Raw genomic sequence first — 144,179 nt, 5'->3', positions numbered from 1 at the left:
TGGAGTTTAATTGGCAACCTCCAGGACAGCACTCTGGGGAATAGATATACGTTGTTTGGGTCTGTGACCAGGGACAGAAGGGTGTAACTACGAGTGAGGCAGATATGGGGACCCAGGATGTAGTACTGGAGGAGCCTCAGCCCTTGCTCTTGTCCAACAGGTACGAGGTAGTTGCAACCTGTGTGGACCGAGAGCAGGGACTGCAGGGAGAATGAGCAAACTGACCACAGCATCGTGGTTCAGAGGGCCATTCAAGTTGGGGGAGTAAAAAGAAATGTAGTAGTGGCAGGGGACAGTATAGTTAGGGGGATAGATATGGTTGCCTGCAGCTGAGAGCGTGAGTCGCGAAGGTGTGTTGCCTGCCCAGTGCCAGGGTTAGGCTGGAGAAGAACTTGGAGTGAGAAGGGGAAGATCCAGTTGTCGTGGTCCACGTAGGTACCAATGACATAGATAGGACTAAGAGGTTCTGCTGAGGGAGTATGAGCAGCTAGGGGCTAAATTAATAAACAGAACCACAAGGGTAATAATCTCTGGATTACTACCTGAGCCACGAGCAAATTGGCATAGGGTTAATAAGATCAGAGAGTTGAATGTGTTCAAAGATTGGTGTGGGAGAAATGGGTTTTGATTCATGGGGCACTAGCACCAGTACTGGAGAAAGAGGGAGCTGTTCTGTTGGGACGGGCTTCACTTGAACCATGCTGGGACCAGTGTCCTGGCGAATCAAATAACTAGGGCTGCAGATAGGGGTTTAAACTAAATAGTGGGGCGGGGGGGGGGGGGAGGTGGTTCCAGTGAGGAGAAATGTTAAAAGTCAAAGAGAAAGGAGAAGGCAATAGTGCAGGGTAGCAATAGGGGTAATGATAACCAGAGTGTAGATTATGAGAGTAAACTAGCAAGAAATGTAAAAATAGACAGTAAGAGCTTCTACAGGTATATAAAAAGGAAGAGAGTAGCTAAAGTAAATGTTGGTCTCTTGGAGGATGAGACTGGGGAATTAATAATGGGAAACAGGGAAATGGCAGAGACTTTGAACAAACATTTTGTGTCAATCTTTACGGTAGAAGACACTAAAAGCATCCCAATAATAATAATCAAGGGGCTATAGGGAGGGAGGAACTATCACTAGAGGAAAAGTACGAGGCAAACTAATGGGACTCAAGGCGGACAAGTCCCCTGGACCTGATGGCCTGCATCCTAGGATCTTAAAAGAAGTGGCTGCAGAGATAGTGATGCATTGGTTGTAATCTACCAAAATTCCCTGGATTCTGGAGAGGTCCCAGCGGATTGGAAAACCGCAAATGTAACGCCCCTATTCAAGAAAGGAAGGAGGCAGATAGCAGGAAACTATAGACCACATAGCCTAACATCTGACATTGGGAAAATGCTGGAATCCATTATTAAGGAAGTAGTAGTAGGACATTTAGAAAATCATAATACAATCAGGCAGAGTCAGTATGGTTTTATGAAAGGGAAATTGTGTTTGACAAATTTGCTAGAGTTCTTTGAGGATGTAACGAGCAGGGTGGATAAAGGGGAACCAGTAGATATAGTGTATTTGCATTTCCAGAAGGCATTCGATCAGGTGTCACATAAAAGGTTATTGCATAAGAACTCACAGGGTTGGGGGTACTATGTTAGCTTGGATAGAGGATTGGCTAACTAACAGAAAATAGAGAGTCGGGATAAATGGTTAATTTTCAGGTTGGTACAGGGATCAATGCTAGGGCAAAACTATTTGCAATCTATATTAATGAGTTGGATGAAGGGAGCGAGTGTGCTGTAGCCAAATTTGCTGATGATACAAAAATAGGTAGCAAAGGAGGACACAAAGAATCTGCAACGGCATATAAACAGGTTATGTGAGTGGGCAAAAATTTGGCAGATGGAGTATAATGTGGGAAAATGTAAGGTTATCCACTTTGATCGGAAGAATAAAAAAGCAAATTATTATTTAAATGGAGAGGGACGACAAAATGCTATGGTACAGAGAGATCTGGGGGTCCTCTTACATGAAACAGATAAAGTTAATATGCAGGTACAGAAAATAATTAGAAAGGCAAATGAAATGTTGGCCTTTATTGCAAGGGGGGTGGAGTATAAAAGTAGGGAAGTTCTGCTACAATTGTACAGGGTGTTGGTGAGACCACATCTGGAGTACTGCGTACAGTTTTGGTCTCCTTATTTAAGGAGGGATATACTTGCAATGGAGGCAGTCCAGAGAAGGTTCACTAGGTTGATTCCTGAGATGAAGTGGCTGACTTATGAAGAAAGATTGAGCAAGTTGGGCCTATACATTGGAGTTTAGAAGAATAAGAGATGAACTTATTGAAACATATCAGTTTCTGAGGAGGCTTGACAGGGTAGATGCAAATAGGATGTTTCCCCTTTTGGGGGAATCTAGAACTAGGGGGCATAGTTTCAAAGGGGTCGCCCATTTAAAACAGAGATGAGGAGGAATTTCTTTGTTCAGAGGGTCGTGAATCTTTGGAATTCTCTACCCGAGAGAGCTGTGGAGGCTGCGTCATTGAATATATTTAAGGTGGAGATAGACAGATTTTTAAACTATAGGGGAGTCAAGGGTTATGGGGAACAGGCAGGAAAGTGGAGCTGAGTCCATGATCAGATCAGCCATGATCTTACTGAATGGCAGAGCAGGCTCAAGGGGCCAAATGGCCCACTCCTGCTCCTATTACTTATGTTCTTACTGTGTCTCCCTTGATTTATCTGCCAAATAATATAATCAGGTGCTTGTTATAAACAGGCTTTAAAATAATTACATTTAATAGTTCAGAGACAGGTTAAAAAAATCACTCCTAATGACTTTTTAAAATACATCGAGGCACAACCAGTGAGTGCTTTACTTAAAGGCATGTTGCACTCTTAGTGAGGGTTGGATATTATTGGACAACTTGTGCAACAGACTTTGTTGAGAATAGCTTTTAATGAATTAAGGCAGTGTCAAGTAATGTCTTGTTGCTTATGGGTCACTCAAGGTGTGACAGAATATGAATCAGAGCTTGTGATTCCCCACAAAGATGAGGACCCGGACCTCAATCTTGTCACCATAGGAAGTTACCAACTGGAGACTAGGCATTGCCCTCTCTTCCTGTAGAGGGTGAAAACTAGAGGTCAATTTGTTCTATAAAAGTTGAAAGGTCAATATTTTTACTTCTGCCTGGGATATTGCTACCTCCTAAAAGACTTCACTCACTTCCAGGCAAGAAATGGAGACGGAACAGTGTTAAAACCCATCTCTGCCAACATTTCATGAAAGGAAGCCCACAGACATAGTGGATCAAGACTGCTGAGGGTAATAGGTGAAAGGGAGGTGGGAAAACCAGTGATGCCGGTGCGTATTATGAGTACCACTGTGATGTAGCTGCACTTCAGGCTTACTCAGCAGCAGATGGGGCAGATTAATGTGCATCTACTTTATCTGCTGCAGCACAGATATCTCAGTAACCATGGCTTCAGTAATAAGCTTCTTACTAAAACAGCCTGGCTGTCATCTATACAGTGGTGTAACCTGAGAATCTCAATGTCCTGATGGTGTTGTTGTGAACACCCTGTTTACAAACATTGGAAACATCTTACCAGAGACAATGCCCCTTTAAGAAGCCTCCCACAATAACAATGTCAACCTGCCTTCAATTTTTGCTTGTGTAATACTTTGGTTATGTAACCCTTAATGTGTATACTGCATTAGAGAAAAAAACATTAGCCCCGCCCCTCTCCGATGAATCAGTCAGTAAGGATACTGCATTATGGATAGAAAATACAGGCTGACATTCTTTGATGTGTGCGACTTAAGGGGATTCCCTTTTGGCAGCCAAGTTCAGAAGAAAATGGCCTTTAGTTTTCATCCTTGTTAGTTGGGGTGGCAGTAAGGATTACTACAATTTGCCTATAGTGTACCAGAGCAAGGGAGAGGGGAATTCAGCAAGGGTTCTCTCTCTTGAGCATTGTCCTGTGACCCCTGCTCTAAAGGCCGATGACCAATGCCCTGAAGCTATAACTAAAGTGAACAGGATTCTAATATGTATTAAGACAATTCACTTTAAAACAAAGCATACCATTTTGTCCTTGTGCAAGATCATGGTTTGGCCTCAGTTAAAATACTGTGTTCAGCTTTGGTTTCATAGAAACATAGAAATTTACAGCGCAGAAGGAGGCCATTTTGGCCCGTCGTGTCCACGTCGGCCAACAAATTGCCGCACGGCCCTCGGTCACGTGTTGGGGGCTATTGAGGCTTTGGAAAGGGTGCAGAGGAGGGCAACGGTTTTATGTTTCATTCAAAAGATAGCACCTCTGATACTGCAGCACTACCTCAGTCCAGCATTGGAGTGTCAGCCTAGATGCCACATGAGAAAACATTTTTTACACAGCGAGTTGTTTTGATCTGGAATGCACTGCTTGAAGGAGTGATGGAAGCAGATTCAATAGTAACATTAAAAAGAGAATTGGATAAATAATTGAAGGGAAAAAAATTACAGGGCTATGGGGAAAGAGCAGGGGAGTGGGATTAATTGGCTTGCTCTACCAAAGAGCCGGCACAGGCCTCCTTCTGTGCTCGATGATTTTATGTTTCTAGAATTATGGGCTTATGTCTCTGGAGTGGGCCCATGAGCCTGTGTGCCCTCTCCCTTGATCCCTTGAACCCATAACCTTCTGACTTGGAGGCAAGAGGGGTACTACAGATCCACAGTTGATAGCTAAATAAGTATAAAGATTGAATATGAATGGGATACGTATATTTTTATATAGAATACAGAATCAAGCGCAGATAACGGAAAGAGCGTGCGGCAAACCAGTCCCACCCACCCCTTCCCTCAACGACTATCTGTCCCACTTGTGACAGAGTCTGTGGCTCTCATATTGGACTGTTCAGCCACCAAAGAACTCACTTCAGGAGTAGAAGCAAGTCTTCCTCGATTCCAAAGGACTGCCTATGATGATAATGATGATGATGACGACACAATGGAAGTCTGAGATACATTTTAAAATATTCAAGACATTAAGGGGGTTATTTTGGTGAAAGGGTGAAAACAGGCACTAAATGGTGTTGTGCTCTTAAAACATGCTTGTTTGAAAGTCTGGTATTAACATGCAGTTTTTGTCCTAATTGCTGACGACCGTAACTTGAACTTGCCTGGAGCTGCTAAAACAGATACCTACAGGTTTAGCACTCAAACGTTGATTAAAAGCAATTTTCGTGGAGCAGTATATGTGGGTTCTATGCACCCACTTCCACTGAAGGTGGGGAGTGGACTGGCTGACACACAGCGACAGGTTTCAGGATGACTTAGGGACTAAGGGAGAGGTTCACGGGCACAGCACTGGTGGTCCTGGTGAAGGAGGTCCAGAGGAGAAGGGATGTCCTGTACCCCCAGGGAGGAAAGAAATCCACCTCGCCATCTTGTCACTCTCTCCTGCAGCAGCTGGTGCTGCTCCGTCTAGCCTCGCATCTTCCTCCCACTCCTCCTGCAGACTAAGGCAGACGGACCCCTAGCAAGATGTCCATGACCTAGCACTCCCTTTCTCCTGGTGACTCCTGTAAGGTCTCCAATAAGGTAGAGTAACGCAGAACTTACTCTTTTTAGGTGAAGTCCTCAAAGAATTTCTCGTAAAAATGTAACTGGAATGTTGGTGAAGTCTTGACAAAGTGTCCTGGAAAGTCTCTCAATGTGTTTTAAAAATCCTCCTTAAACCTCCAGCAGCAAGTGAACAGTAAAACCTTTAAATAATGCTCGAAATCCATAGCAACAAAATTGTTTCCTCCCAATCAGCTGGTCGCTGCTAGGAGAGGGCATTAGGTCAAGCACTATCCATGAAAATGCCATGTGGCCTCCTCAATGAGCGCTAGCAGTCAGTTTAAGTGGCAATCAGCCCCTTGATGAACCTCTGGGTGGCAGTTCTTAGCGCAAGCTTCAACTCCTTTACCAAGATGGCGTCTTGTGCTAATCACAGGCTAAACCGGCATTTCAGGTCAAGATCCCATCTTGATCACCTGGAAGGCTCTTTAGCGCCTGAAAGAGCCATTGAAAATCGCCCTCAATATATTTATATATGGGTCTTAGCCAATGGTCCCCCTAATTTTAAATTTGCATGTGTGGTTCCTTTAATAGGCTGTGTGGTCCAAAGTCTCACGCATGCGCAAAATTTCACATTTACAAAGCCCGTTCTGGGCTGCGCAGGACTGGCAGCGGGAACTTTGGTCCTAGCTATGCCTACCTTTTTTGGGATATGTGGAACATTCTTTGTTCCAGTCCTACTCAAGTCCCCTTCCTCTCCTTTTTTTCTAGTACATTGATGACTGTATTGGTGCATTTCTTGCTCTCGCCCTGAACTTGAAAATGTCATCAACTTTGCTTCCATCGCCTTCACATGGTCCATCTTCGACTCTTCCCATTCCTGTCACAGAGGTGCAGCCGCGCAGTTCTGCACCGTATTGCCAGTCGTGGCCACAGTACAGCGTGGGTCATGCTTTGATCAGCTCCGTGGGACAGGCCTGTCATTGGATCCGTGCTGGCCAGGGGGAGAAGAAAGAATCAGGGGGGAGAGAGAGGGAATCGGAGGGAAAGAGGGGTGAGAGAGAGAGAGGGAATGGGGAGAGAGAGAGAGAGAGTGGGGGGTGGGAGAGAGATAGGGAATCGGAGAGGAGGTAGAGAAGGAGTCGGAGGGAGAGAGAGAATGAATGGGGAGAGAGAGAGGAAGAGGGGGGAGAGATAGGGAATCGGAGAGGAGGTAGAGAGAGAGAGAGAGGAGGGGGGGCGGCGGGGAAGAGGGTGGAGGCAGATTCGATTGTGCCTTTCAAATGGGAATTGGATAAGTACCTGACAGAAAAAAATTTGCAGGGCTACGGGGAAAGGGCGGGGGAGTGGGACTAGCTGCAGTGCTCTTGCAGAGAGCCGGCACAGGCTCGATGGGCCGAATGGCCTCCTTTCTAATTTCCTCATAGTGATTGTACAACTGAGAACTTGTTGTCCACATCAAGGGCATTCAGAATCAACCACATAGTGTGGATTAGAGTGACATGTAGGCAGACCGAGCAGGGGTGTCAGGTTCTCTTCTTTGCAGGGGCATTAGTTGGGTTTTTGTGGCAATCAGGCAGCTTTTCCTGGTCATTTTTTCTGGTGGCAGCCCACAAATAACCAGATTCATTCAGTTCAATTTCTCAACTTTCTTATTTTGAACTAACAAGCTCTAGATTGCTAGTCTAGTGCCATATCCATTACTCTACCTTCTCCAAAATAGAGCGAGTGAAATAGGTCGGACAGACTTCCAGCATTGAGCAACCTGTTGCAAACCTTTGTATACGTAAGGTTTTGTTCCAGAGGTTTGTTCCGCACCAAACACCCCTGGGACGACTGTTCTCTCAGGAAGTCCAGTGGGAGCCAAATGGAGCAATCCATGAGGCTTTTTTTAGGGTGAACGCATAGATTGTCCTTCAGTGGGATGGAGCATCTACGAAGTGGAGTCAAAGTGAAAATGAATGTCCGTGCAGCAGAGCTGGTCTCCAGTCGTCTTGGTTAATCCTTGCCACTGGACCAAGACCTAGCTCTGTCAAGCCCGTGTGGTGGCTGGTGTGCAACGGCCACCACACGTTAAAACAAATTCACGCATAGGCATCTTCCACCCTTCGAGATGTAGTTCGGGACCTGGAATATTAGGTCCTTCATTAAAACACTTGTGAACTCATCCCTTTTTGGCGTGGAAGCAAGTCATCCTCGAAACGAGGGACTGCCGATGATGATGATTACTGTTCGGACATGTTTCATGTAAAGTCTGGGATACTGTGAGAAAGTGCTCATACTGGACACTTCAGAAGGCATGACATGATTACAACACAGACATTCAGCCCATCGCATCTGTGCCAGCTCTTTACCAGAGCAATATGAAGCAGTTACTGTCTAGTAATGAGCATCAGTTGCTTGTTGTGTACGTTGAGTGCACTGAGGGATTAAAAGGCCATCATTAGGTTGTGTTGGTCACTATCCACCAACTCCCTCTGGAAAGTGCAATTGTGGAGATTGGGTGAGGTCAGGATCAGGCTGAGTTGTTTGTGCCCAGAGTTCACTAGCCTGCCAGACACACATGTAAAAAGGCTGATTGGAAGGTGGCAGTCCTCATGGAACTGTAGTCCACTGAGTCAGTGCCTTCAGGAGAGCAGTTGACAATAGTCTCTTCTCTAAGTTAGGAGATTGTGGGTGTAATGTATGCACCTGTGAGTATGCTCACAGGAACAAAATAGTTGTAGAGCTGTTGCATTGTGAGTGGCTTAGCCAGTCACGTGATGTTCACAAGACTCAATAAAACCCCAGTCAGTTGGGTCTAGGTCATCCACGATGAGGTAGGCAGTTATGTGTCTAGTGGATGAACTGGTAATGTATAGTGTGATTGTTAAACCTTTGTGAATAAACCAACTAGTTCTTAATAGCAATGTGTTGCCATGAATTCTTAAGCAAAGAACCCATGAAGCAAATACATTACAGTGGGTTCAAGTCCCACTCCAGCACATAATCTAGCAATACTGAGGGATGGCTGTACTGTTGACACCATGCAGATCACAGACAATTGTAGTGTCTAGTCAGTGAAACTGTCACATCACTGACATGTTGTCACAGGGCAGCTTACCTATTCATAGAGGGCCACTGTCCTGATATTATAAAACGTATTCTTCCTCTTGCCCGTCTGCAGTTTCTTCTGCTGCATACCTGATCCACCCAAGGGTGAATAGGTAAAACCACTCTACAAACAAGTGCTGGGAGGCATATATTCCAGGTCCTGTTGTCATGCACAGTCTGCAAGTTTCTAATTTCAACTCCCTTAGTATCTACGCAATATTTAAATGCTATTAATAGTTTTATATTTTATATAATTGTAAGCCAGTAACAAGTTAGTGATCTGACTTTAGTGATAGGGTGGCACTGTGATTTCAGCGGAAGTTGCTGGCTTAACTCTATAATTTTCTTGTATGCTCTTCGGCACAACTGTAATTAAAGCTGGGAGCCTGTAAACAGAGATGCAGATAGGAAAATGCTCCCTGGCTGAATGAAGGACTTGGAGAAACAATAATTATTTAATTAACTGTGCAAGACTATACATATTCAAATGATATCTTGTGAATGGCAGTACTTTTGTGGGTACTGGACTATTTTAAAAACAATGAATTAAGATTTAAAGAAAGACTCCAAAACCCATATACAGCAATCCCTGTTTAATTCTCAGAACCCTGCCCAGTATCCATTACCTCCCTTTTTGTTAAAAGGCCCTTTTATTTTGATGTCAGTTGGATAAGTGTAGCCGGCAGCATGCACCAAGTAACCGGCTGGATTGGTAATTCCGGCAGCTGGGATAAGCCACTTCTTATCAGCCGGTTTATACTGGTCATGTCACTTAGCATGCGAGACCAGCAGCACAAACACCCGTTGCCACCAGTACTAAAGAGGGCCTTTCAAAAAAGCAGGACCCAGAGTGGATATATTGAGGGCAGCCGTTGATTACTGTGGAAAAGCTGTCAGCAGCCTTTTGTCAAGAGAACCAGGCATCACACTGCTTGTTGCTGCCACCTGAGTTTACATGCAAGCAGTTCTGTCACCAGAGCCTAAGATAGCCATTAACATATGGAAACCTCCCCTTCTGTTTAATCATTCGTGCTAATGAAATCTCCCATTTAAATGTTAACACTTACATTTCTGGGTGATTTTGAGACAACAGTAGCACACGGGGTGATAACATCTGGTGACAGTCTCCTGGAAACAGCTGTCAACAAGGATGAAATATTAGCAGTGGCATTTAAGACACCAGTTGCATGAATGGAGAGTTGATATATTGGTTTAAAAATTATTCTGATGTATAACACCCAATGAGTGACTCATTAATAAATTATAGTTGCCAGTAAAACATGCTATGTGAATTAAATATATTTTGTTTTAGAGCCTCCCTGTAACTTAGGATTTATTTACACTACGGCTGCCAGTCTGAGTCAGCCAAGCAGAAGCTATTTACATTGCTTGGCTTCTGCCGCTGGAATTTTGATGGTCCTGTTCAGGAGAGAGGTTTGTGTATACCTGGATGCACAAATGTACAGCTGTCTCTCCCAACATTTTAAAGTTTGGAGAGCGGGTAAGGCACATGACTAGATATTTAAATTGAGATCAGATTGCTTCAACAATTTCCCAGGAGATCCAATCCTGAACACTTTATGTAATATATAGCTCCACCTAGTGGACTACTGTGGTAATGCAGCCACATATAAATACAATAAAGGCATCAAGTGACAGGTCACCTGACAAGTTCCTGTGTAAAGAGCCATCTTGTAGTCTGTGTGTTTGTGATGTCGCAGACAATATACCACACTTTAGAAACCAGATATGACACCACATAGGTTTTACACTGCATATGGTGTCAAACAGAAGTGGTGTGAGGCTACCACCTCCAGGGAATCTCATCCCCATTTAATCTGGAGTCAGGGTTGGGTGCCGACACTGGATATACACTGTAGGTTAGATGCCGACACTAGATATACACTGCAGGTTAATGCCGACACTGGATATACACTGTAGGTTAGGTGTTGACACTGAATTTACACTGCAGGTTAGGTGCTGACACTAGATATACACTGCAGGTTAGTGCCGACACTGGATATACACTGCAGGTTAGGTGTGGACACTGCATATACACTGCAGGTTAGGTGCGGACACTGGATTTACACTGCAGGTTAGTGCGGACACTGGATTTACACTGCAGGTTAGTGCCGACACTGGATATACACTGCAGGCTAGATGTGGACACTGGATATACACTGCAGGTTAGATGTGGACACTGGATTTACACTGCAGGTTAGGTGCGGACACTGGATATACACTGCAGGCTAGTGCTGACATTGGATTTACACTGCAGGTTAGGTGCTGATACTGGATATACACTGTAGGTTAGGTGCAGACACTGGATTTACATTGCAGGTTAGTGCTGACACTGGATTTACACTTCAGGTTAATGCTGACACTGGATTTACACTGCAGGTTAGGTGCTGACACTGGATTTACACTGCAGGTTAGGTGCTGACACTGGATTTACACTGCAGGTTAGGTGCCGACACTGGATATCCACTGCAGTTTAGTGCTGACACTGGATTTACATTGCAGGTTAGGTGCGGACACTGGATTTACGCTGCAGGTTAGGTGCGGACACTGGATATACACTGCAGGCTAGTGCTGACATTGGATTTACACTGCAGGTTAGGTGCTGATACTGGATATACACTGTAGGTTAGGTGCAGACACTGGATTTACATTGCAGGTTAGTGCTGACACTGGATTTACACTTCAGGTTAATGCTGACACTGGATTTACACTGCAGGTTAGGTGCTGACACTGGATTTACACTGCAGGTTAGGTGCTGACACTGGATTTACACTGCAGGTTAGGTGCCGACACTGGATATCCACTGCAGTTTAGTGCTGACACTGGATTTACATTGCAGGTTGGGTGCGGACACTGGATTTACGCTGCAGGTTAGTGCGGACACTGGATTTACACTGCAGGTTAGGTGTGGACACTGGATATACACTGCAGCTTAGGTGCCGACACAGGATATACACTGCAGGTTAGGTGCGGACCCTGGATTTACACTGCAGGTTAGGTGTGGACACTGGATATACACAGCAGGTTAGGTGTGGACACTGGATTTACACTGCAGGTTAGGTGCTGACACTGGATATACACTGCAGGCTAGTGCTGACACTGGATTTACACTGCAGGTTAGGTGCTGACACTGGATTTACACTGCAGGTTAGTGCTGACACTGGATTTACACTGCAGGTTAGGTGCTGACACTGGATTTACACTGCAGGTTAGGTGCCGACACTGGATATCCACTGCAGTTTAGTGCTGACACTGGATTTACACTGCAGGTTAGTGCGGACACTGGATTTACACTGCAGGTTAGTGCCGACACTGGATATACACTGCGGCTAGGTGTGAACACTGGATATACACTTCAGGTTAGTGCGGACACTGGATTTACACTGCAGGTTAGTGCCGACACTGGATATACACTGCAGGTTAGGTGTGGCCACTGGATATACACTGCAGGTTAGACGTGGACACTGGATTTACACTGCAGGTTAGGTGCTGACACTGGATATACACTGGAGGCTAGTGCTGACACTGGATTTACACTGCAGGCTAGGTGCTGACACTGGATTTACATTGCAGGATAGTGCTGACACTGGATTTACACTGCAGGTTAGTGCTGACACTAGATATACACTGCAGGTTAGTGCTGACACTGGATTTACACTGCAGGTTAGTGCTGACACTTGATATACACTGCATGTTAGGTGCGGACACTGGATTTACACTGCCGGTTAGGTGCGGACACTGGATTTACACTGCAGGTTCAGTGCGGACACAGGATATACACTGCAGGTTAGTGCTGACACTGGATTTACACTGCAGGTTAGGTGCGGACACTGGATTTACACTGCAGGTTAGGTGCGGACACTGGATTTACACTGCGTGTTAGGTGCGGACACTGGATGTACACTGCAGGTTAGTGCTGACACTGGATTTACACTGCAGGTCTGTGCTGACACTGGATATACACTGCAGTTTAGTGCTAACACTAGATTTACACTGCAGGTTAGTGCTGACACTGGATTTACACTGCAGGCTAGGTGTGGACACTGGACATACACTGCGGGTTAGGTGAGGAGACTGGATTTACACTGCAGGTTAGGTGCTGACACTGGATATACACTGCAGGCTCGTGCTGACACTGGATTTACACTGCAGGTTAGGTGCTGAAACTGGATATACACTGCATGTTCGGTGCAGACACTGGATTCACATTGCAGGTTAGATGCTGACACTGGATTTACACTGCAGGTTAGTGCCGACACTGGATATACACTGCAGGTTAGGTGTGGACACTGGATATACACTGCAGGTTAGGTGTGGACACTGGATTAACACTGCAGGTTAGATGCTGACACTGGATATACACTGGAGGCTAGTGCTGACACTGGATTTACACTGCACACTAGGTGCTGACACTGGATTTACACTGCAGGATAGTGCTGACACTGGATTTACACTGCAGGTTAGTGCTGACACTAGATATACACTGCAGGTTAGTGCTGACACTGGATTTACACTGCAGGTTAGTGCTGACACTGGATATACACTGCAGGTTAGACGTGGACACTGGATTTACACTGCAGGTTAGGTGCTGACACTGGATATACACTGGAGGCTAGTGCTGACACTGGATTTACACTGCAGGCTAGGTGCTGACACTGGATTTACATTGCAGGATAGTGCTGACACTGGATTTACACTGCAGGTTAGTGCTGACACTAGATATACACTGCAGGTTAGTGCTGACACTGGATTTACACTGCAGGTTAGTGCTGACACTTGATATACACTGCATGTTAGGTGCGGACACTGGATTTACACTGCCGGTTAGGTGCGGACACTGGATTTACACTGCAGGTTCATTGTGGACACAGGATATACACTGCAGGTTAGTGCTGACACTGGATTTACACTGCAGGTTAGGTGCGGACACTGGATTTACACTGCAGGTTAGGTGCGGACACTGGATTTACACTGCATGTTAGGTGCGGACACTGGATGTACACTGCAGGTTAGTGCTGACACTGGATTTACAATGACACTGGATATACACTGCAGGTTAGTGCTGACACTGGATTTACACTGCAGGTTAGGTGTTGACACTGGATTTACATTGCAGGTTAGTTGCTGGCACTGGATATACACTGCAGTTTAGTGCTAACACTGGATTTACACTGCAGGTTAGTGCTGACACTGGATTTACACTGCAGGCTAGGTGTGGACACTGGACATACACTGCGGGTTAGGTGTTGACACTGGATTTACATTGCAGGTTAGTTGCTGGCACTGGATATACACTGCAGTTTAGTGCTGAAACTGGATATACACTGCATGTTAGGTGCAGACACTGGATTCACATTGCAGGTTAGATGCTGACACTGGATTTACACTGCAGGTTAGTGCCGACACTGGATATACACTGCAGGTTAGGTGTGGACACTGGATTTACACTGCAGGTTAGGTGCTGACATTGGATATACACTGGAGGCTAGTGCTGACACTGGATTTACACTGCGGGCTAGGTGCTGACACTGGATTTACACTGCAGGATAGTGCTGACACTGGATTTACACTGCAGGTTAGTGCTGACACTAGATATACACTGCAGGTTAGTGCTGACACTGGATTTAAACTGCAGGTTAGTGCTGACACTGGATATACACTGCAGGTTAGGTGCGGACACTGGATTTACACTGCCGGTTAGGTGCGGACACTGGATTTACACTGCAGGTTCGGTGCGGACACTGGATATACACTGCAGGTTAGTGCTGACACTGGATTTACACTGCAGGTTAGGTGCGGACACTGGATATACACTGCAGGTTAGGTGCGGACACTGGATTTACACTGCAGGTTCGGTGCGGACACTGGATATACACTGCAGGTTAGTGCTGACACTGGATTTACACTGCTGGTTAGGTGCGGGCACTGGATATACACTGCAGGTTAGATGCGGACACTGGATGTGCACTGCAGTTTAGTGCTGCCACTGGATTTACACTTCAGGTTAGTTGCTGGCACTGGATGTACACTGCAGTTTAGTGCTGACACTGGATTTACACTGCAGGTTAGGTGTTGACACTGGATTTACACTGCAGGTTCGGTGCGGACACTGGATATACACTGCAGGTTAGGTGCGGACACTAGATTTACACTGCAGGTTGGGTGCGGACACTGGATATACACTGCAGGTTAGTGCTGACACTGGATTTACACTGCAGGTTAGTGCTGACACTGGATTTACACTGCAGGTTAGGTGCAGACACTGGATTTACACTGCAGGTTAAGTGCGGACACTGGATTTACACTGCAGGTTAGGTGCGGACACTGGATTTACACTGCAGGTTAGATTCGGACACTGGATATACACTGCAGGTTAGTGCCGACACTGGATTTACACTGCAGGTTAGGTGCGGACACTGGATTTACACTGCAGGTTAGGTGCGGACACTGGATATACACTGCAGGTTAGTGCTGACACTGGATTTACACTGCAGATTAGTGCTGACACTGGATATACACTGCAGGTTAGGTGTCGACACTGGATTTACACTGCAGGTTCGGTGCCGACACTGGATTTACACTGCAGGTTAGTGCTGACACTGGATATACACTGCAGGTTAGTGCTGACACTGGATTTACACTACAGGTTAGGTGTTGACACTGGATTTACACTGCAAGTTAGGTGCTGGCACTGGATATACACTGTAGTTTAGTGCTGACACTGGATTTACACTGCAGGTTAGTGCTGACACTGGATTTACACTGCAGGTTCGGTGCTGACACTGGATTTATACTGGAATTACAGTCCCAGGCTAGGCCCCGGCAAAGCAGACGGGATTTACAGTCCGAGGGTTATACCTAGGTAGCCCAGAGGTCAGTGACAAAGGAGCATTGCATATGTCCAGGACTAATTTTTAATGTTAGGAGATTGGAGATAGGAATAGCCTCTTCCTCATCATATTATAAAGTGCTAGGAGGTTCAACAGTCCAACACATAGCACTGAGTATCGCCGTGCATTGTGTTAGTCTATTCGTCATTAGGCTCTCAGTTTCAGGCCTCGACTTACTGCTGAAACAGATTGGGCTAGCAATGTAATGCCTCATTCTCACTATAAGAACATAAGAACATAAGAATTAGGAACATGAGTAGGCCATCTAGCCCCTCGAGCCTGCTCCGCCATTCAACAAGATCATGGCTGATCTGGCCGTGGACTCAGCTCCACTTACCCGCCCGCTCCCCGTAACCCTTAATTCCCTTATTGGTTAAAAATCTATCTATCTGTGATTTGAATACATTCAATGAGCTAGCCTCAACTGCTTCCTTGGGCAGAGAATTCCACAGATTTACAACCCTCTGGGAGAAGAAATTCCTTCTCAACTCGGTTTTAAATTGGCTCCCCCGTAGTTTGAGGTTGTGCCCCCTAGTTCTAGTCTCCCCGACCAGTGGAAAGAACCTCTCTGCCTCTATCTTGTCTATCTCTTTCATTATTTTAAATGTTTCTATAAGATCACCCCTCATCCTTCTGAACTCCAACGAGTAAAGACCCAGTCTACTCAATCTATCATCATAAGATAACCCCCTCATCTCCGGAATCAGCCTAGTGAATTGTCTCTGTACCCCCTCCAGAGCTAGTATATCCTTCCTTAAGTAAGGTGACCAAAACTGCACGCAGTACTCCAGGTGCGGCCTCACCAATACCCTATACAGTTGCAGAAGGACCTCCCTGCTTTTGTACTCCATCCCTCTCGCAATGAAGGCCAACATTCCATTCACCTTCCTGATTACCTGCTGCAGCTGCAAACTAACTATACTGATTTTCAAGCCACATCTGGAAGGAAATGAAAGCAACTCACATGTCTGTTGAGCATGGCTCTACTCATCACCTACCTCAGAGGTAAACTAAAACCAAAATACATTTACTGAAGAAATTAATTCTACAGCATTGGTGTAATATTGAAGTATTAATGACAGGCACCGAGTTAGAAGGCTCAAGGTAAAGTCCACTTCCTTGAACCATAGGAACTCGATGGTCCCAAGTTTAAACCGATGTCTGTGCTGAGGTTAGTTCATTTAGTTGGGTGGCCTAGGGGAGGGGAATTTAGCATAGGGGAGAGAAGATTCTGATTTCTATCGTGACCGTTGCTGGTAATGTGGGCCTGCTGATGCCCGACATGAACAGGGTTGGATTTGACAGCGATGCCTTTTACCATTGAATAGCCTGCCGCCAGTGTTAAGCTCGCACCTGAGTGAGCTGCAGGAGGGGGTGGGGTGGGGCATGTGAGTGAGCTTCGGGAGGGTCACCTGAGTGAGCTGCAGGAGGGAGTGGGGGCGGGGGGCACCTGCCAGCCATGGAAAAGCAGTTTAGTAATGGAACCAACCCCTTCAGTACAGAAGGGAAAAAATGTTAAAAAGGGTAAAAGCTTAACCGTTTTCCTGTCATAACAGCCCATGAATGAACAATTCACTATCAGTGCAGACAAGTGAATTCTAACCTTAACAGCTGTTACTTTCTGTTGTTTTTATAACTTAATGGTGGGCCGACTCGCTGCGGGCAGTTGTACAGTGTGGTAAAGCTGGTAGAGTTAATTATGTAGGTAGTGAGAGAGTATCTAAAGGCTTAAGGCATCACGTGTTAAAACAGTATTAAATTAAACAGTAACCAGCAAACCTTTATAGCAACAAGTCTGTGCGGCCCCCAGCCTACGAGCACCATTGGAGCAAGCCGGGGAGCGGAAGGAGCAGGTGGCGGCCTATCACTCCAGAGAGCAGCATGTGCTGGAGCAGGAGAGCAACGGCAGTGAAGAGTGATGTCACCAAGATCCAGGTCGGTGATTAGAGCGTGGGAAAGTATAGCAGGAGCGGCGAGGTCGGGGCGAAGGAGCGGCAAGAGATTGTAGAGGGACGTGATCGGAGCCCAGGAGAGGTGTGAGTTCGGGGCCCAGAAGAGGCGAGGGCCTAGGGGCAGCACGGGCCAGCCCACACTGCGATATGTGTGCGCGCTAGGTCTGTGCAGCAGAACTGGTCTCTAGTCGTCTTGGTTAACCCTTGCTACTGGACCAAGACCTAGCTCTGTCAAGCCCGTGTGGTGGCTGGTGTGCAACGGTCACCACACGTTAAAAAAAAAATCCAAGCACAAGCATCTCTTACCCTTCAAGATTTAGTTCGGACCTGGAATTTTAGGTCCATCATGGAAACACCTGTGAACTTTTTGACATGGAAACAAGTCATCCTTGATTCGAGGGACTGCCTATGATGATGATAGCAACAAGTTACAAATAAATAAACTATTCAGTACAGCTTCAAATAAAGTGATCAGTAAGCAAGTGCCAGAATATAGAGCTGATGAAAGGAAGGCCTCAATACTGACGTGAACTTGTCACTATGCACTTCATCACTCTAATGTATCTGGTCTTCCTAGATCACAAAATAGCATTCCCTGGTTCTTGTTGAGTATCAAATGGTTATGAATTTGGGTCTTTTTTAAAAATTTGTTCATGGGATGTGGGCGTCGCTGGCAAGACCAGCATTTAATGCCCATCCCTAATGGCCCTTGAGAAGGTGGTGGTGAGCCGCCTTCTTGAACTGCTGAGGGCAGTTAGTAGTCAATCACATTGCTATGGGTCTGGAGTCACATATAGGCCAGACCAGGTAAGGACAACATTAGTGAACCAGATGGGTTTTTACAACAATTTGGTTCACCATTATTGATACCTGTACTAGTTTTTTTATTCCAGATTTATTTAATTAACTGGATTTAAACTCCCCAGCTGCCGTGGTGGGATTTGAACTCACATCTTCTGGATTATTAGTCCTGGCCTCTACTATGCTACCGTACCTGCTGCAGATATCTACTTGGGTTGTGGTCAGGAGCTCCTTTAAGGCGTCTGATTATTTACTTTCATTTTAACAAAAGTTGACCCTGCTGCCCTATATTTACCTATGGTAGCAAGGTCTGAGAATATAAAAATTAAGATCTTAAGTATTAGGAGCAGGAGTAGACCATACGGCCCTTTGAGCCTGCTCCACCATTCAATAAGATCAAGGCTGATCTTGAACCTCTACTTTCTTGCCCTCAACACAACATCAGTTGGGTAAAACCAACCTGTCTCATGACGGAGAACGGAACAATTACACTCCCTTGTGATGTGGACTGTCTTACACACATGTACGTCAATCTCGCCAAAGGCAGACTTGGTTAACAGTAAATGAGGCACCATTCAGTTTCATTCGTAAGCTGTTTCATTCCACATCAGGTTAAATATCCAGAGTATGGTGAGACACACTTGGTACAATCATACTGCTGTCCATATGTTATGACAGAAATAGGTAAAGAACACATGTTCGCTAGTTCATTTTGGTGGGCCCCTCGGTCAATGTAAAAGCACAAACCAAGGCAAAGGTTTTTGTTATATATGTGGACTTGTATTTACTCTGTACAGCCACCAGAGGGCTCATTCCCCGGAGTCCCAAGGAATCCCATAATCCCTTGGGAGCACAGGTATTTAAAAAGGCTTCACAGGTTGGAGAGGCACTCTGGAGACCTGCAATAAAAGACTACGGTCACACTTTACTTTGAGCTCACAGTGTTCAGTCTGACTCTTTCTCCATACAAAACAACTGGCGACGAGATACAGATAGTGAACCCAAAGATGCAGAGAACAGTGGGCATCCTGGAGAAATTTTTGGAGGGAGATGATTGGGAAACTTTTGTGGAGCGACTCGAACAATACTTCGTGGCCAATGAGCTACATGGGGAAGAGCGCTGCCAAACGTAGAGCGATCCTCCTCACCGTCTGTGGGGCACCAACGTATGGCCTCATGAAGAATCTGCTCACTCCAGCGAAACCCACGGAGAAATCTTACGATGATTTGTGCACACTGGTCCGAGAGCATTTGAACCCGAAGGAAAGCGTTCTGATGTCGAGGTACCAGTTCTACACCTACAAAAGGTCTGAAAGCCAGGAAGTGGCGAGTTATGCCGCCGAGCTGAGACGCCTTGCAAGACATTGCGAATTTGGAGCACATGCTCAGAGACTTTTTCGTACTTGGCATTGGCTACAAAACCATACTTCGCAAGTTTTTGACTGTAGAGACCCCAACCTTGAATAAGGCTATGGTGATAGCCCAGGCATTCATTGCCACCAGTGACAATACGAAGCAACTCTCTCACCACACAAGTGCTGCTACAAGTACTGTGAACAAAGTGATGTTATTTTCGAATCGTAACGTACCGGGCAGGTCACACATACCTGCAGCTAAACGTCCGCAGATGTCTCAGAGTCCACCATCAAGGGTGATGAATGCAGGGTGGCGCTGCGGGGGTGATCATCGTTTCCATTCATGCCGATTCAAAGGATACATTTACAAGGGCTGTGAAACAATGGGACACCTCCAATGAGTGTGCAGGCGAGCTGCTAAGCCTGTTAAACCTCCAAACCACCACGTTGCAGAGGAGGACAGATCCACGGAGGATCACTACGAACCAGAGCCTCAGATAGAGGAGGCAGAGGTAAATGGGGTGCACACATTCACCACGAATTGTCCCCCGATAATGCTGAATGTTGAACTAAATGGAGTCCCGGTGTCAATGGAGCTGGACACGGGTACGAGCCAGTCCATCATGGGCAAAAAGACTTTCAAAGGGTTGTGGTGCAACAAGGCCTCAAGGCCAGTCTTAACACCAGTTCGCACAAGACTATGAACTTACACTGAAGAACTGATTCCTATAATCGGCAGTGCTACCGTAAAGGTCTCCTACGATGGAGCAGTGCACAAGCTACCACTCTGGGTGGTACCGGGCGATGGTCCCACGTTGCTCGGCAGGAGCTGGCTGGGAAAGATACGCTGGAACTGGGACGACGTCAGAGCGCTATTGCCCGCTGACGACACTTCGTGTGCCCAGGTCTTAAACAAATTTCCTTCGCTGTTCGAACCAGGCATTAGGAAATTCCAAAGAGCAAAAGTGCAGATCCATCTAATTCCGGGGGCCCGATCCATCCATCACCTTGCGAGAGCAGTACCATACATGATGTGAGAAAGGGTAGAGATCGAGCTAGACTAGCTGCAACGAGAGGACATCATTTCACCGATCAAGTTCAGTGAGTGGGCCAGTCCTATCGTCCGAGTCCTCAAGGGAGACGGCAACCTTCAGAATCTGTGGCGATTACAAAGTAACGATCAATCATTTCTCCCTGCAGGACGAATACCCACTACCAAAAGCCGACGACCTCTTTGCAACGCTAGCGGGAGGAAGCTGGATCTGACTTCAGCCTACATGACGCAGGAACTGGAGGAATAATCGAAGGCCCTCACCTACATCAACACGCACAAAGGTCTTTTTCTTTATAAAAGATGCCCGTTTGGAGTCTGATCAGCGACGGCGATATTCCAGAGAAACATGGAAAGTTTACTGAAGTCGGTCCCGCACACCATGGTCTTCCAGGCCGTCATCTTGGTCACAGGTCGGAACAGTCGAGCATCTGCAGAACCTGGAGGAGGTTCTTAGTCGACTCAACTGCCTGGGGCTCAGGTTAAAATGCTTGAAGTGCATTTTCCTGGCGCCTGAAGTGGAGTTCCTGGGAAGGAGGTTTGCGGTGGACGGCATCAGGCCCAACGCGAAGACGGAGGCAATCAAGAACACACCGAGGCCACAGAACGTGACAGAGCTGTGGTTGTTTCTGGGACTCTTGAACTATTTTGGTAACTTCTTACCGGGTCTCAGCACCCGGCGAGAACCACTACATGTCTTATTACGAAAAGGGGGCGAATGGGTTTGGGGCAAAAGCCAAGAAAATGCCTTTGTAAAAGCGAGAAAATTGTTATGCTCAAACAAATTGCTTGTGTTGTATGATTCATGTAAGCGTTTGGTACTAGCATGTGATGCATCGTGATATGGCGTCGGGTGTGTATTGCAACAAGCTAATGATTTCGGGAAACTGCAACCGGTTGCTTATGCATCCAGGAGTCTGTCTAAGGCCGAGAGAGCCTACAACATGATTGAAAAAGAAGCGTTAGCGTGTGTCTATGGGGTAAAGAAAATGCATCAATACCTGTTTGGGCTAAAAGTCAAATTGGAAACTGACCAGAAGCCACTTAGATCCCTGTTTTCCGAGAGTAAAGGGATAAATACCAACGCATCGGCCTGTATCCAGAGATGGGCGCTCACGTTGTCCACATACAACTACGCCATCCACCACAGGCCAGGCACAGAAAACTGCGCCGGGGGTGGAAATGGCGCAGCCCGCAGATCTAGCCATGGTTATGGAAGCATTTGAGAGTGAGCAATCATCTGTCACTGCCCGGCAGATCAAAACCTGGACAAGCCGGGACCCCTTTGAGGATATAACGAGCATGGTGGATAGAGGTGTACCAATGGATGTGGTGTATTTAGATTTCCAAAAGGCATTCGATAAGGTGCCACACAAAAGGTTACTGCAGAAGATAAAGGTATGCGGAGTCAAGAGGAAATGTATTAGCATGGATAGAGAATTGGCTGGCTAACAGAAAGCAGAGAGTCGGGATAAATGGGTCCTTTTCGGGTTGTAAATCGGTGGTTAGTGGTGTGCCACAGGGATCAGTGCTGGGACCACAACTGTTTACAATATACATAGATGACCTGGAAGAGGGGACAGAGTGTAGTGTAACAAAATTTGCAGATGACACAAAGATTAGTGGAAAAGCGGGTTGTGTAGAGGACACAGAGAGGCTGCAAAGAGATTTAGATAGGTTAAGCGAATGGGCTAAGGTTTGGCAGATGGAATACAATGTCGGAAAATGTGAGGTCATCCACCTTGGAAAAAAACAGTAAAAGGGAATATTATTTGAATGCGGAGAAATTACAACATGCTACGGTGCAGAGGGACCTGGGGGGTCCTTGTGCATGAATCCCAAGAAGTTAGTTTGCAGGTGCAGCAGGTAATCAGGAAGGCGAATGGAATGTTGGCCTTCATTGCGAGAGGGATGGAGTACAAAAGCAGGGAGGTCCTGCTGCAACTGTACAGAGTATTGGTGAGGCCGCACCTGGAGTACTGCGTGCAGTTTTGGTCACCTTAAGGAAGGATATACTAGCTTTGGAGCGGGTACAGAGACGATTCACTAGGCTGATTCCGGAGATGAGGGGGTTACCTTATGATGATAGATTGAGTAGATTGGGTCTTTACTCGTTGGAGTTCAGAAGGATGAGGGGTGATCTTATAGAAACATTTCAAATAATAAAAGGGATAGACAAGATAGAGGCAGAGAGGTTGTTTCTACTGGTCGGGGAGACTAGAACTAGGGGGCACAGCCTCAAAATATGGGGGAGCCAATTTAAAACAAAGTTGAGAAGGAATTTCTTCTCCCAGAGGATTGTGAATCTGTGGAATTCTCTGCCCAAGGAAGCAGTTGAGGCTAGCTCATTGAATGTATTCAAATCACAGATAGATTTTTAACCAATAAAGGAATTAAGGGTTATGGGGAGCGGGCCGGTAAGTGGAGCTGAGTCCACGGCCAGATCAGCCATGATCTTGTTGAATGACGGAGCAGGCTCGAGGGGCTAGATGGCCTACTCCTGTTCCTAATTCTTATGTTCTTATTATCTCTAGTCAAAAGCTGTGTGCTTCACGGAAGCTGGTCCAGTGTCCCAGTGGAAATGCAGAAAGAGATAAAGCCGTTCCAGCGGCGCAAAGATGAAATGTCTATACAGGCAGACTGCCTTTTGTGGGGCAATCGAGTAATGTCCCAAGAAGAGCAGGGACACTTTCATTAATGACCTCCACAGAACCCATCCAGGCATCATAATGATGAAAGCGATAGCCCGATCCCACGTGTGGTGGCTCGGTATCAATGCGGACTTCGAGTCCTGCGTTCACAGATGTAATACATACTCGCAGTTAAGCAATGTACCCAGGGAGGTGCCGCTAAGTTTATGGTCTTGGCCCTCCAAACCGTGGTCTAGGGTACACGTCGACTATGCAGGCCCGTTTTCTTGGGTAAAATGTTCCTTGTGGTTGTAGACGCGTACTTCCAAGTGGATTGAATGTGAGATAATGATGGCTAGCACGTCCGCTGCCACCACTGAAAGCATGTGGGCCATGTTTGCCACTCACGGCTTACCCGATGTCCTGGTGAGCGACAACGGACCATGTTTTACCAGTGCTGAGTTCAAAGAATTTATAGAAACATAGAAAATAGGTCCTTCGAGCCTGCACCGCCATTCAATAAGATCGTGGCTGATCATTCCCTCAGTAACCCTTTCCTGCTTTCTCACCATACCCCTTGATGCCCTTAGCCGTAAGGGCCATATCTAACTCCCTCTTGAATATATCCAATGATAGACCTGTAACGGGATCAATATGTCACATCTGCCCTGCTTAAACCAGCGTCTAACGGTCAGGCAGAGAGAGCAGTGCAAACCATCAAGCAAGGCTTGAAGAGGGTAACTGAAGGCTCACTGCAGACTCGCCTATCCCGAGTCCTGCTTAGCTACCACACGGGACCACGCTCACTCACTGGGATCCCACCCGCTGAACTGCTCATGAAAAGAGCACTTAAGACAAAGCTCTCGTTAGTTCACCCTGATCTACATCAACAGGTAGAGAGCAGGCGGCTTCAACAAAGTGCATACCATGATGCGAGATTGAAATCTATGATCCTGTATTTGTATGAAATTATGGACAAGGTCCCAAGTGGCTTTCCGGCACTGTTATGGCCAAAGAGGGAAGCAGGGTGTTTCGGGTCAAGCTTTCAAATGGACTCATTCACCGGAAACACTTAGACCAAATCAAACTCAGATTCATGCTTATACCCTACCTTTTTTGATCTCCCAACACACACCAGTGGCAACCGACACCACAGTTGACCACGAATCAGAACCCATCATCCACAGCAGCCCTACAGGGCCCAACACACCAGGCAGCCCAGCAAGATTTCAAGATCAACCAGGGCAAGAAGGGCCCCAGATCGACTCACATTGTAAATAGTTACACTATTGACTTTGGGGGGGAATGTTGTTATATATGTGGACTTGTATTTACTCTATACAGCCACCAGAGGGCTCATTCCTCAGAGTCTGAAGGGATCCCATAATCCCTTGGGAGCAGTTATTTAAGAAGGCTTCACAGGTTGGAGAGACACTCTGGAGACCTGCAATAAAAGACTACGGTCAAACTTTACTTTGAGCTCACAGTGTTCAGTCTGACTCTTTCTCCATACACAACAAAGGCGATCTAGCCTTTCTCGTGTTCGAATTATGCCCTGCCTGGGGTTTCCTCTGTTTTTTCTATCTTTCCTGATCTTCCCCCACCTGGGTTTCTGCTGCCAGACTGACCCCCGAGTGTTTGTGTCCTGATATTTTTTAGCCTGACCAAACGAGATTGTAAACACTAAGGTGCTAGATCTCTTTACAGAATTGCCAGACATTGCAAATTAATGGGTTATTGTTTGGAATCTGTGCAAAACAACTGCTTGTCCTACATTTAGATTACCTTTTATCTGCCTGTAGATTGCCAACCCTACATGGGGTTGGCTGGGGAAAATAATCACTTTCAGGCAAGCTTCTGCCCAAACCATATTGCCCCAGATTTTGTTGTACGAATAATGGTGAGGTTAAACATAGAAAATCGGTGCAGGAGTAGGCCATTCGGCCCTTCGAGCCTGCACCGCCATTCAATAAGATCATGGCTGATCATTCCTTCAGTACCCCTTTCCTGCTTTCTCTCCATACCCCTTGATCCCCTTAGCCATAAGGGCTATATCTAACTCCCTCTATAATATATCCAGTGAACTGGCATCAACAACTCTCTGCGGCAGGGAATTCCACAGGTTAACAACTCTCTGAGATTGACAGTGCTTGCCATTATTATAGGGTAAAATTGATGGCAACTTCTGGCATCTGCAGTTCAAGGCATAAATCGAGAAGTTGCTGTTAGTGATAGCTTGTTCCTCCACAGGCTGCGCAAAAAGTCTGCGGGAGGCTGTATGTGAGGAGAAACCATCCCTTTGCCGCTCACAGCAAAATCCGGGCCATTAAAATCACTTATGTCTAAAAGTCTTTGTAGTGGAAGAATAGCAAAAAAATTCCAAACTGTGACACAGATATTTATTCTTATGCACCAAGGTAGTTGTGGTAAATTTGTGATAACTTTAGTTAACAAAGGTTTTTTGCTGCTAAATACTACTTAGTTGACCTGATTTGTAACACAGAGAATAATACAGACCTGAGAATGATACAAGTCAGCACTCTCATCCATAGGTTTGGATTCGGATCACGTCATGAACAATGAGAAGTTTAACTGACTGGCAACAGTCTCTTTAAACCTCAACACAAGTCTTATCACTTCTAGGGCTGAATCAAATGCAGGGACATTTTTTGTTTAAAAGTCTCTGTCAAAGATCGCATGTGTGTGTGGAGGCAAAGAGACAGTAACAAAGCTCACGGGAAGAATGAGGCTGCAGACTCGAAGAGAAATTGAGCCTAAGACTCCGAGATAAAGGTAGGCCTCTGGAAAGAAACACAAGTGTAAGAAAATGGAAGACCATTAGAGGCTATTGTGTAGTTAAGTTTAATGATTTTAGGGGGAACTTTTTATCTTTATAAATATTGTTTATTCAAATGGAGAAGTAAAAATGGTGGCTGGGACCACTTAAAAAATGAATTCGGCAATACGATTGGTGGAAATTGCAGGCTTTTGCATTTGTACCAAGTTAGATTTGAGATATTTCAGCCCTGATTGCCTTTAATTGGCTACATAGATACAATTATTTTTTTACCATTGTGCTTGTGCAATGATGCAGTCATAGCCCTGGGCAGCAAATCCACAAAATTGTGTTTTAATGTCAGTTATAATGGTTGCTGCATCAATTCACACCGAGTTGTTCTAAAAAGAATCACGCATACACACACATATCAATCAATCATAGGCATTCCCTTGGAATCGAGGAAGACTTGCTTCCACTCTTAAAATGAGTTCTGAGGTGGCTGAACAGTCCAATACGAGAACCACAGTCTCTGTCACAGGTGGGACAGATAGTCGTTGAGGGAATGGGTGGGTCAGGTTTGCCGCACGCTCTTTCCGCTGCCTGCGCTTGATTTCTGTATGCTCTCGGCGATGCGACTCGAGGTGCTCAGCGCCCTCCCGTATGCATTTCCTCCACTTAGGGCGGTCTTTGGCCAGGGACTCTCAGGTGCCATTCACACTCACCCATCATAGCATGGAACCTTAACTTGGACATCTGCTAAATTGAGCAGGCTTATCGTTTAGTTTTAATTTTGTAATAGTTCAAAATTTAAATATTTCTACAACGGGAAATGGAGAATCACTGCTCTCTGAACATTTATATTAAGTTTATGTCCAAAGGAACGTTGGAAAACAGGTTTGACTGATTTACCGGATTTACACCAAATGTCAGCTCGGCAATAACGCTTTCCTGTAGGTGAGTCATTAGATCACGGGTTCATGCTCAGAATCTACAGACAGTTCTATGCAGTACTCAGAGAGTTCTGCAATGTTGGATGTGCTGTCTTTCAGACGAGATGTTAAACTGAGGGTCTATCCATCTGTTCAGCTGCATGTAAAAGATTCCATAACACTATACAAAGAGCAGCGAGTTCTCAAAGTGAAAGATGGCTACAATATTGAAGCATTGATTCTTTGTCCTGTGCTCCCTTACATAGAAACATAGAAGATAAGTGCAGGAGTAGACCATTCGGCCCTTCGAGCCTGCACCACCATTCAATAAGATCATGGCTAATCATTCACCTCAGTACCCCTTTCCTGCTTTCTCTCCATACCCCTTCATCCCTTTAGCCGTAAGGGCCATATCTAACTCCCTCTTGAATATATCCAATGAACTGGCATCAACAACTCTCTGCGGTAGGGAATTGCACGGGTTAACAACTCTGAGTGAAGAAGTTTCTCCTCATCTCAGTCCTAAATGGTTTACCCCTTATCCTTAGACTGTGTCCCCTGGTTCCTGACTTCCCCAACATCGGGAACATTCTTCCTGCATCTAACTTGTCCAATCCCGTCAGAATTTTATATGTTTCTATGAGATCCCCTCTCATCCTTCTAAACTCCAGTGAATAAAGGCCCAGTCGGTCCAGTCTCTCTTCATATGTCAGTCCAGCCATCCTGGGAATCAGTCTGGTGAACCATCGCTGTACTCCCTCAATACCAAGAACGTCCTTCCTCAGATCAGGAGACCAAAACTGAACACAATATTCCAGGTGAGGTCTCACCAAGGCCCTGTACAACTGTAGTAAGACCTCCCTGCTCCTATACTCAAATCCCCCAGCTGTGAAGGCCAACATACCATTTGCCTTCTTCACTGCCTGCTGTACCTGCATACCAACTTTCAATGACTGATGTACCATGACACCCAGGTCTCGTTGCACCTCCCCTTTTCCTAATCTGCCACCATTCAGATAATATTCTGCCTTCATGTTTTTGCCACCAAAGTGGATAACCTCACATTTATCCACATCATACAGCATCTGCCATGCATTTGCCCACTCACCTAACCTGTCCAAGTCACCCTGCAGCCTCTTAGCTTCCTCCTCACAGCTCACACCGCCACCCAGTTTAGTGTCATCTGCAAACTGGAAGATATTACACTCTATTCCTTCATCTAAATCATTAATGCAAATTGTAAATAGCTGGGGTCCCAGCACTGAGCCCGGTCGCACCCCACTAGTCACTGCCTGCCATTCTGAAAAGGACCCGTTTATCCCGACTCTCTGCTTCCTGACTGCCAACCAGTTCTCTATCCACGTCAGTACATTACCCTCAATACCATGTGCTTTAATTTTTCACACCAATCTCTGTGTGGGACCTCGCCAAAAGCCTTTTGAAAGTCCAAATACACCACATCCACTGGTTCTCCCTTGTCCACTCTACTAGTACATCCTCAAAAAATTCCAGAAGATTTGTCAAGCATGATTTCCCTTTCATAAATCCATGCTGACTTGAACCGATCCTGTCGCTGCTTTCCAAATGTGCTGTTATTTCATTTTTAATAATTGATTCCAACATTTTTCCCACTACTGATGTCAGGCTAACCAGTCTATAATTACCCGTTTTCTCTCTCCCTCCTTTTTTAAAAAGTGGTGTTACATTAGCTACCCTCCAGTCCATAGGAACTGATCCAGAGTCAATAGACTGTTGGAAAATGATCACCAATGCATCCACTATTTTTAGGGCCACTTCCCCAAGTACACTGGGATGCAGACTATCAGGCCCCGGGGATTTATCGGCCTTCAATCCCATCAATTTCCCTAACACAATTTCCCACCTAATAAGGATATCCTTCAGTTCCTCTTTCTCACTAGACCCTCGGTCCCCTACTACTTCCGGTTGGTTAGTTGTGCCTTCCTTCGTGAAGACAGAACCAAAGTTTTGTTCAACTGGTCTGCCATTTCTTTGTTCCCCATTATAAATTCACCTGAATCTGACTGCAAGGGACCTAAGTTTGTCTTCACTAATCTTTTTCTCTTCACATATCTATAGAAGCTTTTGCAGTCAGTTTTTATGTTCCCGGCAAGCTTACTCTCGTATTCTATTTTCCCCCTCCTAATTAAACCCTTTGTCCTCCTCTGCTGAATTTTAAATTTCTCCCAGTCCTCAGGTTTGCTGCTTTTTCTGACCAATTTATATGCCTCTTCCTTGGATTTAACACTATCCTTAATTTCCCTTGTTAGCCACGGTTGAGCCACCTTCCCCGTTTTATTTTTACTCCAGACAGAGATGTACAATTGTTGAAGTCCATTCATGTGATCTTTAAATGTTTGCCATTGCCTATCCACCATCAACCCTTTAAGTATCCTTTGCCAGTGTACTCTAGCCAATTCACGTCTCATACCATCGAAGTTACCTTTCCTTAAGTTCAGGACCCTAGTCTCTGAATTAACTGTGTTACTCTCCATCTTAATAAAGAATTCTACCATACTCTGGTCACTCTTCCCCAAGGGGCCTCGCACATTAAGATTGCTAATTAGTCCTTTCTCATTATACATCACCCAGTCTAGGATGGCCAGCCCTCTAGTTGGTTCCTCGACATATTGATCTAGAAAACCATCTCTAATACACTTCAGGAAATCCTCCTCCACCGTATTGCTACCAGTTTGGTTAGCCCAATCTATATGTAGATTAAAGTCGCCCATGATAACTGCTGTACCTTTATTGCACGCATCTCTAATTTCTTGTTTGATGCTGTCCCCAACCTCACTACTACTGTTTGGTGGTCTGTGCACAACTCCCACCAGCATTTTCTGCCCTTTGGTATTCCGCAGCTCCCTGATGCGGGACTGATGAGCCGCATCTGTTCATAGAATCATAGAAACTTTTGGCACAGGCCATTTGGCCTGTCGTGCCTTTGCTGGCTCTTTGAAAGAACAGCTGTGCTTAGGCCGACATCCCCGCATTTTTTCCGTAAACCTGTAAGTTCCTCGTCCTCAAGTACTAGTGCTGCTCCCTTTTAAAGTTATTTATAGAATCAGCTTCTGCCACCTTTTCAGGTCGAGCGTTCCAGATCCCGACAACTCTGAGTGAAAAGAATTCTCCTCATATCCCTTCGAGGGGCTCGAAATTGAACCCCGCCACAAACGGGGCTCACTTACCGGATTTGAAACTTTTTATCCGCCCCAGTCCATGGGGCAGAGATACCGGAGAAATTCAGGACTCTGAAATTTTTTTTGCTTTGGTGTGGGGTCCCGGTCGGGTGTGGGGCGGAAATGCCATTGCAGTGGGTCCGCCGCCCTGACCAGTCATGAGCATCGCGCTGAAGTGTCACAATATCTGAAGGGGAGAGGCAAAGGGGAGAGCAGCTGCTGCGAGCTCTGCATACTTCGAAGTTAGGTCCACTGGGCTGTCTGTTGGTGGCCCGGCCGAACTTGGCGGAATAATTGTCGGGCCGACCTGATAGTCGGCTGACAAAAGAAATGAACATGGCGGCTGCGGCAGTGCGCCCTCCCCTTTAAGGGCGGCCGGGCCGCCATGCTACTAGTGTGTACCGACAGCAAAAGCTGTCAGGGGCATCGACCTGTGGTGGGGCCGCTCCCATGGGGCAATTTTGTAAAGGAGCAATTTTGGGAAAGGGTCCCCGCCAGTCGGAAAGGGGTTGGAGCGTGCATGCCGCGGCGGGAAAATGGCAGCCCGAGGAGAGTCTGCGGCCATTCCGCGTCACCCGTTGCTGCCGTTTTCAGGCGGCCAGAGGCCTTATCGGGAGGGACAATTTCGGCCCCTAGATCTTTTCTGATGATTTTAAATCTATGACCTCAGGTTATTGACCCAGTCGCCAGAGGAAATACTTTTCCTCTATCTACTCTATCAAAAGCGCTCATCATTTGAAAATCTCTGTTTGGTCACCTCTTAACCTGCTCTGTTCCAAGGAGGACAGTCCTAACTTTACCAATCTCTCCCCATAACTGAAGTTCCTCATCCCTGGTAAACTCCTCTGTACCCTTTCTAAGGCCTTTACATCTTCCTGAAGTATGGTGCCCAGAATTGTTCACAATATTCCAGCTGAGGCCTAACCAGTGATTTATAAAGTTCTAGCATGATCTCTTTTACATTCTATTCCTCTATTTGTAAACCCAAGTAAACCATCTGCTTTTTCAACTTGCCGTGCCACCTTTAAGGATTTGTGTATATGGGCACCAAGGTCACTCTGCTCATCTACACTTTTCAAAATTGTGTCATTTATAGTATACTTGTCCTCCCAAGGTGCATCACTTCACAGTTCTCCATATTGAACTCCATCTGCCATGCTTCTGCCCATTTCACAACAATATCTGTCATCCTGAAGACTATAACTATCCTCATCATGATCTACTACTTTGCTAAGTTTCGTATCATCTGCTAACTTCATAATGCTGCTCCCTGCACCTGAGTCTAGGTAGTTTTTAAAAACTGAAGAGTAATGGGCCCAAAACTGACCCCCAGACCATTGCAAACCATCTCAGTCTGAAAAAAACATCCAGCCACCACCACCCTTTGCTTCTGGTTACTGAGCCAATTTTGTATTCATACTGCCACTTTCCCCCTAATTCAATGGGCTTCCACCTTCTTAATAAGCCTCCCTGTGTGGCACTTTGTCGAATGCCTTCCGAAACTCCATATATATTAGAATAAGGTGGAGGAGAGATGGGTGCAGCCTTTCTTTGCTGCTGCTGTTATTGTTGTTACTGCTGTAACTGTTCTCAAATTACAAGTTTTTTGTTATGTAACTACAGGACAGACTGCGCAGCACCAAATTCAAAAATAGAACGGGGAAACTTGCTCATTTTTTTTGAATAATTGGGGCCAAGCAAAACGGGCGTAACTCTGGCAGTACGCCAAAAAGCGGCATTGGGGAAAATTAAGACCTATAAAAGTAATTCAATTAAAGCAAAATTCTTTGGGACGTTCTGATGTCATGATAGGGAGCTATATAAATTCAGGATGTTTTTTTAGTGAAGAATCCTACAAATTCTACTAATATTATGTAACAAATAATCAGCATTGTGTTTTAAACGCAAATATAAACTACTGTGGCCCTTCAAAATAGGCTTAATCATTATGCGATTCATGTATTCAAAATGCCTTGGTGCTCTTGTTTTAAAATAAGGTATCCACCAATCTTAATATATTTTCAGAGGTTAGACGATTAGTCAGTTCCATGTTATCCACAAGATTTTTTAAGCACTAAGATTGAGGAATTCAGGTGGCAGGTTAGTTAGTAGGGGATGAATTGTTCCAGGGCTCAATTACGTGGAGGAACCAGTTTGTCAGGATCTTTAACAGGTTAGTTGTATGATATTTTGACAAAGTACTCAGAGTAAAAGTGGAGGGCAGTAATCTTATCTCCAGGGTGTGGTCTTCAAAATTCACCTTGCTGCTCACTGGTGTGAATTTAAGCATCTTTTTAACTCTCAGCTCAAGCATCCACTCAGTCTTCTGTGGGTTCATGTACTCTCCACCACTCAAGGGTGGGAAGAATGCAACAGCCACATCTGCCCTCAGGGGAGCAACTCCTCCTGCGAGCAGATGAAGAGAAGTCATATCAATGTGCACAGCTCAGACTTTGGAAACTTTTCCAGCTACAAGACCAGAACAGCCAAGGCCAGAACTGCTGTAATGCAAAACCACAGAAAAGAAAACAAAAATAGGACAAATTAGAGAGAAAAAGTGCATAAATAATAAATATGATTCAAAGGATGAAAGCATCTATAATCCAATACACAATGAGGTTAAGGACAAACTGTACTAAAGCTTCATGTGAAAAGCAGTTTTATTTTAAGTTTGCTCATTACATGTTTACACAGTTTAATAATGCATTATCCTTCAATCACATTTACTGTCTGAAACCTCAACACCCACTAACTTATTTACAGATGTACGATTTGCTTGTTCAAGTTATGTGCCATTGATATCATTCTACACAAGTCCAGGAGTCACTGGAATCTGAAGAGTTCAATTTTTAAAATCTTATTCAAACTATGATGAATATAAAAGCACTTCCTATTCTGTCCATACCCTGGATACTTCAATCCAATTGTGTTTTTTTGTTGCTCTTCCTCCTAGAAAATAAGAAATAAAAGGTAAATTATTGAGTTAAGACTGAATACATATACTAAAGCTTGCACCAAGGCAAGTTTCACCTATATAAGGAAGTTTATGAATAAGGACAACAGGATTGAGTTTATATGGTGGGACAGCAGGATTTATATTCCCGACCTTGCGTATAAATGCTTCATTCTAACCAATGGAAATATAACTTTCCTTTTGATTTCACTTGAACCTTTTCAACTTGCTTGCATCTTTTTACATTAATTGCAACACGTTAAATGCAATGTGGCTCCCATTATATAAAATCAACAGCTGATGAGTGATTAACTTATGGAAATTGGGTTGAGTTCTGAAGTAGAATACAGAAAGAATACTGTATTCATTTTAAGATCAAACAGAGTAGAAATGAGGCCTTCCAGTTATTGAGCAGACAGAACAAATGGCAACAGTATGTAAAGGCTTGTGTGCTGCAATCAATTGTAACCTTGCTGATTAAAATGGTGTCCTGTTTAAAAAAAATAAAGCCTCAAAAGTGCCTGAAAGCAACATTTTACTTTTTCAATAGAATAGTACTTATATCAATAGCTATAGAGGCTGAAACGATTGCACTGGATCAGAAGTGTAAGAAGAAACAGAAAAGACATGGAAGATGTAGAAGAGGAACTGGCTGAATGTAACCAGAATAGATTACTTAAAAAAAAACTCCACCTCTCTCTCCCAAATCCCCATTCAACAGGGAAAACAAGTCATTTTGCCCTGACGAAGGGTCATTGACCAAAAACATTAACTCTTTTTCTCACTCCACAGATGCTGCCTGACCCGCTGAGATTTCCAGCATTTTGTGTTTTTGTTTCAGATCCCGGCATCCGCAGTATTTTGCTTTTGTATTAAGGAATTTTGTCACTGGCATTAATGCACCAAACCAGCCTACAACTTTTGGCCTTATGATTTTGCCGCCTCCACCACTTTTTCCCAGCAGTATAGCCCAGACTGGGAACCTGCTACATGGAAATCATGAGCAAGTATCCATGTCTCATTGTTGTGTTGGATTGGAGTTTTTTCCCCCCAATTCTATCAAAAGTTTTGTCTTCAAATGGTCAGCAAGTACAGGCTCCAAGCTCACTTATCCACACGTCAGTTGTTGTGTTGTATTGTGTTTGAACCGAGTACAGGAATCTGCAGTGCTAACTGCCTATGCCTGTAACTGTCCCATTAAAGAGTTGCTTTAGTATTGAGAAGATCCTGGCAGGATTGCTGAAGGGAGCATATCCAATCCTGTATTCCTATTCATGTGTGTTATCAAATGCTTCTGATATCTAAAGGTAAAGGTCATAAACAAAAATACTTGTGCCCCAGTCACATTCTGCTTATGCTAACAATTGATTGAAATTTAAAAAAAACATAGCTTTAAAAAGAAAATGGAGAAAAAATAAAGCAGGATTACTGATCTTAGATTGTAACACAAACTAAATAGGAGAAATAGCACAAAAGTAGTAGAGAATTGAAACCAATTGATTTTCAATTATCCCTCGTTATGTGAAAGGTTCAAGTGACTCTCAAATACCATAATATAATAGTTACTGTACATCAAGCCATTAGAGAAGGAAAGTCAACACCGTAACTCCAGGTCTGAGCATCAGAAATGCAAGAAACATATTAGGAGCAGAAGTAGGAGTTGGCCATATTGCCATTCAATAAGATCATGGCTGATCTTCGAACTCAACTTTACTTTTCCACCCGATCCCTATATCCCTCGATTCCCCTAGAGTCCAAAAATCTATTTATCTCAGCCTTGATTATACTCAATGGTTTAGCATCCAGAGAGCTCTGGGGTAGAGAATTCCGAAGATTCAAAACCCTCTGAGTGAAGAAATTCCTTCTCATCTAGTCTTAAATGGCCAAACTCCTTATCCTGAGACTGTACCCCCTAATTCTAAACTCTCCAGCCAGGGGAGACAACTTCTCAGCATCTACCCTGTCAATCCGCCTCAGAATCTAATGTTTCAACGAGATCACCTCTCAACCTTCTAAACTCCAGAGAATATAGGCCCAATCTACTCGATGTCTCCTAGAAGGGCAATTCTTTCATCCCAGGAATCAATCTAGTGAACCTTTGTTGAAAGCCTCTAAGGCAATTATAATCCTTCCTCAGATCAGGAGACCAAAAACTGTGCGCAGTACTCCAGGTGTGGTCTCACCAAAGCCCTTTACAATTCTAGCAAGACTTTCTTACTCTTGTACTCCAACCCCCTTGCAATAAAGGCCAACATGCTATTTGCCTTCCTAATTGCTTGCTGTACCTACATGCTAACCCTCTGTTTTTCCTGTACGAGGACACCTAAATCTCTCTGAACACCAACATCTAATAGTCTCTCACCATTTAAAAAAAAGTCTGTTTTTCTATTATTCCTACCAAAGTGAATAACATCACATTTCCCCACATTATAATCCGTCTGCCACCTTATTGCCCACTCACTTTACCTGATAATATCCCTTTGCAGGCTCTTTTTGTCCTCCTCACAGCTTACTTTTCTACCTAGCTTTGTATATAGTCAGTAAACTTGGATACATTACACTCGAGCCCTTCATCTAAGTCAATAATAGATTGTAAATGGCAGACTTGAGCTAACTTGAAAATGACCTGTGTATCCCTACTCTGTTTTCTGTCCGTTAACCAATCCTCGATCCATGCTAATATATTACCCGTAAATCCATAAGCCCTTATATTGCGTAACAACCTTTTATGTGGCAGCTTATCAAATGCCTTTTGGAAATCCAAATATACTACATCCATCCATTCCCCTTTATCTACCCTGCTAGTTACATCCTCAAAAAACAAATAAATTTGTCAAACACTATTTCCTTTTCATAAAACCATGTTGACTCTGCCTTATCATATAATTTTCTGAGTGCCCTGTTACCACTTCCTTAATAATGTATTCCAGCATTATCCCAACGACTGATGGCAGGCTAACTGGCCTGTAGTTCCCTGTTTTCTCTCTCCCTCCTTTCTTGAATAGCGGAATTACATTTGCTACCTTCCAAGCCACAGGGACCATTCTCGAATCTAGGGAATTTTGGAAGATCACAACCAATGCATCCACTATCTCTACAGCCACCTCTTTTAGAATCCTAGCATATAGGCCATTGGGTCCAGGGGATTTGTCGCCTTGAAGTTCCATTAGCTGCTCAAGTACTTTACTCTACTGATATTAATTACTTTAAGCTCCTCACACTCATTAGATTCTTGGTTCCCCACTATTTTTGGTATGCTTTTTGTATCTTCTACTGTGAAGACAGATGCAAAATATTTGTTTAATGTCTCTGCCATTTTCTTATTCCCATTATAAATTCTCCTGACTCAGCCTCTAAGGGACCAATGTTTACCTTTGCTACATTCTTCCTTTTTACATACTTGTAGAAGCTCTTACAATCTGTTTTTATATTTCTTGCTAGTTTTCTCTCAGTCTATTTTTTCCCTTTTTATCAATTTTTTGGTCATCCTTTGCTGGTTTCTAAAGCTCTCCCAATCCTCAGGCTTACTACTATTCTATGCAACATTATAAGTCTCTTTTTAAAAATCTAATACTATCCTTAACTTCTTTAGTTAGCTGTGGGTGGATCACTTTTCCCAGTTTTTAAATTCGAATGTATATTCGTTGATAATTTTGGAATATTTCTTTTAATGTTTGTCACGGTTTATCTACCGTCATACCTTTTAATTTAATTTCCCAATCTACCTTAGCCACTGAATGACCACCCTCATACTCATGTAATTGGCTTTAAATTTAAGACTGTAGTTTTGGATTTAAGAATGTAATTCTCAAACTAAATGTGAAATTTTATCATATAATGATCACTCTGCCCCAGAGCATCCTTGTGGAAACCAATGCCACAGGAAGGAAGAGTTGAGGTCATGCAGTCAGAGTTTTAGGAAATAGCAAGGATGGGACAGGACTTCAAAAAACATAGTAATCTCTGCATTACTCCCAGTGTCACATGTAATGTGTATAGGAACTGTAGGATAAGACAGGTTAACACGTGGTTAGAGAAATGGTGCAGGAGGAAGGGCTTCATATTCCTGGGGCATTGGGATCAGTTCTGGGGCAGGAAGGACTTGTACAAGTCAGATGGGTTGCACTTCACAAATGTCCTCGTATGAAAGTTAACAAGTGTTGCGGGAGTGTTTAAACAAATTTGGAAGGGTTGGGCACCAGATGCAACACCAAAGAGGAGAAACGAGGTTCACATCGGACTGGGAGAGATGAAAAGCACTAGGGTAAAGAATAGTTCAGAAATAAGAGGGATCAGATAGGGGGACAAATGCGAGGCAGTCTAAGATGGCTTTGAGTGTAAAAGCACGTTGTTATGGTAAATGGGGGTTGGTGAGCTGCAGGCACAAATCACCACATGGCACAACTCTCCCAATCTACCTTAGCCAACTCGGTCCTCATACCAATGTAATTTACTTTATTTAAGTTTAAGACTCCAGTTTCATACTTAAGTACGTCACTCTCAAAGTCAATGTGAAATTCTATCATATTATCATCACTCTTCCCTAGAGGATCCTTTACTAGGAGATTACTAATTAAACCGGTCTCATTACACAATACAAAATCTAAAATAGCCTGTTGGTTGCACAACCTGTTGCTCCAGGAAACTGTCTCACATGCATTCCATGAACATTCTCCAGATGACCATTGGTAATTTGATTTGCCCAATCCATGAAAATTAAAGTCCCCAATGATTATTGTTTTACTTTGTTACAAGCTCCGATTATTTCTTGATTAATACTCTGTCCAATGGTATAGCTACTGTTAGGGAGCCTAAAACTACTCCCAACAGTGTTTTCTGCCTCGTTATTTCTTATCTGCACCCATACGAATTCTACTTTCTGATCTTCTGAGCCAAGATCCTTTCTCACTGTTGTCCTTATGTCATCCTTTATTATCATGGCTACTTCCCCTCCTTTTCCATTCTGCCTGTCTTTTCTAAACATCAAGAATCCTGCAATATTTAGTTCTCAACCTTGGTCACCTTGTAACCACGGGGCCGAAATTCAGGGTCTCAGAGACCCGTTAATGCCCATTTGCGGCAGCCATGCGGCGGAATCCTGTGGCCCAAATTCAAGTCAGGGATTTTTCAGCCTGGACCCCATACCACCCGATGTTGATGACCACCACAAGCACGTCATCAGTTCGTGCACCGCCACTTTTAGTTAACGTAAAGGGCCCAAGTTTCCACATGATTTGCACCTGATTTTTAGGAGCAACTGGTGGAGAACGGACTATCTTAGAAATCGCAATTCTTCACATTTTTTTTTTCTGCAGTTCTAGTCAGGTAGAACAGTTCTACTTTGGAACAGAATTTTTTCTTCAAAAGGGGGCGTGTCTGGCCACTGACGCCTGATTTCTAAGTTTCCACAGTGAAAACGTACTCCAAACTAACTTAGAATGGAGCAAGTGAAGATTTTTGTAGAACTGAAAAAACCTGTTCTACACATTAAAAAAGCAGGCGCAGGTTACAAATTAGGCGTAGGGAACGAGGGGGGGGGGGGGGTGGGGGAAGGGAAGTCATTAAATTCTACAATAAATCCTTAGTTATACTTATACAAATATTATACAAATAAATCCAACCTGAATAAACATTTATAAGCAAAGAAAAGATTAAATAAAGCATGTTCCTACCTGTGTGAAAGTTCTTCAGGCAGGCCTTTAGGAAGCGGTTTGCCGTCGGGACCGAAGGCTGAACGGGCCGGGCCCGAGATTTCGGGCAGGGCCCGTCCCCAGCACCAGAGGAAGGTGGCGTTGGGTCGGGTCGGGAAGAGAGGTTCGGTTCGGGTTGGGTCGGCGGGGGAGGGAGGGAGGGGGAGGGAGGGAGGGGGAGAGAGAGGGAGGGAGGGAGGGAGGTCAGGTCGGGGAGGGAGGTCAGGTCGGGGAGAGGGAGGTCAGGTCGGGGAGAGGGAGGTCAGGTCGGGGAGAGGGAGGTCAGGTCGGAGAGAGGGAGGTCAGGTCGGGGAGAGGGAGGTCAGGTCGGGGAGAGGGAGGTCAGGTTGGGGAGAGGGAGGTCAGGTCGGGGAGAGGGAGGTCAGGTCGGGGAGGGGGAGGTCAGGTCGGATTCAGTCCGGGGGCGAGAGTAGAGTCGGGTGGGAGCGGGAGCGGCAGACGGGTCGAGTCGGGGGGGGGGGCAGAAGCAGGAGCGGCGGGGAAGCAGGAGCGGCAGCGACAGGCGGGTCGAGTCGGGTCCGGGGGGGGGGGGGGAGGGAGAGCAGGAGCGGGAGTCGGCAGGAAGCAGGAGCTGGCCGTGGGAGGAGCCTTATTCACGCAGCCCCAGTGAGGCCATTCGGCCAGGGCTAGGGGCTGCGTGCTTCGGGCCCCTCCCACACAGTTTCGGGCGCCTGGAGCTACTGCACTTGCGTGCCCACTGTAGCACGCATGTGCAGAGCTCCCGGCACTGTTTTCGGCGCAGGGTCCTAGCTCCGCCCCCTACAGCTCCTGCTGCGCCGCGCCGAGGGCCAGAGGACCTGCAGGGAGGTGGAGAATACGGAGGGTTTTTTTAGGCGCACTTTGTGGCGCGAAAAACGGGCGCCCAGCTCGGAGGGGCGCCCGTTTTTTATCGTGTGGAAACTTGGGCCCAAAAACTTAGCGACCGAAATTCACCTCCATCCGTCGATCCCCGTCAGGTGGTGCCCTCGACTGCTTTCTCTGTCTGTGCACCTTCTGCGCACTGAGTGCGGCCTGGCAGCCTTTAAAGGGAAGGGCCCACTGCCGCGGCCGTCATCTATTAATTTTTGCCGGCTGACTTCCTAATTGGCAAGACAGTGCCCCTGGGTTCAGCCGGGCCGCCAACGGGCAGTCTGGCACCCCCTCTTGACCATGCCAAAACCCACCCTGGTGGCCCAGTGGTCAAAGGTAAAAAATGACTGAATCTCTCCCCTTTAACGGGCTGTGACATCACCACTACTCCACCGCATTGACAGCGGCGGAGTCCTGATCCTGCCCCAAATTAAGCTCCTTCCTGTCTAAGTCCCGCCCCCACTATGACCAATTTCTATTGGGACTTTGAAAAAAATTCTGGCTTTCTGGCCCCGCACATCTCTGTAATGGCTATTAGTTCAAAAACCCATTTATCTCTATTTGTACCACAGATTCATCTATCGTGTTACAAATGCTTTGTGCGTTCAGATAAAAAGCTTTAATTTTAACTTTTTACCATTATTCCCTGCTTCCACCTCATTCGCAGATGCACTCTTACTGTCAGAATCAGGTGAATTTATAATGGGGAACAAAGAAATGGCAGACCAATTGAACAAATACTTGGTTTTGTCTTCACTAAGGAAGCCACAAATAACCTTCTGGAAATACAAGGGGTCCGAGGGTCTTGCGAGAAGGAGGAACTGAAGGGAATCCTTATTAGTCAGGAAATTGTGTTAGGGAAATTGATGGGATTGAAGGCTGATAAATCCCCAGGGCCTGATAGGCTGAATCCCAGGGTACTTAAGGAAGTGGTCCTAGAAATAGTGGATGCATTGGTGATCAATTCCCAACATTCTATTGACTCTGGATCAGTTCCTATGGACTGGAGGGTAGCTAATGTAACACCACTTTTTATAAAAGGAGGGAAGAGAGAAAACAAGGAATTATAGCCTGACCTCGGTGGTGGGGAAAATGTTGGAATCAATTATTAAATATGAAATAGAGCACTTGGAAAGCAGTGACAGGATCGGTCCAAGTCAGCATGGATTTATGAAAGGGAAATCATGCTTGATAAATCTTCTAGAATTTTTTGTGGATGTAACTGATAGAGTGGACAAGGGAAAACCAGTGGCTGTGGTGTATTTGGACTTTCAAAAGGCCTTTGACAAGGTCCCACACAATGTATTGACGTGGATAGAGAACTGGTTAGCACACAGGAAGCAGAGAGTCGGAATAAATGGGTCCTTTTCAGAATGGCAGGCAGTGACTAGTGGGGTGCCGCAGGGTTCAGTGCTGGGGCCCAGCTATTTACAATATACGTTAGTGATTTAGATGAAGGAATTTGATGTAATATCTCCAAGTTTGCAGATGACACTAAGCTGGGTGGCGGTGTGAGCTGTGAGGAGGATGCTAAGAGGCTGCAGAGTGACTTGGACAGGTTAGGTGAGTTGGCAAATGCATGGCAGATGCAGTATAATGTAGATAAATGTGAAGTTATCCACTTTGGTGGCAAAAAACAGGAATGCAGAATATTATCTGAATGGTAACAGATTAGAAAAAGGGGAGGTGCAATGAGACCTGGGTGTCATGGTACATCAGTCATTGAAAGTTGGCAAGCAGGTACAGCAGGCGGTGAAGAAGGCAAATGGCATGTTGGCCTTCATAGCTAGAGGATTTGATTATAGGAGCAGGGAGGTCTTACTGCAGTTGCACAGGGCCCTGGTGAGGCCACACCTAGACTAGCGTGTTCAGTTTTGGTCTCCTAATCTGAGGAAGGACGTTCTTGCTATTGAGGAAGTGCAGTGAAGGTTCACCAGACTGATTCCCGGGATGGCAGGACTGACATATGAGGAGAGACTGGATCGACTGGGCGTGTATTCACTGGAGTTTCGAAGAATGAGAGACGATCTCATAGAAACATGTAACATTCTGACGGGATTGGACAGGTTAGAGGCAGGAAGAATGTTCCCAATGCTGGGGAAGTCCGAACCAGGGATCACTGTCTAAGGATAAGGGATAAGCCATTTAGGAATGAGATGAGGAGAAACTTCTTCACTCAAGAGTTGTTAACCTGTGGAATTCTCTACCGCAGAAAGTTGTTGAGACCAATTCATTAGATATATTCAAAAGGGAGTTAGATATGGCCCTTACGGCTAAAGGGATCAAGGGGATGGAGAGAAAGCAGGAAAAGGGTTCTGAGGTTGAATGATCAGCTATGATCTTATTGAATGGTGGTGCAGGCTCGAAGGGCCGAATGGCCCACTCCTGCACCTATTTTCTATGTTTCTATTCTACACCACACTTTGAGCCAGTCCTATGCCAATGTGTGCATAGCTCAGGTAACAATCAGAGATTATTACCTTTGAGGTTTTACATTTGAATTTGGACCCTAGCTCCTCAAACTCTCTCAGCAGAACCTCATTCCCAGTTCTACCTAGCTCGTTGGTTCCTATGTGGAGCACTCCAAATTCTTCTCCAGCTGCGAAGAGATATCTTTAACCCTGGCACTGGGCAGGCAACACAGCCATCGGAACTCGGTCGTGGCTAGAGAACAGTATCTATCCCCTTGACTATACTGTTCCCTACCACTACAAAATTCCTTTTCACTCCCCTCCCTCCTCCACTTGATTGGCCTCCTTTACCACGGTGCCATGGCCAGTTTGCTCATCCACCCTGCAGACTTTACCCTCATCCACACAGGCAGCAAAAACTTCGCAGCTGTTGAAGGACAAAGGCTGAGGCTCCTCCTGGGGTCCCCTTACCTGCCTGAGTTGCAATCACACCCTTGTGTCGCTGATCACTAACCAGACCTGTACCACTACCTAACCTAAGGGGTGTGACTGCCTCCTGTATCAAAATGTCCAGGTAACTCTCCCCCTCCCTGATGCCCCGCAATGTCTGCACCTCAGTCTCCAGCTCAACAACTTTGAGCTGAAGTTCCTTGAAATGCAGACGTGGTCGTCCGGGAAGAGCCACTCAGAGCCAGTCTGATAAGGGTCAACAAATCAATGTAACTTCGCTGATAGCAGTAGGCCAATCAGTGGTTTTGTAGGAGGGTCGCACAACTTGAAAAACTGTATAATTGTAATTGCAAAACCGCTGATCGGAGACGTGTTCATGGGAACCCTTCATTAGCATGCTTGAATAAACTGGTTAAACCAAGGTTTCGTCTGAGTGATTCCGTGGTCGCTATACAAGAGGGCGGGTGTCGATTCCTTATATCAGGGAGTCCAGCTTGAGGAAGCGAAGTCTTCTTTTTAACCCCAACATTTGGCGCTGCGAGCAGGGTGCGGACACTCCGACCCCAGGATGTGGCAGTTGATATTGCAGTGAGTATGTTTTCTGTACCACCTGCAGAGCTGTAGCATTGACAGGGAAGGAGGTAATCTGTATAAAGAACCAAGAGAGGGTAATCTGTATACTAAGTTATAGCGAACCACGGAAGGACGAAAACCGAGCTGGGTTGGTGTATGTCCTGAAGCGCGACGGATGACATGGTAATAACAGGGAGAAGCCTATATTGATCATGCGCAGCGCAAACAAGAAGGAATACAACCTAAAGGAGCGGTGGGTGCCGAGTGGACAAGGGAGAACCAGTGGATGTGGTGTATTTGGACTTTCAAAAGGCTTTTGACAAGGTCCCACACAAGAGATTGGTGTGCAAAATTAAGCACATGGTATTGGGGGTAATGTATGACATGGATAGAGAACCGGTTGGCAGACAGGAAGCAGAGAGTCGGGATAAACGGGTCCTTTTCAGAATGGCAGGCAGTGACTAGTGGGGTGCCGCACGGTTCATTGCTGGGACCCCAGCTATTTACAATATACATTAGTGATTTAGATGAAGGAATTTAGTGTAATATCGCCAAGTTTGCAGATGACACTAAGCTGGATAGTGGTGTGAGCTGTGAGGAGGACGCTAAGAGGCTGCAGGGTGACTTGGACAGGTTGGGTAAATGGGCAAACGCATGGCAGATTCAAACTGGAACAAATTAATACGCAGCTACGGACGTACACCCAAGAGATCATTCCAGTGCTAGGCAGTGCAAACGTGGTGGTAACACACAACGGGTCACAGAACCGGCTGCCACTCTGGATTGTTCCGGGAAATGGCCCCGCGCTTTTTGGAAGGAGCTGGCTAGCTGAGATGAACTGGAAATTGGGGGGGATGTGCACGCCATTTCATCTGTGGAGCGAAGCTCATGCTCACAGGTACTACAAAAATTCGGGGCACTGTTTCAACCCAGCGTCGGAACGTTCAAGGGCACAAAAGTAGTTATACACATCACCCCGACGCCAGACCAGTGCACCACAAAGCCAGAGTGGTGCCGTATGTGATGCGTGAGAAAATTGAAAGTGAACTGGACAGGCTGCTCAGAGTGGGCATAATTTTGCCCGCTGAATTCAGTGACTGGGCAAATCCCATTGTTCCTTCCTTAAAGCGGATGGCTCGGTTAGGATCTGCGGTGACTACAAAGCCACCATCAACCGGGTGTCCCTGCAGGACCAATACCTGCTCCCGAGGGTGGAGGATCTTTTGGCAAGGTGGCAAGCTATTCACTAAATTGGACCTCACTTCGGCCTACATGACTCAGGAACTGGCTGAAGAATCCAAGCTTCTGACCACCATCACAACGCACAAGAGTTTATTCATCTACAACAGGTGTCCTTTTGGCATCCGTTTGGCGGCTGCCATCTTTCAGAGAAACATGGAAAGCTTGCCGAAATCCATTCCCGGCACAATCGTATTCCAGGACGACATCCTAATAACGGGTCGAGACACCGAGGAACACCTCCAAAACCTGGAGGAGGTGCTACGCCGGCTGGACCAGGTAGGCCTGCGGCTGAAGAAGGCCAAGTGTGTGTTTTTGGCCCCAGAGGTCGAGTTTTTGGGCAGGAGGGTTGCCGCAGACGGGATCCGGCCAACCAAATCCAAAACAGAGGCGATCCGTCGTGCGCCCCGGCCCGGCAACACATCGGATTTGCGATCGTTCCTGGGACTTTTGAACTATTTCGGGAACTTCCTGCCGAACTTAAGTACATTGTTGGAGCCATTACGCGTGTTCCTATGTAAGGGTTGCGAATGGTTTTGGGGGGACTGTCAAGAACGGGCTTTAAACAGGGCGCGGAACCTGCTTTGTTCTAACAAACTGTTAACGGTGTATGACCCCTGTAAAAAAACTAGTTTTAACATGCGATGCATCATCATACGGGATTGGGTGTGTGTTGCAGCAGGCTAATGGAGACGGACAACTCCAACCGGTGGCTTATGCCTCCAGGTCACTCTCCCAGGCAGAGTGTGGGTACGGCATGGTCGAAAAGGAAGCACTCGCTTGCGTTTATGATGAAAAAAATGCACCAATACCTTTTCGGCAGACCGTTCGAGTTAGAAACGGACCACAAGCCGTTAACTTCTCTGTTGTCCGACAGCAAGGCGGTCAATGCAAATGTGTCAGCTCGCATACAGCGATGGCTCTCACGCTGGCTGCATATGACTACACCATACGGCACCGGCCAGGCACCGAAAACTGCGCTGACGCGCTCAGCAGGCTTCCCCTTGCCACCACCGAGGGGGCGGCGGAGCAAAGCGCTGAGATGGTCATCGCCGTTGAGGCTTTTGACACAGCAGGCTCCCCCATCACAGCCCGCCAGATCAAACTCTGGCCCAACAGGGACCCCCTCCTATCCATGATAAAGAAATGTGTCCTGACGGGGGATTGGGCGCCCATGCATGGAGCGTGCCCCGAGGAGGTCAGACCGTTTCAGAGACGGATGGATAAGCTCTCCATCCAAGCTGTCTGCCTGCTATAGGGCAGTCGAGTGGTCATGCCCCAGAAGGAGAAGGAAGCATTCATCAGGGAACTCCACAACGAGCACCCTGGCATCGTTTTAATGAAGGCCATTGCCCGGTCACATGTATGGTGGCCGGGGATTGATTCAGACCTGCAACACTGGGTTCGCAGGTGCACAACGTGTGCCCAGCTGGGCAAAGCTCCCAGGAAGGCCCCGCTCAGCCCGTGGCCCTGGCCCACCAAGCCTTGGTCACGCATTCACGTGGACTATGCGGGCCCTTTCATGGGAAAAATGTTCTTGATAATTGTCGATGCATACTCGAAATGGATCGAGTGCATCATTTTAAACTCGTGCACGACATCCATCACCGTGGAGAGCCTGCTCACGGTTTTCACGACCCACGGCTTACCGGACATTCATGGTCAGCGACAATGGCCCGTGTTTCACCAGCCATGAATTAGAACATAAGAACATTCCAGGAGTTTATGTCGGATAATGGCATCAAACATGTCCAGACGGCGCAGTTCAAGCCGGCTTCCAATAGCCAGGCGGAACGTGCGGTCCAAGACATAAAGCAAGGCATGCTCCGCATCCAAGGACCCTCTCTGCAGTACCGCCTATCGCGCCTCCTACTGGCCTATAGGTCCCGGCCGCACTCGCTCACGGGAGTTTCGTCAGCGGAACGCCTCATGAAACATACGCTCAAAACGCGGCTGTCCCTCATCCACCCAACCCTGGCAGACATTGTTGAGGGCAAGCACCAGTCCCAAACCGAGTGCCATGATCGTAACTCAAGGGAGAGGTGTATAGAAATAGATGATCTGGTATTTGTACTTAACCATGCATTGGGACCCAAGTGGCTGGAGGGCACGGTAATTGGTAAAGAGGGAAACAGGGTCATAGTGGTCAGACTCAATAATGGGCAGATATGCCGCAAACACTTGGACTAAGTAAAGACGATGAACATGAAGAAGAGCATGAGATGTCAACCACACCACTGCCAGTGGACGATCAACAAGGACAATCACCAGCATGCACAGTCCCTGCGGCCAGCCCGGAATCACCTCAGGTGACCGAGTCTTGGCATGCGTTTCTGCCACCAGAGTCTCAACTGCGGCGCTCCACGAGAGTGTCGACCACATGACAGACTTAACCTTTGAGTCAAAAAGACGTGAGGGGGGAGGTGATGTTATGTATGTAACCAGCATACTACTGTAACCCTTATACAATTGTAACCCTCATGTAACCACTACATACTGTGCATACTTACTAGAAATGCACACATTGACCACAGGGGGTGTACTTGTGGGAGATACTCCTTACCTGGAGATTCAGGTATATAAGGGGAGGTCCCTCGCAGGGCCAGCACTCCTTGGTCCAGGTAATAAAGGTGAAGGTCAGAGTGACTGTGTCTGCAGTACGTGCCTCGTGTGATTATGTTTAAGAGTTAAGGACTCAACAGCAACGAGACCTGGGTGTCATGGTACATCAGTCATTGAAAGTTGGCATGCAGCTACAGCAGACGGTGAAGAAGACAAATGGTATGTTGGCCTTCATAGCTCGGGGATTTGAGTATAGGAGCAGGGAGGTCTTACTGCAGTTGTACAGGGCCTTGGTGAGGCCTCACCTGGAATAGTGTGTTCAGTTTTGGTCTCCTAATCTGAGAAAGGACGCTCTTGCTATTGAGGGAGTGCAGCGAAGGTTCACCAGACTGATTCCCGGGATGGCAGAACTGACATATGAGGAGAGACTGGATCAACTGGGCCTGTATTCACTGGCGTTTAGAAGGATGAGAGAGGATCTCATAGAAACAGAAAATTCTGACAGGACTGGACAGGTTAGATGCAGGAAGAATTTCCCGATGTCCCAGGGGACATAGTCTAAGAATAAGGGGTAGGCCATTTAGGACTGAGATGAGGAGAAACTTCTTCACTCAGAGTTGTTAACCTGTGGAATTCCCTACCACAGAGAGTTGTTGATGCCAGTTCATTGCATATATTCAAGAGAGTTAGATATGGCCCTTACGGCTAAAGGAATGAAGGGGTATGGAGAGAAAGAAGGAAAGGGGTACTGAGCTGAACGATCAGCCATGATCTTATTGAATGGTGGTGCATGGATTCATGAAGGGGAAATTATGTTTAACTAATTTATTGGAATTCTTTGAGGATATAACGAGCAAGGTGGATAGAGGTGTATCGATGGATGTGGTGTATTTAGATTTTCAAAAGGCAGTCGATAAGGTGCTACACAAAAGGTTACTGCAGAAGATAAAGGTACGCAGAGTCAGAGGAAATGTATTAGCATGGATCAAGAATTGGCTGGTTAACAGAAAGCAGAGAGTCGGGATAAATGGGTCCTTTTCGGGTTGGAAATCGGTGGTTTGTGGTGTGCCACAGGGATCGGTGCTGGGACCACAACTGTTTACAATATACATAGATGACCTGGAAGAGGGGACAGAGTGTAGTGTAACAAAATTTGCAGATGACACAAAGATTAGTGGGAAAGTGGGTTGTGTAGAGGACAGAGAGAGACTGCTAAGAGATTTAGATAGGTTAAGCGAACGGGCTAAGGTTTGGCAGATGGAATACAATGTCGGAAAATGTGAGGTCATCCACCTTGGGGGGGAAAAAAAAAACAGTAAAAGGGAATATTATTTGAATGGGGAGAAATTACAACATGCTGCGGTGCAGAGGAACCTGGGGGTCCTTGTGCATGAATCCCAAAAAGTTAGTTTGCAGGTGCAGCAGGTAATCAGGAAGGTGAATGGAATGTTGGCCTTCATTGCGATAAGGATGGAGTACAAAAGCAGGGAGGTCCTGCTGCAACTGTACAGGGTATTGGTAGGTCGTACCTAGAGTACTGTGTGCAGTTTTGGTCACCTTACTTAAGAAAGGATATATTAGCTTTGGAGGGGGTACAGAGACGATTCACTAGGCTGATTCCGGGGATGAGGGGGTTACCTTATGATGATAGATTGAGTAGACTGGGTCTTTACTCGTTGGAGTTCAGAAGGATGAGGGGTGATCTTATAGAAACATTTAAAATAATGAAAGGGATAGACAAGATAGAGGCAGAGAGGTTGTTGCCACTGGTCAGGAAGACTAGAACTAGGGGGCACAGCCTCAAAATACAGGGGAGCCAATTTAAAACCGAGTTGAGAAGGAATTTCTTCTTCCAGAGGGTTGTGAATCTGTGGAATTCTCTGCCCAAGGAAGCAGTTGAGGCTAGCTCATTGAATGTATTCAAATCACAGATAGATTTTTAACCAATAAAGGAATTAAGGGTTATGGGGAGCAGGCGGGTAAGTGGAGCCGAGTCCACGGCCAGGTCAGCCATGATCTTGTTGAATGGCGGAGCAGGCTCAAGGGGCTAGATGGCCTATTCCTGTTCCTAATTCTTATGTTCATGCTCGAAGGGCTGAATGGCCTATTCCTGCACCTATTTTCTATGTTTCTATGTTTTTGATGTATTTACTAACTGAACCTTGAACAAAAACATGACTAATGCCTGTGAAGTGCGGAGAAACAGTCATGCTTGGGTCCCAAAGATCAGATGTGTAACCGGACTTTAAAATCTATACCACAGTATGATGTGACAAAGGGAGATCCCTATACCAAACAAATATAGAGGATAAAAGAAATTAAACTCGCGTATGGTACCGTGACAATCCAGATATGTAATTGAAGAGAGCAATAGTACCAAAAGTCAGCACAGATGATTGTTATAAAAATAACCAAGTTCTTTTATGTCGAGATCCACTAGGAATGATCAAAGACGACTGTGGATATGGCCAAATGGGGAATGGTGTGTGAGCACCCCGGCGACTGAGATGACGGTCACAAATAAGGGAGGAGATACCTCATGCGCCATCAATGGATACGAACTTCTGCTTTACCCCGCAGGTTTAAAGGGATACATTATAAACCCTGAACTAAAGGGAAAAAACCATCAATGAGACAATGATAGACACTATCCGAGAAGGGTATGGAGAAGGCCATCGGGATGCAAGGAAAACCGATACCCGAATTGAATGAGGAACAAATTCAAGTGAATTGAACACAATGAAAGAGAATATCCGAAGCAACATAGAGAAGACCCCAGGTGGGGGAAGATCAGGAAAGATAGAAGAAACAGAGGAAACCCCAGGCAGGGCATAATTCGAACACGAGAAAATGTTGGCTAGAAAGCCTTTGTTGTGTATGGAGAAAGAGTCAGACTGAACACTATGAGCTCAAAGTGTGACCGTAGTTTTTTATTGCAAGTCTCCAGAGTGCCCCTCCAACCTGTGAAGCCACCTTAAATACCTGTGGTCCCAAGGGATTATGGGATCCCTTGCAACTCCAGGGGATGAGCTCTCTGGTGGCTGTACAGAGTAAATACAAGTCCACATATAGAACAACACTCCCCCCGCAAAGTCAATAGTTGTAACTATTTACAATGTGAGTTGATCTGGGGCCCTTCTTGCCCTGGCTGATCGTCTCTGTGTGAAAGCTGGTATTGTTGATTCATTTGTTGGACCCTTGCTGGGCTGTCTAGTGTGTTGGGTCCTGCAGGGCTGCTGCTGTGGATGATGGGTTCTGCTTTGTGGTCAACTGTGATGCCGGTTGACACTGGTGTGTATGTTGGGGGATCAAAAAAGGTAAGGTCCAATGTGGGTTGCTCAGGATAGTCCGTGAATCTGAGTTTGATTTGGTCCAAGTGTTTCCAGTGAATGAGTCCATTTGAAAGTTTGACCCGAAACACCCTGCTCCCCTCTTTGACATCGACAGTGCCGGGAAGCCACTTGGGACCTTGTCCACAATTCAATACAAATACAGGATCATTGATTTCAATCTCGCATGACACATTTGCGCTATCATGGTATGCACTTTGTTGAAGCTGCCTGCTCTCTATCTGTTCATGACGATCAGGGTGAACTAAACGAGAGCCTCGTCGTAAATGCTCTTTTCATGAGCAGTTCAGCAGGTGGGATCCCAGTGAGGGAGTGGGGTCTCGTGCTGCAGCTAAGCAGGACTTGGGATAGGCGAGTCTGCAGTGAGCCTTCAGTTACCCTCTTCAAGTCTTGCTTGATGGTTTGCACTGCTCTCTCTGCCTGATCAGTGGACGCTGGTTTAAACAGGGCAGATGTGACATGTTTGATCCCGTTACGGGTCATGAATTCTTTGAACTCAGCACTGGTAAAACATGACCCATTGTCGCTCACCGGGACATCAGGTAAGCCATGTGTGGCAAACATGGCCCGCAGGCTTTCAGTAGTGGCAGCGGACGTGCTTGTCGTCATTATCTCACATTCAATCCACTTGGAGTACGCGTCTACAACCACAAGGAACATTTTACCCAAGAACAGGCCTGCATAGTTGACGTACCCTAGACCGCGGTTTGGAGGCCAAGACCATAAACTTAGCGGCGCCTCCCTGGGTACATTGCTTAACTGCGAGCATGTATTACATCTGTGAACGCAGGACTAAGTCCGCATCAATACCGGGGCACCACACATGGGATCTGGCTATCGCTTTCATCATTACAATGCCCGAGTGAGTACTGTGGAGGTCATTGATGAAGGAGTCTCTGCCCTTCTTGGGAACCACTACTCGATTGCCCCACAGAAGGTAGTCTGCCTGTACAGACATTTCATCTTTGCGCTGCTGCAACGGCTTTATCGCTTCCTGCATTTCCACTGGGACACTGGACCAGCTCCCGTGAAGCACACAGCTTTTGACTAGAGATAATAAGGGGTCCTGGTTTATCCAGGTTTTGATCTGCCGGGCAGTGACGAGTGATTGCTCACTCTCAAATGCTTCCATAACCATGGCTAGATCTGCGGGCTGCGCCATTTCTACCCCCGTGGTGGGCAATGGCAGCCTACTGAGAGCATCAGCGCAGTTTTGTGTGTCTGGCCTGTTGCGGATGGCGTAGTTGTATGCGGACGTGAGCGCCCATCTCTGGATGCTGAGAATGACGTGAATAGCACGTTTAGCGAGTTGGTCTTACCGCAGGTAAAGGATACACAGCCAGATAGTAAATGGGTAACCAACAGGAAGAGCAGTGCAATGAAGGTAGTGCAGGGGTCCCCTGTGGTCATCCTCCTGCAAAACAGATACACCGCTTTGGGTACTGTTGACGGGGATGACTCATCAGGGGGGAGCAGCAGCAGCCAAGTTCATGGCACCGTGGGTGGCTCTGCTGCACAGGAGGGCAGGAAAAAGAGTAGGAGAGCTATGGTGATAGGGTATTCAATTGTAAGGGGAATAGATTGATGTTTCTGCGGCCGCAACCGAGACTCCAGGATGGTATGTTGCCTCCCCGGTGCAAGGATCAAGGATGTCTCGGAGCGGGGGCAGGACATTCTGAAAAGGGAGGGTGAACAGCCAGTTGTCGTGATGCACATAGGTACCAACGATATAGGTAAAAAAAAAACGGGATGAGGTCCTACAAGACGAATTTAGGGAGCTAGGAGCTAAATTAAAAAGTAGGACCTCAAAAGTAGTAATCTCAGGATTGCTACCAGTGCCACATGCTAGTCAGAGTAGGAATCGCAGGATAGCTCAGATGAATACGTGGCTTGAGGAGTGGTGCAAAAGGGAGGGATTCAAATTCCTGGGACATTGGAACAGATTCTGGGGGAGGTGGGACCAGTACAAACCGGACGATCTGCACCTGGGCAGGACCGGAACCAATGTCCTAGGGGGAGTGTTTGCTAGTGCTGTTGGGAGGAGTTAAACTAACATGGCAGGGAGATGGAAACCTATGCAGGGAGACAGAGGAAAATGAAATTGAGGCAGAAGCAAAAGATAGAAAGGAGAATAGTAAAAGTGAAGGGCAGAGAAACCCAAGGCAAAGAACAAAAAGGGCCACATTACAGCAAAATTCTAAAAAGACAAACCTGAAAGCTCTGTGCCTCAATGCAAGGAGTATTCGGAATAAGGTGGACGAATTAACTGCGCAGACAGCAGTTAACAGGTATGACGTAATTGGCATCACGGAGACATGGCTCCAGGTGACCAAGGCTGGGAATTCAACATCCAGGGATATTCAACATTTAGGAAGGATAGGCAGAGTGGAAAAGGAGGCGGGGTGGCGTTGCTGGTTAAAGAGGAAATTAATGCAATAGTAAGGAGTGACATTATCCTGGACGATGTTGAATCGGTATGCGTGGAGCTGCGGAATACCAAAAAGCAGAAAACGCTAGTGGGAATTGTGTATAGACCACCAAACAGTAGCAGTGAGGTTGGGGACAGCATCAAACAAGAAATAAGGGATGTGTGCAATAAAGGTAAAGCAGTTATCATGGGCGACTTTAATCGACATATTGATTGGGCTAACCAAACTGGTAGCAATGCGGTGGAGGAGGATTTCCTGGAGTGTATTAGGGATGGTTTTCTAGACCAATATGTCGAGGAACCAACCAGGGAGCTGGTCATCCTAGACTGGGTGATGTGTAATGAGAAAGGACTAATTAGCAATCTTGTTGTGCGAGGCCCCTTGGGGAAAAGTGACCATAATATGGTAGAATTCTTTATTAAGATGGAGAGTGACACAGTTAATTCGGAAACTAGGGTCCTGAACTTAAGGAAAGGTAACTTCGACGGTATGAGGCGTGAATTTGTTAGAATAGACTGTCAAAGGATACTTAAAGGGTTGACGGTGGATCAACAATGGCAAACATTTACAGGTCACATGGATGAACTTCAGCAATTGTACATCCCTGTCTGGAGTAAAAATAAAACAGGGAAGGTGGCTCAACCGTGGCTAACAAGGGAAATTAAAGATAGTGTTAAAACCAAGGAAGAGGCATATAAATTGGCTGGAAAAAGCAACAAACCGGAGAACTGGGAGAAATTTAGAATTCAACAGAGGAGGACTAAGGATTTAATTAAGAGGGGGAAAATAGAGTATGAGAGGAAGCTTGCATGGAACATAAAAACTGACTGCAAAGGCTTCTATAAATATGTGAAAAGAAAAAGATTAGTGAAGACAAACGTAGGTCCCTTGCAGCCGGATTCAGGTGAATTTATAATGGGGAACAAAGAAATGGCAGACCAATTGAACAAATACTTAGGTTCTGTATTCATGAAGGAAGACTCAAATAACCTTCCGAATGTACTAGTGGACAGTGGGTCTGGTGAGGAGGAACTGAAGGATATCCTTGTTAGGCAGGAAATTGTGTTAGGGAAATTGATGGGTTTGAAGGCCGATAAAACCCCGGGGCTTGATAGTCTGCATCCCAGAGTACTTAAGGAAGTGGCCCTAGAAATAGTGGATGCATTGGTGATCATTTTGACTCTGGATCAGTTCCTATGAACTGGAGGGTAGCTAATGTAACACCACTTTTTAAAAAGGGAGGGAGAGAAAACAGGGAATTATAGACTGGTTAGCCTGACATCAGTAGTGGGGAAAATGTTGGAATCAATCATTAAGGATGAAATAGCAGCACATTTGGAAGGCAGTGACAGAATCGGTCCAAGTAGGTATGGATTTATGAAAGGGAAATCATGCTTGACAAATCTTCTGGAATTTTTTGAGGATGTAACTAGTAGAGTGGACAAGGGAGAACCAGTGGATGTGGTGTATTTGGACTTTCAAAAGGCTTTTGACAAGGTCCCGGACAAGAGATTAGTGTGCAAAATCAAAGCGCATGGTATTGGGCGTAATGTACTGACGTGGATAGAGAACTGGTTGGCAGACAGGAAGCAGAGAGTCGGGATAAACGGGTCCTTTTCAGAAAGGCAGGCAGTGACTACTGGAGTGCCGCAGGGCTCAGTGCTGGGACCCCAGCTCTTTACAATATACATGAATGATTTAGATGAAGGAATTGAGTGCAGTATCTCCAAGTTTGCAGATGACACTAAACTGGGTGGCGGTGTGAGCTGTGAGGAGGACGCTAAGAGGCTGGGTGATTTGGACAGGTTAGGTGAGTGGGCAAATACATGACAGATGCGGTATAATGTGGATAAATGTGTGGTTATCCATTTTGGGGGCAAAAACACGAAGGCAGATTATTATCTGAATGGCGGCAAATTAGGAAAAGGAGAGGTGCAACGAGACCTGGGTTCATCAGTCATTGAAAGTTGGCATGCAGGTACAGCAGGCAGTGAAGAAGGCAAATGGTATGTTGCCCTTCTAAGCTAGGGGATTTGAGTATAGGAGCTGGGAGGTCTTACTGCAGTTGTACAGGGCCTTAGTGAGGCCTCACCTAGAATATTGTGTTCAGTTTTGGTCTCCTAATCTAAGGAAGGATGTTCTTGCTATTGAGGGAGTGCAGCGAAGGTTCACCAGACAGATTCCAGGGATGGCTGGACTGTCATATGAGGAGAGACTGGATCAACTGGGTCTTTATTCACTGTAGTTTAGAAGGATGAGAGGGGATCTCATAGAAACGCATAAGATTCTGACAGGACTGGACAGGTTAGATGCGGGAAGAATGTTCCCGATATTGGGGAAGTCCAGACCCAGGGGACATGGTCGTAGGATAAGAGGTAGGCCATTTAGGACTGAGATGAGGAGAAACTTCTTCACTGAGAGAGTTGTTAACCTGTGGAATTCCCTGTCACAGAGAGTTGTTGATGCCAGTTCATTGGATATATTCAAGAGGGAGTTAGATATGGCCCTTACGACTAAGGGGATCAAGGGGTATGGAGAGAAAGCAGGAAAGGGGTACTGAGGGAATGATCAGCCATGATCTTATTGAATGGTGGTGCAGGGTGGCGGGGGGAGAAGGGTGGGTGGGGAGAAGAAGGGTGTGGGGGGGTGGAGAAGGGTGGGGGGAGAGAAGGGGGGGTGGAAATGAGGTCAGGAACTCGAGGGGGGGGGGAATGGGTGGAGCAGCAGATCAGGGACTTGAGGTTGGGGGCGATAGGGGAAGAATGTGTTTTGTGGTGGCTCTCATTTCAGTTTTTCCCCCAGGAGGACGCTGTCATGTTTCGTGACAAGGGATGATATGAAGGGGAAGTGGTGAGCAATGGGGATCTGGGGTTTCATTCACTGAAATCAAAGTCTGATGTGGTATTCATGGACCGCCTGTCCGGAACAGGGATTTGTTGCCTGTCTCCTCCTCAGGCGGTCCAGCAATCCCTGGTGGCAAAGGCTGTGCCCTTATGATGGCCAAGCTGTCAAGCAGACCATCAGAATGCTAAAGCAATGGTTCCACTGTCTTGACCATTTGGGAGGAGCCCTCCTGTACATTGTGGGTGTCCCATTTTATGGTTCCTCCCAAGTGATGGTCTGCTTGATGATGTTCCTGGTGGCAGCATGGCTGTCATTATATGAATGCTGGCCATAAGTGGTGGGGTTGCGGAGGGAAGTTACAGCCAGGTGCAGAGCACATAGCCCTCGTCTCTGAATAGCCATCCTCAGGTTTGATGGGGTGGCTGGGCGATTGCTGGCACAGCGGACTGGCACAAGATGAAGGCATCATGACTGCTGCCAGGGTAGCAGGCATTCACCATGATGCACTGGGCGTAGTCGCACCGCAACTGTCGATTAAGGGAGTGGTAGCCTGTGTGATTACAGAACATCTCAGGATTGGTATATGCTGCCCGCAAAGCCACGTGTGCAGTCAATGGCACTCTGTACCATGGGATAAATGTGAGGTTATCCACTTTGGTGGCAAAAACATGGAAGGCAGAATATTATCTGAATGGCGGCAGATTAGGAATTGGGGAGGTGCAACGAGACCTGGGTGTCATGAAATCAGTCATTGAAAGTTGGCATGCAGGTACAGCAGGCGGTTAAGAAAGCAAATGGCATGTTGGCCTTCATAGCGAGGGGATTTGAGTATAGGAGCAGGTAGGTCTTACTGCAGTTGTACAGGGCCTTGGTGAGGCCTCACCTGGAATATTGTGTTCAGTTTTGGTCTCCTAATCTGAGGAAGGAAGTCCTTGCTATTGAGGGAGTGCAGCGAAGGTTCATCAGACTGATTCCCGGGATGGCAGGACTGTCGTATGAGGAGAGACTGGATCGACTGGGCCTGTATTCACTGGAGTTTAGAAGAATGAGAGGGGGTCTCATTGAAACATATAAAATTCTGACGTGACTGGACAGGTTAGATGCAGGAAGAATGTTCCTGATGTTGGGGAAGTCCAGAACCAGGGGTCACTGTCTAAGGATAAGGAGTAAGCCATTTAGGACCGAGATGAGGAGAAACATCTTTACTCAGAGTGTTGTTAACCTATGGAATTCTCTACCGCAGAGTTGATGCCAGTTTGTTAGATATATTCAAGAGGGAGTTAGATATGGCCCTGACTGCTAAAGGGATCAAGGGGTAGGGAGAGAAAGCAGGAAAGGGGTACTGATGTGAATGATCAACCATGATCTTATTGAATGGTGGTGCAGGCTTGAAGGGCCGAATGGCCTACTCCTGCACCTATTTCTATGTTTCTATGTTTTTATCCTGGCAAAGCCACATGCGTGCTCGTAAGCTAATGAAGTCCCTTCTCCGAGTGATCCTCGGTGACCTCCCAGATACAACGATGATGGTGAACGGAGAAATGTTAGCTATGTCTCCTGCTGCAGACTGGAAGGATCTGCTGGTGAAGAAATTTAGGGCCGTGATAACCTTGAGGGCCACTGGGAGAGCCGTGATTGCCCTGTTCTGAGGCTGCAGGAGGTGGCAGAGTTCCGTGACCATCCCTTTGGTGAAGCGGTGTCTCCTAATACACTAAGTGTATTAAGGCCTCCTGCTGAGAGCACTCCTCCTCCACTGCCTCTGCTCCTGCCCCCGAAGGTACTCGAGCGAGAGGAGGAGTGCAAGTAGAGCCTGCATGACTGTGAGCAAGTGTGAGCAGAAGCCTTTAAATGAGAATCAAGGCGTTCTCCAATTGTAACTCCACTCCCTCACCTCAGCAACTTTAAACAAGTTTAGAAAGCTGCAAGAGTTGCAGAAACATAGACAGAGCAAACCATGTCAGCTGAAAGATGTTGTTGATGATCCCTTTAAATAGCACTGCTGGGGGCTCCTTCCTGCTCCTGGAAGTTTGATCAGCTGGTCGTGATTAAGAGAGGACAGTAAGTGGAGCGGTAACGTTGAAAACGGCAGATCGTGCGTCAAATCATAGTTGCACACTCATTGACATCACGATCTGCCTCATTTCCATTCCTCTAGCAAGCGCTGGCATTGGCAGTGCTGCCGACCTGCGCAAAATAGCAGTCGCCACAGGACCCACCAGAAGCAGGTGCAAGTGCATCGGCTGTCATTTTTTCATCAGAACCGGCCTTCACAGCCAGCACTATACCCCTGAATTTCTAGGCCAAAGACTTTTATTTTACCAGCCAAAGACATCTATAATTACAATTGCAGAACGATAACAGAGGGTCTTAACAAAGCTAACTACAGCTCCACTTTCTGTAGGTTGCTTGACAAGACTGGTTCAAATTACACATTGCAGGGTTGTCTGCAGCAGGCAGGATCAAATTACACATTCCAGACAAACAGCTAGGTGTGTCTTGTCTTCCAAGGGGACCGATCAGAAATCTGGTCCAACCTAATTGTGTTGCAAATAAACACAGCTGAGTCCGGGGCAGCGGAGGCTGTGACTTTCTTTTGGGGCCCAGTCTGATGAGTATCCCAGCTCCTCCTGGCCCCACAAAGGAAAATTCTCCACTTACCTTGGAAGGACCTCTTCATCTTTTCACACGACCTGCCTTCACCTGGCGGGAAAGCTGTAATGGCTTCCCCACTTAAGCCCAGGTTAAAATACATGCGGGGTCTCATTGGCTAGGACTGATTTGCATAAATTAGAAAGGCTCTTGCCTAATTCCAGCAAGTTCTTCAGCCACCTAACTGCCGTGAGTAGTTAAAATGGTACCAGTGGAAATCCAGTGGGAATGGGGTGGCAAGACTGAATGGTCTATTTTGAAGGCCCTCTGCCCCTTTCCCACCATACATTTTGCTAGCCCTGACATTTCATCCTTGCATCCTCGCTTTTGTGTTATTCTTTATCCGACCTAATTTTAACTTTAATTTTACATTTCTTCCTGATACTTTTTTTTCACACATTCAACTATAAAATGTTTTACTTACCTTCTTTCCTATCTTTGACTCTCAATGTTAGATATGGGAGCAATTAAAAAAAATTGTTTTTTGATTCGTCAAAAAAGTGTGCATGGTGCCATTTTAGCCAATTAAAAGCCAAAACAAGAAGGAATGTGATCTCACAAATTCACGGTTTAGGTATAAGTCCCACCCTGCCTCCAATTTATTGGCTGACACAGCGGTGTCAACAGTCACTTAGGCCACATCGAAATGGGAAAGGGCTACCGATAAACTTGTTCACTTATTGATAAATCCCAGAGCAACAGCACAGTGGGATGAGTAAACTCATCATGGTGCCCCAAGGGTTAATAAAATATAACGGAGACATGAAGAGTTGTTTCCTTACTACAACATTTAAAAAAAACTCTAGCAACCATGCAAAAAATCTTTTCCTTTCTTATTCTCTCAGCTTCTTTATCTGTTATCTATCTTATCGTTTCTTTTTTATCTATATTTATTAAGTTTACCCATTTTGCTTTGCCACCACCATCCTACTTGTCCATTTCTGAAGCCTTTATAACCTTATGGAATGTCCATCTCTAATTGGCTGAAAACCAATTTCAAGATCTGTTTCTTTAGCCATTCAGATGACCGAATAGTGCAGTTTGATGTGATGTGTCGCAGTGACTGTTCAAATTGGTTACATTTTTTTGATTGTTCTGCTGACTCAATGAAGCACCGGATGATGTAACCTGTCAGAAGTTCAGGTAGGAAGATATGATGAAAGGAGTTAATCTCATCAATGAGTAGAGAGGGAGGAAGGTTTTAATATTGCACATGCACCCAGCATGTAAACAGCTGGTGTCACAATAATTTAGGAAGAACCGAAAAAAATGAGATTTTAAACTGGAGCAGTCGATAAACAGATATTTAGGAAATCAATTAGAAACAGACCAAAAGTTAGTAAAGAACAAGATTTTCAGGGTCTTAAAATAATAATAGATGAAGTTTATTTCCTGGTTGTTAATGTCAGGTGAAAGGGTTTAATGTAAAGCAGGTGGTTGATAAATTTTTTTGGCACTCATCCCGGCACGCAAGTGGAATTTGAGAGGTAATATTATCAAGGGATTGCACCATTCTGACTGCCATGGCTGGAAGCACCACCACAAAGTAGTTGCACTAAAACATTTTACTAAGACAGTACTGCACTCACTTCTTCACTTCTGAATGACAGAAGACAAAGCTCAGTTTCCTCCCGCCTTACCAGTTGTAAGTAAAGAATTTAAGGGCTATTTCAATCTTTTGAGTTTAGATCAAGCAGTTGTGGAGCTGACTCACCTGTGAAACAAGTATGTGGGCACACAGGCCATGCCCTTTATTAGACTGTTTTAAAGATGATGCTGAACAATCTCATTTGGAGAGAGATCAGAGGCAGCTCACTCAACATAAAAGGAAGACTTAAGATGCCTTCTGTTCATCTAATGATTAAAATAAAGCTATTTTTTCAGTGTAAGAAAAACACACCAAAGAGCAGCCTCCACACTGATTGCATAGACACAAGTCCCAGAAAAATATTCATGGATAGAGTTTCTGCTTTGGGAGCAATAGTCAATCCGGGCGCAAATTGCATTCATTTTCAGAAGCGTTTTTTTCACTGTTTCCACTCAAACTCATTTACATATCGCCAAACGCAAAATCTACCATGAACCAGCACAATCGGGCAACGCTTTAAAACTTAATTTAAAGAAAAAATTTGCTTTAAAAAAAATCCTTGCTATATTCAAGAGTGGCAATTTGGTGCAGTTTGATTAATACAGCTGAAAATGAGTTATCACAAAAAAATAAGTAACCTGATTTTAAATTACTTTAAAAAATATATACAGAACCATTTGATAATTATATTGGGTTACAGTAGTCAGTTTCTTGGTAAAATTTTTTTAAAACTACATTGAAAAACTTTTAAAACAGCCTATTAATGTCCTTGCCCCCAAAAGAACCAGCTTAATTTTTGGAGCCTCCTCAAAGACCTACAAATGAGTGAAATTAACGGAAACTCCCAATGGTGATCAATTCATCCTGGGGGTGTGGTCAGCTTTGTGAGCGGACCCAGTTTCTAACGCAATTGTTTTTAAAATAGCACAAAACTTTGTGGAATTTCAATGTGTGTTTAAAATTCCAATCTTTTGCACGGGTTACATCGATTTTGGGCAAAATACGCCAAAAACCAGCACAACAGAGCGGAAAGGCTATCCTTAGTTTCTCAATTACATAGAAGTGCTTCACCATTTCCTCATTTCATCAAATACAAATGATCAGATTTTAGTCCTTTGGACGTTTCCTGTTTTTCACTGTGTATCCTCGCCACATACAGAACAACTTGAATTTACATAGCACCTTTAATATAGAAATATTCCCAAGGGGCTTCACAAAGGCATAAGCAAAAAAATATGGACCCAGAAGGGGATATGCTTGATCAAAATGGTGAGTTTTAAGAAGGGTCTTATTAAAGGAGGAGAGGTTGAGAGATTTATGGAGGACATACTACATAAACCTGAATGTAGCTAGGAGATGAAAGAGATAACATTTAGCAATACTCACTAATATCTCTCCTTCCTCCTGCAAATAAAAGGACTTGATGCAAAGAAAAAGTTGGTGTCATTGGAAATGCACTATGTTCAACCTTTTGGATTGATTTATAAGCATGTTTGGCATGAAATATAAGTCAGTAATCATGCACATACAATCAGAAACTCCATTGTGTTAATGTTTTAAAACTAATATCAGATAGAGGTGAGAAATTGCTTGTAATTTTGGTTGTATTAGAACAAAGTCTTCAGCTTCCTGAAGTTACAGGTTCATTTATAATGGCACCAAATACATGCATTAGTTTTCAGCTCATTCAATATCAAAAGGATGTAGCTATTTGACTAAGGAAAGCCTTCATCAGGTTTGATGCATATCCAAATAAACGTTAGATAAGTTAGTATTCAATGACAACGTTCTGAAAAGCAATTCAGCAGCTAACAGCAAGAGGTACGTCGGACAAACAGCTGGCTAGTAAACCTTGACAAAGGAGGGGGAGAGAAGGTCTTTGAAAATGGATGGATGGCACACTGGCTAATTTTCAGAGCCAATACATAAAAAAATGAAAAGCACATCAGGTCCGTTCAGATAAGGTACAACCATGTACACCCACTGACCCACACCCTACCAGGCAATCTCCTGAGAGAAGCAAAACAAAGAACCAAAACCTGCAGTCAATTCAGGAGACCTGTGCGAATTTTTTCATCTAAACATATTTGAAGAAATTATACAAGGATGACATCTAGTGGCACTACACATTACAAAAAAAGCTCAAGTGGACACTTGGCAGAAATCCATTTTTGATACATTTGTTTTACTTTCATATAAACCTACATCGCAACACAACTACAAAACTTTGTCTCTTAGAGAAGAGAGAGGACATTTTGATGTACTATACTTTTGAAAGTTGGACTGATCAGCTAGAAACAGTTCTATTAATCTTCCATCTCCAAAGTCAATTTCTTAAATAAGAGATCTGATCTTGTCTGAAGTTTCAGGGCTTAAACTAAAATATTTGCCAGTCAGTAGAGAAGAAAGCAGAATGTGAGGATATGAAACAAATATCAATACCAAAGTGTCGCACTACCATTTTCATCACAGATTGATAATTTATTAAGCAAAGCAAACTGGTGAGCGAACAGCAAGATACAAATTTCTGGCATTCCTTCTTTACCCGAATATGTGCTCGTCCCATCACCTCATTATTGGTCTCTAAGATTCCATCTGTGCAAAAGCCTGGTTTCTGCTCTTAGCCACATCACGAAGTATTACTGCAAAACAAGGAACACACACACTTGTAATTATTAGAAGTTACACAGTATCCACACCAGCTCACTATCTTTTTTTCCATGAAAGGCCTGACTTTGATATGATTGCTTCAGGCTGTTTTTTCTTCAATGCTGGATACACACGATGTCAGCTAACAAACACTCAAGAAAAATGCATTGTTATAAAGCCCTTTGGTGGGTTTCTGCCCTTCTATTCATTTGACAATTTTTTTATTGATCAAAGAGAGTATGAAAAAGAGAGTAGCGGGTAACATAAAAGGGAACCCAAAAATCTTCTATATACATATAAAAAGTAAAAGGATAGTAAAAGGAATGGTGGGGCCGATCAGGGATAATAAAGAAAATCGTCTTGTAGAGGCTAAGGGATAGGAGGCAGACAGTAGTGATGAACGGATGTTGTTCTAACGGGAAAGGAGGATGCAATGTGGTCTCCCATTGGTCGGTATTAGGATCATGGCTTTTCTTGTTATATATAAATGGGCATAGGGAGTACAATTTCAAAGTTTGCAGATGATACAAAATTTTGCAACGTAGTAAACAGTAAGCATGATAGTAGCAGACTTCAGTACAGACAGACTAGTAAAATCGGCAAACACATAGGAACTGGAGTAGGCCAGTTAGCCCCTCGAGCTTGTTCCACCATTCAATGAGATCATAGCTGATCTGTGACCTAACTCGCCTTTGCCCCATATCCTTTAATACCTTTGGTTAACAAAAATCTATCAATCTCAGATTTAAAATTAATTGACTTAGCATCAACTGCCATTGGAATTCCAGGAATCATCATCATAGGAAGTCCCTTGAAATCGAGGAAGACTTGCTTCCATTCTAAAAGTGAGTTCTCAGTTGACTGAACAGTCCGATATGCGAATTACAGTCTCTGTCACAGGTGGGACAGACAGTATTTGGAGGAAAGGGTGGGTGGGGAGTCTGGTTTGCCACACACTCCTTCCGCAGCCCGTGCTCATTTTCTGCATGCTCTTGGCGACGAAACTCGAAGTGTTCAGGAATACAACCCTAGTTTGTGTAATCTCTCCTCGTAATTTAACCCACGGAATCCAGGCATAATTCTGGTAAATCTACGCTGCACTTTCTCAAAGGCCAATATATACTTTCTAACTTGTGGTACCCAGAACTGAACACATTAGTCCAAGTGTGGTCTAACCAGAGATTTGTATAGCTGAAAAAGATGTGTGCGAAAATGAACTGCTTGGCTCACCAATAACCTTGTGGGCAAAGGCACTGTTTGGTGTAGCCTAGGCCATACAGACTAGTTGATCCCAGAGGGGATTCTCAATCTGTACTTAGTTAGTTGATCCCAGTCAAAGCAACAGTTAAGAGTGTTATAATTAGCCTCAGTGCTCTGCACCTGCTGGGAACAAAGGGAGAGAGTTTGAAAGGGTTTCCAAGGTGGGAAGGGGGTGACCAGGGTAGCAGAGGCCCAGATTTTGCTGGTGGGACCCAGAGGATTTCACCAGCTCCAGCCAGTAGGTTGTTAACATTTCCTCGGGTCCTATCTGAGAAACAGAACTCTGATTGGCTTATATTAATGAGGCATCTGCTCCACTGAGATGGATGCCTCAACTATCTGGGTTTCGCTTGGTTTCTACCAAGCAGAAGGAGTTAAAATCCTCCCTCTAGTAACTTCAGGTAAGGAAGGGCGAAAGCTGGAGAGGAAAATAAAATTTCTGTCTTTGTTTGTTGCACATGAAATAATTGAGTTTATACATAGAAATTAAACAGAATTGTTTGGATAGGTCAGCTACTTACCGTCCAACATTGTCCTTCCCAAAATTCTCTTCTCAATCGATTTCCTTACGGCTCCCATCAGCCAAGGCATGAATACGTTCTCCACATCTAATGGGGAAAATGACCAGCCATGAAAAGGTGCACCAACAGCTCAATTTTCTAACCGCCCTAAGACTCACTGGGGCTAAATTTGCCTCCCTCCTTAAGGTCCATTACCAGGTAAGGCCTTTCCAGGGACCAAGCAGATGGGCCGACCTATCCGAAATTGCCCCCGGGCCGGGGCAGCAGAAACGGGTTTCCTGACCCACCCATGTTCCCGCCCCGTTGGGCACGCGCCAACCCCTTACCACCCCGTGTGAGAAATTGCCCCAGCGGAAGCGGAGCCACCACTGCTCGGTGCCCCCGACAGCTTCTCCCGGTGGGAAGCTGCCAGTGGCTGGGCGGTACATCTTCCCTTAAGGGGGGGGGGCGCACCACCATTTTATTTTAATTGTTGGCCGACTCTGAAGTCGGCCCGACAATGGCAGCGACGGGTTATTGGCAGCCCGGCAACCCCTCTTGGGTACCGGGCCGCTGGCCTGGCCGAAGACCTCTCCGGTGGCCCAGTGGACGCCATTAAAGTGGCTGCAGAGCTCGCAGCTGCCTTCCCTTATAACTGAAAGGGAGGGATGTTGCTACGCCTCATCGCGACGCAGCACGTCCTCATCTCGCTGACATCATCAGCATTGTGCTGATGTGCTCAGGACGACACTGATGACACCAGCCGCCTTCCTCCCCGCTCCCAAAGCACTTCCGCCCCTCAACGCCCCCAAACACGGCCCGGACAAATTAAAAAAGTCAGAGAGGCCAATTTCGCTCTATTCTTCGTCCCATGGATTTGGGCAGAGATCATTCATTTAAATTCGAATTGCCTGCCCCATTTGGGCCAGAGGGCAATTTCTAGCCCACTATGTTAGTTGACAAAGCAGAATAAGTTTGAACTAAAGAATGTACAATAATTAAAAAAAAAATTCAAATCAAGATCAATGCATCATCAATTTATGGCCAAGTAAAAATGTGGATGACCTATCTATAGGGTCAACTGCATTCTTCAACCCGAGATGTATCACTAGTTGTAAGTTCAGGTCAGCACTGGCAAGAATTGTGAGGGATGTAACCCTTTATGACATTTTTGACACAAGGGCATAGAATGCTCCACTTCCTAGGCTGCACACAAGGGGTCTTCCCGCAGGCTTATCAGTACTTTTCCTAGGTGGAGTGAAGAGTCTCATAACTCAACCCACAAAACCGTTAGTAATGAATACAAATCAAAATCACATCGCGAACATACATAAATGAATAGTCAAGTGAGTAGTATGTGAAGGATATTTCGGTTTTAGAAATGCAGGAGGTCCTACAACAGGTAATCTTATTTTCCTGTTTATACAAGTAGCTCAAATCAAGGGAGAAAAGTTGCACACTTGGGGTGTGATTGAACACCTGCATTGAAAACAGTTCGATCAAAAACTAAAGCTCTTTAATAAATGGCACCGTGTGATGAAACAATGAGACTTTATCCAAGTGGCAGCATTACAGATGATCCCTAAATTTACCTTCTTGAGTTAAGCTCAACATGTGGCCTGAGAATTGATTGTCCCGTACCCATTTTCTAGCAATTTCCTCTTCATTTGCAGTGTACCAGGAACTGCAACAGTTATTTGGTCATTCAGCGTCCCATGATTGTGTCCGATAGCACACAAACAACTGTCTAGACCTACAAATAGGCCCAGTCTCATTAACATAAAAGACCAAAACATTCTTTGCATCCACATAACAAAGATAAGGAGCTGTATGAATCAATAATCATATTAATTATCTTTAAGTAAATCAACTTTCAAATACAAATGAAAGGAATGTCAACCCAGTGGGGGTAACCATAGAACTTAGTCCCATTTCCTCTTGCCTTCCTTGATTGTTCGGTGGGTAAATTCACAATGCAGTGTGACACTGAGCCATGACCATTTCGAACCCTGGTCCATGGAGCATTCGCTGATTTATCTGGGGTCACTACAATTAGCCTACAACCTTGGGCCGGGAAAACAGAGGAAAATATAATTATTCAGACAGCAACTTCTTGTGGGAATTGCACATTGGTGAGCGGTTCAGCAAATAACCTAATGTCTAAGTTCATAGGTGAACAATGGCAACATGGTTGGCGTGCCTGATGTCAGCCTCAGGATCTGTACCTCAGTGTGAATTGCTACAGTCAGGATGAGAATCAGTAAGGATGGAAATTCAATAAATAAATGGTGGAATTTGCTCTGCTCATCAATGAGACAAGTAGGAAGGTAATAAAATACAATAGTTGAGAAATAGTGAACAAAAAGCAAGCTAGTGAGATGTGTCATTCATGTTAGTATTGTACAGTTTTCAGATGTTAAATAAAAGTAAATAGGCAAACAACAACATCTCGCATTTATATAGCGCCTTTAATGTTGTAAAACGTCCTGAGGCATTTCACAAGAGCGTTACCAAAAAAAAAATTGATACTGAGCCTCATAAGGAGAAATTAGGGCAGGTGATCAAAAGCTTGATTAAAGAGGTAGGTTTTAAACAGTGTCTTAAGGGAGGAGAGAGGTAGGAAGGCAGAGAGGTTTCGGGAGCGAATTCCAGACCTTAGGGTCTTGGCAGCTGAACGGCCACCAATGGTGGAGCAATTAAAGAGGCCAGAATTGGAAGAGCACAGAGACCTGGAAGACTTGTAGGGCTGGTGAAGGTTACAGCGATAGGGAAGGGCGAGGCCATGGAGTGATTTGAAAACAAGGTTGAATATTAAAATTGAGGCATTGCCGGACTGGGAGTCACTAAGTCAGCGAGCACAGGGGTGATGGGTGAACAAGACTTGGGACGCGGGCAGCAGAGTTTGAGATGAGCTCAAGTTTATGTAGGGTGGAAACTGGGAGGCCGGCCAGGCGAGTGCTGGAATAGTGAAGTCTAGAGATAACAAAGGCATGGATGAGGGTTTCAGCAGCAGATGGGCTGAGACAGGGGTGGAGTCGGGGGTAGGGGGACAGACCAAAGGGATAAACTAATGCACAAACCTAATCCATTCATTAGTAAACCAAATTTTGATAATATTTTATTGCAAAGATTTGTGTAGTTATAAAAAGGCAAACCTTTCTCCACAGGGTCATAGAAGTAGCCATTATCCCGAAGAGTAGAGAAGATTGTAGGAATTAGATCAGCTAAATAATTTTGGGCAAATGCACGGGCTGCAATCTTATCTGAAGATTCCTTTTCCTTCGTTAGCACTTCCTGCTGTTGTGCCATGCGACGTTTCTGTAAAATACCACATAGTGCTCCAATATTACATGGTGAAACTGTAATGCTGTACTTGCTGATAACTGTGACAGAAATGCAAGGACTGTATCTGAAGTTTCACAACCATTTCAATAACATCAATGGAGTAACATTGTGTAGCTCACAGTAGGGGAGGACATAGATTGACATCATCATTCTGTGATCTCGGCCATGCCATTGGGAGAAACTGAGCAATGGTAAAACCAGCAGAGTAGGATTACTCTCTCATAATTCTCAGCATCAAGTTAGAGCCTCGCTGGTTGAAGGCTGGCAGCAGGATGCTTACCTCACCCACGCTCAGATGAAATATGTTGCACAAAAGAAGGGGGCTGCAACTATGATGATGCAAGACATGGATCAGGGTTTTGCCCCTGCCACAGCAATGGCCCTAAACAAAATCACATAGAAACATAGAAAATAGGTGCAGGAGTAGGCCATTCGGCCCTTCGAGCCTGCACCGCCATTCAATGAGTTCATGGCTGAACATGCAACTTCAGTACCTCATTCCTGCTTTCTTGCCATACCCCTTGATTCCCCCAAGTAGTAAGGACTACATCTAACTCCTTTTTGAAAATTACAAATTACATCCTGTGACTGTGACCAAGGTGTCGTACCCTTGGTCGTCAGTCTTGACCTCTCTGCAGCCTTTGACAGTCAACTACGCCATCCTCCTCCAATGCCTCTCCTTCCTTGCCCAGCTGAGTGGGACTGCCCTTCCTTGGTTCCACTCTTACTAATCGAATTATGCTAGAGCATCTCCAATAGCTTCTCTACCCACACTGTTACCTTTGGAGTCTCCCAGGAATCTTTCCTTGGTTCCCTCCACACTTCCTTATCTACATGCGACATCATCTTCAGACATGATATCAGTTTTCACATGTATGCTGACGATACTTTGCTCTCTCTCTCCACAACCTCTCTTGATTCCCTCCACTGCCACTGTGTTGGCTGACTGTCTATCCAACATCCAGTCCTGGATGAGCCACAATTTCCACCAGTTAAACATTGGGAAGACCAAAGCCACAGTCTTTGGCACCAGCCACAAGCTCTGTACCCTCGCCAACAATTCTATCCCCCTTCATGGCCATGCCTCAGGTTGAAGTCAACTGTTCACAATTTTGGTGTCTTATTTTACCCCAAACTAAGTGCTCTCCATCACGAAGACCATCTATTTCCACTTTTGCAACATTGCCCATCTCCGCCCCCTATTGCAATGCTCTCCTGGCCGACCTCCTAACCTTAACCCTCCATAATCTTTAACAAGTCCTGCTGATCTATCACCTTTTGTGCTCACGTCCCACTCCAGAGAATTGAGCACAAAAATCTAGACTGACATTCCAGTGCAGTACTGAAAGAGTGCTGCACTGTCAGAGGTGCAGTCATTTGGATGAGACATTAAACCGAGGCTCCATCTGCTCTCTCAGGTGAACCGTAAAAGATCTCATGACACTATTTTGAAGACGAGCAGGGGAGTTATCCCTGGTGTCCTGGGCAATATTTATCCCTCACTCAACATTACTAAAACAGATTATCTGGTCATTGTCACATTGCTGTTTATGGGAGCTTGCTGTATGCAAATTGGCTGTCACATTTCTTGCATTACAACAGTGACTGCACTTCAAAAGTACTTCATTGGCTGCAAAGTGCTTTGAGACATCCGGTGGTCGTGAAAGGGGCTATATAAATGCAAGACTTTCTTTCTTTCTCTGTGCTCAATGATTTACATTGGCTCCTGGTCCCCCAGTGCCTCCTATTTAAAATTCTCTTCCTTGAGTTTAAATCCCTCGCCACTCCCTTTATCTCTGTAATCTCCTCCAGCCCTACAAACCACTGAGAACTCAGTTCCTCCAATTCTGGCCTCTTGTGCATCCACCACTCACTTTGCCTCAATATTGGCCGCTGTGCCTTCAGCTGTCTAGGTACTAAGCGCTACAATTTCCTCCCTAAACCTCTCCAACACTCCCTCCTCCTTTAAGGCCATCCTTGAAGCCCATTTATTTGACCAAGCTTTGTCACCCCTCCAAATATCTCCTTCCTTGGCTTGTTGTCAATTTTTCTCAAATTCTGCCCCTGTGAAATGCCGTGGGATGTTTTTCTACATTAAAGCTGTTGAATAGAGGCAAGCTGTTGTTTTTATTTATTGATGTAATTACACCATCACAAAACATGGCGTTTGGGGGGGGGGGGGGGGCGGGGGGGCAGAGGGAAAAATGCTAAGTAATTAAATACAGGAAATACCCAGAATTGTGCCATGAAATACGTGCATAGGTACATAGTTTAAATTTATAATATTTTATGTTTTGATTTTTGATATTTTGCACAATATTAGAAGCACAAGGAGAGATATAGGTCATGCAGGTTATCCCAACTCTTTCAATAAGCATAAAATTACAATTCAGGCCCTCTCCCAACAATTTAACTTGTTTTCGCCATAAGGACAGCATCAATCAGCAGACCTATGCCTCCCGTGACCTAAACCTTTGTGCAAAATATCACATTATACAAATGATAAATAAATTGTAGATTAAATCGTAATTCAATGCATCTCTCCGATACTTGAATAAAAACAGAAAAAGCTGGAAATACTCAGCAGTACAGGAAGCATCTGTGAAGAGAGAATCATAGTTAACATTTCAGGTCTGTGACCTTTCGTCAGAACTTGAAAAAGTTAGCGATGTAACAGATTTTAACCAGGTGCAGAGACAGGGAAAGGGAAGCGGAGGAAAGAACAAGAGGAACGGTCTGTGATAGGATGGAAGGCAGGAGTGGTTAAATACGGCAAATGGGAATGGCAGAATCATCAACAGCTGCCATTTGAAAACATAGGGGCAGAGGTTATGGTCTGAAATTGTTCAACTCGATGTTGAGCCAGAAGGCTGTAAAGTGCCCAATCGAAAGATGAGGTGCTGTTCCTCGAGCTTACACAAGAACATAAGAAATAGGAGCAGGAGGCCATTTGACTCCTCGAGCATGCTCTGCCATTTAATAAGATTATGGCTGATCTGATCATGGACCCCGTTCCACTTCCCTGCCCGCTCCCCATAACCCTTTATTCCCTTATCGCTCAAAAATCTGTCTACCTCCGCCTTAAATATATTCAATGACTCAACCTCCACAGTCCTCTGGGGCGGAGAATTCCAGATTTACAACCCTCAGAAGAAATTCCTCCTCATCTCAGTTTTAAATGGGCGGCACCCTATTCTGAGACTATGCCCCCTAGTTTTAGTTAACCCCATGAGTGGAAATATCCTCTCTGCATCCACTAGTCCAGCCCCCTCATTATCATATGTTTCTATAAGATCACCTCTTATTCTTCTGAACTCCAATGAGTATAGGTTCAACCTATCTTCATAAGTCAACCCCCTCATAAGAACATAAGAAATAGGAACAGGAGGTCCCCTAGTTTTAGTTAACCCCATGAGTGGAAACATCCTCTCTGCATCCACCTTGTCAAGCCCCCTCATAATCTTATATGTTTCGATAAGATCACCTCTGATTCTTCTGAATTCCAATGAGAAGAGGCCCAACCTCCTCAACCTTTCCTCATAAGTTAACCCCCTCATCTCCAGAATCAACCTCGTGAACCTTCTCTGAACTGCCTCCAAAGCAAGTATATCCTTTCGTAAATATGGAAACCAAAACTGCACGCAGTATTCCAGGCGTGGCCTCACCAATACCCTGTATAGCTGTAGCAAGACTTCCCTGCTTTTATACTCCATCCTCTGCAATCAGGCCAAGATTCCATTGGCCTTCCTGATCACTTGCTATACCTGCATACTATCCTTTTGTATTTCAAGCACAAGTACTCCCAGGTCCTGCTGTACTGCAGCACTTTGCAATCTGTTTTTATTTAAATAATAACTTGCTCTTTGATTTTTTTCTGCCAAAGTGCATGACTTCACACTTTCCAACATTATACTCCATCTGCCAAATTTTTGCCCACTCACTTAGTTTGTCGTTGTCCTTTTGCAGATTTTTTGTGTCCTCCTCACACATTGCTTTTCCTCCCAGCTTTGTATCGTCAGCAAACTTGGCTACGTTACATTCAGTCCCTTCGTCCAAGTCATTAATATAGATTGTATATAGTTGGGGCCCCCGGAACCGGTCCCTGCGGCACTCCACTAGTTACTGTTTACGCCAACCGGAAAATGACCCATTTATCCCGACTCTCTGTTTTCTGTTAGTTAGCCAAACCTCCATCCATGCTAATATATTACCCCAACCCCGTGAACTTTTATCTTGTGCAGTAACCTTTTATGTGGCACCTTATCGAATGCCTTCAGGAAATCCAAATACACCACATCCACTGGTTCCCCCTTATTCACCCTGCTTGTTACATCCTCAAAGAACTCCAGCAAATTTGTCAAACATGATTTCCCTTTCAGAAAACCATGCTGACACTGCTTGATTGAATTATGCTTTTCCAAATGTCCTGCTACTGCTTCCTTAATAATGGACTTCAGCATTTTCCCGACAGATGTTAGACTAACCAGTCTATAGTTTCCTGCTTTCTATCTGCCTCCTTTTTTTTTTTAAATAGGGGCTTTACATTTGTGGTTTTCCAATCCGCTGGGACCTCCCCAGAATCCAGGGAATTAAGGTAGATTACAGCCAATGCACCCACTATCTCTGCAGCCACTTCTTTTGGGACCCTAGGATGCAAACCATCAGGTCCAGGGGACTGGTCTGCCTTTAGTCCCATTATTTTACCAAGTACTACTTTTTTAGTGATAGTGATTGTTTTAAGTTCCTCTCTCCCTAAAGCCCCTTGATTATCCACTATTGGGATGTTTTTAGTGTCTTTTACCGTGAAGATCGATACAAAATATTTATTCAAAGTCTCTGCCATTTCCCTGTTCCCCATTATTAATTCCCCAGTCTCATCCTCAAGGGGACTAACATTTACTTTAGCCACTCGTTTCCTTTTTATGTACCTGTAGAAACTCTTACTCTGTTTTTATATTTCGTGCTAGTTTACTTTCATAATCTATCTTCCCTCTCTATTTTTTTTTTAGTTGTTCTTTGCTGGCTTTTAAAAGTTTCCCAATCCTTTGGCCTCCCACTAGTCTTGGCCACATTGTATGCCCTTGTTTTCAATTTGATACCGTCCCTTATTTCCTTAGTTAGCCACGAATGGTTATCCCTTCTCAGTCTTTCCTTCTCATTGGGATATATTTTTGTTGAGAGTTATGAAATATCTCCTTAAATGCCTGCCACTGCTCATCAACTGTCCCATACTTTAATCTATTATCCCAATCCACTTCAGCCAACTCTGCGTTCATACCTTTGTAGTCTCTTTTATTTAAGCTTAGGACACTGGTTTGAGATCCAACTTACTCACCCTCCAACTGAATTTGAAATTCAACCATGTTATGGTCACTGATTCCTAGGGGACCCTTTACTAGATCGTTTATTAATCCTGTCTCATTACACAGTACTAGATCTAAGATAGCGTACTCCCTAGTTGGTTCCGCAACATACTGTTCAAGGAAACTATCCCAGATACACTATGAACTCTTCCTCAAGGCTACCCTAGCCAATTTGCTTTGTCCAATCATTATGAAGGTTAAAATTGCCCATGATTATTGCCGTTCCTTTTTGACAAGCCTCCATTATTTCTTGATTTATACTCCGTCCAACAATGTAGCTATCGTTAGGGGACCTATAGACTACGCCCACCAGTGACTTTTTCTCCTTATTATTCCTTATCTCCCCCAAACCGATTCAACATCTTGATCTTCTGAGCCAATATCGTTTCTCACTAATGCACTGATCTCAACCTTTATTAACAAAGCTGCACCACCTCTTTTTTCCTTTCTGTCCGTCCTTCTGAAATGTCAAATAACCCTGAATATTTAGTTCCTAGCCTTGGTCACTATGCAACCACATAATGGCTATCAAATCACACCCAATTGTATCTATTTGTGCCGTGAACTCATCTATTTTGTTACGAATGCTGCGTACATTCAGATAAAGAGCTTTTAAAATTGTTTTTTTTTAACCATTTTTTTCTTGCTGTGACCCCACTTTCTGATTCACCTTTATGTTTATACATTCTGTCCCTTCCTAGCACCCTCTGGTTTTCATTTCCCCCAGTGCTACCCTGCTCTATTGCCTTCTCCTTACTCTGACTTTTTAAATTTTCGCTCACCTGTACCCCCCACCCTCCCGCCCGCGACCCCCCCCCCGGCCGCCCCCCCCCACACACATTAGTTTAAAGCCCTCTCTACAGCCCTAGTTATTTGAGTCGCCGGGACCCTAGTCCCAGCACGGACTAAGTGGAGCCCGTCCCAATGGAAAAGCTCCCCATTACCCCAGTACTGGTACCAGTATCCCACGAACCAAAACCCATTTCTCCTACACCAGTCTTTGAGCCACGTGTTTAACTCTCTGGTCTTATTTACTCTATGCTAATTTGCTCGTGGCTCAGGTAGTAATCCAGAGATTATTACTTTTGTGATTCATTGGAACAGTGTAGGAGTCCGAGGATGGAGAGGTCAGATTGGAAGCTCGAGGTCACCCTTATGACTGAAGGAAGGGTGGTGCTCTGCAAAGCGGTCACCCAATCTGCGTTTGGTCACCCCAAAGTAGAAGAGACTGCATCGTGAGCAGCGAATACAATATACTAAATTGCAAGAAGTACATGTAAATCCCTGTTTCACCTGGATGGAGTGTTTGGAGCCCCTCGGACAGTGGGAAGAGAGGAGGTAAAAGGGCAGGTGTTGCATCTTCCGAGCTTGTAAGGGAAGGTGCCGGGCTGTTGGAGGTGATTGAGGAGAGGACCAGGGTGTCGCGGAGGAAGCGGTCCCTTTGGAATGCTGAAAGGGAGAGGAGGGGAAGGATGTGTTTGGTGGTGGGATCACATTGGAGATGGCGGAAATGGCGGAGGATGATCCGTTGATTGTGGAGCCTGGTGGGGTGAAAGGTGAGGACAATGGGAACCCTATTGTGGTCCTGTTAGGGAAGGGAAGGGGTGAGAGTAGAGGTGCGGGAAATAGAATGGACACGGTCGAGGGCCACGTCAACCACGGTAGAGGGGAATCCTCGGTTGAGGAAAAAGAGAGATCGGAAGTGCTAGTATAGAAGGTCCGAACAAATGCAGCGGAGACGGAGAGACTGGGAGAATGGAATAGAGTGCTTACAGGAAGTGGGTTGGGACAAAGTGTAGTCCAGGTAGCTGTGGGAGTCAGTGGGCTTATAGTGGATGTTTGTCATTAACTCTGTTTCTCTCTCCACAGATGCTGCCTGACCTGCTGAGTATTTCCAGCATTTTCCGTTTTTATTTCAGATTTCAGCATCTGCAGTATTTTGCTATTGTTTTGGATACTTTAAACTGTTTTCTAAGAGCAGCAGAAACCATTATAGATTTTGGAGCTTTTTTTCCCTCCAGTGTCCTTTAACAGAGGTTTGGTTGGACATGAACATGGATGCATACGACACCTGTGTCCTTGCACACACAGAGGCTGAACTCCAGGACATAGTCGACGTATTTACCAAGGCGTATGAAAGCATGGGCCTTACACTAAACATTAGTAAGACAAAGGTCTTCCAGCAGCCTGTCCTCGCTGCACAGCACTGCCCCCCAGAATCAAGATCCATGGCATGGCCCTGGACAACGTGGACCACTTCCCATATCTCGGGAGCCTCCTATCAACAAGAACAGGCATTGACGACGAGATCCAACACCGCCTCCAGTGCGCCAGTGCAGCCTTTGGCCACCTGAGGAAAAGAATGTTTGAAGACCAGGCCCTCAAAACTGTCACCAAGCTCATGGTCTACAGGACTGTAGTAACATCCGCCCTCCTGTATGGCTTAGAGACGTGGACCATGTACAGTAGACACCACAAATCGCTGGAGAAATACCACCAGTGATGTCTCCGTAAGATCCTGCAAACCCCCTGGGAGGACAGACGCACAAACATTAGTTTCCTCATCCAGGCCAACATCCCCAGCACTGACCACACTTGATCAGCTCCACTGGGCGGGCCACATAGTTCGCATGCCAGACACGAGACTCCCAAAGCAAGCACTCTACTCGAAACTTGTCCATGGCAAACGAGCCAAAGGCGGGCAGAGGAATCGTTACAAGGACGCGCTCAAAGCCTCCCTGATAAAGTGCGACATCCCCACTGACACCTGGGAGTCCTTGGCCATAGACCGCCCTAAGTGGAAGAAGTGCATTCGGGAGGGCGCTGAGCTCCTCGAGTATCGTCGCCGAGAGCATGCAGAAATCAAGCGCAGGCAGTGGAAGGAGCATGCAGCAAACCAGGCTCCCTGCCCCCCCTTTCCCTCAACGACTATCTGTCCCACCTGTGACAGGGACTGTGGTCCTCGTATTGGATTGTACAGCCACCTAAGAACTCATGCTAAGAGTGGAAGCAAGTAATTCTTTCTCGATTCCGAGGGACTGCCTATGATGATGAGTGGATGTTTGTCGTTAACTCTGTTTCTCTCTCCACAGATGCTACCTGACCTGCTGAGTATTTCCAGCATTTTCTGTTTTTATTTCAGATTTCAGCATCTGCAGTATTTTGCTACTGTTTTTGATACTTTAAACTGTTTTCTAAGAGCAACAGAAACCATTAAAGATTTTGGAGTTTTTTTTCCCCTTCAGTGTCCTTTAACAGAGGTTTGGTTGGACATGAACATGGATGCATATTCTTTGCCTTCTTGACTCCTTCCAAAATTTTGCGCCGATTTTTTAATGTCGCTATTGTTTCTTAAGTGCCCAGAAGGTTTTTCGGGAGTGGTCACATACGCCGTCCTCGAAAAAAATGTTGGCTAAACTTGCGTAAATGTGAAAAACTGGCGCGGACATCAGGTTACATCAGGATGCAAAAAAATACTAACCTAAAAAAAATCGTGCCTAACCGAGTTATGCTGCCGCAGAAACTTTGGGGAAACGGAGATTTTAATTTACGCCAAAAAATGGCGCAGATAACTGGGGAAAATTGAGACAATGGAGTTACCAGTTGAGTATGTCAAGCAAAGATGAGGCACCATTCATTGTCTGAGGAATTAATGGGCTGCAAAATTGCGGTCAGAGGCTTCCTTTGTATGAACGCCTCTGACCCGAATGAAAAATATATCCTTCCTTAGATATGGAGACTAAAACTGTGCACAGTACTCCAGGTGTGGTTTCACCAAAGCCCTGTACAATTATAGCAAGACTTCCTTACTTTTGTACTCCAATCTTCTCGCAATAAAGGCCAACATATCATTTGCCTTCCTAATTGATTGCTGTACGTAGATGCTAACTCGCTGTATTTCTTGTACTAGGACACCTAACTCTCTCTGAACACCCAACATTTAGTGGTTTCTGACCATTTAAAAAAATATTCTCCTTTTCTATTCTTCCCACCTCTGTAGTTATGAAACATAGAAACATAGAAACATAGAAAATAGGTGCAGGAGCAGGCCATTCAGCCCTTCTAGCCTGCACCGCCATTCAACGAGTTCATGGCTGAACATGAAACTTCAGTACCCACTTCCTGCTTTCACGCCATACCCCTTGATCCCCCGAGTACTAAGGACTTCATCTAACTCCCTTTTGAATATATTTAGTGAATTGGCCTCAACTACTTCCTGTGGTAGAGAATTCCACAGGTTCACCACTCTCTGGGTGAAGAAGTTTCTCCTTATCTCGGTCCTAAATGGCTTACCCCTTATCCTTAGACTGTGACCCCTGGTTCTGGACTTCCCCAACATTGGGAACATTCTTCCTGCATCCAACCTGTCCAAACCCGTCAGAATTTTAAACGTTTCTATGAGGTCCCCTCTCACTCTTCTGAACTCCAGTGAATACAAGCCCAGTTGATTCAGTCTTTCTTGATAGGTCAGTCCCACCATCCCGGGAATCAGTCTGGTGAATCTTCGCTGCACTCCCTCAACAGCAAGTATGTCCTTCCTCAAGTTAGGAGACCAAAACTGTACACAATACTCCAGGTGTGGCCTCACCAAGGCCCTGTACAACTGTAGCAACACCTCCCTGCCCCTGTACTCAAATCCCCTTGCTATGAAGGCCAACATGCCATTTGCTTTCTTAACCGCCTGCTGTACCTGCATGCCAACCTTCAATGACTGATGTACCATGACACCCAGGTCTCGTTGCACCTTCCCTTTTCCTAATCTGTCACCATTCAGATAATAGTCTGTCTCTCTGTTTTTACCACCAAAGTGGATAACCTCACATTTATCCACATTATACTTCATCTGCCACGCATTTGCCCACTCACCTAACCTATCCAAGTCACTCTGTAGCCTCATAGCATCCTCCTCGCAGCTCACACTGCCACCCAACTTAGTGTCATCCGCAAATTTGGAGATACTACATTTAATCCCTTCGTCTAAATCATTAATGTATAATGTAAACAGCTGGGGCCCCAGCACAGAACCCTGCGGTACCCCACTAGTCACTGCCTGCCATTCCGAAAAGTACCCATTTACTCCTACTCTTTGCTTCCTGTCTGACAACCAGTTCTCAATCCACGTCAGCACACTACCCCCAATCCCATGTGCTTTAACTTTGCACATTAATCTCCTGTGTGGGACCTTGTCGAAAGCCTTCTGAAAGTCCAAATATACCACATCAACTGGTACTCCTTTGTCCACTTTATTGGAAACATCCTCAAAAAATTCCAGAAGATTTGTCAAGCATGATCTCCCTTTTACAAATCCATGCTGACTTGGACCTATCATGTCACCATTTTCCAAATGCGCTGCTATGACATCCTTAATAATTGATTCCATCATTTTACCCACTACTGAGGTCAGGCTGACCGGTCTATAATTCCCTGCTTTCTCTCTCCCTCCTTTTTTAAAAAGTGGGGTTACATTGGCTACCCTCCACTCGATAGGAACTGATCCAGAGTCAATGGAATGTTGGAAAATGACTGTCAATGCATCCGCTATTTCCAAGGCCACCTCCTTAAGTACTCTGGGATGCAGTCCATCAGGCCCTGGGGATTTATCGGCCTTCAATCCCATCAATTTCCCCAACACAATTTCCCGACTAATAAAGATTTCCCTCAGTTCCTCCTCTTTAATAGACCCTCTGACCACTTTTATATCCGGAAGGTTGTTTGTGTCCTCCTTAGTGAATACTGAACCAAAGTACTTGTTCAATTGGTCTGCCATTTCTTTGTTCCCCGTTATGACTTCCCCTGATTCTGACTGCAGGGGACCTACGTTTGTTTTTACTAACCTCTTTCTCTTTACATACCTATAGAAACTTTTGCAATCCGCCTTAATGTTCCCTGCAAGCTTCTTCTCGTACTCCATTTTCCCTGCCCTAATCAAACCCTTTGTCCTCCTCTGCTGAGTTCTAAATTTCTCCCAGTCCTCAGGTTCGCTGCTATTTCTGGCCAATTTGTATGCTACTTCCTTGGCTTTAATACTATCCCTGATTTCCCTAGATAGCCACGGTTGAGCCACCTTCCCTTTTTTATTTTTACGCCAGACAGGAATGTACAATTGTTGTAATTCATCCATGCGTTCTCTAAATGTCTGCCATTGCCCATCCACAGTCAACCCCTTAAGTATCATTAGCCAATCTATCTTAGCCAATTCATGCCTCATACCTTCAAAGTTACCCTTCTTTAAGTTCTGGACCATGGTCTCTGAATTAACTGTTTCATTCTCCATCCTAATGCAGAATTCCACCATATTATGGTCACTCTTCCCCAAGGGGCCTCGCACAATGAGATTGCTAATTAATCCTCTCTCATTACACAACACCCAGTCTAAGATGGCCTCCCCCCTAGTTGGTTCCTCGACATATTGGTCTAGAAAACCATCCCTTATGCATTCCAGGAAATCCTCCTCCACCGTATTGCTTCCAGTTTGGCTAGCCCAATCTATGTGCATATTAAAGTCACCCATTATAACTGCTGCACCTTTATTGCATGCACTCCTAATTTCCTGTTTGATGCCCTCCCCAACATCACTACTACTGTTTGGAGGTCTGTACACAACTCCCACTAACGATTTTTGCCCTTTAGTGTTCTGCAGCTCCACCCATATAGATTCCACATCATCCAAGCTAATGTCTTTCCTAACTATTGCATTAATCTCCTCTTTAACCAGTAATGCTACCCCACCTCCTTTTCCTTTTATTCTATCCTTCCTGAATGTTGAATACCCCTGGATGTTGAGTTCCCAGCCCTGATCATCCTGGAGCCACGTCTCCGTAATCCCAATCACATCATATTTGTTAACATCTATTTGCACAATTAATTCATCCACCTTATTGCGGATACTCCTTGCATTAAGACACAAAGCCTTCAGGCTTGTTTTTTTAACACCCTTTGTCCTTTTAGAATTTTGCTGTACAGTGGCCCTTTTTGTTCTTTGCCTTGGGTTTCTCTGCCCTCCACTTTTCCTCATCTCCTTTCTGTCTTTTGCTTTTGCTTCCTTTTTGTCTCCCTCTGTCTCCCTGTATAGGTTCCCATCCCCCTGCAATATTAGTTTAACTCCTCCCCAACAGCACTAGCAAACACTCCCCCTAGGACATTGGTTCCGGACCTGCCCAGGTGCAGACCGTCCGGTTTGTACTGGTCCCACCTCCCCCAGAACCGGTTCCAATGCCCCAAGAATTTGAATCCCTCCCTGCTGCACCACTGCTCAAGCCATGTATTCATCTGCGCTATCCTGCGATTCCTACTCTGACTAGCACGTGGCACTGGTAGCAATCCCGAGATTACTACTTTTGAGGTCCTACTTTTTAATTTAGCTCCTAGCTCCTTAAATTCTTTTCGTAGGACCTCATCCCTTTTTTTTACCTATGTCGTTGGTACCAATGTGCACCACGACAACTGGCTGTTCTCCCTCCCATTTCAGAATGTCCTGCACCCGCTCCGAGACATCCTTGACCCTTGCACCAGGGAGGCAACATACCATCCTGGAGTCTCGGTTGCGTCCGCAGAAACGCCTATCTATTCCCCTCACCATCGAATCCCCTATCACTATCGCGCTCCCACTCTTTTTCCTGCCCTCCTTTGCAGCAGAGCCACCTACGGTGCCATGAACTTGGCTGCTGCTGCCCTCCCCTGATGAGTCATCCTCCCCAACAGTACTCAAAGCAGTGTATCTGTTTTGCAGGGGGATGACCACAGGGGACTCCTGCACTATCTTTCTTGCACTGCTCTTCCTAACAGGCAAAGTTACGGAGGTAGGCTGTCTTAGTGATGTGGAGTATGGGGTTGGAAACTCAGCTCAGGGCCAATTAGGACACAGTGGTCGCGAACAGTTTGGTTCAACCCAAGACAGTGGCCAGGAGTGGGATAGATTTGGTGCTGAGGGGACAGAGTTTGTGGTAGGGCCGAAGACAATGACTTTGGTCTTCCGATGTTTAAGTGGAGAAAATTGCAGCTCATCCAGGACTGGATATTGGACAAGCAGTCTGACAACACAGAGGCAATGGAGATGTTGAACAAGGTGGTAGAAAGGTAGAGCTGGGTGTCGTTAGTGTACATGTGGAATCTAACCCCATGTCTTCTGTGGTTGCATGTAGGTGAGGAAGATAAGGGGCCAAAACAGATCCTTGGGGGACTCCAGATGTAACAGTGTGCAGGTGGGTAGAGAAGCCATTGCTGGAGATATTCTGGCTACGATTGGATGGTTAAGAATCTCACTGAGCTGGACAACAGAGGAGTCATTGGAAGGGGATGTTGTGGTCAACTGTATCAAAGGCTGCAAAAAGGTCAAGAAGGACAAGGATGGAGAGTCACAGAGGATGTCATTTTGTGATTTTGTTTCGTGTCATTTCAGTGGCAAGGGCAGAAACCTGATTGGAGAGATTCAAACATGGAATTGAAGGAAGGATTGGCGCAGATTTGGAAGGTGACAACGTATTCAAAGACTATTCAAGCCAAGTACAGCCAAGGTATAGTCACAGCTATAAGTCTGTGTTCAGCTCAAGCTTGCCAGAAATTAATTAGAATTAAATGCTAATTCATAATAACCTGCATTGACTTAAGAGCTTTATCTTTTAATTGTAAAGCTATTTAATTTTTTTCTCAAACTCTACAAAGTCTTTGTACCTATCTTGTACATCAATGTAAGAAATTGCATTTTGCGTAATACATCTTAAGTTGGGGTGAACCATACCTTTTCCTCTTTGTGCCGTCTCTCCCTCTCTTCCATGCGCTGTACTTCTGCAAGTTCCGCGTTGCGAAGCTCCTCAAAGTCACGTTGCAGAGCACGCAAGTTAGCCAGCTCCTCCTCCTCCACAACCTCTAGTAGAGCTTGTTCAATAGTTTTCCCCACCAGCACCTCCAACATTGGTTTCACTTCAATGTCAAAGTTAAAGAGCTGGAAAAAAACAAATAAAGGGAACTGAATCATTTGAGTAGCAGTTGTGACAGCATGAAGCCTCAATATTAAGTCTGGTACTTGTCATCTACAAAACATTAACTTACTCCAGCTTATCCGATTTTGACTCAGGATGAGTACCATGCATGCAGGCAGCAAGCCCTCATGACGTCGTCAGTACACGATCCAGTGCATTTTAACTTCCAGGACTCATTAGCATTTGAAGAATGCCTTCCCGATCACGTGACCCACACAATTTCAAGCACACTCCCTGACTCACTTCGAGACTGCACTCCCTGCTTACATTTTTAATTGAATCATTGTTGGCTGCAGAGATAATTCAAAGGGCTTCACCCCCCCACTCTTTTCTGATGCATCCTTAGCGGTCCTCGTGGAGGAAATGAGGGCCAGGAGGGAAGTACTGTTCCCCAGCACTCGCAGGAGCATCGCCAAGGCCACTGTCAAGCAGGCTTGGACAGAAGTGGCTGAGAGGGTCAGTGCCACCAGCATCATCCCCAGGACCTGGGGCAATGTAGGAAGAGGTTCACCGATTGCACAAGAGCAGTAAGGTTGAATACACCGCTTCATTTATCAATACTACTTGACAACACACAGTTCAACACCTCCCCCACCAGTCCCCTCCTTCACATCCTTCAACATATAATCAAAGGTCGCAATCACAAAGACACACGAAGATGTCTCTTGCTCATTCCAAACACATACACATCTTCCTCTCCACGCCACACACCAGCACCATTCTCTTCTCACTTGCCACATGCACTCCTACCACTCCTTTCTCACTTCACATCACACATGCTTCCTTTACGTTCAACACCTCCCCATTTGGATTCCAATTTCCTTCTCCACCTCTCAACATGTACACACGCCGCAAGAGGGGTCTGCACGTGGCGAAACACGCAACACCAGTGGGCTATAGCAGTAAACTAATGGCAGATTTACTACAGGATTGGCCTCACTGGAGGGAGAAGCCTTCCACTCTGCTGAGGATGAGAGACGAGGACTTCCACTAGCTAGCCATGGGAAGAAAATTGTTGGCCCCATACAGACAAGATACAAGGTATTGGAAGGAGGTAAAGGTGTTTGACTACTATGATGAGAGTGCAAGTCCGCATGGCATCACCACTCTGCGGTCTACCCTGGATAATGAGGCCACCTCCAGGGATGCTGCAGCAGAGCCTTCATGCTAGGGATTCCACGGTAGCACGATTTTCATCTTTGGAGGAAGTTAAAATGGCTGCCATGCAGACTCTGGGCTCCACAATGGAGAGAATAGTGGATCGAATGGAGGGATTGATCATCTACTAATCAGCTCTCCCACAGATTACTGGAAATGATGAGCTCTTGCCACAGTGGAATGGCAGTGGTGTGATGGGAGCAGCATCTGCTGGCCTCTCTTAGAATGTCAGTACATTTACACATTCACCGCCCCTCCCCACACCACCCCCCCCCCCCCCTGGTGCCAGGTGGTCAGCTGGGCCACATCGCTCCAGCTGGTCAGCTGGGCCAGATCACTCCAGCAGCAGCCGGTGGCCAAACTCTCTCAGGCTCAAGCACCAAGAAGTTACCGGCCATGGACATCGAGGGTCGAGAGCCTTCAACCTGCTCTGCTCGCTAGGGGAGCACCTTGTAAGAGTAAAGTTCTGACGAAGGGTCATCGACCCGAAACGTTAACTCTGTGATATCGCCGAGGGACAGCTTGTAGATGAGAAATAGGAGGGGGCCAAGTATAGATACTTGGGGGACACCAGATATAACGATGTAGGAGTGAGAAGAGAAGTTATTGCAGTGATTCTCTGGCTATGATTAGATAGATAAGAATGGAACCAGGTGGATGGAGATGGAGAGGCGTTGGTGGAGGATGGAGTGGAAAAACGCACCCTCCTCTTGCACTGCTGTGCAGTTATTTCCGAGAAGATGAATCTTGGCCTACAGACCTTGTGTGCTGGGTACGGCCTGCTGCACGCAACCCCTTCAGTTGATGTATTTTGCGACACCCAGACGCTGGTGGTGAATGCAGAGATTGCTGCTGCTCAAGGTCTTTCTCCATGCAGAAAAAAGCAGTAAGAATGGCTCCAATAATAAGAGACGCCTGACTAAATGGTAGTAAAGCAATAACAGTGTAAAAGTCATGATCTGAAAGCTGCAAACACTCAATATTTGTAGCTTATTATTGGATCTTCAATGAGGCAAGATGCAATCCAGTCACTGAAATTGATCTTCATACAGCAGATCTTGCTTACTAAACTTGGCAATCCAAACAGTAAAGGATCCTGTGATCCAGTGATTGGTCATCTACTAATCAGCTCTCCCACAGATTACTGGAAATGATGAGCCCTAGCCACAGTGGAATGGCAGTGGTGTGATGGGAGCAGCATTTGCTGGCCGCTCAGAATGTCAGTACATCTACACATTCACCCTCCCCCCTCACAGGCTCAAGCACCCAGAAGTCTCCAGCCACAGACATCGAGGGTCGAGAGCCTTCAACCAGCTCTGCTCAGCTCGCTAGGGGAGCACCTTGTAAGAGTAAAGTTCTGACGAAGGGTCATTGACCCGAAACATTGACTGTTTCTCTCCACAGATGCTGCCTGACCCGCTGAGATTTCCAGCATTTTCTGTTTTAATTTCAGATTCCAGCATCCGCAGTATTTTGCTTTTGTCCTCGTAAGGGTAATAGATTTAGGAAACCTTCTTTAAAGAAAATAACGATAGATTGATTACCTGGGTTCATGGAAGGCTTTTATTATGTTTGGCATTTAACTGATCGTCTTTGGGAATTTGGTCTGCAGAGTAGTTTGAGCAGCTTTGGAGTCTGCATGGTCAGAATGCAATTGATATAAAAATCATCTGAATGGTTTGAATGTTCCATTTTCCGCCTGCTCCACGACGTCATGCAAGCCGTGATGCTGACCAATGGATCCATTGCAGACCCAATTCATGTCCGGACAGGGGTCAAGCAGGGCTGCGTCATCGCGCCAACCCTCTTCTCATTCTTCCTCGCAGCAATGCTCCACCTCACACAACAAGCTCCCCGCTGGAGTGGAACTAAACTACAGAACCAGTGGGAACCTGTTCAACCTTCGTCGTCTCCAGGCCAGATCCAAGACCTTCCCAACCTCTGTCGTCGAGCTACAGTACGCACATTCAGAGACTGAACTCCAATTCATAGTCAGCATCTTCACTGAGGCGTACGAAAGCATGGACCTTACACTAAACATCCGTAAGACAAAGGTCCTCCACCAGCCTGACCCCGCCACACAGCACGACCCCCCCCAGTCATCCTGCGGCCCTGGACAACGTGGACCACTTTCCATACCTCGGGAGCCTATTATTAACGACGAGATTCAACACTGTCTCCAGTGCGCCAGCGCAGCCTTCAGAAGACTGTTCGAAGATATGGCCTTCAAATCTGCCACCAAGCTCATGGTCTACGGGGCTATATAGTGATACCTGCTCTCCTGTATGGCTCAGAGACATGGACCACATACAGCAGACACCTCAAATCGCTGGAGAAATGCCACCAACGATGTCTCTGCAAGATCCTGCAAATCCCCTGGGAGGACAGGTGAACCACGCTAGCGTCCTTGACCAGGCCAACGTCCCCAGCATCGAAGCACTGACCATACTTGACCAGCTCCACTGGATGGGCCACATTATTTGCATGCCTGACACAAGACTTCCAAAGCAAATGCTCTACTCGGAAATCCTACATGGCAAGCGAGCCCCAGGTGGGCAGAGGAAACGTTTCAAGGACATCCTCAAAGCATCCTTGATAAAATGCAACATTTCCAACCGACACCTGGGAGTTCCTGGCCAAAGACCACCCTAAGTGGAGGAAGTGCTTCTGGGAGGGCGCTGAGCACCTCGAGTCTCATCGTCGAGAGCTTGTAGAAACTAAGCGCAGGCAGCGGAAGGAGCGTGCGGCAAACCAGTCCCACCCACCCTTTCCTTCAACGACTGTCTGTCCCACCTGTGATAGAGATTGTAATTCCCGTATTGGACTGTTCAGTCACCTCAGAACTGATTTTTAGAGTGGAAGCAAGTCTTCCTCGATTTCGAGGGATTGCCTATGATGATGATGTTTTCGGATGATGTCGCCGAGGGGCAGCATATAGATGAGAAATAGGAGGGGGCCCAAGGATAGATACTTGGGAGACACCAGATATAACGATGTAGGAGTGAGAAGAAAAGCCATTGTAGTTTATTATTGAATCTTCAATGAGGCAAGATGCAATCCACTGTCACTGAAATTGATCTTCCTATATAGCAGATCTTGCTTACTGAACTTGGCAATCCAAACAGCAAAGGATCCAGTGATCTGCAGTTGAGAGCCCCCTTTTATACAGTTTCCGGAGCTCTCAAGGCACTAATCCTGCTAGGTTTTGCTGGCAAGTCCAAAAGTGAGCAGAACATCTGCGAAATTGAATTAAATGCAATGGAGTCAGGTATGGTGTCAGTGGAGCCAGGTATGATGTCAGTGGAGCCAGGTATGATGTCAGTGGAGTATGACTTTCACCTTTCAATTAGGTCCCAGGTTGCCTGTTGAATCTCAGCCACAAACCAATCAGTTGAAATGGTGGGTGGGAGGAGGGGCGGAGGTGGTGTGGCCGAGAAGGAGGTGGTGTGGCCAGAGACACAATTTTAACCCCTTGAGTGCTCGTCCCCATTGGAAGGGCAGGGGAGAGGGGAGATAAGTGGGTTAAAATAGGCCTTGCATTTCTCATTGGCAAGTTGTGCTGAGACAATAAGATATTCATTGTACGCCCTCCTGGGTTTGACAACTGCAACAGGAATGCAATGTTTGACAAATGTGCCAGCTTCCAGTTAACTTTTCAATGGAGTAAAGTTAAAAACAAAATGTACACTGTGTGTCATGGACAGAAATACTCCCAAATAATATGATCTGATTAGTTACCACTGCTAACCCACTGGGGTGGGTGCTTTTGCATTCATGGGGGGAGTTTTAATTCCCGGCCTGGTGGAAACCAGGCAATTGGACAGTTAAAATGCCCATGCAACTTACATACTCTGATCCTGAGCCTCCCATGGGTCCTGGTAATACCCTACTCTTTTTGGAAGGTGAGCAGAACGCCTACCAGAAGTCGTCAGATTCTTCTTTAAATATGCTGATCGGGGTCCGATGACATCAATTACAATTTTAACCCAAGGCCTGCATGGGGAAGCTGTATTGGCTTCCCCACCAGACCAAAGCTGCCAGAAAGGGGAGCCAGGGCCAGAAGAGGCCCAGAAAGTTATATTTATTTTCATTTTTTATTTAGTTTTCATGTGGGCCAGGAATAACAGCTCCATAAGGGAACCTTGGGTCTACCCTGCCCCAGACTTTCTTCCCTCTTCCCTGACCACAATGCCCATGTGACCCATTCCAATCATACTGCTGGGGATTGTTGCTTTGGGTCCTGGGCAGTAGTCTCTTGCCACCAAAAGTCCCGCTTCAGCCCGCCTGCCAGCTAGCTAGCTCTTCCCGTTGTGTTCGGGCAGGAAGAATGCAGAGAAGGCCCAGGAATTAGAATCTCAAGTAAAACATTTGGAAGTTAGGGAAGGGAAGTCAGATGGAACATTTTTATCCAAAGAGCAACAGAATGGTGGACTAAGTTACCAGGAAGGGCCAACGAAGCAAACAATTCAAATGAATTTGAGACAATTAGATGCATTGCTGGAGAGAAGAAATTCAGAGATGTATTGAAAAGATCTCTAAAGTAGATCTATGAAAAGAAAATTGACTTTTCCTCATCATTTTTATGTTCCTATTCAAGTGAACAATGACATTCATCTTTCAGAATGACTCCAAACTTGGTGTTCATGGGCCACATAGGTATGGAGCTTTGAAGGCCACATATCAAGTTTAAAATCTATGTTTTCCTTTACATATATCTCAAGTTGCTAATACTAACAGATCTTGGTGTTCTGATTTCGGATTTTTCTTTGAAAGAGTTAACACTACTAAGAACAGCCCTTTCCAAGCCTCCAGGCTTACAGAATTTAAATAGGGCTAACCAGAAAAGTATAATTAGGGTTGGGCAGTCAGGGCTTGTGATTATAGGTTGAAAGTTGGACACCATTCGGTACGTGCTGGCACATATTGCTGCCCTTTTGTAGTTTTTGCAGCTATCAAATGCAATCGCAGCAGACAAGAGTTTACACTGTGGAGCACTTAGCACAATGTGCGATAAACTAGAGCCTCAGTCTTTCCTTGGGTGAAGTGAACACCTAGGTGTTACAATATACATGACTGAGAAATTGGCAAGTTGCAGCTCAGAATGGCGCAGAATGAACTTATCAGTTGTGAGAAGTCTTTAGGCGATCATACTAATTTATTTTTTGGATCCCATGAATAGTTAAAGAAATCAACAAGTTGTACATGGATTTCATGGCAACATAGAAACATAGAAAATAAGTGCAGGAGCAGGCCATTCGGCCCCTCGAGCCTGCACCGCCATTCAACATGATGTTATATAAAAAGTGTCAGTATTACCGTATATGTTGCCAATAGTGTGATCCAGCAAACTTTTCAAACTATTTTGTAGCTTATTTTTGGACCTTAAGTGAGGCATGGTGCAATTCTGTAGACATTGAAATTGGTCTTCATACGGCAGGTCTTGCTTGCTGATCATAATGGCCAAGAAATTGGCCCACTTACCACCATGAGTTTTTGCCATGATCCGGTCAAAAATTTGCGCCCGACATTCTAGCGTCCTTCTCTGGCGTGAGACTTGCCGGCCACCATTTTGGTGAGGGCCTTAGCGCTGCCAATAGCAGTGCTGGCCCTGGAAATGTAAATTAAGAGAGGGTGACATTATTTAATGTCACCTCAGCAAACTTGGACCTTTGCTTTGAGTTCAGCGCTGGGTCCTAAGCTCACTATGAAAACCCAGTGTTTTAGCAGACTGACAGAGAAGCTGTCAGCACCTCTTAAAGGGTCACACACATCTTTCAAGTAAGCTTTTGGACTGGATTTTTTTTTTTAATTATTTGTCGGGGCTTGGTGCAATACATGGTAAAAGTTTTTTTTTTGAAGTGTGCAGGGTGTACTGCTGGACGCTTGCAAGGCCTCGGAAGGAAGGCCTCCGAGGAGACAGAAAATGCTGGAAATACTCGGCAGGTCAGGCAACATCTGTGGAAAGAGAAACAGAGTTCACGTCTCAGGTCGAGATGCTGCCTGACCTGCTGAGTATTTGCAGCATTTTATGCTTTTATTGTAGATTTACAGCTTCCACTCACAGAGGGAAGAGGAAGACGCAGAAGAGGAAGAAGCAGAATAGAATAGGAGGAAGCAGAATAAGAGGAAGCAGAAGGAAGGATGGAACTCAGACAGCCCTATTCTGGCTGGGACTTTTGGATGGAATGATCCACCTGCGGTACCAGTGACCACAACCCCAATTCCCCTTTCAACATTTGACCTACATCTTACCTTCCCTGAGTTACTGACCATCACAACATCCTCTTGGCTACAATGCTGAAATAAAAGCCACTACAAAGCAAACTTTCCAAACCAACTTTATACATCTCTCCATCCAATATGACACCAAGAAATCAACTCATCGTCCTTATGCATTCTCTTAGTGACTGTCTTGTGTGTGCCTTTGCCTATCCTACTGATGTCACGTAGTGATACCCCATTGGCTGCAGCATGGCTTGTGGAAGGCTGCTGACATTCAGTGGGAGACACTGCAAATGGCCTTGCATATTGACCTTAAGGAGCTGGGAGTGTGAACTTGAGTGACACTGTTTCTTCTTCACTCTCCCCTCCCTCTTCTTGGTCAACCATTGGCTGGGCAGGCTGCAGTTCTTGGGAGTATGAAATGAGGATAGAGTTGTGGTGAGAGGAGGGTGGGAAAGCAAGAGGTGCATACGAGAAGGAGGATAATGTATGAGGATACAAGCATCTTGTATCCTTTCAGCCCCGTCACTGGCCAAGAGCTCAGCCATGCCCATCCAGAATGGCAGCACTGTCGCCTCCAAGGGGGTGAAGTGGGCCAGGAATGGGAGCTTTGTCTCGTAATTAGTACAGATTGTTGGTAGGTGAGTGACTGGGGCGTGGGGGAGAATCGTGGATTGAGAAATGTCTGAGGCTAGTGATGCAGTTGGTAGGAGACGGCTTTGGAAGATGCATTAATTGACCTTGACCACTGGTCTGAGGTCATGAAGCTTCTTTGGCCACTGGAGTCCTGTGGTGTGGGAAACACTGCTAGCAGTGACAGCCTCTGGTCCCACATTGTTCTTTTAGGAAGGCCTCCTGGCCCCTGTGGGTAGAGGATCTCTCTTGCAGTGTTGACCTCTGTACAAAGCTGGAGTGCTGTATACGAGATCCTGGGTGCCCCTTCCTTTCGCTTGCTGAGCCATTTATGTAGTGCTGAAGGGAATTCATCATTAAGAGCTGAAGACTCCCATTTAAGAATTCTTTTTAATGTTTTTTTCCCCCCAGAAGGCAGTTGAGCTGTAAGGCCTAAAAATGGCATAATTTTACATCATTTTTATTTTTTCCCCGTTAAGAAAACAACAATGCATTGCCTTTTTGAGAATCCCACAATACTTTGTGAAATCACAGCCTTGCTTTCAGAGGCTGTTCTAGTAGCTTGGGCACGCCACATTGGAGCCTCCTGCTAGGACCAACGCCAACAGGACGGCGTCTAACGGTGAGTTAAGCACTGGGCTAATGATAATTAGTCTCTAGCGCCAAGTTTTGGTCCTGCCGGCGGCAACATTTTCGCTGGCCGTTAACACCTGGCTTTGGTGGCACCAGCAGCTTTTATGACGGCCATGAATTTCTCGGCCAATGCCTACTGGAAACATTTTTTTTTTTATTTTAAATAGGACCACTTATATCACAACAGAAAATAATGCAAGCATGAAACCCACTTGTCAAACAATTTTACCCAATCAAGGTCTCTACCTTCTCCCTTAAACAATAGGTGTAGACATACACTCTACGTTCTATGTAAAATGTACCTCTCCTTCTTCAATCTGTGTAGTCACGTCCTTGCCGGTTTTTGCAGGGATAAAGAGGGGTGTTTGTGGTTTATCCAAAAATGCATCTGTTTGAGTATCAACATCAACTTCCTCTATTCGATCACGAAGTTCTTCCAGATACAATTCTAATCAACACAGATATGAAAATTAACTTGGAACCTTTTTATTAATGCCAATATTGCTGAAAACTTAGCATTCATACTAAGTTTTGTATCCGTCTCCTCATACCAATTTTTTCATCTATTCGGGTAAAAGTTACGCAATTATTCATGTGTCATCAGGCTTTTTGACTATAGCTGAGCCTGTCCCTGTCCTCGCATGACATCAATACACATGCATATCCAGCGGGGGTTGCTGGATAGCAATCAGGTGCAAAAACCCTGGCCAATTTCCCCATTTCTAACCACGGGTACTGAGGTCAGTTGTAACGCCATGTTGCAACTCTGGCTAAGATCAGCTAAATCATCCCAGACAGGGAATTGAAACTAGGGCCTGGACCTTCCTGGTTACACACACATTGCATAAACCCACAGAACCTTTACTGCTAGATTAAAACAGCATTAAGTAATTTTTGAGGAGGTTGTGGGATAGAAGATTTGCATACTTCAGAAACCATTTAGGGTGTTCAATAATTATGCTAAGTTAGCTGGACTGTTTCTAGGTATGTATGCACCATTGGAGCAGGCCGGGGAGCGGAAGGAGCAGCGTGGCAGCCTGGCCCAGCAGTCCGCGTGGCCCCTGGCCTGCGAGCACCATCGGAGCAAGCCGGGAAGTGGAAGGAGCAGCGTGGAGATATACCACTCCAGGGTGCAGCACGTGCTGGAGCAGGAGAGCAACAGCAGTGAAGAGGACGACTGGATTGGACAACACCAAGATCCAGGTTGCTGATTGGAGCGTGGGCAGGTACTACAGGAGCGGCAAGGTCAGAGCGAAGGAGCGGCAAGAGATTGTAGAGGGACGTGATCGGGGCCAAGGAGAGGCGTGCGTTCGGGGCCCAGAAGAGGCGAGGGCCCAGGGGCTGCAGAGGCCAGCCCACACTGATATGTGTGCGTACTAGGTTCGTGCAGCAGAGCTGATCTCCAGTCGTCTTGGTTAACCCTTGCCACTGGACCAAAACCTAGCTCTGTCAAGCCCATGTGGTGACTGATGTGCAACGGCCACCACACATTAAAAAAATCCACGCACAGGCATCTTCCACCTGTCAAGATTTAGTTTGGGACCTGGAATATTAGGTCCTTCATTGAAACACCGGTGAACTTTTTGGCGTGGAAGCAAGTCATCCTCGACTCAAGGGACTGCCTATGATGATGATGATGATGCCGCCACCCTAGCCCAGGATTACAGGGGCCAAGTGAGGGGGAAAATAAAGAGTTCCCACTTCCAAGCTCTATTCAGTGACTGGCAAACATAGGTGTGGATATTGGTCAAAACATGACTGAGTTTGCTGTGATGCCCCCATGATGGAATAAGTCTATTCAAGCTCATTCGCTTGGCTCGCATATTGTCAACATCTTGAAGAGGAGGAGTAGCGGAGGAAAAGGAGAGGAGAAAAATGTAGGAGTGGGTGGGAGGGAGGGAACGATTAGGACTACAAGCCCTTTTTATCATTATTCCAGCTCTGAAAATAGTGCTTCATTCTTATTACAAAAGTTCAATCAATGTGAGTAAACAATACTCTAAACAATATTTCAGATGCTGATGGATGAAAGTACCCATGTGAGAATAGGGTGCAAGGAATGGAGTTTTTAAAGACAAAAAAAAGCAAACATAGCATAATCATGGTACACATTTCCTATATACATTACCCTTATTTCCCATGTCAAAACTTACAATAGAAAAAACCCCGTCAACAAATGCCGATCACCGTGTAACTGCGGGACTTGTAATACTAGATGGCACTGTACCACCTCCCCACTTGCCCACCCAACCACTTTACTGTAAGTCTCTGCCTCAGGCTCATCACAATAAATGTATCTACAATATATTGGCCTGGATTTTGTGGTGGGTAATGAGGACGAACTCTCAGCGTTCACGATCATTACCTTTCTGAAACGGACTCCAAATTCAGGATTTAGCGCATGGGCATCGAAATGCAGAAATCCTGAAGTTGTGGTCAGTCATTAACTGCTCTAAAACAAGTTGCGCTGTGGACAGCCTCTCCGCCCGCCCACCTCTGCCCCACCACCACCGCATAACTGGCAAACAGTAGAACTGACGAAAGCGTGAGCTTTTCCACGCTAATATCACTTAAATACCACATTACATGTTAAGCCTTGTTGGAATGGGTGTAATTGAGGTTTTAACAGCATATTGACTGCGAGACAACCATTCTGCCCCTGAAAAACTAATTTTTATATTTGTGGAAAGTCAAATTTCTCTTCTGATAAAAAATTACAATTTAAAAAAATAATTTGTTCATATTTCAGCTTCTACCTTAACCCCATGTGCATGTCCCAAACTTTATTTTGTTCTCTTAAGTTTTTTTTAAGTGGGGATAAAAGCTGCTTTTTATTTCATGGTGTGCAGTCTGAGAACTTTTCAATGTGATTGGCTGCTTAGATAGCTTGATGACGTCACTGCTGCATCTCACTAGAATTCACATTACTACAATCAATTACACGTCGTGAAACCGCAAGTTTTCACCACAGAGATTACTAATTATAAGGGGGTGCCAGTATAAAAGTAGGGAAGTCCTACTACAATTGTACAGGGCATTGGTACGACCACACCTGGAGAACTGCATACAGTTTTGGTCTCCTTATTTAAGGAAGGATATACTTGCATTGGAGGTCGTCCAGAAAAGGTTCAAGAGGTTGATTCCTGAGATGAAGGGGTTGTCATATGAAGAAATTAGGGATAGTGTTAAAACCAAAGAAGAGGCATATAAATTGGCCAGAAAAAGCAGCAAACCTGAGGACTGGGAGAAATTTAGAATTCAGCAGAGGAGGACAAAGGGTTTAATTAGGAGGGGGAGAATAGAGTCTGAGAGTAAGCTTGCAGGGAACATAAAAACTGACTGCAAAAGCTTCTATAGCTATGTGAAGGGGAAAAGAGTAAGGAAGACACAAATAACCTTCCAGAAAGACTAGAGGTCCGAGAGTCTAGCGAGAAGGAGGAACTGAAGGAAATCCTTATTAGTTAGGAAATTGTGTTCGGGAAATTGATGGGATTGAAGGCCGATAAATCCCCAGGGCCTGATAAGTATTCTGGGATGCAGACTAAGAAAGTGGCCCTGGAAATAGTGGATGCATTGGTGGTCATTTTCCAACATTCTATAGACTCTGGATCAGTTCCTATGGATTAGAGGGTAACTAATGTAACCCCACTTTTTAAAAAAGGAGGAAGAGAGAAAACAGGGAATTATAGACCGGTTAGCCGGACATCGGTAATGGAAAAAATGTTGGAATCAATTATTAAAGATGTAATAGCAGCGCATTTGGAAAGCAGTGACAGGATCGGTCCAAGTCAGCATGGATTTATGAAAGGGAAATCATGCTCGACAAATCTAGAATTTTTTGAGGATGTAACTAGTAGAGTGGACAAGAGAGAACCAGTGGATGTGGTGAATTTGGACTTTCAAAAGGCTTTTGACAAGGTCCCACACAAGAGATTAGTGTGCAAAATTAAAGCACACGGTATTAGGGGTAATGTATTGACATGGATAGAGAACTGGTTGGCATGTTGATCCCTATCTAGCTCTAACTATCCCTACTTTCCGTGTCGCCGCACGGATCGACTTGGGCCTCGAACCCACACAGACACTGGGCCTCGAACCCAGGCAGGCTCTGGGCCTCGAACCCAGGCAGACTTAACTATTCTAACCTATCTTTCCAAGTCGCCGCTTGGTTTGCGTCACCGCGTAATTTCCCTATCTCTATCCCTACTCTAAGTTTGAAAGGTATTCACCAGATTGTCCTGGATCTCGTTCAGACACTACCTGAGAACCAGCGAGTGGCTAAACTTCCCTCAGACTTTTGAAACTGGGGGAAACTGGAGCAGTATTGAAATCATACTCACTCCAGTGGCCACTTTCCCCTCGTCTCGTCCAAAGCAAGTCTGGCTCTTAATTCGCAAGTTTTCGGCAGTCATCCGTTGAGATCCCACTTCTGACACCAAATGTTGATTTCTGGATTCTTTTCCCTCAATCTGGTTCAGCAAAATTACTGAAACGAATACCATTTGTGCTTTAAACAAAGCAAGCTTTTATTTAAAAAGCAAATCCCGATCGGGGACCTTATCAGACAGAAGGAATGCAACTCTGATAGAACGCACCCACTTCCTACGGACAAAGTGACGTTACATTGTAAAGGGACGACGGTTATACATTTTCGGCAAAAGATAACAAGATAGGGCTAGAGTGACATCCTAGTTCAGCCTATCTCTTTTGATCCCTCTTTCCCTTTGTCCACTCATAAGCCAACCTAAGTATGGTCTGATTTTAAACAAAGACCTTCTGTTAATGTTTCAGGTTAATAACATGATTTAATAAGACCTTGAGGTTTTTCTGCAAGCTGTGGGTTTTGTTTCAATATGTGTTAGTGTTGTAACATTTCGCAGTCTCGAGTCTGAGATGTCATGGCTATTCCTCCATGAATTCTTTGTTAGCTTATACTGTCCCTATACAATTCCCACGTTCTCAACTTCAATGGCTCTATACATTTTTAAACATTCACAGGCAGGGAGGAAGCAGATAGTAGGAATAAACAGGTTCTTTTCAGAATGGCAGGCAATGACTAGTGGGGTACCGCAAGGTTCAGTGCTGGGACCCCAGCTATTTACAATATACATTAATGATTTAGACGAAGGAATTGAATGTAATATCTCCAAGTTTGCAGATGACACTAAGTTGGGTGGCAGTGTGAGCTGTGAGGAGTATGCTAAGAGGCTGCAGGGTCTTGGACAGGTTAAGTGAATGTGCAAATGCATGGCAGATGCAGTATAATGTAGATAAATGTGAGGTTATCCACTTTGGTGGAAAAAACAGGAAGGCAGAATATTATCTGAATGGTGACAGATTAGGAAAAGGGGAGGTGCAACGAGACCTGGGTGTCATGCTGCATCAGTCATTGAAAGTTGGCATGCAGGTACAGCAGGCAGTGAAGAATGCAAATGCATGTTGGCCTTCATAGCGAGAGGATTTGAGTATAGGAGCAGGGAGGTCGTATTGCAGTTGTACAGGGCCGAGGTGAGGCCACACCTTGAATATTGTATACAGTTTTGATCTCCTAATCTGAGGAAGGACATTCTTGCTATTGAGGGAGTGCAGCGAAGGTTCACCAGATTGATTCCCAGGATGGCAGGACTGACATATGAAGAAAGACTGGATTGACTAGGTTTATATTTACTGGAATTTAGAAGAACGAGAGGGGATCTCATAGAAACATTTAAAATTCTGACGGGATTGGACAGGTTAGATGCAGGAAGAATGTTCCCGATGTTGGGATGTCCAGAACCAGGGGTCACAGTCTAAGGATAAGGGGTAAGCCATTTAGGACCAAGATGAGGAGAAATTTCTTCACGCAGAGAATTGTGAACCTGTGGAATTCTCTACCGCAGAAAGTTGTTGAGGCCAGTTCGTTCGATATATTCAAAAGGGAGTTAGATATGGCCCTTACGGCTAAAGGGATCAAGGGGTATGGAGAGAAAGCAGGAATGGGGTACTAAAGTTGCATGATCAGCCATGATCATATTGAATGGTGGTGCAGGCTCGAAGGGCTGAATGGCCTATTCCTGCACCTATTTTCTATGAAAGATTGAGCAGGTTGGGCCTATACTCATTGGAGTTTAGAAGAATGAGAGGTGAGCTTATTGAAACATATAAGATTCTGAGGGGGCTTGACAGGGTAGATGCAGAGAGCATGTTTCCCCTTGTGGGGGAATCTAGAACAAGTGGGCACAGTTTCAGAATAAGGGGTCGCCCATTTAAAATGGAAATGTGGAGGAATTTCTTCTGAGGGTTGTGAATCTTTGGAATTCTCTGCCCCAGAGTGCTGTGGAGGCTGTGTCATTGAATATATTTAAGGTGAAGGTAGACAGGTTTTTGAATGATAAGGGAGTCAAGGCTTATGGGGAGTGGGCAGGGAAGTGGAGTTGAAGCCAGGATCAGATCAGCTATGATCTAATTGAATGGCAGAGCAGGCTCGAGAGGCCAAATGGCTTGCTCCTATTTCTTATGTTCTCATGTCCTGGCATCGCTGCTGACTGTAAATTAAGGGCCATCAAGTTTGTCACGACTGCCAGATCCCAACAACTCCTTCAATACTGTCAGACTTTAGTCCCCAATGCTCGGAGACCCCTTCCCTAGTTTTGCTGATTCTCAGGACTCTCCTTTGCAGACTCTCCACCCCTAACTCTCAGATTCTTGGTGCTCACAAACCCTTGGATAACATTCCTAATGGTCCTAGATCAGAATACCCAATGCTCCCAGACTGTGACATTTCTCTCCCTATGTGATTTCAGGACTCCTATTCAAGTGACCTCAAATCCCAAGATCCATTCCAGTGTTTTTAAATTTCCCTTTCCCGTGGTCTCCAAATCTGCCCTCCCCCATCCAACTGCTTCCAGGACCACATACAACACTGAGACGTCATCCTCTTTTCAGTGTTGCCAGATGTCAGGACCATCCCCAATGCTGAGAAATTGGTGTTGCTACTGTTCTTATAAAACTTCCGACTCACATTGAGCTTGGGAGGCCTTCTCGTCCTCTTAGAGATTTACATTTTGAAGTATTTTTCTTCCTGTGTGCTACAAGATTGAAACATTCAGAAACAGGCGCAAATATATTCTACTTGGACCATCAGCATTCCATACAAGTCTTCCGTAACACTGAAGAACAGAAGATCTCCTGACTGGCAGAAGTAACAAACTTTACTCAAGAAACTATATTCTACACCTCAGTGTGAAATCTAGCATTTTACAATTATGGTAGCATTGAAACTGAAAGCAGTGGGCTTGAAAGAGAGGGGAGTAAATGCCATTTTGAACACTGATCCCTACTAATCATACCTGTTTGCACCTCGGTGTGTAGCCTGCCCTCCACAGGATGTGGTGTTGTGGTTCGCAGCTGTGCTTTGGCTCGTCTTCGGGCAACTGCCCTCCTATGAATTTCTTGCTGTCGCTGGATCTCAATAGGGTCAGGCTGGGCTGTCTATGGGTTTGGTATGATATGAAAAACACATTTTTAAAGCTGTGTATTCCATTTTAAAAAAATATGCTACCAAAAAAGCATTGAAAACAAGCACAAAGGGGTGATGCTGATCTTGTATACGACCTTAACTGGAGTGTGTGCGAGAGAATTGTATATTCTAACCACCATCTGTGCCATTTTATTTTCTAGCCCGTTTTTTAATTCTTTTTCTGATCATCTTAAATTTATACCTTAGTATTGACTTACTGACCAGTGGAAACTATCACTATTTATCTTATAATGACCCTTCATAATCTTGAAGACCCCTATCAGATCACCTTCTCAAGTCTTCCTTCATAACTGGAACGGATTATCCCATGTAACATTCGGTGAATCTATGGTGTATCTTTTCCATTGATTTTATATCCTTTCTATAATGAACTCAACTCAGTCAAAAACATACATACATAAAATTACATCGAATATACATGCAGAAACAGGCCATTTGGTCCAATTGGTCTATGCTGGTAATTATACACCACACGAGCCTCCTCCCACTCTAATTACCGCTTCCCATCCTTCCCCCACATCCCTCTATACCCAGCTCCTTCATGTATGCATCAAGTCTCCCCTGAAATGCATCAATGCTGCCTGCTCCACCCACCCCTTGTGGCCGCGAGCTGCACACTCTCAGCACTGTGTAAAGAAGTTCCTCATAAATTCTTTACTTATTCGCTAAGTGACCATCTTATATTTATGCCTCATTGTTCTAGCCTCGCCCACAAGTGAAAATGGTTCTCCACATCCACCCTATTGAACTCCATCATAAAGTTCTGCTGAATCTTTCTTGATAGTTGCATCTTCTCAATCCTTGTAATATTTTCTGTACTTTCAGTACTTCAATGTCCTTTTTGCAGCATTGAGACCAGAACTGCAAACTGTATTCCAAACGTGGTCTAACCAAGGTTCTATTAAAAAAAATTACTTCCCTGCTTTTGTATTCTTTTCCTCTAGAAATTAACCCCTAAACTTTGTTTGCACTCTTTATGGCCTTATCATCTCTTCCGTGTTGCTACTTTTAGTGATTTATGTTATTCCCAGATATTTATGCTCCTCTTCCCCATTTCATTTTTTACCTTCCAAATTAATAAGTGGCATCCTATTCCCCTCACCAAAATGAACTACCTTTCACTTCACTATATTGAATTCTGTTTGCTATTTATCCGCCCACTCTGCAAGCCTGTTTATCTCTTCCTGTATTTTGGTGCAGTCCTCCATATAAAAACATAAGAAATAGGAACAGGAGTAGGCCATATGGCCCCTCGAGCCTGCTCCGCCATTCAATAAGATCATGGCTTATCTGATCATGGACTCAGCTCCACTTCCCCGCCTACTCCCCATAACCCCTTATCGTTTAAGAAACTGTCTATTTCGGTCTTAAATTTATTCAATGTCCCAGCTTCCACAGCTCTCTGAGGCAGCAAATTCCAGATTGACAACCCTCAAAGAAGAAATTCCTCCTCATCCCGGTTTTAAATGGGTGGCCCCTTATTCTAAGATCGTGCCCTCTAGTTCTAGTCTCCTCAATCAGTGGAAACATCCTCTCTGCATCCACCTTGTCAAGCCCCTTCATAACCTTATACGTTTCGATAAGATGACCTCTCATTCTTCTGAATTCCAATGAGAAGAGGCCCAACCAACCTCAAGCTTTCCTCATAAGTCAACCCCCTTGGCCCCGGAATCAACCCAGTGAACTTTCTCTGAACTGCCTCCAAAGCAAGTATATCCTTTCGTAAATATGGAAACCAAAATTGCATGCAGTATTCCAGGTGTGGCCTCACCAACACCTTATATAGCTGTAGCAAGACTTCCCTGCTTTTATACTCCATCCCCTTTGCAATAAAGGCCAAGATACCATTGGCCTTCCTGATCACTTGCTGTACCTGCATACTATCCTTTTGTGTTTCATGCACAAGTACCCCCAGATCCCGCTGTACTGCGGCACTTTGCAATTTTTCTCCATTTAAATAATAACTTGCTGTTTGATGTTTTCTACCAGAGGGCATGACCTCACACTTTCCAACATTATACTCCATCTGCCAAATTTTTGCCCAATCACGTAGCCTGTCTGTCTTTTTGCAGATTTTTTTTGTGTCCTCCTCACACATTGCTTTTCCTCCCATCTTTGTATCATCAGCAAACTTGACTACGTTACACTTGGTCCTTTTTTCCAAGTCGTTAATATAGATTGTAAATAGTTGGGGCCCCAGCACTGATCCCTGCGGCACCCCACTAGTTACTGGTTGCCAACCAGAGAATGAACCATTTATCCCGGCTCTCTGTTCTGTTAGTTAGCCAATCCTCTATCCATGCTAATATATTATCCCCAACCCAGTGAACTTTTATCTTGTGCAGTAACCTTTTATGTGGCACCTTGTCAAATGCCTGCTGGAAGTCCAAGTACACCATATCCACTGGTTCCCCTTTAGCCACCCTGTTCGTTACATCCTCAAAGAACTCCAGCAATTTTTTCAAACATGATTTCCCTTTCATAAATCCATGCTGACTCTGCCTGACCGAATTTTGCTTTTCCAAATGTCCTGCTACTGCTTCTTTAATAATGGATTGCAACATTTTCCCAACCACAGATGTTAGGCTAACTGGTCTATCGTTTCCTGCTTTTTGTCTGCCTCCTTTTTTAAATAGGGGTGTTACATTTGCAGTTTTCCAATCTGCTGGGACTTCCCCAGAATACAGGGAATTTTGGTAAATTACAACCAATGCATCCACAATCTGTCGCTACTTCTCTTAAGACCCGAGGATGCATGCCATCAGGTCCAGGGGATTTATCTGCCTTTAGTCCCATTATCTTACTGAGTTCCACCTCCTTCGTGATTGTGATTGTGGTAAGTTCCTCCCCTCCATAGCCCCTAGACTATCCACTGTTGGATTATTATTAGTATCCTCTGCCGTAAAGAGTGATACAAAATATTTGTTCAGAGTTTCTGCCATCTCCATGTTTCCCATTACTAATTTCCCGGTCTCATCCTCTAAGGGACCAACATTTACTTTAGCCATCCTTTTCCTATACCTATAGAAACTCTTGCTATTTGTTTTTATATTTTGCGCTATTATTAACTTTAATCCCGAATTTAGTATCATCTGCAAAATTCGACACCATAACTCCAATTTCTGAGTCCAAATCATTTATGTATATGGTGAACAACAGTGGCTCCAGCACACCATTTCCCACTTTCTGCCAGTCGAGGAACTTCTTTCAACTTCTACCCTCTGTTTTTTTATTTTGTAGCCATCCTTTATCCATTCTGCGACCTGGCCCCAAATTGCACATGCCCTGACTTTTGTCAAGTCTCCTACGTGGAACCTGATCAAAGGCCTTTTGAAAGTCTACGTTTACCACAACTGCATTACTCTTATCTACTATTGCTATTATTTCTTCAAAGAATTCTGTAAGATTAGTTAAACATGACCGACCTTTTAGAAATCTATACTGACGTTTTTTAAAATGATATTCTCCATCTCTAGATGTTTTATTATCTGATCGTTTAGCAAAGATTCTAGTATACTTCCTGCCACTGATGTTTATCTAACTGGTCTATCATTTCCTGGATTAGTTCTATCTCCCTTTTGGAAGATAGGAATTATATTTGCTGTTCGCCAGTCCTTTGGCATTATTCCTTTTTCTGCTGAATTTTTATATATGGATTCTAGTGTCTCTGCTCTGCTAGTTTCTTTAAGTATCTGCAAGTGCAATCCACCTGAAGCCAGGCTTTGTCCTAAAGTTTGTCTTGTATCTCCTTTCTATCTTAATTGTTGTAATATTCCTGTTTTTTTAGCCCCCTCAGTGAAAACATCTATTCTGTATCCCTGCCATTGCAGTATAATCTCCTGAGAGTTTATCTTGCTCATCCCTTAGTGCCCCTATCCCTATCCAAATTTTTCTTAAGTTACTATGTGCCTATGGAATCCTTTGATATTTCTTTTTATATTCTGATACTTCCTTTCATATTTTCTCTTTTCCTTCCTAATCGTCTTTTTAACTTCTTTCCTAAGCTCATTTTATTCCCCTTTGTCATCCTCTCCTTTATTGTTTGTGCTTTGATTTGTGTATGCCTTTTTCCTTGAGATTCAATTTTATGCTCACCTCTATTTATCCATGGCATCTCATGCTTGGCTCGTTTGTTCTTACCTTTTAGTGAAATACATTTCTTTTGTACTCTATTGATTTCTCTTTTAAATATCGTCTCACTGTTGTTCTACCTCTTTGTCAATATTCTCCTCCAGATCCCTTAAAGGCTCATACAAGATTACACACGGGTCTGAGCATGCCCCTAAATGTTCACACAGGCCGGTTGGGTCGGAGCATGGCTTTAAAGCCTCACACCAAAGACCAACTGGATCAAGAGCAGGTCCCTAAATGCTCACACAGGCTGCTGGGTTTGAGCATGGCCTTAAGCACTATCTATGGAACATGGAGAAGATTACACCTGGAATTGTCTATAGTTAGCTGTAACAGAATTTATCCTTTGGTTCAATGCATGCACTGCAAGTATAAGAAAATCAGTCCCTACTATTTTGTTAAACTGACTGTTATAACCTTGAGTAACTTAGTCAAGTTGGAGTTATGCTCTGTATACTTACCACTGGAAGGGTACTCTGTGCATATGTATTTCCTCGTACTACTCTTCTGTCATACATAATGTTTCCATAATATCCTGTTGGGCATCTGAAATACAAAGGATTGAGTTGTAACTGTGGCACTATGATATATTTTACTAGTTTAGCCTGTTCCATTATTCATGTTCATAATTCATTAAGTAAAACCCCACATGAGTGCTGCTAAACACCTGGGACACTAATCAGGTACTTATATTGCCTATGTATTCCAAGTGTTATTACATACCCCACCAATGGTCTAAAAGTCTCTTTAGTGTTAGTTTTTTTTTTAAGTTGACACCAAGCTTGTGTTTTAAAAGTCTGAAGATTGAGAAAGAGTGAGATGTTTCAGAGTCTCGAACCCCAGGGAAAAATTAGAGCAGGAGTCTATGTAAAGAGTCTTATTTCAATAAAGTGCAAATACAAGAGAAAGAAGGACATGTAGTACAGCCTAGCCTTTGGCCCTCCATTTGTCATGATACTTCTGCTCAACTACTCCCTCATGTCCATCTTTGATGCACTTGTCCGCAGAAAAATCTTTATTCTCTACCATCCTGGTCAATCTCTCTGCTTGGTTCCATTCACTCCCTCAAGTCCAAGGGTGCAGACTTGTGTGTATCTGGCGCACAACTGGTTTAGCTATCCATCTTCAGATCTGGTTGGACCACACCAAGCACTCTCCTCTCCCAAAACCACTCACTACTCACAGATCATCCTGCCATGTCACACCAAGTCATGTGCAAATTGGCATAGGAATAAGCAGATTAGGGAGGTGAACACATGGCTGAAGGAATGTTGTGGGAAAGAGGTGTTCCATTTCATGGGACACTGGCACCCATACAGGGACAGGAAGGAACTGTACTGTTGGACAGGCTCCACTTGAACCGGGCTGGGACCAGGGTCCTGCGGAAAGAATAAATAGGGCAGTCACAAGGACTTTAAACTAGTAAGAGGGTGGGGGGTGGGGGCGGGGGGAAAGAAGCTCAGGTGGTAAATATAGTATAAATAATAATTATAAACCAAATGAAAGGGGAGAGAGTAGAGTAGACAAGAAGACATCAATAAACTTGCAGAGTGGGCATATAATTATGAAATTCAATACAGATAAATATGAAGTATTACATTTTGGTAAGAAAAATAGGGAGGTCACATATTACTTGGAAAATAAGAATCTAAATAGGGCAAAGGGTTCTCGGAGTACAAATACACAAATCACTGAAAGTGTTGATACAGGTTAACAAGGCCATAAAAAAAGCAACCAAGCATTACGGTTAATTTCTAGAGGGATAGAATTAAAAAGTAGTGAAGCTATGCTAAACTTGTATCGAATCTTGGATAGACCACATTTGAAGTAGTGTGTGCAATTCTGGTTGCCATATTATAAAAAGGATAGAGAGACACTGGAGAATGTGCAGAGAAGATTGATGAGGATGATACCAAAAATGTGAGGGTACACCTATCAGGAAAGGATGAACAGGCTGGGTCTCTTTTCTCTTGAAAAGAGAAGGCTGAGGTGACTGAATAGAGGTCTTTAAAATTATGAAAGATTTTGATAGAGTAGATACAGAGACAGAGGGGCCAAAATTGTCTCAGGCGCTTCGCCCCCCAGGCGAAAAGGCCATTGCACCCCGTTAGCGCCTTCCGGAGGCACTAACAGGTCGCAAAAAGGGGCAATTTCGGCCCCAGTGTTTCCACTTGTGGGGAAGGACTCAACTAGATGCCATCAATATAAGATAGTCGCCAAGAAATCAAATAGGAAATTCAGAAGAAACATCTTTACCAAGAGAGTGGTGAGAATGTGGAACTTGCTACCACAGGGAGTGCATGAAGCGAATAGTACAGATGCATTTAAGGGGCAGTTAGATAAGCATATGAGAGAGAAGGGACTGGACGTTTATGTTGATAGGGTTAGATGAGGAAAGATGGGAGGAGGCTAGAGTGGAACACAAGCACCAGCATGGACTGACTGGGCCGAATGGCCTGTTTCTGTGCTGTATATCCTATGTAAATTGTGCTTTCGGCTCTACAGGTAAAGGCAATACTAAAAGATGTAAAGTAATTAAACCAGGAGAGAGAAATGGGAAATGTGTGAGTAAACCATTATAGCAGAAAGACAGGTTAATACAAGAACATAAGAAATAGGAGCAGGAGGAGGCCATATGGCCCGTCGAGCATGCTCTGCCATTCAATAAGATCATGGCTGCTCATCGACCTCAACTCCATTTTCCCACCCAATCTCCATATCCCTTGATTCCCCTGGAATCCAAGGGCTGACATGCATTCCCCCACCGCCCGAATCGGGGCACACGCAACCAGTTTTGAGTGCTTTCACCGCCGCGGTGGCGGAGGTGGCCTCTTGAGTGAAATCCTGTTCTTTCTTTTTTTCCCCACTTGATCTGGAAGTTGCTCGTAATGGGGGCAGAAGTTGGGGCGGTGAGTGCACTTGAGGAGCTGAAGTTGGTGGCAGGGGGTGGAAGTGCAGTGACAGCCGCGACGATATTATCACGGCACCGCATCTCCACGACTCTCCCTTTCACTTAAAGGGGAGAACCTGCGCGATGTTTAGACTTCGATCCACTGAGCCACCAGGGAGGGTTTCGACCGTGCTAATGGCTTGGCGTTCAACAAGGGGTGCCAGGCTGCCTGTTGGCGGCCCGGTCAAACCCGGGAGCATAATTGTCGGGCCGACACGGCAGTCAGCTGACATAAAAACACATGGCAGCAGCGGTAGTAGGTCCTCCCCTTTAAGGGGAGCCCCGCCGCCATTGCAGAAGACCTCAGCCTCACTGGACCATCCTGTGTAATGAGATATGATTAATAAACAATCTCCTAGTAAACAATCCCTTGGAGTGAGTGATCATAGCATGGTTGAATTTCAAATTCAGTTGCAGGACGAGAAAGTTGGATCTCAGAACCAGCGTATTAAGCTTAATTAAAGGAGACTACAAAGGTATGAGGGCAGAGTTGGCTAAAGTGGACTGGGAAAATAGATTAAAGTGTAGGACAGTTGATGAACAATGGTGTACACTTAAGGAGATATTTCATAACTCTCAAGTAAAATAGATTCCAGTGAGGAGGAAAGGGTGTAAAAGAAATTATAGCCATCCTTGGCTAACTAAAGAAATAAAAGATGGTATCCAATTAAAAACAAGGGTATACAAAGTGGCCAAAACTAGTGCGAGGACAGAAGATTGGGAAGCTTTTAAAAGCCAGCAAAGAACGACTAAAAAAATTATTAAGGGAAGATAGATTATGAAAGTAAATGTAAAGACCTTACACAATGCCACAAATCCACACGTGGCACATTCTATGGACAAGGTCACTCCATGACCTGAACCTTTATTCACAGGACCAAGAAGTGATGACTCTGCGTGGGACCTCCCTTTATATACCTGGATGACCAGGTGAGGAGTGTCTCCCATAAGTTCACCCCCTGTGGTCAAGGTGTGCATTTCTTACGTATATACAGTATTGCAGTGTTGTTACATAAAGCTTACATACATGACATCACCTTCCCCTCAACATCTTATTGGGATCTTAAGTTAAGCCTCTCGGGTGGTCTGCGCTCTCTCGTGGAGTGCCGCAGTTGGAGCTCTGGTTGTTGAGCCTTGGTATGCGTGTCTGTCACCTGTGGTGCTTCCGGCCCGTCCGGGCTGACCGCAGGGACTGTGCATGCTGCTGAATGTTCTTGTTGCTCGTTCACTGGCGGTGGTGTGAGTACCATCTCATGATCTTCCTCAGGTTCCTCAGTGTCCATGCTGAACCTTTTTTTTAAAACTTGGTCCAGATGCTTGCAGCATATCTGCCCATTGTTAAGTTTAACCACTATGACCCTATTCCCCTCTTTGTCTATTACAGTACCCTCAAGCCATTTGGGCCCCAAAGTGTGATTGAGAACAAATATGGGGTCATCAATTTCTACACATCTCCCCCTGAATTTCGGTCATGGTACTCGTTTTGGGACTGGCGCTTGCCCTCAACAATGTTGGACAGGATTGGATGAATGAGGGACAGTCGAGTTTTGATTATTCATTTCATGAATAGCTCCGCGGGCGGGACCCCCGTGAGCGAGTGCGGTCAGGACCTTTCGGCCAGTAGGAAGCGCGATAGGCGGCATTGAAGGGAGGGTCCTTGAATCCGGAGCATGCCTTGTTTTATGATTTGGACCGCATGTTCCGCCTGGCCGTTGGAGGCTGGCTTGAACGGTGCAGTCTTGACATGGTTAATGCCCTTACCCGACATGAACTCCCGGAATTCGGAGCTTGTAAAACATGGGCCATTATCGCTAACAAGGATGTCCGGCAGGCCGTGGGTTGCAAAGACCGCACGCAGACTCTCCACGGTGGTGGATGTCATGCACGAATTCAAAATGATGCACTCGATCCATTTGGAGTATGCATCAACTACAATGAAAAACATTTTTCCCATGAACGGGCCCGCGTAGTCTACATGAATACGTGACCATGGCCTGGTGGGCCAGGGCCACGGGCTGAGCGGGGCCTCCTTGGGGACATTACCTAGCTGGGCACACGTCGAGCACCTGCGAACAGTGTTCCAGGTCTGAATCAATTCCCGGCCACCACACGTGACCGGGTAATGGCCTTCATCAGCACAATGCCTGGGTGCTCGCTGTGGAGTTTCCTGATGGATGCTTCCCTGCCCCTCTGGGGCATGACTACTCGGCTGCCCCATAGTAGGCAGTCGGCTTGGATGGAGAGCTCATCCATCCATCTGTGAAACGGTCTGACCTCCTCAGGGCATGCTCCATGTGCGGGCACCCAATCCCCAGTCTTAATCAAGGATAGGAAGGGATCTCTGTTGGTCCAGATTTTGATCTAGCGGGCCGTGATGGGGGAGCCTGCGCTGTCAAAGGCATCGACAGCCATGACCATCTCAGCGCTTTGCTTCGCTGCCCTCTCAGTGGTGGCCAGTGGAAGCCTGCTGAGCGCGTCAGCGCAGTTTTTGGTGCCGGGCCGGTGCCGGATGGTGTAGTCACACGCAGTGAACGTGAGAATCTATCGCTGTATGCGAGCTGACGCATTGGCATTGACAGCCTTGCTGTCTGACAGCAGGTATGTTAACGGCTTGTGGCCTGTTTCTAATTCGAACCTCCTGCCAAAAAAGTACTGATGCATCTTTTTCACCCCAGAGACACATGCGAGTGCTTCCTTCTCAACCATCCCATATCCCCATTCAGCTTGAGCAGGCGACCTGGAGGCATAAGCCACAGGTTGTAGTTGGCCCTCAGCGTTACCCTGCTGCAACACACACCCAACCCCATAGGACGATGCATCACATGTCAGAACCAATTTCTTACGGGGGTCGTACAGGGTCAACAACTTACTTGAACAAAGTAGGTTCCGCGCCCGATTGAAAGCCTGTTCCTGACAGTTCCCCCAAAATCAATCGCAACCCTTACGCAGGAACACGTGTAGCGGCTCCAACAATGTGCTTAAGTTCGGCAGAAAGTTCCCGAAATAGTTCAAGAGTCCCAGAAATGAACGCAACTCCGATGTATTGCAGGGCCTGGGCGTTTGTCGAATTGCCTCAGTTTTGGATTCGGTAGGCCGAATCCCGTCTGCAACAACCCTCCTGCCCAGAAACTCGACCTCGGGAGCCAAAAACACACACTTAGACTTCTTGAGTCGCAGGCCTACCCGGTCCAGTCGGCGTAGCACCTCCTCCAGGTTGTGGAGGTGTTCCTCGGTGTCACGACCAGTGATGAGGATGTCGTCCTGAAATACGACCATTCCGGGAATGGATTTGAGCAGGCTTTCCATGTTTCTTTGAAAAATCGCGGCCGCTGACCGAATGCCAAACGGACACCTGTTGTAAACAGTCCCTTGTGCGTGGTGATGGTGGTCAGTAGTTTAGATTCGTCGGCCAGTTCTTGGGTCATGTAGGCTGAAGTGAGGTCCAACTTGGTGAACAGCTTGTCGCCTGCCAGCATGTCAAAAAGGTCTTCCGCTCTCGGGAGCGGGTATTGGTCTTGTATGGACATCCGGTTGATAGTGGCCTTGTAGTCGCCACAGATCCTGACCGAGCCATCTGCTTTTAGGACGGGAACGATGGGGCTCGCCCAGTCGCTGAATTCAACGGGCGAGATGATGCCCTCTCTCAGCAACCGGTCCAACTCGCTCTCAATTTTCTCCCGCATCACATACGGCACAGCTCTGGCTTTGTGGTGCACTGGTCTGGCGTCCGGGATGATGCGTATCACTATTTTGTTACCTTTGAACGTCCAGACGCCAGGTTGAAATAGTAACTCAATTTGCTGTAGGACCTGTGAGCATGAACTTCGCTCCACAGATGACATGGCGTGCACATCCCCCCATTTCCACTTCATCTCCGCTAACCAACTCCTCCCCAACAGTGCGGGACCATTGCCCGGGACAATCCAGAGCGGCAGCCGGTTCACCGATCCATTGTGTGTGACCGCCAACATTGCACTGCCTAGCACTGGAATGATTTATTTGGTGTACGTCCGTAATTGCGTCTCAATGCGTTCTAGTTTGGGTCTGCTGGCTGAGTGGCCACAGCTTTTCGAATTGTTGAACACTCTTGAGTGACTGGCTAGCTGGCCCCCGTGTCCAGCTTCATGCGTACAGGGATGCCGTTTAATAGGACTTTCATCATCGGGGGGGGGGTTTTTGGTATATGAGCTGTGAATGTTTGCCACATGAACCCGCTGAACTTCAGCGCCCATTGATTTGCCCCAAACGTCATTCTGCCTCGCAGACCCCTCATCTGGTTCATACGCCTCGTATATTAGCCTGGTTACAGGCTTTCTGCACATTCTGGCTAAATGGCCAGTGAGGTTACAATTTCTGCAGACGAACTGTTGAAACCTGCAAGTCCTGGCAGTATGTCTGCCCCCACACCTCCAGCATGAACTGAGATTCCCATTGTTGTGAACAAAAGAGCTGTTACAAGGCATTCCTCGCTGAATGTCCCTTTGACTGCTCTTGAGCACCCTGTTAGTGGGTGTCAATGGCCCCATCCCGGGCCGCATTGTCCACTGGGGAGGCGTAAATGTCCGTTCAGCCTGTCACTGTCTCTGTTGGAGACTTACTCTTGGGTCTATTGCTCCCTAGGGTGTGTCGAACTGCCCTTGCATGCCTGCGGAGCTCTGTGACGCGTTTATGATATTGACTCCCTGATCCATCGCCATGTTGGAGGCAGAATTGCGCGTGTATATTATCTTGGTTTTCTCCTCCCCCGCCATAAAAGTCTGAGCCCATCAACGTCGCCGCTTCCAAGGTCAAGTCCTTGGTCTCAATTAGCTTTCTGAAAATCTCAGCATGACCGATGCCCTCAATAAAGAAATCCCTTAGCATCTCCCCCTGCAGGCGTCTGTAAACTTAGAGGCTGGTTAAGCGCCAGAGGTCCGCAACGAAATCCGGTATGCTCTGTCCTTCCCGACGCCGGTGGGTATAGAATCTGTGTCGGGCCATGTGTTCGCCGGTTTGAGGTGCTCATCAATTAGTTTGCTGAGCTCTTCAAAGGTTTTGTCCGCTGGCTTCTCGGGTGCTAGCAGGTCTTTCATGAGCGCGAACGTCTTAGGTCCACAGCTGGTCAGCAGATGAGCCCTTCGCTTGTTGGCCGCTGCGTCTCCCAGTCAGTCCTTCGTGACAAAACTCTGCTGGAGCCTCTCAATGAAATCATCCCAGTCCTCACCAACACCGTACCGTTCATCTGTGCTACCGGTGGCCATTCTCGTGCGTCGCTGATTCCCGTTTCTCGTCGCCAATGTAAAGTCCTTACACAATACCACAAATCCACACAAGGCACATTCTATGGACAAGGTCACTCCATGACCTGAACCTTTATTCACAGGACCAAGAAGTGATGACCCTGCGTGGGACCTCCCTTTATATACCTGGATGACCAGGTGAGGAGTGTCTCCCACAAGTTCACCCGCTGTGCTCAAGGTGTGCAATTCTTACGTATATGCAGTATTGCAGTGTTGTTACATAAAGGTTACATACATGACAGTAAACTAGCATGAAATATAAAACCAGGTATATAAAAAGGAAAAGAATGTCCAAAGTAAATGTTGGTCCCTTAGAGGATGAGACCGGGGAATAAGTGATGGGGAACATGGAGATGGCAGAAACTCTGAACAAATATTTTGTATCAGTCTTTACGGTAGAGGACACTAAAAATATCCCAACAGTGGATAGTCAAGGGGCTAAAGCGGGGGAGGAACTTAACACAATCACAATGGAGGTGGTACTCAGTCCAGGTTTGCAGACGACACTAAGCTGGGCGGCAGTGCGAGCTGCGAGGAGGATGCTAGGAGGCTGCAAGGGGACTTGGACAGGTTAGGTGAATGCGCAAATGCATGACAGATCTGCAAATAAGTGTGAGGTTATCCACTTTGGTGGCAAAAACAGGAAGGCAGATTATTATCTGAATGGTGACAGATTAGGAAAAGGGGATGTGCAACGAGACCTGGGTGTCATGGTACATCAGTCATTAAAGGCAGACATGCAGGTACAGCAGGCAGTAAAGAAAGCAAATGGCATGCTGGCCTTCATAGCGAGGGGATTTGAGTATAGGAGCAGGGAGGTCTTACTGCAGCTGTACAGGGCCTTGGTGAGACCACACCTTGAGTAGTGTGTGCAGTTTTGGTCTCCTAATCTGAGGAACGACATTCTTGCTATTGAGGGAGTGCAGCGAAGGTTCACCAGACTGATTCCCGGGATGGCAGGACTGACATATGAAGAAAGACTGGATCGATTAGGCTTACATTCACTGGAATTTAGAAGAATGCGAGGGGATATCATAGAAACATAAACATTTCTGACGGGATTGGACAGGTTAGATGAAGGAAGAATGTTTCCGATATTAGGGAAGTCCAGAACCAGGGGTGACAGTCGAAGGATAAGGGATAAGCCATTTAGTACCGAGATGAGGAGAAACTGCTTCACTCAGAGAATTGTGAACCTGTGGGAATTCTCTACCACAGAAAGTTGTTGAGGCTAGTTCGTTAGATATATTCAAAAGGGAGTTCGATGTGGCCCTTACGGCTAAAGGGATCAAGGGGTTTGGAGAGAAAGCTGGAATGGTGTACTGAAGTTGCATGATCAGCCACGATCATATTGAATGGTGGTGCAGGCTCGAAGTGCCAAATGGCCTACTCCTGCACCTACTTTCTATGCTTCTATGGGCCCAAGTTTCCGCCCTCTGGAAAAACGGCGCATCTCGATAAGATGCACCGACTTTCTGGAAGAAAAAGGGCGCGAAAACTTACCTTGCGATTCTCTGGTCTCCTCAGGACGTCTTTGTGCTCGGCGTGGCGCAGCACAAGGGGTTGGGGGCGGAGCCAGGTCACGGCGCTGAAAACAGTGCCGTGACCTTTGCACATGCACGCTACAGTGTGCGCACATAGAAACATAGAAAATAGGTGCAGGAGCAGGCCATTCAGCCCTTCTAGCCTGCACCGCCATTCAACGAGTTCATGGCTGAACATGAAACTTCAGTACCCACTTCCTGCTTTCACGCCATACCCCTTGATCCCCCGAGTAGTAAGGACTTCATCTAACTCCCTTTTGAATATATTTAGTGAATTGGCCTCAACTACTTCCTGTGGTAGAGAATTCCACAGGTTCACCACTCTCTGGGTGAAGAAGTTCCTCCTTATCTCGGTCCTAAATGGCTTACCCCTTATCCTTAGACTGTGACCCCTGGTTCTGGACTTCCCCAACATTGGGAACATTCTTCCTGCATCCAACCTGTCCAAACCCGTCAGAATTTTAAACGTTTCTATGAGGTCCCCTCTCACTCTTCTGAACTCCAGTGAATACAAGCCCAGTTGATTCAGTCTTTCTTGATAGGTCAGTCCCACCATCCCGGGAATCAGTCTGGTGAATCTTCGCTGCACTCCCTCAACAGCAAGTATGTCCTTCCTCAAGTTAGGAGACCAAAACTGTACACAATACTCCAGGTGTGGCCTCACCAAGGCCCTGTACAACTGTAGCAACACCTCCCAACATGTGCAGTAGCTCCAGGCCCCCGAGGCTGCGTGGAAGGGGCCCGACCCCAGCCCTGGCCGAATGGGTTCACCGGGCGAAGATCGGACTGGACCTCCCTCCCGTTCAGCTTCCTCCCCACCTCCCTCCCTCCCGTTCAGCCTTCCCCCCACCTCTTCCCATCATCGGCGGGGTCTGCCCACCCGCCCGGCATCTCTCTGGGGGCGGGCCCCACCCAAAGTGTCGACGGCAGCGGCCTGAATTGGCCCGATCAGCCTCGGCAGCCCGGCCAGCCTCTTCCCACCCCACCCCACCCCATGCCAGCCTCTCTTCCACGCCCGCCCCCCCCTCCCTCCCTCCCTCCCTCTCTCTCCCATCCTCTCCCCCCCGCTGTCAGAAACACAGAGACAGAGAGAGAGACACTGACAGAGACAGAGACACACACACTTGGGGGGGGGGGGGGGGGGGCATCCCAGCACACTGTTTGAGGGCTCCCGGTGCTGCAGTAGGTGAGTAGAAATAATCTTATATTTATTGATTTTTTTTTTGTATTGATTTATTTAACATTTATTATTGATAATGGCTCTTTATTTGTAAAAGTGAAGTGTTTATTGTTTGTAAACTTCCCTCCCCCCTGACCGCCCCCATCTTTCATTCCCTACGCCTGATTTATAAGTGTAGGCAAGGTTTTTCTGACCATACAAAAATCTACACTTACTCCATTCTAAGTTAGTTTGGAGTAAGTTTTCACTGCCTAAACTTGCAAAACAGGCGTAAGTTGCTGGACACGCCCCCTTTTGAAAAAAAATCTCTTCTAAAATGAAACTATTCTAACTCACTAGAACTGGAGCAAACTAAATGCCGAGAATTGCAGTTTCTAAGATGCTCCATTCTAAACTAGTTGCTCCAAAAAAATAGGAGCAACTCAGGCCGAAACTTGAGCCCTATGTTTCTATGTTAAAGGCGGATAAATCCCCATGACCTGATGGCTTGCACCCTAGGGTCTTAAGAGAAGTAGTGGCAGGGATAGTGGATGCATTGGTTGTAATTTACCTTGATTCTGGGGAGGTCCCAGCAGATTGGAAAACTGCAAATGTAATGCCCCTATTTAAAAAAGGAGGCAGACGAAAAGCAGGAAACTATAGACCAGTTAACCTAACATCTGTGGTTGGGAAAATGTTGGAAGTCCATTATTAAAGAAGCAGTAGCAAGACATTTGGAAAAACATAATTCAGTCAGGCAGAATCAGCATGGATTTATGAAAAGCAAGTTATGTTTGACAAATTTGCTGGAATTCTTTGAGGATGTAATGAACAGGGTGGATAAAGGGGAACCAGTGGATGTGGTGTATTTGGACTTCCAGAAGGCATTTGACAAGGTGCTACATAAAAGGTTACTGCATAAGATAAAAGTTCACAGGGTTGGGGGTAATATATTAGCATGGACAGAGGATTGGCTAACTAACAGAAAGCAGAGAGTCAGGATAAATGGTTCATTCTCGGGTTGGCAATCAGTAACTAGTGGGGAGCCGCAGGAATCAGTGCTGGGACCCCAACTATTTACAATCTATATGAACAACTTGGCTGAAGGGACCGAATGTAACGTAGCCAAGTTTGCTGACGATACAAAGATGGGAGGAAAAGCAATGTGTGAGGAGGATACAAAAAACCTGCAAAAGGACATACAGGCTAAGTGAGTGGGCAAAAATTTGGCAGATAGAGTCTAATGTTGGAAAGTGTGAGGTTATGCACTTTGGCAGAAAAAAAAATCGAAGAGCAAGTTATTATTTAAAAGGAGAAAAATTGCAAAGTGCTGCAGTGCAGTGGGACCTGGTGCACGAAACACAAAAGGTTAGTATGCAGGTACAGCAAGTGATCAGGAATGCCAATGGAATTTTGGCCTTTATTGCAAAGGATGGAGTATAAAAGCAGGGAAGTCTTGCTACAGTTATACAGGGTATTGGTGAGGCCACACCTGGAATACTGCGTACAGTTTATGTCTCCATATTTAAGAAAGGATATACTTGCTTTAGAGGCAGTTCAGAGAAGATTCACTAGGTTGATTCCGGTTGACTTATGAGGAAAGGTTGACTAGGTTGGGCCTCTACTCATTGGAATTCAGAAGAATGAGAGATGATCTTATCGAAACGAGATGAGGGGGCTTGACAAGGTGGATGCAGAGAGGATGTTTCCACTGATAGGGGAGATTAGAACTAAGGGGCATAATCTTAGAATAAGGGGTCACTATTTAAGACTGAGATGAGGAGGAATTTCTTCTCTGAGAGGGTTGTAAATATGTGGAATTTGCTGCCTCAGAGAGCTGTGGAAGCTGGGTCATTAAATAAATTTAAGACAGGGATAGACAGTTTCTTAACCAATAAGGGAATAAGGAGTTATGGGAAGCGGGCAGGGAAGTGGACCCGAGTCCATGATCAGATCAGCCATGATCGTATTAAATGGTGGAGCAGGCTCGAGGGGACGTATGGCCTACTCCTGCTTCTATTTCTTATGAAAAAGCTTGTTTTGGCATCACCCAGCAGGCCGAAGATTTTCACGGCAGAATCTCGCCATTGGGAGGGGGGTACATCAGCAGCGCGCAAGGTGCATTTAGCACGGATTGGCAGCTACAGGGCAGTGGTGGGGGGGTGGGAAAGAGAGCGGGTCACTGCCGGGATAACACGGGAGCGGAATTTTGATACTGGCGGCCATTACGCTCCGCAGTGCGGCCGCCGCTTTCCGCCTTCAGGAAAGGGCCAATTTTGGCCCCAGAAAATTGGAAAGGCCCCAAAAACGGACGCTGGAATCGCGATGAACCCACACGCGTTCAATGTGCTGCTCGCTAATTATAATGATGGTGGCGTGCAGTCCAACGCTAAAAGTGCTGCTGAGTGGCTGCACGCTCAGCAGGGGGTCCACGTTTGTGTGAGTCTAGCACCAATTAAAGCTAACCTGCAGTTCTTAAAGCCAGTCTACAACTCTTACAGGGGAGGTGCAGTCTGACAGCAGCAGATATTGGATGTCATTGTAGACAAGTGTTTGACCTACAGGAAGCAAAAAAAGAACGCATATGACAGATGTCAAGTTGCAAATACGTCTGAGAATCAGGCTATATATAGAAAGGGCAGAGGAGAAGTGAAAAAGAAAATGAGAGGCAAAGAGAGGGTATGAGAATAGAATGGCTGCCAACATAAAAGGTAATCCAAAGTCTTTTATAGGCATATAAATAGTAAAAGGGTAGTAAGAGATGGGGTGAGGCCGATTAGGGACCAAAAAGGAGATCTAAACAAGTACTTTGCAACTGTCTTCACCAAGGAAGAGGATGCTGCCATAGACATAGTGAAGGAGGTGGTAGTAGAGATACTTGAAAGGATAAAAATTGATAGAGGTATTGAGAAAGGCTGGCTGTACTTAAAGTAGATAAATCACCAGGATCGAATGGGATGTATCCTAGGATGCTGAGGGAATTGAGGGCGGAAATCGCAGAGGTACTGACCATAATATTCCAATCCTGCATAGATACAGAGGTAATGCCAGAGGACTGGAGAATTGCAAATGTTATACCATTGCTCAAAAAAGGGTGTAATGATGAACCCAGCAACTACAAGCCAGTCAGTTTAACATAGATAGTGGGGAAGCTTGTAGAAACAGTAATCAAGGACAAAATTAACAGTTACTTGGCTAGGGGTGGATTAATTAAGGAAAGCCAGCATGGATTTGTTAAGGACCCAGTTATTTGCACTGTGTTTCTGGCTAATTGGTTCGCCATTATCACATGACCTGACTGCTGATTGGTTCCCTTGGAGGATAAGCCACACTCAGAAGGCACTCTCTTTCCCCCCACCCCCCGGGTGTCTCTTCCCACCACCACCTCCGTGTGTCTCTCTCTCGCTCGCTCCCTCCCTACCCCCGCCTGCCACCCTCTCTCTCTCTCTCCCCACAGAAGGCTGCAATAACGCAAAGGCTGGAAGCAAATCTAGCAGCAGCGGACTCGTCGGGGCCCCACTTCCGGTTCCGGGTCCAAGGAGTCTGTGCATGCGCGAGAGGCTTCAGGAGCGGAGTCCAGAGGACGCAGGCGCAGAAAAACCACAGTGCAAATAGTCACAGTGATTTGTTAAAAGCAAATTGTGTTTAACCAACTTGATCGAGTTTATTGATGAGGTAGCAGAGAGGGTTGATGAGGATAATGCGGTTGATGTAGTGTACATGGATTTCCAAAAGATGTTCAACAAAGTGCCACAGAATAGGCTTGCCAGCAAAGTTGAAGCCCATGGAATAAAAGGGACAGTGGCAGCCTGGATACGAAATTGGCTAAGTGACATGAAACAATAGTGGTGAACGGTTGTTTTTCGGACTGAAGGAAGGTATACAGTGGTGTTCCCCAGGGGTCGGTTCTAGGGCCACTGCTTTTCTTAATATATATTAATAACTTGGATGTGGGTGTACAGGGCACAATTTCAAAATTTGTAGATGACATAAAACTTGGAAGTATAGTGAACAGTGAGGAGGATAGTGATAGACTTCAGGAAGACATAGACAGGCTGGTGAAATGGGCGGACACGTGGCAGATGAAATTTATGCAAATAAAATGTGAAGTGATGCATTTTTGTAAGAATGAGGAGGACATTTAAACTAAATGTTGCAATCCTAAAGGGGATGCACGAACAGAGAGACCTGGGGGTATGTATGCATAAATCGTTGAAGGTGGCAGGGCAGATTGAGAAAGCAGTTGAACAGGCTTACGGGATCCCAGGCTTCATAAATAGAGGTATAGAGTACAAAAGTGTGGAAATTATGATGAGCCTGTATAAAACACTGGTTCAGCCCCAACTGGAGTACTGAGTCCAATTCTGAGCACCACACTTTAGAAAGGATATGAAGGACTTCAGTTACATTGTTAGACTGGAGAAGCTGGGGTTGTTCTCCTTGGAGTAGAGAAGATTTGATTGAGGTGTTCAAAATCATGAGGGGTCTGGACAGAGTAGAAACTGTTCCCATTAGCAGAAGGGTTGAGAACCAGAGATTACAGATTTAAGGTGATGGCAAAAGAACCAAAGGCGATGCAAGAAAAAACTTTTTTTACGCAGCGAGTTGTTAAGATCTGGAATGCACTGCCGAAAAGAGTAGTGTAGACAAATTCAATCTTATCTTTCAAAAGGGAGTTGGATAAGTATCTGAAGGAAAAATAATAAAGGACTACGGGGAAAGGACAGGGGAGTGGGACAAGCTGAGAGTCAGCACGGGCTCGATGGGCCAAATGGCCACCTTCTGTGCTGTAACCGTTCTGATTCTAAGTGTAGAGGAACAGAGGGACCTTGGAATGCAAGTCCACAGATCCCTGAAGGTAGCAGGACAGGTAAATAAGGTGGATAAGAAATCACATTGAATGTTTTCCTTTATTAAGAGGCATAGACTACAAGAGCAGGGTGGTTAAGCTAGAACTGTATAAACCACTAGCTAGGCCACAGCTAGAGTATTGCGTACAGTTCTGGTCACCACATTACAGAAAATGTGTGATTGCAAGAGGATACAGAGGTGATTTACGAGGATGTTGCCTGGACTGGAGAATTTGAGCTATGAGGAAAGATTAGATAGGCTGGGGTTGTTTTCTTTGGAGCAGAGGAGGGGTTTAATTGAGGTGTATAAAATTTATGAGGGACCCAGATACATGTACACTGATGACACCCAGCTTTACCTCACCACCACCTCCTTTGATCCCTCCACTGCCTGTGTTGTCAGACTGCTTGTGGAAAAACCAAAATTCCTCCCATTAAACTTTGGAAGACCGAAGGGGGCAGATGGAACGCCCCAGGCCACTGCGCACCCGGCGATATCATCAGCGTGCGCAGCGACCCCTCACTCCTCCTCCTCCTCCTCCTCACCACCCCACCATCAGCCCCCCTCTCACCACCACCTTCCACCCCCACTGTACCTGCCTCCCGCCCTGTCTTTTTTTCGCCTCTCCCCCGGCCTACTCACTGCTGATTCTGCCGGTATTTCTTCCTCTCCTGCAGGGCTCTCGGGCGGCTGGAGAAGGTGTAGGTGTCGCTGGTGTCGTGCTGCGGTAACACGGTGGCCATCTTGCAGCCTGGAGTGGAGTGAAGCTGGACAGCGGCGCCCGCGCGCGTAACCACAGTAACCACCACGCGGCGCCTTGGCAACGGTTGCTAATGCACTCACGCGTCACTTCCGCCCGTGAGCCCCGCACTGGCCTCCCATTTTTCCGCGGACAGAAAGAAGAGCTGCACGATCCCCGCCGCCCTCGCCTTCACTCCCCGGCACCCTAGGGCGCCCGGCCTCCCGCGCTCCGGTCTTTGACACCTAATGCATCTGTTTTGTGGCTGGCGGCAGGTTTCCGGCTCAGTGATGTAATCATTCGAGGTGTAAAGTGTTGGTTGCCCCTAGCAACTGTTGTGTTGGTTGCGGCCCATCTCCCGGATGTCAGCGGCCTTTCCCCTTCACCATTGAGCCGCTGTTGCTGGATTCAAAGAGCGCTCCTCCCTTCGGATTCACAGGCTATTTTCAATGGCACAAGATACATAATGATGAGGAAGGCCGTTCGGCATATCTTAATTCATTCATCCAGAACAATCCTCCAACCCCCATTGCTGCATCTACTTTTTAAAATGGTGTCAGCCGTGGCTGAGTGGGCAGCACCCTCGCCTCTGAGTTAGAAGGTTGTGGGTTCAAGTCTAATCCAGGGACTTGAGTACAAAAACATCTAGGCTGACACTCCAGTGCAGTGTTGAGGGAGTTGTGGTGTTGTCTTTTGGATAAGACGTTAAATCGAGGCCCTGCCCTCTTTGGGTGGGTAAAATATCGAAGAACAGCAGGGGATCCTGGCCAATATTTATCCCTCAATTCAACATAACGAAAACAGAGTATCTGGTCATTATCACATTGCTGTTTGTGGGAGCTTGCTGTATGTAAATTGGTTGCCACATTTCCTACATTACTACAATGACTACACTCCAATAGTACTTCATTTGCTGTAATGCGCTTTGGGATGTCCGGTGGTCGACAAATAAAGATGGCAGCCGGAGCGCTCAAGAGCTTCCCTTTAAGGGGCGTCTCGGCGGTAGATGTCCGCCAGCTTTGCGACCCACGAAGTTGGCGTTGACATCCGCCTACTGACATCCCCTCGGAGTCGCTAACGGAGCTATAACTATAAGGGGCAATCTCTGCTCATCTACATTTTTCAAAATCGTGTAATTTTATATACTGTCTTTCTATATTAGTCCTTCCAAAGTGCATCACTTCACACTTTGAACTCCATCTGCCATGCTTCTGCCCATTTCACCATCCTGCTTATGTCATCCTGATACCTAGAGCTATCCTCATCACTAACTATTACTTTGCCAAGTTTTGTATCACACTGCAAACTTTATAATGCTGCTCCCTGAGTCTAGGTCGTTTATAAAAATTGCGAAGTGTAATGGTCCCAAAATTGACCCTTGGGAACAGCACTGCAAACCTCCTCCCAGTCTGAAAAGCATCCATTCACCACCACCCTTTGCTTCCTGCCACTGAGCCAACTTTGTATTCATACCGCCAATTTCTCCTTACTTTCATGGGCTTCCATCTTTTTAATAAGCCTCCTGTGTGGCACTTTGTCAAATGCCTTCCAAAAGTCCATCTACTGCACTATTTTGATCAACCTCTGTTATTTATCTGTTTATCTTTTTATTCATCTATGTATCTTTTCTAGTTAAGACGCTCCCCTGAAGTATAATAACATTGCTCATGGTAATTTCTAGGTTTGAAAGATTAATTGCACTATGTGTCAGCTCTACCTTGTTAACCAATATGGTAGAATCTCCTGGCTCTGGTGGGGACGGTATGCTGTGGGATATCCAGCTGAATCCCGCATTGCCATTCCTGCCTGGAATTCTCGATAAAATAAATGTTGGCCCTTAAGTTCTGCGGGAATTCTCCCAATTTTCCAGCGTAATTGGTTATGCCAGTTTCCTACCATCTTTTGGGGGATCCCGGCACCATAGTTACAGCAGATGATTGGGAGATCCTCCAGGGTATTTCAGGGCCTTCATCTTCAAGGTGAACTCCTGCCCACACAGCAGGCTACTTCTGTTAGTTTGTACATAACTGACAGGAATATAGGGGGCAGTGCAGCACATCGGGGGGGGGGGGGGGGGGGGGGCACTGTGCTAATAAGGCCATCGCCCAGTATTTCCCAATAAGGTACATCTGGGGGTGCTACATCTCACATGCACCAGCCCGATTAGGCCACTATAATTCATGTCCCTGCCCCACATTTTCTAGAGGTTTGTTTCCCCATAGAATCATACAGCACAGAAGGAAGCCATTTGGCCCATCGTGTCTGTGCTGGCTCTTTGAAAGAGCTTTCCAATTTATCCCACTCTACTGCTTTCTCCTCATAGCCCAACATATTTTTCCTTTTTAAGTGTATAGCCAATTCCATTTTGAAAGTTATTATTGAATCTGCTTCCACCACCCGTTTAAACTGTAATCCAGATTATAACAACTCGCTACATAAAAAGATAAATCTCTTCATCTCCCCTCTGGTTCTTTTGTAATTACCTTAAATCTGTATCCTCTGGCTACAGACCCTCCTGCCAGTTGAAACAGTTTCTCCTTATTTACTCTATCAAAACCCCTCATAATTTTGAGCATCTCTAGTAAATCTCTCTTTAAACTTCTCTGCTTTAAGGAGAAAAATCCCAGCTTCTCTCGTCTCTACACATAACTGAATCTCTCATCCCTGGTATAATTCTAGTCAATCTCCTCTGCACCCTCACCAAGGTGTTGACATCCTTCCTAAAGTGCCGTGCCCAGAATTGGACACAATTCTCAAGCTGAGGCCTAACCAGTGATTTAAAATGTTTAGCATAACTTTCTTGCCTTTATACTCTATATCTCTATTTATAAAAGCAAGGATCCTATATGCTTTTTTAACAACTATATTGTCCTGCCACCTTCAAAGGTTTGTGTATGTGAACCCCATGGTCTCTTTGTTCCTGCACCCCCTTTAAAATTGTATCACTTATATTGCCTCTCCTAATTCTTCCTCCCAAAATGTAGCACTTCACAATTCTCTGCATTAAATTTCATCTGCCATGTGTCTGTCCATTTCACCAACCTCTATGTCCTCCTCAAGTCTGCTACTATCCTCACTGTTTACTGCATTTCCAAGTTTTGTGTCAACTGAAAATTTGAAATTATCCTCCTGATTTTTATCGCTTCACCATTGTTGGCTGTATATTCAGAGTCCCAAAGCTCTGGAATTCATTCCCTAAACCTATCTGCCTCTCCTTCCTCCTGTTAGATGCTCCTTAAAACCTACCTCTTTGACCACCTGTCCTAATATCTCCTTATGTGGCTCGGTGTCAGATTTTGTTTGATTATCGCTCCTGTGAAGCGCCTTAGGACATTTTACTATGTTAAAGACACTGTATAAATGCAATTTGTTGTTGTTGTATACCCAAGTCAAGGTCATTAATATACATCAAAAAGAGCAGTAGTCCTAATACTTCCCTCCAGTCTGAAACAGAACCATTCACCATTACTCTCTGCTTTCTGTCATTTAACCAATTTTGAATCCAATCTGCCACTGCCCCTTTAATCCCATGGGTTTCAGTTATGCTAACAAGTCTATTATGTGGCACTTTATCAAATGCCCTTTGAAAGTTCTATACCACAACATCAAGTGCAGTACCTTCATCAATTCTCGCCGTTATTCCATTGAACAACTCAATCAAGATTATAAGGCATGATTTGCCTTTAACAAATCTGTGTTGGCTATCATTTGTTAACCCATGTGTTTCAAAGTGAAAATTATTTTTTTTCCGGATGATGGTCTCTAGAAGCATCCCCACCACTGACGTTAAACTGACTAGCCAGTAATTCTTTTTCAACAGGCGTGTAACATGTGCAAACTCTTCCTTTGGCACCACTCCTGTTGTGTACATAAATAAACAGACTAACTGAAACAGCAGTAATGGGCTAGAGTTTCCCCAACCTGTTTTTTTGGCGCCCTCACCTGAGGCGCGCCGCTTTTGTCCGCCTCCAAGCGCGCCGAAAAAAGACGTCCATATCCTGGCCGCTCCCCAGCCTCTCCTCAGTCGTGGCGCAGCATGGCCCAATGGATTGGGGGTGGAGCTAGGTCCCGGCGCTGAAAACAGTGCCGGGACCTCTGCACATGCGCGCTAGAGTCTGCACGCATGTGCAGTAGCTCCTGGCAGGCCGTTTCTGCAAACGTGCGCTGCAGGCTGTGTGGGAGGGGCCAGAAGCACGCCGCCCCTAGCTCTGGCCGAATGGGCTCCCTCATCGGTGGCTCACTGCGTCCCCTAAGGTAGGACTTCTATTTTTTATTTGTTATTTACTGATTGATTTTGGTGCTTTAGGTGCAGGGTTCCTTCTATTTTATTTGTTAATTAATTGCTTATTACTTTTTGTGCTTTGTTTGGTGCTTGGTGGTGCTTTAAATGTAGTTACTTGCGCTGATTCCTTAACTCTAGGTAAGTTTTTCTGTGCGGACAGAAGAGCCAACATACGCTGGCCTAAGTTAGTTTGGAGCAACTACTTGCTGGCCAAATGCCTAAATCAAGGGTAAGTGGGTGGGATTGCTCTCTTTTGGAAAAAAAATTGATATATAAAAAAAAAACCTAACTAACTCACTTACACTGGCGCGTATTAAATGGCTAGAAATGCAACTAAAAAGATAGTCCAGAAAAATCAAGTTGCTCCAAAAAAAGGAGCAACTCCTGGGGAAACTTGGGCGCAGTGTAACTAACTGTGTTCTTTATAGCAACTCCCAAAATGGCATCCAAAACCAGCATGTTTACAGCAGGCGTGAATAGCCCCCACAGGGTCCAAATGTCTGTTTCATGAGGATTCGTGCAACCAACAAATAGAGTATGAACACAACTCCCACATCCAAGGAGAATTGAAAGATTATGGCCAGAGCATTTGCTATTTCCACCATTACTTCCCTCAGCAAGCTAGGATGCATCTTATCCGGACTGAGTGATTTTTCTACTTTGAGCAATGCCTACCTCCTCTTTAGCTATTTTTAAACCTATCAAATTTCTCTAGCCCCTCCTCCTTTACTGGGACATTGGCAGCATCCTCTTCTTTTGTGAAGACAGATGCAAAGTACTCATTTAGTTACTTAGCAAAGTGCCATACAAGAAGATTTCCTTTTTGGTCCCTAATCGGCCTGCCTGTATTCTGCTTGATTTTCTACTGTATTATGAAGCTGACATTTATCATACGTTTCCTTTTTCTGTTTGATGTTAATGTCCAACTTCTTTTGTCATCCAGGGAGCTCCAGTTTAGGATGCCCTTCCTTTCTCCCTCATGGGAATACTTTTAGTCTGTATCAGACTATTGATGGCCTGCCATTGCTCACTAACTGTTTTACCTACCAATCTTTGTTTGCAATCCACCTGAGCCAGATCTCTTTTCAACTCACTGAAATGAGCCAATGGGCTGAAAATTCGTCAGCAGTTGAAATCGGCCCTATGGTTTTTTTGAACTTCACAAACATTGGTTTTCATTGGTGCTTCTTTCTTGCTGATTGGTATATTCCCTACATATTATAACAGTTATGATTTGTTGGTGTTTTATGAAAATGAAATGCAGAAATTTATTTGCATATAGACAGGCATTGATCCATCTCGTTATGTGTGAAATCTCATGTATACAACCACCTTTCCAATCTGCAGCGCAGTGAACTCCAGTGTTCTTGAAATCAGTCTTCAAACTGTTTGGGATTGTGTTCCTTGCTAAAATATCTTATGTCACAGTACTGCATTCTGCCAGCAGAGGGGAGAATGCGAGCATGGTTAAAATTGTTAACTTTACATATATTTCAATAAGGTTGGTAGCTCCTTGAAAAAAATTTTGAATACAAAAACTGCGATACAGAATCAATAGATTGTATTTAAATCATTTAGAGCAAGTCAGAGATCGAGCTACAACACTTCAGTGTGACTCTCCACTGGGTGTACAGGTTTGCTGAATTCACCCTTACAGGAATGGTTCAAAACAGGAATGAATCTGTTATCTTCACAGACTGAGATAGTTAGAAACAGTAACATGAACAAACGAACTTGCATTTATATAAGCCTTTCATGACCTCAGGACGTCCCAAAGAGCTTCACAACCAATAAAGTACTTCTGTAGTAAAAACAGAAAATGCTGGAAATCTCAGCAGGTCAGGCAGCATTTGTGGAGAGGAGGCAGAGTTAATGTTTCAGGTCAATGACCCTTCGTCAGAACTGGAGACAAAAGTACTTTTGTAGTGTAGTCACTGATGTAATGCAGGGAATTATGGTAGCCAATCTGTGCTCAGCATGTTCCCAGAAACAACATTGAAATGAATGGTTGTGAGATAAATATTGGATCTCTCACATCGATCTGAGAGAGCAGATATAACACCACTTTAATCTCGCACCTGAAAGATGATTAATAGTCCCTGCTTGTTCACTGTTCTCATTGTAGATGGCATTTACTATTGAGTGACTGATGTAAAACATAGGAATATAGGAACAGGAGTAGGCCATTCAGCCTCTCGAGCCTGTTCTGACATTCAATTAGATTATGGCTGATCTGTCTCTTAACTCCATCTACCCATCTTGGTTCTGCAACACTTATTACTCTTACCTAACAACAATCTATCAATCTCAGTTTTGAAATTTAAAATGACCTCAACAGCTTTTTGGAGGAGAAAGTTCCAGATTTCCACTGCACTTTGTGTGAAGAAGTGCTTTCTGACATCACCCCTGAATGGCCTAGCTCCAATTTTAAGACTCCCTGTTTTGGACTCCTCTGTTTTAGACTGCCCCAACAGAGGAAATCATTTCTCTCTATCTACCCTATCATCTTAAACACCTCAATTAGATCACCCCTTAATTTTCTGTACTGAAATTGTTTCTACAGACATTGGAAAGGGTGATTTTAAAGGGGCCTTTTTCTAACATTGTGCTCTTGGTGAGGGCATTGGCCCTGAAAGCGAATATCAGAAGTTCTAGATACACCCGATTTTCTGACTGTTTAAAATAATGGTCAGAAAATTCATCGCAGCACATGCTGCGATTTGCAGTATGGGCTCTCGCCTGGCTCGTCTTCCTGCTAGTCGGAAAATTGCCTCAAAATAAACAAGGTACTTCAGATTCAAATATTGACTATCAGTAGTTGGAGGGGACGTTTGTTTCAATGGAGAGGGCGAGGAGGGGGCTGAGCTGAGTGGAGCTGAGAAGATGCACTGTAGCAACTCGCTAAGGCTTTTTCGGCAGCACCTCCCAAACCCAAGACCTCCACCACCTAGAAGGACAAGAGCAGCAGGCGCATGGGAACACCATCACCTCCATATTCCACTCCAAGTCACACACCATCCTGACTTGTAAGTATATCACCATTTCTTCATCGCGCTGGGTCAAAATCCTGGAACTACCTCCCTAACAAAGCTGTGGGAGTACCTTTACCACACGGACTGCAGCGGTTCAAGAAGGCGGCTCACCACCATTTTCTCAAGGGCAATTAGGGATGGGCAATAAATGCTGGCCTTGCCAGCGTTATCCACATCCCATGAACGAATAAAAACAAAGAACTGTAAAGGATTTTAATCTCTCTGTCCAGCTGGTACGTGACCACCAGTGGAGAGCAATGCAGGTGAATGCATGCTCCCCAGGAGTGTCCATGATGCCCTCATTCTAAGGCAATTGTCTGTCCCGGCTTTATTGAAAGGGAATGGAAAAATGGAATGTGTCTCCTGGGAGATCAAGGTTATCCTCTGCAGCCATGTTCAATGATATTCTTGTGCTAACCACAGACAGGAGCAGAGTGCAGAAACAGTAAGGCTCATGTCACAACTAGGCTGAATCTCAAACATAGCACTTAAGATGTCTCAAAAAATGAGGGAGCACCAGCTCATTGAATGCCACAGTTGCCAGGCAGTCCACATCTGCAAACTTAACTTTTCCAGACCACTATCTCCCACATAGTTTATTGGACAATTCCTCAAGTGCCATCTTTTCCTGCAATCCGAGTTTTTTTCAGTTGAATGATATAGCATACTTTTGAAGTCACATGTGGTGGATTTATTCAACTGACTGTGTGGTACGTGACTGTTGTCAGTGTGTTTTGCAATGGCCATTCCCCTTTTTGCTTGTGGGTTGTGGATGGTATGTAACATTCAAATGACCACGTCTTCCAAGTGATTCTCTTTTGGAATGAGTATATATGCTGGTTGGCTGCAGGACTTCACTGTCAGCCAGCTTGCAATCTTGTGGCACAACAGTCACCGTGTCGTGTGCCCTGCATCGAGGCGGCCATGTCTGAGGCTCTCATGGCTCTTTGGTCCTACCAGCTTTCTGGCATTTCTGCTGTCACTTGTGTAGACTTGCTTCATGTCCCAGATGTGATGTTGACTTGAGAGCCAGCTGCCTGGTCCAGTCATACTACAGGCCTGCCACTGTGGCACGGCACTCCCTCGACTTGTCTTCAATCTGTCTGAGAACACAATTTAAGGCAGCTATGAAATCGTTGATTTGATCTCCCAACATGTTGAAGCAAGGGAGCATATTTAAGTTTGATGTCCAAAGCCTCTGTAGCAAGTCTTGAGAGTATTTGTCAGAGCTCTACCTACCGTGCCTGTGATCTGCATTACTGGAGTTGCTGCTGAAGTTGCCATAAACTCCATGGCAGGCAGCAGTGGAGACAATCGCCCACCTATAACTGCCCACACTCCTCCCTACTCCCCAGATAATGCAGTGTAATTTGCACAGACACAGTTCGATGGTCCTTCTCAGACATCGGTGGTTCAGTGGTAGAATTCTCGCCTGCCACGCGGGAGGCCCGGGTTTGCTTCCATACTCACAGGGATCCGTTACCAGTCAATAACTAGTTAATGTACCAGGTAACATGTACCATACTAACGCACTGTCTATGTCTATCTGCCTTCCGTTGGACCAGTGTGATGTTATGTATTGATGTGTATCGTCGTCCTGCGTCCTGGTGGGGGGGGGGGGGAAGTGTGATGTTATGTATTGATGTGTGTATCGTCCTGGTACCTTAAATGTACCTTAAGCACAATGCTACACCACAGAGGGCGCTGTGGTGGGAAACCTGGACGTGCCTGCAACAGGCACTATAAAAGGCTGACCACCACAACTGAGAGGCACTCTGGAGCTGAACGACAAAGGACGAAGGTCACAGCAGTTAGACTTACACCAGACTGTGTGGAGTCAGTGATTTGTGTGCTACATACACCACATTGACGACGAGGAAGCGGACGAACTCCACGCAACCATGGCTACTCTGGGTTCGCTAAAGGATTTTACCGTGGGCAATGATTGGGAGGCCTTCACGGAAAGGCTCGAGTACTACTTCACAGCAAACGACCTGACGGAGGACACGGACGCAATGAGAGATAAGCGTAAGGCGATATTGCTCTCCAGTTGTGGAGATGAGGTTTACTGTCTCGTCAGGGATTTGCTGGCATCCGGGAGCGCCAGGGACAAGTCATACAAGGATCTGACTGAACTCATTCGTGACCAGTTGAAACCGAAGGAGAGCATCCTCACGGCCAGATACAAATTTTACCATCACTGCAGACTTGAGGGCCAGGATATCACCAAATATACTGCGGACCTCAGGAGACTCGCGGCGCCGTGTGATTTTGGCGCACACTTTGACGAGGCTTTGTGGGACGTTTTCGTTATGGGGATTGGCCACAAGAGACTCCTTCAAAAGCTGTTAGCCATGGAACCCACAGTCACTCTGAAAAAGACCATCGCCATCAGCCGGGCACATATGACCTCGACTTGCAGCACCAAGCAAATAATCCACACAGTCTCGAACCCGCAGGCACTGTCCACAGGATAGCGCCCACCACGGACAAAACTGCAGAACGTTGCTCTGCCCGGGGCAGAGAGCACGGACCTCGGGGTCCTGGAACTCAGAGTCCGCTGAGGGGGGCCAATCAAGCAGCACCATGCTGGCGTTGTGGAGGAAGCCATGGGGCTCACCGGTGCAGGTTTGCGGAGTACACGTGCAATACCTGCCACGTTAAAGACCACCTTCAGCGTATGTGTAAAAGAAATCGGACTCACCATGTGGCTGAGGAGATGGGGGATGATCCATCATCCAGCGAGGGGCAGGCAGAAGATGATGAGGTGTTGCGACTGTACACATGTACCGACGATTCGCCCCCAGTGATAAGGGAAGTAAAAATCAACGGAGTCCCTGTGAGTATGGAACAACATGCTTATTACATGCATTACAAAGCTCTGCTGCCACCCTCATCTGACAAATAGCAACACATCCCAAATACCAACACACACTAACAACAATTTATTTGCACATTCTCTCGCAAAACACGCTCCCGCTGCTCACAACCTGTCTTTCAGCTCCAGCTTTTGCCTTAGCAAACTTTAAACCAGCCACTTGTGTGCTGCTCTGACAAGTACAAGGACCAGTACAACAATGGGCTTAAAACTCACACAGTTTACACAGCTAGTCAGAAACCTGCAAAACCACAAGATGAGAGATGTCGTTCAAATGCTTCAGAGGTCAAACACTCAACAATGAAAATTAGCCATCACTGCTCATATCTAAAAACTTAGCATCCAGCTTGCAAAGAAGGAAACCTGAAAACAACAAAAGGATAAGGAACTTCAAGCAATTTAAGCTGCAGCCAGCCAGCACAAAGGGAGACAGGGTATAATGAAATAAAACAACAATTAGCCCAAAACTAGGCCAAAGTGTAAGGCAAGACCCATGGATAACAAGCACATATGGCACTACGTACAAAACAAAGCAGGGTATAAGCAAACAACTCCACAGCAGCTGACATAGTATCATAACTCTGTCTCCATATTCAGTCCCAACACCAGCATCATCAGGCACACTAGCAGCACCAATTCAGGGAGGACGAGACACCCTCTACAAATCCTTAGTTTCCCAGATGAATCCCATTTTCAGCTGTATTAATAAAAGTGCACCAAATTACCACTCTTAAATATATCAAGGAATACTTTCTAATGGAAGGGAGAAAAAAGAAACATTTAATCTCGATCACTGGCCGATTGAGCTGGTTCATAAAAATATGTTTACCAAGGAAGAGGACCTGACCAAAGCTACGGTAAACAAGGAAATTGTCGGGATACTGGAGTATATCTGGCCATGGTGAGGCCAACCCTGGCAGCAATTTGGTCGTGTGCTGATGCCCTCTGTCCTGTGCAGCATCAGGTGATTGCGGAGAAGGTTGCTGGTGTTGTTGTTGGTGCTGCCGGTGTGCCTGGTGACGCGAGTGTCGGGGCTGATCGTGGTCAGATTCTGAGGAGCAAGGAGAGAGAGTATAAAGTCATCATCAACAACATAGGCAGTCCCTCGGAGTCGAGGAAGACTTGCTTCCACTCCTAAAATGAGTTCTTTGATGGCTGAACAGTCCAACACGAGAGCCACAGACCCTGTCACAGGTGGGACAGATATTGGTCAGAGGAAGGGGGGGTTGGTTCTGATTTACCACACGTTCCTTCCGCTGCCTGCGCCTGACCTCTTCACGCTCGTAGCGTTGAGATTCGAAGAGCTCAATGCCCTCCCGGATGCACTTTCTCCATCTAGGGCGGTCTTCGATCAGGGTCTCTCAGGTGCCAGTGGTGATGTTGCATTTCGCTAGGGAGGCCTTGAGGGTGTCCTTGTAACGTTTGCGCTGCCCACCTTTGGCTTGTTTGCCATGAAAGAGCTCCGCGTAGAGCAATTGCTTGGGGAGTCTCTTGTCTGGCATTGCGAACTAAGTGGCCTGCCCAGCGAAGCTGAACGAGTGTGGTTAATGCTTCAATGTTGGGGATGTTAGCCTGGGCGAGGACACTGATGTTGGTGTGCCTGTCCTCCCAGGGGATTTGCAGGATCTTGCAGAGACATCGTTGGTGATGTATCTCCAGCGACTTGATGTATCTTCTGCACATCGTCCATGCCTCTGCCCCATACAGGAGGGCGGGTATTATTACAGCCCTGTAGACCACGAGCTTGGTGGTAGGTCTTTGAACACTCTTTTCCTCAGGCGGCCGAAGGCTGCACTGGCGCACTGGAGGCGATGTTTAATCTCTGCATCAATGTCTGCCTTTGTTGAAAAGAGACTCCTGAGGTATGGGAAGTGGTCCACGTTGTCGAGGGCCGTGCCGTGAATCTTGATGACTGGGGGGCAGTGCTGTGCGGCGAGGACAGGCTGGTGGAGGACCTTTGTCTTACAGATGTTAAGCGTAAGGCCCATGCTTGCATATGCCTCGGTGAATACATCGACTATATCCTGGAGTTCAGCCTCAGAATGTGCGCAGACACAGGCGTCGTCCGCGTACTGCAGTTCCAACGACAGAGGTTTGGGTGATCTTGGACCTAGCCTGGAGGCAGCGTAGCTTAAACAGCTTCCCACTGGTTCTGTAGTTTAGTTCCACTCCAGCGGGGAGCTTGTTGACAGTGAGGTGGAGCATGGCAGTGAGGAAGATTGAGAAGAGGGTTGGAGCGATGACAGCACCCTGTTTGACCCTGGTCCGGACATGGAATGGGTCTGCAGTGGATCCGCTGGTAAGGATCACGGTCTGCATGTCGTCGTGGAGGAGGCAAAGGATTTTGACAAACTTTTGGGTGCATGCAAAACGGAGGAGGACGCTCCATAAGCCACACAGTCGACAGTGTCAAAGGCCTTTGTAAGATCGAAGAAGACCATGTATAAGGGCTGGCATTCCTCCCTGCATTTTTCCTGCAGTTGTCGTGCTGCAAAGATCCTCGGCCACAGTGAGAAGACGGTTGAGGAGAACTCTCGCGACAACCTTCCCAGTGGTTGATACCAGGAAGATTCCCTGTAGTTGCCGCAGTCGGATTTGTTCCCCTTTTTAAAAATGGACACGATCACTGCATCTCTGAGATCTCCCGGCATGCTCTCCTCCCTCCAGATGAGAGAGATGAGGCCATGTATCCGCGCCAACAGCGCCTCTCTACCATATTTTAGCGCCTCAGCAGGAATTCTATCCGCACCCGTAGCCTTGTTGTTCTTGAGCTGTTTTATGGCTTTGCCTACCTCGTGCAGTGTTGGGGTTTCACTGAAGTGGTGGCGGGATGGAGTTGAGAACACTCGAGTCAAAGGCACCCATGCTGATGAAATAGATGGCAGGTGAAGTAAAGATGACAGAAGCGATCTGTCAATGGTGGTAGAGGTAATGAGGTCAGACTGGACGGAGACTCGTGTAAAGACTTTTAGCATTTCTGAATCTCCCTACTGGAAATGCAGTTTAGAGAAGGGAACATTTCTCAATTGGTTGGGAGCTTTGACGTGACATTTGAAGCTGTCAACTCATCAACTGATTCAATGGCCAGTGACCTCCCGCCTCAGCTTCACAGACGAGCACTAAGCACAGCGGTGATACCGGTGGGCAACTTGTCCAATTCAAAACGTGGGAGGAAAAGCATTGTGAAGTGGCTGTAAACAAGCCACTAATGATTTGAATTTGGTCCCCCGCCACTGCCGGTCAGGTTTACTCAGCGCTGGCAGACCCGACATCGGGAAATGCAGATGTGCGCGTTTGACAGCGGGTTCCCGGCCCGCTGTCAATCATTTTAAAGTTCACAACTAACCCACCACCCATCCTGTCCACTAAACAACGGCAAAATTGCAGCCTATGATTCTATATAGGACAAGTTCCCACATTCAAAAACGGAAAGGAAACCACGAAGGCAGCTGCTGACCTTGCTGAGCAGAAGGTGGCAACATGGCGCACCGGCGGCAGGAGAAGTGACCTGTGGCGAGTAGCAACCTACGAAGGAAAGGAGAGCACGGTCAAGCAGCTGTAAACCCTTTTTCTTCTTTTCTCTTTTACAACTTCCCACCCCAGAGAGGCGAAGCTGCATGTTCCTAGAGGCACTGCAATACCAGGTCGATGTGTGGAGTAGACAGAGCAAGCCACTGTTCCATCTCCCAGATCCAAAAAACAATTTCATTTTTGTTCCCCAGATAAGAACATAAGAAAGAGCAGCATTCGACCTCTCGAGCCAGCTCTGACATTCAATTAAGATCATGGCTGATCTTTTACCTCAACTGCACTGAATGGTCCTTCCTCCCAGTTAGTGCCACAAGTTACTCTCTCTCCTCACATGTTTACTGCCCTCCCTTAACCTCTCGTTCCATATAAACACACCTACCCATAATCATGGCCACTCCGTTGACCATGCCATCTCACAAGGTCTCTCGACCACTATCGATTTGATTACCAATCCGGCTATCCTTGTTTCCCTCTTCACTCACTTTCCCGTTCCCCCTCTCATCCGCATTTCCTTCTGTGTCCGCCGCCTGGAAAAAGCTCGTACATGTCTATGTGCAGCACCAAAAGTTCTGATTGGTCCTCTTGGAGTACAAGTTTCTCTGGAATGTGTAATTAGATCCTCGCTGCCAATGTAATCAGTGACTTTGCAAAGTTTAATTCGAGCTATTCTGACTGCCTACTCCAGACAGAACAGAGCTCACTACCTTCAGGGATCTGTGGACATGCACTCCAAGGTCCCTTTGTTCCTCTACATTTATCAGTGTCCTACCATTTAATGTGTATTCCCTTGCCGTGTTAGCCCTCCCCAAATGCATTACCACACACTGCTCTAGATTGAGTTCCATTTGCCACTGTTCTGCCCACCTCACCAGTTCATTGATATCTTCCTGCAGTCTACAGCTTTCTTCTTCAGTATCAACCACACAGCCGATTTTAGTATCGTCTGCAAACTTCTTAATCATACCGCCTACATTCAAGTCGAAATCATTGATGTATACTGTTATGTATGCAACACCTTGTAACCAACATTCTACCGCCACCAGAGGGCGCATCCTTTGGAGTCCCAAAGGATCCCAGCATCCCTTGGGAGCACTGTGTATAAGCAGGCCTTCCATGCTGTGCGGGCACTCTGGAGTCAGTATAAAGAGGCTGAGGTCATACTTACACATGTCTACAGTACTCAGTCACGTTGCTTTATTTGAGACGTAACAACTGGCGCCGAGTAATAGATAACGGAGCATCATGCGAAAATGCAGAGAACTGTTGGTATCTTAGAGAAATTTTCAGAAGGTGACGATTGGGAAGCCTTCGTGGAGCGACTAGACCAATACTTCGTGGCCAACGAGCTGGAAGGGAATGTGAACGCTGCCAAACGAAGGGCGATGCTCCTCACCGTCTGCGGGGCAACAACCTATGGCCTCATGAAGAATCTTCTTGCTCCGGTGAAACCAACAACCAAATTGTATGAACAACTGTGTACGCTGGTCCGGGAGCAGCTAATTCCGAAGGAGAGCGTTCTGATGGCAAGGTATCGATTTTATACATGTCAACGGTCTGAAGGCCAGGAAGTGGCGAGCTATGTCGCCGAACTAAGGCGCCTTTGCAGGACATTGCGAAGTCAATGGATTTCTGGAGCAAATGCTAAGAGACTTTTTTGTGCTCGGCTTTGGCCATGAGGTTATCCTTCGCAAACTATTTACTGTTGAAACACCAAACCTGAGCAAAGCCATAATGATAGCCCAGGCATTCATGTCCACCAGCAATAAAACCAAACAAATTTTGCAGCATAAAGATGCAGCGGCAAGTACTGTACACAAAGTTACGTCGTCTTCAGGCAGGAATGCATATGGCAGAACGTACACGGCTGCAGCTGCACGACCTCAGATGACCCAGAGTCTGCCATCAAGCAATTAATACCTTGTTGGCGCTGCGCAGGTGATCATCGAGCCCATCAATGCCGCTTCAAACACAATGCGTGCAAAGGTTGTGGAACAATGGGACACCTCCAGCGAATGTGCAGACGAGCTGCAAACCACCACGTTGCAGAGGAAGACCGATCCATGGCGGATCAAACTGAACTAGAGACTCGAACCAAGGAGGCAGAAGTACGGGGTACACACCTTCACCATGAAATGTCCACCGATCATGTTAAAAGTTGAACTGAACGGAATTCCAGTATCCATGGAATTGGACATGGGTGCAAGTCAGTCTATCATGAGCAAAAAGGCCTTCGAGAGGCTGTGGTGCAACAAGGCACAAAGACCCAAGCTGAGCCCTATTCATACCAAGCTGAGAACTTATACGAAAGAGCTGATCCCTGTAATTGGCAGTGTAGCAGTAAAGGTATCCTATGATGGAGCGGTGCATGAACTCCCACTATGGATTATACGAGGAGATGGCCCCACACTGATGGCCGCCAAGACGGAGGCCATCAAAAACGCGCCGAGACCACAGAACGTGATGGAGCTGTGGTCGTTCCTGGGACTCCTCAATTATTTTGGTAATTTCCTACCCGGGTTAAGCACCTTGCTAGAACCCTTACACATGTTGCTGCACAAGGGAGATGACTGGGTATGGGGGAAATCACAAGAGACTGCTTTTGAGAAAGCCAGAAATCTGTTCTGTTCCAACAAACTGCTTGTTCTGTATGACCCATGTAAAGGTTTAGTGCTAGCTTGCGATGCGTCTTCTTACGGGGTCGGGTGTGTACAACAAGCAAACGAACCGGGAACATTGCAACCGGTCGCTTATGCATCCAGGAGTTTGTCCAAGGCCAAAGGGGCCTACAGCATGATTGAAAAAGAAGCTCTGGCATGCGTTTACGGGGTGAAAAAAATGCACCAGTATGTGTTTGGGCTCAAGTTCGAGTTAGAAACTGACCATAAGCTGCTCATATCGCTATTCTCAGAGAGCAAAGGTATCAATACCAATGCCTCTGCTCGCATCCAAAGATGGGCGCTCACGCTGTCTGCATATATAATATGAAATTCACCACAGGCCAGGCACAGAGAACTGCGCTGATGCTCTCAGTCGGCCACCATTGCCCACCACCGGGGTGGAAATGGCACAGCATACAGACTTGCTTTGGTGATGGTGCATTTGAAAACGAAAACTCACCCGTTACGGCGTGCCAGATCAGGACCTGGACCAGCCAGGACCCTTTACTGTCCCTTGTAAAAAACTGTGTCCTCCATGGGAGCTGGTCCAGCGTCCCAGCGGAGATGCATGAAGAGATCAAGCCGTTCCAGCGGCGCAAAGACGAAATGTTCATACAGGCGGACTGTCTTTTGTGGGGTAATCGTGTGGTTTTGCCGAAGAAAGGCAGGGAAACGTTCATACGCGACCTACACAGTACCCACCCAGGCACAGTAATGATGAAAGCTATAGCCATGTGTGGTGGCCCGGCATCGACTCAGATTTTGAGTCTTGCGTGTGCCATTGCAACACTTGCTCTCAACTGAGTAATGCACCCAGGGAGGCACCGCTAAGTTTGTGGTCATGGCCCTCCAAACCGTGGTCTAGGATCCACGTTGACTTCGCTGGTCCGATTCTAGGCAAAATGTTTTTGGTTGTTGTGGATGCTTATTCAAAATGGAATGAGTGTATAATAATGTCTGTAAGCACGTCCATTGCCACCATCGAAAGCCTACGAGCCATGTTTGCCACGCACGGCCTGCCTGATGTCCTTGTCAGCGACAATGGGCCGTGCTTCACCAGCACTGAATTCAAGGAATTCATGACCCGCAATGGGATCAAGCATGTCACATCTGCCCCGTTCAACCCCGCATCTAATGGCCAGGCAAAACAGGCAGTCCCAACCATCAAGCAAAGCTTGAAACGTGTGTCGGAAGGCTCCCTGCAGACCCCACTCACTCACCGGGGTTAACCCTGCCGAGCTGCTCATGAAAAGGGCACTCAAAACAAGGCTCTCTCCAGTCCATCCTGATCTCCATGATCATGTCGAGGGCAGGTGGCATCAACAAAGCATGTACCATGTTCGCGCAAATTTGTCACGCGACATTGAAGTCAATGACTCTGTATTTGTACTCAACTATGGACATGGTCTCAAATGGCTTGCTGGCACTGTCATAGCCAAAAAGGGGAGTAGGGTGTTTGAGGTCAAACTTACAAATGAACCAACTTGCAGAAAGCATTTGGACCAAACCAAACTGTGATTCACAGACATCCACGAGCAACCTGAAGAGGACACCGCCAACTTCGACCCTCCAATACACACACAAGTGGCAACCGACATCACGGTTGACCACGAAGCTGAACTCATCATCCCCAGCAGCCCAGCAAGGCCAGCTGCCGCAGCAACCAACTCATCTGCACCTGTGTTTGTACCAAAATGATCGACTAGGGAGCGGAAAGCCCCAGATCGTCTTACCATGTAAATAAGTGTAGTATTGACTTTGGCCGGGGGTGGGGGGGAGCGATGTTATGTATGGAACACCTTGGAACTAGAATTCTCCCACCACCAGAGGGTGCATCTGTTGGAGTCCCAAGGGATCCCAGCATCCCTTGGGAGCACTGTATAAGCAGGCCTTCCATGCTGTGCGGGCACTCTGGAGTCAGAATAAAGAGACTAAGGTCACACTTACACAAGTCTACAGTACTCAGTCATGTTGCTTCATTTGAGACAGAACATAGATCACAAAAAGCAAGTGACCCAGTACTGAGCCTCATGGAACCCCACTGGAAACAGCCTTCCAGTCACAAAAAACACCTATCAACCCATTACCCGTTGCTTCCTGCCTCTGAGCCAATTTTGAATCCAACTTGCCACTTTGCCCTGGATCGGATGGGCTTTTACTTTTGTGATCAGTCTGCCATGTGGAACCTTATCAAAAGCCTTGCGAAAATCCATATACACTACATCGAACACAGTACCCTCGTCGACCCTCCTTGTTACCTCCTCAAAAAATTCAATCAAGTTAGTCAGACACGGTCTGCCCTTAACAAATCCATGCTGACTGTCCTTGATTAATCTGTGTCTTTCTAAATGAAGATTTAAACTGTCCCTCAGAATTTTTTCCAATAACATTCCCACCACTGAGGTTAGGCTGACTGGCCTGTAATTACTCAGTCTATCCCTTTCTCCCTTTTTAAATAAAGGTACAACGTTAGCAGTCCTCCAGCACCACAGCTGTAGACAGAGAGGATTGGAAAATGCTTCTTTTGCTTCTCTTAACAGCCTGGGATGAAATTCATCTGGGCCTGAGGATCTATCCACTTTCAAAGCTGCTAAGCCCCTTAATACTTCCTCTCTCACTATGTTTATTTCATCTACTATTTCACACTCCTCCTCCCTGATTGCAATGCCTGCATTACCCCTCTCTTTTGTGAAAACAGACGCAAAGTATTCATTAAGAACCATACCCATTACATACTGCTCAAGGAACCCATCCCTTATGCACTCTATGAACTCTTCCTCAACGCTACCCTGACCAATTTGATTTGTCCAATCAATATGGAGGTTAAAATCACCCATGATTATTGTTGTTCCCTTTTTACAAGTCCCCACTATTTCCTGGTTTATACTCCAACCAACAGAGTTGTTACAGAACCAACCAGGGGGCAGGCTATCTTGGATGTGGTCAGGTGTAATGAGGCAGGATTAATAAACAATCTCCTAGTAAAGGATCTCCTTGGAATGAGTGATCATAGCATGGTTGAATTTCAAATTCAGATGGAGGGTGAGAAAGTTGGATCTCAAACCAGCGGACTATGAAGATATGAGGGCAGAGTTGACTAAAGTGGACTGGGAAAATAGATTAAAATGTAGGATGGTTGATGAACAGTGGTGTACATTTAAGAAGTTATTTCACAACTCTCAAGAAAAATATATTCCAGTGAGGAGAAAAGGGTGTAAAAGAAAAGGTAGCCATCCGTGGCTAACTAAAGAAATAAAGGACGTTATCCAATTAAAAACAAGGACATACAAAGTGGCCAAAACTAATGGGAGGACAGAAGATTGGAAAGCTTTGAAAAGCCAGCAAAGAATGACTAAAAAAATGATTAAGAAAGGGAAGATAGACTATGAAAGTAAACTAGCACGAAATATAAAAACAGATAGCAAGAGTTTCTATCGGTACATAAAAAGGAAAAGAGTGGCTAAATAAATGTCGGTCCCTTAGAGGGCGAGACCGGGGAATTAGTAATGGGGAACATGGAGATAGCAGAAACTCTGAACAAATATTTTGTATCAGTATTTACGGAGATGACACAAACAATATCCCAACAGTTGATAGTCAAGGGGCTATCGTGGGGTGGGGGGCGAGGAACACAATCACAATCACGAAGGAGGTGGTACTCAGTAAGATAATGGGACTAAAGGCGGATAAATCCACTGGACCTGATGGCTTGCATCCTAGGGTCTTAAGAGAAGTTGTGGCAGAGATAATGGATGCATTGTTTGTAATTTACCAACATTCCCTGGATTCTGCAGAGGTCCCAGCAGATTGGAAAACTGCAAATGTAACACCCCTATTTAAAAAAGGAGGCAGACAAAAAGCAGGAAACTATAGACCAGTTAGCCTAACATCTGTGGTTGGGAAAATGCTGGAGTCCATTATTAAAGAAGCAGGACATTTGGAACAGCATAATTCGGTCAGGCAGAGTCAGCATGGATTTATGAAGGGGAAGACATGTTTGAAAAATTTGCTGGAATTCTTTGAAGATATAACAAACAGGGTGGATAAAGGGGAACCAGTGGATGTGGTATATTTGGACTTCCAGAAGGTATTTGACAAGGTGCCACATAAAAGGTTACTGCACAAGATAAAAGTTCACGGGGTTGGGAGTAATAATTAGCATGGATACAGGATTGGCTAACTAACAGAAAACAGAGAGTCGGGATAAATGATTCATTCTCGGGTTGGCAATCAGTAACTAGTAGGGTATCGCAGGGCTCAGTGCTGGGACCCCAACTATTTACAATCTATATTAACGACTTGGAAGAAGGGACCGAGTGTAACGAAGCCAAGTTTGCTGACGATACAAAGATGAGAGGAAAAGCAATGTGTGAGGAGGACACAGAAACTCTGCAAAAGGACATAGACAGGCTCAGTGAGTAGGCAAAAATTTGGCAGATGGAGTATAATCTTGGAAAGTATGAGGTTATGCACTTTGGCAGAAAAAAAATCAAAGAGCAAGTTATTATTTAAACAGAGAAAAATTGCAAAGTGCTGCAGTACAGCGGGACCTGGGGGTACTTGTGCATGAAAGTCTTGCTACAGTTATACAGGGTATTGGTGAGGCCACACCTGGAATACTGCGTACAGTTTTGGTTTGCATATTTACGAAAGGATATACTTGCATTGGAGGCAGTTCAGAGAAGATTCACTAGGTTGATTCTGGAGATGAGGGGGTTGACTTATGAGGAAAGCAGGTTGGGCCTCTACTCATTGGAATTCAGAAGAATCAGGGATGATCTGATCGAAACGTGTAGGATTATGAGGGGGCTTGACAGGGTGGATGCAGAGAGGATCTTTCCACTGATAGGGGAGACTTGAACTAGAGGACATAATCTTAGAATAAAGGGCTGCCCATTTAAAACTGAGATGAGGAGAAATTTCTTCTCTCAGAGGGTTGTAAATCTGTGGAATTCACTGCCTCAGAGAACTGTGGAAGCCGGAACATTGAATAAATTTAAGACAGAGACAGAGATAACCGATAAGGGGTTATGGGGAGCGGGCAGGGAAGTGGTCCTGAGTCCATGATTGGATCAGCCATGGTCGTATTAAATGGCGGCGAAGGCTCGAGGAGCCACATGGCCTACTCATGCTCCTATTTCTTATGTTCTTATCATAAATGTTATTCCTGGTCTATCTTTCTCCTTTTCCATAACTAACCTAAATCTAACTGAATTATGATTACTAGCACCAAAATGCTCTCCCACTGAAAACCCTTCCTTCTGCCCAGCTTCATTCCCTAAAACTAAGTCCAGAACCACCCCCTCCCTTGTTTGGGCCCCCAGGTCCCTCTGCACCGCAGCATGTTGTAATTTCTCCCCATTCAAATAATATTCCATTTTCCTGTTTTTTTTCCCCCAAGGTGGATGACCTCACATTTTCCGACATTGTATTCCATCTGCCAAACCTTAGCCCATTCGCTGAACCTATCTAAATCTCTTTGCAGCTCTCTGTGTCCTCTACACAACCCGCTTTCCCACTAATCTTTGTGTCATCTGCAAATTTTGTTACACTACACTCGGTCCCCTCTTCCAGGTCATCTATGTATATTGTAAACAGTTGTGGTCCCAGCACCGATCCCTGTGGCACAGCACTAACCACCGATTTCCAACCCGAAAAGGACCCATTTATCCCGACTCTCTGCTTTCTGTTAGCCAGACAATTCTCGATCCATGCTAATACATTTCCTCTGACTCTGCGTACCTTTATCTTCTGCAGTAACCTTTTGTGTGGCACCTTATCGAATGCCTTTTGGAAATCTAAATACACCACATCCATCGGTACACCTCTATCCACCAAGCTCGTTATATCCTCAAAGAATTCCAGTAAATTAGTTAAACATGATTTCCCCTTCATGAATCCATGTTGCGTCTGCTTGATTGCACTATTCCTATCTAGATGTCCCGGTATTTTTTCCTTAATGATAGCGTCAAGCATTTTCCCCACTACAGATATTAAACTAACCAGCCTACAGTTACCTGCCTTTTGTCTGCCCCCTTTTTTAAACAGAGGCATTACATTAGCTGCTTTCCAATCTGCTGGTACCTCCCCAGAGTCCAGAGAATTTTGGTAGATTATAACGAATGCATCTGCTGTAACTTCCGCCATCTCTTTTAATACCCTGGGATGCAGTTCATCAGGACATGGGGACTTGTCTACCTTGAGTCCCATTAGCCTGTCCAGCACTACCTCCCTAGTGATAGTGATTGTCTCAAGGTCCTCCCTTCCCACATTCCCGTGACCAGCAATTTTTGGCATAGTTTTTGTGTCTTCCACTGTGAAGACCGAAGCAAAATAATTGTTTAAGGTCTCAGTCATTTCCACATTTCCCATTATTAAATCCCCCTTCTCATCTTCTAAGGGACCAACATTTACTTTAGTCACTCTCTTCCATTTCATATATCGGGAAAAGCTTTTAATATCTGTTTTTATGTTTTGCGCAAGTTTACTTTCGTAATCTATCTTTCCTTTCTTTATTGCTTTCTTAGTCATTCTTTGCTGTCGTTTAAAATTTTCCCAATCTTCTAGTTTCCCACTAACCTTGGCCTCCTTATACGCATTGGTTTTTAATTTTATTTCCTTGGTTATTCACGGCTGGTTATCCCTTCTCTTACCGCCCTTCTTTTTCACTGGAATATATTTTTGTTGAGCACTATGAAAGAGCTCCTTAAAAGTCCTCCACTGTTCCTCAATTGTGCCACCGTTTAGTCTGTGTTCCCAGTCTACTTTAGCTAACTCTGCCCTCATCCCACTGTAGTCCCCTTTGTTGAAGCATAGTACGCTCGTTTGAGACACTACTTCCTCAGCCTCAATCTGTATTACAAATTCAACCATACTGTGATCACTCATTCCGAGAGGATCTTTTACTAGGAGATTGTTTATTATTCCTGTCTCATTACACAGGACCAGATCTAAGATAGCTTGCTCCCTTGTAGGTTCTGTAACATACTGTTCTAAGAAACAATCCCGTATGCATTCTATGAATTCCTCTTCCAGGCTACCCCGTGCGATTTGATTTGACCAATCAATATGTAGGTTAAAATCCCCCATGATTACTGCCGTTCCTTTTTCACATGCCTCTATTATTCCCTCGATTATTGTTCGCCCCACCGTGAAGTTATTATTTGGGGGGGCCTATAAACTACGCCCACCAGTGACTTTTTCCCCTTACTATCTCTAATCTCCACCCACAATGATTCAACATTTTGTTCATTAGAGCCAATATCATCTCTCACAACTGCCCTGATATCATCCTTTATTAACAGAGCTACCCCACCTCCTTTCCCTTCTTGTCTATCCTTCCGAATTGTCAGATACCCCTGTATGTTTAATTCCCAGACCTGCGCCGATTTCTTTAACTCTCCCCAAGGATTTTCTGAAGTGGCCACATACGCTGGAGTAACTATTAGCTGGCCAAAGTTGCCTAAATGGGCAGAACTGGCGTAGGTGGCTGGTAGCGCCCCCTTTTGGAAAAAAAACGAACCTAAAAGAATCGTAACTAACTGAGTTACACTGGTGCAAATTGATTGGGGAAATGGGGATTTTGAAGTTACGCCAGAAAAACCAAGTTACTCCCAAAAAAAAAACAGAGCAACTCCTGGCCAAAACTGAGCCCCGTGTGTACAGTTATGAAGCCAGATCACCTCACCAGTCGGTTGTTGCATTGTCACTCAAGCAGCTGCTGGAAAACGTTTTGGTTGCATCGCAGCCTCTGACAGTGACGTACGTGTGGATAGGCACAACCCTCTCCATCTGATTGCTGGAATACTGTCACTTTACATATCTATGAAGCAGTTTCACTGAAAAAGGGAAAAAGGCAACTTCTGTAAACTAATCTGTTCCAATTAGAAAATAACAGTGAAAGAGTCAACAGTTATATGTCTTTGGGCACAGTCAGTCTGACTCAATAAAGGGAGGGCAAACGGGAGCTGAGAACAGTTTGGGCCGCCGCGGCATCGCTTCTCGGCCTTTTGGCTAAGATCAAGTGTAGTATCTGTTCTTATCAGTTTAATATCTGATACGTCCCCTATCTGGGGACCATATATTAAATTGATTTTTGGAACAGGGAGATGGAATAGGGGCTTGCTCCGTCCACTCCACGCATCGACCCGGTATTGCAGTGTCTCTGGGAACGGTGCACCTCCCTTTTGGGAGAATTTCAAAATTAAAAGCAGATTCATTCAAAACATCTCCTTTTTTCTTTCTTTTTATGCAGTCGCCGCAAAGGCACGGTGGGGAAGGGCCACAGTTTAAAGCCCTTCTGCCGCGCAAAACCCGGGGGCAGGAATCAGTACATAATTTATTTTTTGTGTACATAGAGCACCAAATCTGTAAACACCAATGTCGTGCTATGTACAATGCAAGGTCTGTTGCGAAATGCATGTTTGAAAAGAAAAATGTAAATATACCTTCACCCATTCCGTGTACTGTATCGTAACACATGAAACGTCATTTGTGTCAATGTACCACAATGTATCCTGTTTATTGTACCGAATTGCACTTCAACTGGAAAACAAGGAATGAAATGAACAGAACTGCCGTCAGCACCCAAATATAGTGTATGGGATTGCTGACCGCAGCTAAATGTACTGAAGTGCCTAATGTACTGTACAGATTTTTTTATGAATAAAGTATATTTTGAAAAAAAAATCTGTTCTTATCAGTTTAATATCTGATACGTCCCCTATCTGGGGGCCATATATTAAATTGATTTTTGGAACAGGGAGATGGAATAGGGGCTTGCTCCGTCCACTCCACACATCGACCCGGTATTGCAGTGTCTCTGGGAACGGTGCACCTCCCTTTTGGGAGAATTTCAAAATTAAAAGCAGATTCATTCAAAACATCTCCTTTTTTCTTTCTTTTTATGCCACACTCATTTTACTTGCCATTATTGCTTGCTTGCACAGCTCCTCCACTTTATCATTTCTACATCACACACAATTCAACAAAAAAAACAAACACCATTTCCACAACTCACTCACCCGACTACACCCAAACACAGCCT

The 144,179-nt window shown here is 45.6% G+C and overlaps 1 protein-coding gene and 2 non-coding genes across 4 annotated transcripts; 2 read left to right on the top strand and 1 right to left on the bottom strand.

The window, feature by feature from the left end:
* Positions 1-32,895: 32,895 nt before the first annotated feature.
* On the bottom strand, positions 32,896-118,803 carry LOC139272661 (radial spoke head protein 3 homolog). 2 transcript variants are annotated; one of them, XM_070888745.1, is made up of 9 exons: positions 118,657-118,803; positions 102,693-102,777; positions 97,910-98,051; positions 90,884-91,029; positions 81,695-81,898; positions 67,405-67,567; positions 64,271-64,357; positions 62,410-62,482; positions 32,896-33,181 (listed from the first exon to the last, which is right to left on the bottom strand). In XM_070888745.1, exons 1-8 carry the CDS (start codon positions 118,755-118,757, stop codon positions 62,424-62,426), a joined length of 987 nt encoding a protein of 328 aa, XP_070744846.1. In that variant the 5' UTR covers positions 118,758-118,803; the 3' UTR covers positions 32,896-33,181; positions 62,410-62,423. The 2 variants fall into 2 exon arrangements, with proteins under 2 accessions (XP_070744846.1, XP_070744845.1); XM_070888744.1 differs by having other exon boundaries at positions 62,386-62,482; positions 118,657-118,802.
* A 24,323-nt stretch (positions 118,804-143,126) lies between these two features.
* On the top strand, positions 143,127-143,317 carry LOC139274509 (U2 spliceosomal RNA). Its single transcript, XR_011595561.1, has one exon. It is a non-coding gene; the product is annotated as a U2 spliceosomal RNA (small nuclear RNA).
* A 468-nt stretch (positions 143,318-143,785) lies between these two features.
* Positions 143,786-143,974, top strand: LOC139274227 (U2 spliceosomal RNA). The gene has a single exon (XR_011595428.1). It is a non-coding gene; the product is annotated as a U2 spliceosomal RNA (small nuclear RNA).
* Positions 143,975-144,179: the final 205 nt, after the last annotated feature.

This window comes from Pristiophorus japonicus, chromosome 9, assembly GCF_044704955.1.
Source record: "Pristiophorus japonicus isolate sPriJap1 chromosome 9, sPriJap1.hap1, whole genome shotgun sequence".
Lineage (NCBI taxonomy): Eukaryota > Metazoa > Chordata > Chondrichthyes > Pristiophoridae > Pristiophorus > Pristiophorus japonicus.
Note: the sequence above shows the minus strand (reverse complement) of the source record. Positions and strands in the feature narration are given on the sequence as shown.

Excerpts from the sequence above, each read along its gene's own strand:
- LOC139272661 (XM_070888745.1), bottom strand. The coding sequence starts at position 118,757 with ATGGCCACCGTGTTACCGCAGCACGACACCAGCGACACCTACACCTTC. Across the intron at positions 91,030-97,909 it reads ACACACCGAGGTGCAAACAG|AATTGTATCTGGAAGAACTT; the intron begins GTATGATTAGTA and ends TGTGTTGATTAG. Across the intron at positions 67,568-81,694 it reads GACGGCACAAAGAGGAAAAG|AAACGTCGCATGGCACAACA; the intron begins GTATGGTTCACC and ends GGTATTTTACAG.